The following is a 144,179-nucleotide window of genomic DNA, read 5'->3' on the forward strand; positions in this document are numbered from 1 at the left end:
TGATAGCTTAGTTATTCAGGCAGTCTGATGAACAAATGGGTAAGATAGGGTTAAGCATCAACTTTAAATCTTCTGAACTCAAACTTCCCCAAAATTAGGAACCCATTCTCCAAAGTGGCCTGTGGCTAATTAAGATATGTGGTCTGGTTAGCTCATACTTTTGAAACTTACTTAAGAAACTAAGCTAATTATTTTTGCTACCACCTTTCACACCTGCAATGCCCCTGAATAAAACTTTGGGAGGCCGCCCACTATTTTTAACTCCAAGCTCTATAAATGAACATCTAGGGTTAGGAGATCGACTTCTTCAGACCTCTGTGAAAATTGGTAAAACTTCCCCCATGAGAATCTTTTCATAGCATGCCTGGTATACAGTCACTTGTGCAAAAACTTCTTTCCCTTGCTCTTTCAGTAAATAAAAGTATTGTATACTCAGTAGAACAACTAATGAATGAAAACATATTCTGGGTATAAACTCCCATAGGTTATAGAACTATAGGGAAGAGACAATACTTTCTAGAAAGAAATATAGATTACAGAAAGAAGAATAGCCTTTGATTTCTTCCCACTGACTGCAGGTGTTTGGGGCTGTAGTTTTCCACTGCCGGGACTCCTAGAATGAATTCAGACCATGAATCAAAACCCCACTCAGAAGAACAAAATCAAACATCACTCCTGGTCCTTAAATCTGTGATGGATTAAAGTGTAAGGAACATTGTGAAACTCTGGGTCAGCTCATATTAGACATTTGCTGTTAGCAGCTCCCCATGGGAAATGAAATCATCCTAGGGCTCAAACCTGCAGAGTCCAGGCCCCAGCAGAATGCAGGCTGAAGTGAGCAGCTAGCTGCAGCCATGCCTGCTGCTGCCTTGACTCCAGCAGGCATTGTTCTAGACTGCGGATTTAGGCAATCCTTCAACACAAAGAGGAAAAATGTGCTGACCTCCACCAGCTCTGACAAAGTGTAACTAGGATCCCAGAAGACCACAGTGTTTTTTAACAACCCCTTACCATGGTATTTTTTCCTATATCCATTAAGGTTTCAGAACAATCAGTATTGGATCTTCCTTGTCAAAAGACAGTAAAAAGAGAAGTATTCCTGTGCCTGCAACCTGACAGGGTGACCCCTGAACAAGTATATTGCCACTTCCATGCTTCAGATTCTGCTTCTCTCCTTCTCTCGGCAACTGCCTCTTCTCTTTTCTTAGCAAAGTAACTAGCTGTCTGCAATTTAATTGGGGCAGCGAGAACTACTCTAAGACTTGACTACTTCGAGCAAGCAAGCAAGCAAAACTGCCCCTCTTAGCACCCTGCTGAGGCTGCTGCTTGTTGGGCTTAAGGTTTTTGTTTGTTTGTTTTCTTTTCAGCCCACTGCTTCCCAGCAGATTTTCTCCTGTATGAAGTCTCTGTGTGTGCCCTTTATAGTCTGGGAGGTGAGCTGAGTTTTCATTTACTCACAAGTCTCACAAGTGTTCTCTAAAATAATGCAGGTCAAGGAATGAGAAGCATCCCTATTCTGTACTTGAATTTGAGAAGCAAAGACTGTTTTAACCCAACCTGCCTGTCACAAATGGGAGTTGTCACAGATCTTTCTAAAGGAAAGGAAAACTGTATATCAGGTCGGTAGTTTCCTTGTCTGTTATCTTAGTTGTCAAACAGAAGGAAAAAGGCCTAGTAGAAAGGTGACAGCAAAATAATGATGTTATTATTAGCTTGCTAGATTAGGAACAATCTTTCCTATGGACTGTGAAATCTATTGTTGATACTAATTATTGTAGGTTTTAGAGGCAATGTCATCTTCCCTCCAAAATATCATGAGCCACGCTTTGTCACACACCATCCTTTTTTGGGATCCTGTTAAGCAAACACTGAAACAGAAAGATTGACTTCAGTGACGACAACAGGACTATTCTCACACAGAGTGATGCATCTCATTAAGAATTTTGCTGAAAGAAAAAAAAAAAGTTAAAATTCTTATTCTTTCACGTTGCTAATAATGTTATGTCCCACTATTTCCTTTAGTTCTTCTCTATTTTCTAATGATAACAGCTCTTCATCTCTGAGTTGCTAGTGTGTCCATTGCAGTGAAACAGAAGTAATAAATTAATTCACCCGGACATTTTTCATTCTTGCCTTTACCTGATGAAAGAGGAAATAATCCATGCAAGTAGATCAGGTTACTTCTCTTAGTGAAATATTCTGTTTCTGTGTACTGTATTTTTACCCAGTTTGTACATAAGCTATAACCATACCAGGCTGCAAAACGAAATCCCAGCACACACACTTTTTCTCTTGCTACTATGAGATGTTATATTCACTGTCCCATAATGCCACCCCATAATCATGGCAAACCTACCGTAAACCTGCCATTTTGGAGAACCTATAAACTGCGTACTCAGGCAGGACTTACAAGCAATTCCTTCAGAAGGTACCTTCTCCCTGCAAGAAAGGGGAACTGAAACATGTTCCTGGTGAAGAATGTGTCAAGAACTGGCTGCAAGGGTGAACACAAGTTCTGAGACTCCCCTGTGAGATTTAATGCTGGACAGCATGCACATACTGTAGCAGCTGGGGCTGAATGTTGCTGCCCACAAAGGGAAGGAATTAAGCAGAAATGATGCCTCCAAAACATAAGGTTTTCTCCAAAGTCCTTAATACAGACGACAGGCATGGCCATTGGGTAGCAATGTCCTTGGCTGAAACTCCCAAACAGCTTTGATGCCCAGTTTCATCACCATCATCATCAATGGCAAGATAATTAAAATTCCTTTCTGATACAGGAAGGCAGACATCAGAGCCAGAGGCCAAAGGCACAAAGGGGCCTTGAGCAACATTTCCATATCCACCCACCCCAGTGCTTCCCGCAACACAACTCTAGTGAGCTGCCCTTAATTATTACCAACCCAGTATATTACATGTCTTGTGGCTCTCATCTTCCAAAGATGCTGTCATGCAGCTTAGCAAGTCAGAAACTAGATCATTTCTGATGTGCAGGCAGGTCTGGAACAGCAGAAAGTATTTTTTTTTTCTCCCGCCTCAAATATTGGCCTCCTGCTCCTGGACAGTGAGGCTCCTCCCTTCCAGAAGGCAGGCTTCATCTGTGTTCCCTTCCCTTATGTAGGGAAACCCTCTCTTTTCCTTCATTGATGTTCTCTCTTTTGCTTTCTTATTCTAAACAACTCTCTTTCTGAATATGCGCTCTTTCTCAGAGCACAATGGGAATATTATAAAAGGATAAAAGTATGTATGTATCATGTTCCATTGAGAAGCCTACAGACCAGCCTATCTGCCATTGCTGATGTGGCAGTGCAACTGCTTGGAAAAAGGGAACAAACCAAGTTCTGAGGAATGTTTTGTTTGAGTGTACTGATCATTTCTACCTATGTGTTCTGTGATTTTGAGCTAAAACAGTAGGGACAGAAAGATGATAGAAAGTAGATAGAAAGTAGTAGATAGAAAGATGATATCTCTTCCAATGCCCACTCTCCAAAAATACAAAAAAGAAAATCTCTTGAGGGAGGAAGTTTGATGGGGCAATGGGCTAAGCAAATATCTGTCATTCAGAAAGCTTTCTTTTTTTTTTCTTTTTTTTTTTTTGAATGAGAAACATTTTCAGTTCCCAACAGAATGAGTATTGCTATCCTTTTCAGTCATTTCTATATCCATGGCTGTCTGTGTGTTACAATCTTTGTAATGGATAATATAGGATCATGATGGGCAAAAATGCAGTGTTATAATGAGGAAAAATAGCTTATTCAGAAATCTCTGTGTGAAGACACTGTCCTGTGTTACATATGAGGTCAGATTAGGAGTGTAGTGTACTCCAGGCTTTTTTTTCCTGTAGTTCAGTTAGATGAACTGCAGACAGTAATGACTTGTATCCTACATAGGACTGCAGAGAGAAATAAAAATAATAATAATAATAAATTAAAAAAAAGGGGGGGGGTTCCCCAATTCTAAACTAATGTCACCTATATCTTTAATGTAAAATTATTCTCTAATAATATGACTACTGATCTCAAATCACACACATATTGATTCACATTTGTCACAAACTTGGCATTTGTGACAAACTTGGCATTTCATGATCACCTAGTTCATTCTGAGTGATCTGTTGCTACTGAATGAAACAGCACCTATGATCATTACATTCTAAAAACATCACTGCAAGAAGCAATGTTTTTGCTAGGAAGGAGACATTGGCTTTTTCACTCATTTTTTAAAAATTCCAAACCCTGTTTCAGCTTTGCCTAGAGCTTCTGATTATAGATTATTTTTTTTTTCTATTCTGATGTAAGTTTTCCTGCAACTTCAAAAGTAGTCTTTGTTGTTGTTGTTGTTTTTCAATTTGCTTATCTTATCATTAATTTACATGTCACTCTGGCTTTTGTGTTTCTCTGCCATTCCCAAGATTAAAATGTTAACTAGAATGAATGTGTTTAATAACATTGCTGCAATCTAATAACCAATTGTAATAAATCTTCATCTGTTTTTTCTTTTTTCTTTTTTTTTTTTTAACATTTTGAAACTCCATCAAGAAATAATGCTAAAAGAATTAAATTCAAAATAAAGGAAATTAGACAATAGGGATAGTTTTTGTTGTTACTGTTATATTTATCTTTTGGTTGTTTGCTCTGGGATTATGTTATTTTTTTCTAGGTCTTTATCTTTGCCCTGTAGGCAAATAGCTTTATGAAAGTATTCAAAGTGGCCTTTTGACAGCTAAATGGGATAGAAGCAAAATTTCCATTTTATTCAAAGCCTCTTTCACAAACCATGCAATTTTCCTTATCCACCCAGTTTAAATTCAAGGCTTCTCTAGTGATATCACACTCAGTCAAATCTGACAGGTTATTTCTATTAAAGTTTGGGGTTGAATGGAGACTAACTAGAATGTCGATTCTATTGCTAATATTTCATTCCAGTGGCAGAATGCAGTAGCTTAGATGAATTTAAGATGATAAAATTTATAACATTGCTGGAATTGAAAAACTGTTTGTTGATATGGTTCAATTTGTTTAAATAAAATAATAGTCCTCCTGATGCCTTTAAGTGATATTTTCTCTGTAATTGCTTTTAATTATTTTTGCTGGCATGGCCTTAATAATTTGGCACTGTAATAATTTGTTATTTAAAGGATTTTGTTGTATCACTATATCCTGAACCATATAATAAATGATCAATGCCGTTAACTTACCGTTTCCTGTTATCTTACTAAAGGAAAACACACTTTAGCGTTTAAACTCATGGGGAAAATATTGTGTATTTAACAGCTCCCTAGCATCAACTGCATTTTAGAACTTGTTTTGTTTAGCTTAATGTAGTGGAAGCTCATTCATTGCTTTTTTGTTTCTTTCCCTTCAACTGATATTCTCTGGCAGGTTCAGCTTGTCACTAGAGGAGGGATGAGAAAATACAAATTATTGCAGGTCAATTGCAATTATTGAAGAAAGACAATAACATAAATGACAAGAGTACTTGTGGGACCCAATGAGTATTTCAATGGGAAGGAATGGGGTTATCCTCCAATAGAACATATATTTTCTGCAGTGAGAGTATAGCATGAAAATTTAAAAATGTAACATTATAAAATGACAAGCAGTAGGCAGACCTTTTTATCTATATGGTACTTAATTTCTCATGTATTGCTTAGGCTTACCATGCTGGCAGCTAGCCAATTAGAGCTTAAGTAGCTAACAATCTAACTTTATTTGAAAAATTTTCTATAATTTGCTATAAAAAATGTATAACATTTTTGAGGGCTGGATTGAAGTACTAGCCTGCAAAGGGCAAGTTAAAACTCTCACAAAACTAGTATCACATGTTAGGCTTTTCATAAACTCTTTAGAAAGCAGATGTCAGGTATAGGCTGAGATTGCACAGGACTGAAGCTTGAAAAATTAAGTCAGATTTCTTGACTGTTTCTGCATTAATCTCTGTCTATGGATCAATCATTTTTATCAATTTCCTAGCTGATGGACCCTTATTGAGTTCCATTCATCCAATTGTGTGACAAGTTTTGTAGTGTTAGTGCTATCATTTACACCAGTCTTTTGTCTCAGGAAATCTGAATGCTATTACAAAATTAGCAGAAAAAGAACAGCTTTTCAAAGCAAAGTACAAAAGATGTATCTATAATGATACAGTCACGGTGTGTACACATGAATTTGAACAGACAAATCGTGCATACTGACTACTCAGGTAAAACTGTATTTGTAAACAAGTTTCTTGTTTTCTGTATATTTTCACTCCAAGTCACTATTCCTGGATTTTGATCATTTAGTGAATGATGCATTGCAGTATGAGTTTTGGTACAGTATGGGTCTATTTCAATTCTCTTACCACTGACTCCTGCCCTTTTGGGCTGATTTATACAGTGTACTGCTAGAGAAGGAACTGCAAATGACAAAATGGAACAGACAACCTGGAACTTGTCTTCAGGGAATATTCCAGCATTTGAGCTTAATATTTGCTATTCATGGGTATTTTTCTCCAGCTATGCTCTGCTGCTCAAGTGTTCCCAGATAGAAAATGCATCACCATTTAAATGCAAGCAAGATGAAATATGACATCATCTCCCTACCTTATCAGGATACCTGATCATCTTCCAAATTCAAACAGATATTAATGGATTTCATTTCACCTGTTATTTAGTTATGATCTTAAACATGTTCTCAACCATAAAGTTAGGTCTATGAATGACTATCAAACTCTGAATGCAATGATTATCCCAGAAAATCTCTAAACTTCTGTTCACCAGATGGAGAGAAGGATAAGACATAGGGCTACATAGCCAGGGAAATAATTATACTACACTGCTCAGCTCAAGCATCACTAAGGCTCCCAAATGGGCCATGTGAGGGGTAGTGTGTTAGGCCAACAGTCCATCAGTACTCTTGATCTGAGAACTACCACTATTCTGTTCTCATTTACTTGCAGTTACCCAATTGCTCCTGAATTTTTTTTATGTTTTTATTTTTTAAAGGAGATTTACTTATTTATTTATAAAGAAAATCATCTCTATATCTAGTTTATTTGCTAGAGTCCAGATCAAACTATAGAAATACTGAAGTTATTTTCAGAGAATAATTTTGAACAACACTTGTGAAATGCACCAGTGTCTCTCAGGCAAGTTTGAGTCTGAAGTAGATGGGTTTTATGGTTTTCTCTTTAGCATCTACAGCAAAGAAGATGTGTATGCCTCTCTCTTGGCTTTTTCAAGACCAAATAGGCTTCTCCCTAGTGATATGAGGTGTCAGAAGCTGCTTCAAATAAGACTCAGCTGTCATCTCCTAGCAGGACTTTAGATGCCCTTCAGACATCCTTCAAGGCATCCATCTGTAACTACAACAGGACAGAGATCTTCTTGGTTTATATCTGCCTATATTCTGTATTAATGCAACTCTGGGTAACCACGATAAGATAAAGCACAGGACACATGGGGAAGGACACATACCTAAGATGTTTTAGTAACCTTCAGTATGTCAGCTACATCTTTATCCATTCATGTTTAGGTGTGGTGGATCCAGATTCTACATCAGTGAGTCCCCACAAACAAATTGCAAAAATGGCTGGTTTCAGACAGGCAATCCAATCAATTTCTCCTGTAGTGGAATTTTCTAACCTAATTTCATAGCCCTGGGAGCACAGCTATCTATCTAGGTGTATTGACTGGACTGGATGTACACAGGTCATTTAAAAGATAAAGGCCACATACATACCAGGCCTCTGGACCGCATTTATTAGCAGCAGCATCATGACTTTCAACATCGTCAGTGTCATCTGGACCAATGCTGGAGTAAATGAAATGTGTCAGAACAAAAGACTGTTGCCAAGAATATAGATGTACATTAGTGATACACAGGGAGGTTCAGTCACAAAGATAATAACCAGAATAGTCTTTGCAGGAGACTGCCCAGCCTGGTGATTTTATAGCACTTTTAGTCAAAGGGAGAATAAAAAGGAAATTGCTGACTTGAGTTTTGTGGAACAATATATAGAAGGAACAAGTTCTCAATAAAGGCATGTTTATTGTTATTTGATATTCACATTTCAGGAACATGCAAAATCCAAACAGAGGGTCTCCAGTGAGAACTATTGTACAAGTGTTCATTATTGTTACTTTTGTAAATCACTCTGGAAGACTAGTGACTTTCTTACAGTTGCCTGAAATCTGAATGTCTGACTGAATTGTCAGGGACTGAAGAGCTGCATGCAGGAAATGTATGGCCCAGTGCAAATTCCTTCTGATTACAAAGTTATTATACTGTCTTTGAGACCTGTATTAAATAGGTTTTAGCACAGCCAATGGTTGTATCATAGCATGGGTTTCTCTTCAGCTTTTGTCAGATTTGATGATGGCCAAAAAGAGATTTCAGTAAAACTGTATCAGTTGTCATGAGAAAACATTTTGGGAGACATTTTTGTCAACATTAATTCTGTCCACTCTGTTAAAAAAATAAATAAATGTATTCTTACCTTAAAAAATAAATAAATAAATCCCAAGATGTTATTTAAAAACTTTAAGATTTTGTGTATTCTCTTTCATGATCTTGTAGAGAAATAGGCCAGGTCTATCTTGCAGGTTGGTCACTACCCCTAAGCAAACACCAACTCATTTTGCTGTTTAAGCTGCACAGAAAAAAATCCTTAAGGAGCAGGTAACTTGGTCTTCCTGCACTAGGAAAATGTATTAGCCAGGTTTAATTTTTTTTTCTAGCTGAGTGCTACACTGATACAACACTTCCAGATCCATAGTCCCATGAAATTTTTTTCACCCTATAGCCTTCAGTTCACAGCAGAGATGCTTTATTGCTTTGAGGTCTCATTCTCCCAGACTACTCTGTGAATTTATATTTTCCATGATTCACCACCATTTTCTCTGTTGCTTGCTTACCATATGTACAATGGGAGGCCTGGCATACTGAACAACACAGAAGAAACAATCCAGGTTGGAAGCCCTGGCAATAAAGATGAAAGGAAAATGCAGCATACTCAAACTTTAACTTCCACAGAGTACTGTCGCAATTCTTTAAGACTGAGACTTTCAAGAAAACAGAGACTTCCAAGGGGAACATAAACAAATAAATAAGGTTTTAAACACTTAAAAAAAAATCCAGAGGAAACTTTCCAGCAAAACTTCCTTCACTTTGGAAAATATAATTCTATCCATTTATATATTCCAGGCATGGAGCACTGAAGAGAAGACCTCCCAGAGAGAATAAACACATACCAGTACAGAAAACCATGCCAAGAAGAATTTGATTTGTTATTGTTAGGCTTCTTCAGATCGCAGTTTTCACAGTACCCATTCAGATGCACCTTCTCGCTGAGAGCTTTCTTTAATGCATGCTTCAAAAAGCAGCTTTTAATGCACTTCTTGAAAATAAGATTCTTGCAGGACTTGGAAAAGCTTTTTCCTTGCCACTGAAGGGTTAGTGTTAGGTTCAGTTCTCATAGACAACCAAGACTCAAAGTCTCTTACGCTTCACCACAGTCACTGCGTGTCTGCTCCAACTGCATAACACATAAGGGGACTGGGCCTCATCTCAAATTCTTACTTGCAATGCTAGAAGACATTACCCACCCGGAGGTGAGCTGAGGGTAGAAGACATATTCTCCTGCTTTCATTGCACATTTTCTATGCTTTCAATAATATCCTTATGGAATGAGGAGATTGAGATTATGTGGAGTAAAATGTTGCACCAGAGAAAATTTAGATCAAAAAATAGCATTGGCAGTTTCCTTTGGTAGTCGTCTAATCGCTTCTCTTGTCCCAGGGCAGGATGGGCTAATCTTAAGACATTTCTGGCAAGGACAAATGGAGACTCCAGAGCCTTATGGATAAAACAACTCCCATGAGTCAGTCTCCTTTCTCTTAAATTTTTTTTTCCAGATATCTAAACCAAATCTTCCTTCTGAAATTTAAACTCAGTATGTTTCCTGAAGAAGAACTGTACAGAACAAATTATTACATTTTTGCTGGCAGCTGTTTCTTGCGTATTTGAAGACCCCTCTCACGTCTTCCCTTCTCCTAGATTAGATAGACCAATAGATCACAATTACATTTGCCCTTTCACAGTGTATTTCAGTGGTTACTGAAATCCAGGAGTCAACTACATAGTTTACAGGAGACTTGAATGGCAGCATAGCAGGATACAATACCCAGTGTTGTGTATGAATGAAGAGTGTGTAAACACTTATTTAACATCAGTATTTGCTTATGGTGCATTATGGCTTTTTCTAATTAATTGCTTTGTGAAGTGCTTGATTATGATAGCAGTGAATGTCTTACCTGTCTCTTCTTATCATTTGCTTAAAACTATTATTTTCAGCTGAAATATGTATGCATCTGAGAGCTCATTGAGATACGAGGTAGCAAACAGTAGATTCTCAATCCAAAAACTTGTTATCTGATTCTCATAGCTACTAAATAAGGCCTCTTAATACCTCCAGCAAATCAGATTATTCAGAAGTCAAATGAGAAAAAAGAAACAGCCTGAAGTATTTATTCATTTTCCCATTTTTAAGATCTTTCTTATATTTTCCCTCTTTGTGCCAAACTTTCAAGATGTAATTGGAAATGTTGGATACACTTCTTCAAAAATGTCCTCTGAACAAATTACCAAGTACTGTTCTGTGAAATTAATTGATCAGAAACAGGAGCCTTTCTTCAAAGGAAAGCAGGCAAGCTGATATTCAAGTATTTGGTCTTTTATAGGTTGTCACTCGTTTCCTCAGAACATTCTTGGAAACCAAATTATTTTATTTCTTGATTGTTTCCCAAGCAAGATTCTTTATGAGGCTTTCCTAATTTCACTGTCAATTTTAATGTAATGTTTTCATTCATTTCTTTGTAAAGTTTCACTTTAAAGACATTAACATTTGGGAGATGGCTTGATCTCTGCCAAATTCATTCCTGTATCTGCTGTTTTGTGAACCATTATTGCTTTAAGATTCTTTTTCATCAGTCATGTATGTATACCATCCTACATCTTTAAAATCTAAAGGTCAAAAGTGCAATGAAGAAATAAAACAAAAACAACAACAAAATACACACACAAAAAAACCCCAGCATATCTAAAAGGTCAATAAAGAAAAAATTATCTTGTCAAAAATGAAGTACATCATTCACACGTCATTTCCCGGTCTCCTTAGTCATGTAGCAACAAATTGTTCATGTGTGAGCTGCATTACAGACTATTTATCCATAAACACAGATGACAAGTTCAGTGGGAGTCTCAGAAAAGAGAGTTATCCTTATACACTGAGCCTGCGAGCTCTCTCATAGTGCACAGCAGCATGGTCAGAGCTGCTGGGAGTAAAAAACATGGGCACAAATAAGTTTAATAACTATTTACTGTTACTGGCCAGGGAGGGTAGTGAACATGACATTATAAAGCATCCTGAATCTTTATATCAATGATGCTTTTACTGAACCAGAATCAGAGAACAGAAGCCCTCAATCCTGTCTGTGTCTGATGTTTGAGGGTCTTCACAGCAGCAAAATTATGAGGCATCACCAAAAAATATTCTTGCTTGTACTTAGACCCAGAAGCAACAGCCAGAACATCCTGAATGAGTTTTGATTGTGGGAAATGATGAATACAGTGGGACTTGAGAAGAATGCCAGTTGTCTGTAAAAGGTTTACTGTAGGGCTAAAACAGACAATGGACTGCATAAGATCTTCAAAAGTGTTTTTTCATTTAGCATTTTCATTTCAGCATTTTCATTTACCATCTTTAGTGGACACTGTGTGGATATACCATCTATGTGGACATACCACAGATATACCATCTGTGAGGATATTTACCATCTTTAGTGGACACTGTGTGGATATAAGACAAATCTTCTCATGCCAAATCTTCAGGGAAACGGCTGTAATAGGAAGATGAATAGAGAAGCAGAGAGCTGAAGGTAGTTCCTGAAGGATCCATCTACAGAAAATCAGGGCAACACTTACTTTTGTAGGCTGTGAATCACTTACTTGAGGCATTGGTTCATAACCCTGAGACCAAATTGATGTTTGTTTCTAAAGACAGCACTCCTTGGATGATAAAGGAGTAGGAGTGCTCCAGGTGTCTCTGTCCACCACAAATGACAGACTATTGACTGGCTGATTTAAGCAGAATAAGCAGTAGTATATGAAACCAAAATAGTCTGTGCAAGGGCCATCATCCTTCTACTGCTGGTAATAAAAGAAAAAAAAATGCAGAGAAAGACTCACAGTCCTCTTATATAAAACAGCTACTATGATGGGATTTCTCCTCTCCTTACAACAGTTATACATGGCTTAAATAAGTAAGTGACTGCTACAGTTTTTGCCATTATTTTCCAGATTCCAATGAATAGTGAGGCTGAGTATGGAAGAATAATTAAATGCAGTAATAATCAGATTGATTAATACTGGGATCATGTCTGACATTTGTAATACAAACTGAAGGACAACCCATAACATGGATATGTGATGTCTGGTTATGACATTTCTTAAAGTGCATTCAGAGATTAAAATCAGTAGATAAATGTGAATCATTACACAGTTGTCTTGGTGTTTTCCCCTTTTGAGATCCTCTTCTGCAGTGACTTGAGAAATAATAGAATAATAGGAAGAGATGATGTTTGGAAGCTTTTATGAAAAGTTTATATTTTTTTTATTTATTTTTTTCTCTTGGCTGCTTCAACAGCTAACCAAAGAGCTTCTGAAAGGCAAACTAAAACCTTCTTATCTATTGAATTCAGAACAGTGCACACAGCCAAGGAATAGATTTCTCTGTACACTGTAAGGTGGACACATTGTCATCTTGCAACATTCAGCTCTGGGGACCAGCTGTTGGTAACCCAAGGCCTAATTTGGTTCAGCACAGCTGTGTGACCTTGGATGTTTCACAGAGAAAGTTGTTGTTAAGGTCTGAGAAAGTCCATGAACTCAAGTAGCGCAAGATAAGCAAAAGCACAGACAGAATTGTAATTGTTGAGATGGTGATAGAAGCTCAAGGATTCAAGAGGAAAACTATTGTCAAGAAAAACTGAATCTCCCAAAGGAAAAAATAAATAGGAGAAAGGAAAGAATCAGGTTTGGTTGTTTTCTCCCTAGAGATCAAACACAGGCAGTTAAATTAAACCATCTGATTTTTTATATCAGTTGTTTTCAAAGATTGTTAAAATAAGCATGAGGCTTTCCAGGAACTTCTAGATCTTCTTGAAATAGAAGATCCCCAGAACTCTGGTGTTTTCCATGAAAAGCAACTGGAAATATTATGACACATTGTAGTTCTGATAATAAAGATACAAGCAAGGAAAACTTTGAAGGGAAAGCAACATATATTATTAGCAGGTAATAATCAGTAATAGCACTTTATTATTACTCTGGCCAATTCTGTTTCTGATCTGAAGAAGGGTTTCTATGTTTGAAATCTTGTCTGTGTTCTTTTTCCACCCAGTTATGTCAACTGCTTTAATAAAATATATTACATTTGCCAACAAAATTTTGTTGTGATAATATAACCCTTTCACATCCTTTCCCATCTATTTGTATTCTGTGCTCAGGGTCAGGAGCAAAAGACAAGACCACACTGAGGAAGCAGCAGAAAAACTAGTGCCATCTAATTTTCTCATTAATTTATGTTGATTTTTTACTTTTAAAACAAAAGAAAAAGAAGTTCTGAAACAGCACAGCATTCCAGGTTTCATTACTCTAGGATTTAAGCTTGGGGATCTTTCAGTATTAAAATGGCTTCGTATGTCAAGAGACCTTTCTATTTTGTAAAAGCAGGTGTCTAAAAATCAAAACGTAGGTTACTTGTCTTTAAAAGCTTTTCACTTTATCCAAGATTCTTATGCATAAAAAAGTTTGATCCATCCAAACCCATTTTTTATATTTCTGCATTTATTTATCAGAACTGAAAAATCACTGAAAGATCAATTATTCCAACAGCTCAAATTCTACTCCATACGGGCAGGATGATACTTCTGTCTGAAACATTTCTTCTGTGTATGGGCCTGCCTCAGCTGATCCCCTCCCAAGAACATATCATGAGATATGCACCATTTACTTATGAAAGCACTTCATTGTTCTCATGCTGTCAGACAGCAGTTTTGTTACACCATACATTTTCTCCAGTAATTTGCTTCTTTCTGAATTGATGTGCAAATTCTCTTACAGAAGCCAAGAAATTCTGGACCATTATCAAAGTGTTAAGGATGTTAACATTATGCGCACCAGGTTAAGGGAATCTGTGCATATTTGGTCTGGTGCATATTTATACAGGTTTCTGAAAACTTGGGACAGAAGCATTGTTAAATAAGTGTCTACTTCAAAAAGAATATTTTATTATTTGCTCGGTAGGTTAAACAGGATACCTAGAGCTCCTCATGATAAATATTACACTTAGAAATTAAATTTTCATGTTTACAAGTGCATATAGTTAAGGTTCTAAATTAACTAATCTTCATTTGCATATATTTCAGTCCAAAGGGCATCATTAGAAGATAGTATCTCCAAGACAATAATGAGCTGTTTTTATTAACTATGCCCTAATGATTACAGCAAGCTTGTACTTCAAGAGTGGTGAGATAGTTACCTGGGTAAGACCAAAGAAATAATTATATATCATTGTCTATTTCCCCTTCCATGTAAGTCACTCAACTAGAAAGCTGTTTCCTGCTCCTGGGTTGATGTACTCAGGAAAATCTTGAAAAATATTTAATCGAACTTGGCTACAGTGTGGATAAAGGATCAGGATATGAAGTCTGATCTCTGGAGTCTATATCTCTGGAACTCCGGAATAATGCAAATAATGTATTATAGGAAGGAGGAGACTTTTTTCTGCCTTTACAGTTCTGAGCATGAACAGATACCCTAATCTGCTTTTTTACTGTTATTATTGTCAAATAAAATGATATGTTAAAAAAGTTACCAGGGAATTGACAGGATTTTTCCTAATGTTGCAATTGTCTATTTATTTTTCAAACACAATCTTTCAATGGATTTGTCATCACAGTGTAAGAACTTTTAAGTTTTAATTTAGAAAAATTGTTAATCAAAAGTGACTGGTCTTCCAGATTATTTGATTTATTTTCATATTTTCCATCCAAAAATAAAATGATTCTTTTTTTTTGCTGCTCTCAGGTGTTTCTGGTTTGTATTTGACGAACATATATTATTCCCCATAGTGCTAAGCAATTATCACTGCACATGAGAAAACAGATCTATAAAGGCCTTCAGTCAATCACATTGTTCATCTTTTGCCCACCATAGATCAAGTAGATCTTTATTATTCCAAATGAGTGTTTGTCCAGCCTGCTCTTTAAAGGCTTTAATGATGATAGAGCTCCTGCAGCCTCCCCAGGCAATCTATTCCAGTACCTAATTATCCTTACTGTTGGAAAGTGGATTTTTTTCTTTCTTTCTTTCTTTCTTTCTTTCTTTCTTTCTTTCTTTCTTTCTTTCTTTCTTTCTTTCTTTCTTTCTTTCTTTCTTTCTTTCTTTCTTTCTTTCTTTCTTTCTTTCTTTCCTTCCTTCCTTCCTTCCTTCCTTCCTTCCTTCCTTCCTTCCTTCCTTCCTTTCTTCCTTCCTTCCTTCCTTCCTTTCTTCCTTTCTTTCCTTTCATTTATTTATTTTTTTTTTAACGTCCAAGTTAAATTTCCCTTGCCACTATTAAAAAGGCCATTGCTTCTTGTACTATCCACAGTGGACATGAAGGAAAAACTATTTATTTCTGTTTTGCAACAACTTTTTATATTTGATGATCACTATCATGTTCCTTATCAGTTTGTTTTGTTTTGTTTTATTAAAGAATCCCAATGACTTCATAGTGTATTTATCAGACACATTTTCAGCCCTTTCTTACTGATCATACTTCCAGGGTCTTACAACATTTTCATTGCACTCTGGACATTTTGAAATGGTCCATTATCTTTTGTCTAAGTGCAGTGCTTAAACTTGGACACAACATTACAGTTAGTGTCTTAGCATTCACACAATAAATGTTGTCATTATTTGGACAGCTGTAAAAATAAATATTCTGAGTCTACAGAACTTTCTTTCTCAATTTAGAGCTAATCTGCGTTTATAGCAGATCCCACTGTGACAGTGTTTTGAAGCTGTAGAAAACAGGAATACTTCTCAGCCCTCTTTTATGCCAGCTCAGGATCTCCTTTACCAGTCTCACTTAAGCCATCCGGATGTCCACCCCATGTTCATCCAATTATGGATTCTGCTGGTTTAAGTAAGGACATTTTTGTTACAAATTGTTGGTCAAGCGCAGAGTCAGTTATTACGGCTTCAGACTTGAGAGGTAACTGAAGCCCAATTCACATAATTTTATTCTGTCACATATCATCTCTGCATGTTATCCGAAATTTGGATCAATCACTAACGTAGCCAAGTAAGTATGTTATTTTAAATAATATTCATTAACCTATGCCTATTCATTAACCTACAGCATCTCATCCAAGAGAGGCTGTCATGTACCATGAATGATCTGGGTTCCCAGGTTCAGCTGTATGAATCTTAAATTCCATCACACCTTCTGTGCAGATATTTTCACCTTCTACTTCACAGAATTGTAGAGTGTGGGCTGGAGAAGACCTTCGGAGTGCCTCTGGTCTAAGCTCTCCCTTGAAGGAGAACCGTCACCAGCCTGGTCTGATCAGTCATGCCTCTTTGCAGATATTCTTTTCTTCTGTGCTGATGTAAACACAGTGAGAGCCCTGATTCAATAATTTAATGAAACATATGGTTAATGCCATTCTGCAAACTTCAATAAAGCTGCTCATGTACTTAAATTCAAACTCATGAATAAAAAACTAGAAATTGAAAGCACAAAAAAGCTGAATTTATACCAAGGTTGAGCCTATACTGGGAGAATCACCTGCAGAGGAAAAACAAATTGTCCTTTGGGGAATACTGCAAAAATTGAAATAAGCCAGTTGACGTATTCTGTGATGAACTTCATTATTCTGTGTACAATCTTCCTAGAGGTTTTCTCACTTACTAAAATGCTTATACTGAGAAAAATCCAGTCCCCAGGTTCCTGGGTAGTCAGGTTACATGAAGGAAGGTTCCTGTTTCAAGTGTGAGCCACCAGTTTTGCTCCAAACATCAGACATTAGCTGAAGAACCTGAGCCCAGTCTCAAACCTGCCTTAACTTCAGTCCTCATCAAAGGCCTGTGAAGCCTACTGTGACAGACATTAATTGATCATTATAGGAAAGACTAGCCAAAGACTGGAGAAGTCACAGAGCTACATACGAATAATGTTAAGTGATGGTGGAGCAGGCTGGACCTTACTGTGGCTGAGTCTCCTGAGTCCTGGCAGACCCTGTACCTGCTCCCTGAGGACAGAACCTATAGTCATATAATTAATTCTGGTTCAAAACCCTGAACAGTAAGTAAATAGGTAAAAATAACAAGATGGTGGTTGGTTTGAAGAGTATATGCCCTCACTCATGATGTCCCTCTCTTCCTCACTATATTTTAGGCCCTAATCCAGTTTCAGGAATCCTCCACGCAGGTGCACGTATGCACAAATCGCAGCACTTTCTTGCCAGGTTTAGGGTATTTCAACCTTCTAGTGTTTGGTGCTTTTCTCCTCTAACTCTCCTGCTCGCACCAAGACACCAAAGTATGAGAGACTTCCCAGAAATTGCTGGCCTCCCACAATCTCTGAGGAAGTTCACTGGGACAGAGCAGTATAGTCAATAAAAGCAGGTCTTGCTGCTGCTGTTTCAAAGCTGGGTACAGTTTTCAGATGCCATGAGGAGTTTGTGGATTTGTGCAGAGCTGGAGAATGTCAGGAGTTTGCCTAGCAAACCAGATATTATAAAAAATATATTCTTGTCTGGTATCTTTTATTATTTCTTTTTTTCCAATGAAGGTGTTTGAGCTTGATCCAAAACACGGAAAGAAAAACGACAATAAAGGGAATTAGATGGTCCATAAGTAAACAAAACTATAGATGTTAACATAATCCTAAAACAGTACTTGGCTTCATAACAAATAGTTGTCAACTAGGTAACTCAGAACTTTGTATGCCTCCTCTGAAGTATAAGTATAATTGTATAATACTCTGAAGTATAATTGGAATGTTACTCCCTAAGTTCCAGATAAGACAATAATTAAAGTACCTGTCTAGCACCAAATATGTGATGAAAAAAGATATGTATCTTTTTAAATACAGAGTAATTTTTCAATATTGAATGTAAACATTCTATTAGAAAAGTACCAGAAAGAGAATGTGGGGAACTTATTTAAATGGTTTGTATTTGCATTTCTTTTCTCCCATTAATCTTCAAGATTTTATATCAATAAATGCATTTGGTATGGTAAATTTCAGTTTTGCTCAAATATTGTTTTATTTCAGAAACAGTATTTGAACCAATTATAAATATTATATACGTACTTTATAAACAAAATATAATGATTCTGTAATTTCCATAAAGAATCCAGTTAATATATCAAGAAAATAATAACAAAACTTTGCAATTAAAAAAAATAAAAAAGAATTTTTAAAATTCAAAATTATGTCTACGTTTTTTTTTCTCCTCCTTTTATTGCCATCCTCAATTATCTGTAGCTTTGGCTGAGGACTATGAAAGTGTCCTCATGCTTAAAATAAATATTCATGCATATCTAACTGACTCATATGCTCCTTCAGAACAGCTTTATTCTTTACTCTTCCCCATCTGCTTCAGGGCTGAAAGGAACATGAAGGCTGAGTCCATACAATGTTTTATAAAACATGTTTTTTCTTTCTTTTGGCTTTGTCTTGTTCTGCATCTGATGTCAATTCTTTAATATAAAGACTCAGGGAAACGAACAAACAAACAAACACATAAAGACTCTGAAGAATTTTTCTTCAGTACATGACATTCTCAATAGTGCTATCCACTGCTGCTGACTTTTAAATTAAGAAATTATGCTTTCTTTTATTCAAATTGATTTGTTGTTGTTTTTTGTTTTTGTTTTTGCTTTGCTTTGTTTTGTTTCAGAAAGAGGGTGGATGTTCCTATGTAAAACCAGACAAAACAATTTCAATTGGTGAGGAATCATGATCCAAATGAACATGATATTGAAAAACGTCTCTAATGTAAACAGACTAAAATATATTTCCATTCCACTATGGCCTAATGCTGAAAAAGTGTACAAATGGAAGTAGAATGTATATAATATTTACAGAAATATCAGACTTCTGATACTCAATATATTGATCAGCAGTGATATTTTTTTAATGAAGTAAAGAATAGGAACAACTCCATCAGAGGTGTTCTGGAAAACATGTCAGGCAGTTTCCTTTCATGGCATTAATCCTAAATGGCCCACTGTCCATGTCAGAATGAATTGGAGTCTCAGCTACACTCCCTGGGTGCTTCTTTTGAATTTTAGAAATGACAAAGGTAAATGAAAAGCAGAGATCCTGTGGTGGGTCCACTGTGAATGTAAATCAGTACAGCCCTACTGAAATAGTGAGCTGTCTTGATTTACAGCTGGGAAGACAGTATCAACAAATTATATGTATAGCAAAATAAGTGAAAAGAAAATCAGGGAAAAGAAGATAATTTGTTCTTAAAGACAAAAATATGTTAATTATAAATATTTAAGTCTGACAGCTAAGATTTATGGAAGCCCTTCTGGGATTTGCATGGCAAACTGTGATTCAGAAAATAGCTGTTTTCCATCACCCTCTTCTTCTTAACTGCCTAGAAGTCTGGAGTGCCAATTACCCTTATCATTACCTCATGAAGGGCTGGATAAAACACTCCATCATTCACTGATCATGCGTAGTGCACGGTCTGTAGACACCACTTAGAACACTCACTCACTTATGAGGATAAACTTGGTGTGGCTCATAGGAAAAAAATAATAATAAAAATCTACTGCATAAAAGCTAAATAAACAAATGTCATTTCACACACTTAATCTAGTGCCAAGGTAATAACTCTGTGGAATCCACTGGCAAGTAAGTGTTTAGACTTAATATCCGCTTCAGTGTCAGAAAAAAAGTTTTTTTATTTACCACATTTTCATTTCTTTTCAGTAGATTTTCAGCTAAGAAACCAACTATTGATTTACATTTCAACTGTGCTTTGTAAATTAGATCCAACCATGTTTTACCTAAATGATAAAAATGAATTTAGAAGAAACATAAGTAATAAAAGAGTATCAAATCCCAGGAACAGGATAATACATTTTAAGTCACCATTACTATTGAACTGGGGGGCTGGGGGTTGTTGGGGGAAGAAGGGTCAGAATTTTGATATTTTCTTACAATTCAAAAAGTTCTCTCTGTTGCCTCTCCTTAGTTTATACAGGCTGTCAAGCTGGCTAAATAAATGATAAACTGAGTATCATATGTCCAGTCTAGTGTCACCTGCCTTGTTGGTACCACTGTCTCTGATCACCCACTTCTAAAATGGCCAAACAGTCTTCTGCCACTAACCATCTTTAATCAATTTATTTTTTTTTCCATAAAATAACACTTTTGGTTCGTTTGAAACAGGTGCAAGATTTAAAGGGCATTGGTCTTAAAGCTAATCTCAGGAATCCCCATGCCTGTCTGTAGTGTTGATGTTGGCAGGCCATGTTTCAGGATGGCAGCTTTGCACAGGAGGGTGCCATGTTGTGGGTAAGCATGATGACTTCTTCAGTTGAGTGAGAGGAAGATGCAGACTTGATTCAGACTTGTCTCTTTGCACACAATTTCATTAAAACAAACAAACAAAAAAAAAAACACACCACAAAACCAAAGATTGTTTCCATTCCAAGGCAGAATAAGAACAAATTTAAAGTTTGTCACGAAGTGGACCTGTCAGAAACTTGCCAGCTCTGCTCCTCACAGCCTTTTGCTGTATGTGAGCTGAAATGACTCCTTAGTGAAAAGGTGGATCTTGCTGTTTCTGTCAAGGATGTCAAATTTAGGCAATACCCACACTGTCTTAAAAGATAAGGATTAAAAACCAAACCAAACCAAACCATACAAACAAACAAAAAACAAAACAAAATAAAACAGCAGATAATTTCCTAACCTCTCACTGTTGCTGTAAAACAAAAGTGATGTTTTATTAAATTACTTTTCAAGCTGACTCTTTTAGAGTAGGTAATACACATTCTAGGATCTTCTTTCAGAAATTAAAACTTCTGAGAGGCTGTCAGAGGTCAGGAAACAGACATTGCTTTAGAAACTTAGGCATTAAAAAAGCACTTAATTGTCAATTGTACAAAAAGACAGTTCCTAAATGATCTTTAAAACCATGAAAAATGAAAATAATTCATAAAATAAATTAAAGATGCATGCCTTCAGCATTGTTTATTGTAAGGCTTAGACATATTTCACCTCTTACTTAGTCCCACATAAGTCTGTTCTCTAAATTTCGAACACAGACTTATAATATGGAAGAAAAGCTCTAAAAGGAACTTCACCTCACATAAACTGTGATTTTTTTAAAGCACTGTTCTATTTGAGAAGCATAAACACACACACGAATCACTTTTCTTCTGTATTTTAGCAACTAATGGCATCCCAAAATTTGCTGAAATCTCAACTGACTTTTATCAAGAACCAACATCAAAGATCAATTTTATCATCTTTTATATCTTCTAAAGTTTCTCAGAATTCAATCAGGTTGCAGTTTTTAGTGAAAACTGGAATTGCCTCTATCTTGCACTGAAATTGGGATGTTGGGAACAAACAGCAAGAACAAGTGCAGAGACTCACTGTTTCTAGCTGAGTTGCTGGTTTGAGAAGTGGGTTGTAATCACCCTGGTCTTGCGGTCTCATGGTAAGCAGAAGCTGCTTAGATAACAGCTACTTGAAACAGGGTCTTGGGTACTGAACAGAAATGTATTGGGAAGGAAGAACTTTTAATAACTTTAATGGGTTTAGATCAGGTCCCTTTGTTTGCCTTGCCTACAGCAGATAATATTTCCTGAGAATCATGGGGGGATTTGGTATGGGGTATTTTGGTATGGGGTTAGAGTAAATGTGAGTTTCTAGAATAGTTCTCATAACTAGTTTAAGAAGATTGCAAAGTAAATGCTAATTTGAAGTTTGTAATAATAATAATAATAAAAATCAATGTAAATAACGTGATTTTGCTAAATCTTTTAATTTAACTAGATTTGCAATCTGATAAATCAAAGAGAAATGTCTTTTCTGCTCTGCTTTTACTTGGCTGGAAGAGATACTATGATGACAGAAGAAGCCTTTTGGTAAGTATCTAGAAGAAAAGAGGACATAGACTTGAATCTGGCTACAGTTGACCGATTATTAAGATGCAACAGCATTTATTAAAGGCTGAGAATGCTCCAATAGGTCTCCCATACAGATTTGTTTCAATAAGTAAGTAAGTAAATAAATAAATTGAATTAGATTTTCATTAGGTGATTGATAAAAGGAGAAAATAGAGCTATATCTACAGCAATTCATATTGTTCTATGCTATGCAGGACCATATTGCCCAGTGAGGATAGCTTCAATGAGCAAAACCCTGTCCTTAGTCCTCGATTTGCCGTTAAGGCAAGTTTCTGCTTCTGCCACTCTCCTTATTCACCTTTCTAAAGAGTACACATGCTTAGACATGGTGCTTTTCTGTCATAACACACACTATGTAAGTCTCTGTCTTCACCTAGTCCTCTAAATATTACTGTACAACATTTAAGTCATTAATAGTGAGAGTAAACCTATGTTAAACAGCAGAGATGCAGACCTATGCAGGTAGAAGTGCTAGCAAGGCAATGTAGTCAGTAGGTTTACAAGGATGTCATGAAGCCTGGAGGGGACAGATGAAATTTTGTGGCATAAAATGGACTTGGCTTCCTGTCTATAATATGGTCCAGCCTAAGGACGGCTGAACATTAAACAAGCATAAAGGACAGACTGAGCACTTAATACAGAGCCTATTCTAGGAAAAAAAAAAAAAAAAGTATCATTTTATTCATTTCCCACTAGCCCACTCTTGTAAAAGGAGATAACACTTGTCTTGAACAGGGAATGGAATTTGCCTGCTGGTTTGTAGGTTATTTAATTGACCTCTGACTTTCAGGGATACATTCAGAAAGTTTACTTTTTAAATGGTATTTCTATAAAAGATATAAGAAATCACTCCAAGGGTATTTACAGTGACTGGTTATCTGGTGTTCATATTAATTGTGCTAGCATATTTTGCAGAATAGCCTCAAGTGTAACATTAGCTGAACTGTAAGACCCTTCCATATATAACAGTCTAGCTTAATATACTCCATCAATATATCCCCTGCTTTGTGCCTATTGCTCAGCTGAAAGAATGTGGACAATTTTATGCAGATGTCTCTTGGGCTGAGCCCTGTAGGTGCATTCACAATGTTTAAGGATGTGCTTTTATTTGTTGTATATCTGTACAGGCTTTATTGCAAATCTGTTCAGAGACAAGAAATAACCTTTCAGAGAAAAAAAAAAATCTCAAAATCAAACTATCCAAAATCTCATAGCAGAGCTCAAAACTTTTCATAATTCAGATTATATTCTTCAAATGTATACAGCCCTTTGTCATCTCATAGTATCATTTATCACAGAATCACAGAATGGTTGAGGTTGAAAAGGACATCTGAAGGCCATCTGGTCCAACCCTCCTGCACAAGTAGGGACACCCAGAGCAGGTTGGCCAGGACCATGTTGAGATGACTTTTGAAGATCTCTAAAGAGGGAGACTCCACAAACTCTCAGGGCAACCTGTGCCTGTGCTCCAACATCGACACACCTGATGTGAAGGATCCTGGCACTGGGTACCAGTGAAAATAGGATGTCTCTGTCTTCGTTGTATCCTTCCCTCGGGTATTTATGCACATTAATAGGGTCCTCCCTGAGCCTCCTCTTCTCTGTTTTTGTTACCTATCTCCATTGTTAATACTCCCAACCATAATTAAAACGTTAAACACGTCACATTGAACATCTCAATGGAAGCGATTAGAATGATTAAGCTAGAGCTGGGGTGAGAACAGGGGAACACAACTGTCTAAACAGAACCACAGAGCTTGACTACCTACCATGTGTTATACCTGTAGGCAGCATGGGTGAGCTGCAAATGGAGACTTTCCTAAGCAATCCCTTCCCTATCATTGCTGATATTGAGTGTCAGGTCTCATGACATACTTGACTACACTCTATTTTTCTTTATCCATCACCAGTTTAAAAACCTCTTGTTAAAGCTATCAAGTGGAAGATAGTTCAAGACACAGTAGACTCTATCAGGAGGCAGGTATTTTAACGAATCAGTCTGAAATCCATAGGATTTCAAAAACTCTTTTCATGTGGTGGCAGGCAGGCAGTTTTGTATTCATAAGGTGAACTCAGCTAACAAATTCTGTCCAGGAGGACAGTAAGTCACTAGGAATACCTAAAGCTCTGGCTTTTTTTTTTTTTTCCTGTTTGAAATTCTGAAGCCCACTGGTTCTTATATGGACACCTAATACTTGAAGACCAGCATGGGAAGTGAAGAAATACACTCTGTCCAGCTGGAAGCAGTACATATCCAAGCCCTATATATTCATCATTACAGTAACCTTGGTGGACATATCTTGTGTCTCTCTGTCTCACAGTGGAGGGGGATGAGGAAATGAATGGTCTCCTTCAAGAGCAGACACCCCCTCAAGTGGGTAGAGAGGTGCACTCCAGACACCTACCACACACCCTGCAAGTCCTACTGGTCTGTTCTCAGTGTCTTACCATCCAACTGACTGCTCTCCCAAGGTGCCTAGCTCTCCCAGGCTTGGCACGAGAGCCCAGACACAGGGTTGCCACCTTGGGTGCCATCATAGCAGCTCCAGCCATTGTCATTCAGTCTTTCAGCCTGGGCTCTGATGTCTTTGGGCCTTCCGGGATGAGATATTATTCTGCCAAACATGTTCTCAGTGCTAAAGTGTTTCCATCAACATTGCTAGCCGTGGATCAATCCCAGTGACAAAGATTAAAAGACCTTAGTATGTTAAGGCTCCTGTTGAATGATTACAGAAGACTGTCATGTTTGTTTCAGAGGGAATTCACGTAGTGATGACAGAATTAAATATGATGAATAGAGTGTTTGCAATCAACAGCTACTGCTATCAGGAAAAAGGGATCCTCCATCTTAATAGGAGGACACTGGTTTCCCAGCTTCTTATGTTCTTTCCCTAAGCATTCACTACAGGTCCTGTCAGAGTTACACTAGTACTTCTGATGGTACCTGGGTTTGACACTAGATAAAGTCATTTGCTGCATTTCTTACTAACAGGGAGTAGAGAACAGGACACAACTGACACCAAACATTCTCTGTTGCAATCTGTCACTTAAAAAAAATAAAAGCCACAGATCAAACAAGGAGGTATGAGTGTGGCAGGTCATTAATATTATCTACCATGCAGCAAATTGCTTGTCATGCTTCTTTTATACTCTTTTATGACTAAAGAGGACTGTTTGAAATGAGAGGCAATAAATATTTTTCACACAGCCTCATTTGTTAAGAAAGATGAATTCCTAAGTTTCCCAAAGAAACAAGAAAGACACAAAAATGTCTGATCATGGGAACTTCATGGACTTTGGCATGTAAATAATTGATGTAAGTAATATTATAAATCTTATAGATTTTATTTCTGTTTGGAATAGGATGACGTCATAATTGACAATAATCGTTATCATCAATATTGTTTTTCTCTATAGCAGAGAATAGCATATGTTTAATGGAGACTGGCTGGGAGGTAGTCATTAATATTTTTGCAACTCCAAAAGCATGAAATCATTATGAAAACATCAGTGAAATGTGCAACTCCATTTCATCCAAGATAATCAGTTTTCTTGGTGGAGGTGTTGCTATTTACATCATCAGTGACTTAAAATTGTACCTTAGGTATAGTCTTTTGATAGCTGAAAGCCAAGGAGCAAATCCTGAAAAAATGGAAGAGCAAGGGACATATTTCCAGTAGACTTATCATTCCCAAATCAGATCTGGATGAGCAGCTCTCCCAGAGCTGATAGCATTACATATACAGATTAGTAGTAAACTCTAGATTTCATGGAAAAACAGTCAAGGAAATCTAAACTGATTAAGAAGTCAGTGAAAACAGTCTGATACTCTGATTAATGTCTTTAATTTCAAACACCTTTCTGCTCTCATCTGGAAGCCTATTCTGGAACAACATCACATTTTTGTCACTGAGAAACTGAGAATCACATCTCACTTACTGTCTTAGGATATTTTCCACTTCTGAGTTGAGAATTCAGGGATGGCATTAGGAACACTCATGCTCATTTTTCTTTGGTAATTTTTGGTTTTCCTTGTCCTGCCTTTTTATTATTATTATTATTATTATTATTATTATTATTATTATTATTATTATTATTATTATTATTATTTTGATGGTGGTGAACCTTTTACTTATCACCTGCTTTTGCAGGAAAGATTTTAAGCTAGAGAGTCAAGCTTGGCTATTCTGCTGCTGAAAACTGATATGCAATGACAACACTGAAGGTATTCCACAATATACTAAATAACAAATAAAGGCAGAGAACTCAGAATACACTGAGAATGGATGAAATTATTGATGGATGAGATCATGATGATCATCGTGCTTACTGAAGTAAAAACAGAGCCAGTGTTATGAGAATGTGCTGAGTAGGTGAAAACATTCATGTTGCTTTTAACAAACAGTTCTGAGAATTTCTAGCTAATTAAAAAAAAAAAAAAAGTATCTAAAAGAGAAAAATGAGTTAAATATTAGAATCAATGAAAATGGGATTAAAATTTGCTGCATGGTAGTGTCCTGGGTGCTTGTGGTAGTCTTCTGTGATGTGAGAATGCTTTCAAAGACATCCTTAATGGAAAGTCCTAATACTCTGATCTAAGGAGGAATCATTTCCTTCCTCCTGTCCTTTTGAGACACACAAAGCTGGCTAGCCATCTCTCTAATAAGAAAATATACTGAAAACTAGAAGATAAATGGTGATCTTTCAACACCTGCTAACTCACAGGGAGAGGAGAATGTACCTCATTAGCTAACTCTTCAAATTTTTAATCCTTATTCTCAAAAAGTTTTAACCCTTTCCAAGTTACATATGTTTTACATGTAAGGCTAGCAAAGCTGAAATCATCATTGAGTTCAAAGGGAGCATCATCAATGTGAAAAATTGTAAAACATCCCAAAAGTAGTGTATCAGATTCTCTGCTGATGCAAACTGATTCTGTTTCATTGATTTCATTGTTGCTGTTCCAGTTTAGCACAAAGAAAAATAGATACAGAATGATGATATGTTAGTTAGCTTATAGTCCCCAAAGGATAGGTTTCTATCGATGCTATTGGAATTGGTGAGGAAGAACATCAATAATCTAATTCACAGAATTGAGATAAATGATATTCTGTGGTCCTAGTTCTACCTTACTGAACTTATATAAATAACAGCTCACTTCTTAGATATATATATATATATATATTCCACCAACATTCTGTTGGTGGAAACAATTATGTGTGATTTTGGTATGTGAGTTTCTAAGAGAGATGACAATGAAAGAAGTATGGATTCAAGACTAAATTACAGAAATCTGCTAAGAAAGTTTTAAGTTGTTAAGCCCTTTTATGCTCCCTTGACCTTACTGAATTACAGACCTAAAGCAAAATTCATACTTGCTTAGAGAACTCTTTTAAAAATGTATATTCTTTCACTGGATTATCACTCATATAGTACTTAAGTAACATATGAACATGATGTCCAGACTGAGCAAGGGGTGCTGGAGATTATGTCAGATTACCTCCAGCAGTCTCTTCCTTAGTAAATGATTCTGTGATTCTATGATTCTTAGTTTCCCAAAAAACTCATTATTATTAGACAACTCAGATGACTGTTATGCTATATTCCATTCAAAAACATGTATAGGAACTTCAGAAGGGTAAATACTTCAAAATCTAAATATTTAACATAAAAGTGCCAGTGAGGTACTCTTTACACTTTATACCAACTTCGCTATATGTTAATATATGAGCAGAAGATAAGAACCACAAGTGGCATTAAGCATGCCTTTTACTCAAAGTGACAATGTATGATGGAGCATATACTATTCTTATCCACTGAGAATAGTTACTTTCTGAGGCATGAACACAGTGGCAGGACAGTTCAGCATACCATTCACCCTGACATCTACTGAGGAGACATGATTTCATGATGGGGAGGGGAGGGGAGGGGAGGGGAGGAGCAGGGAGGGGAGGAAAAATCCAGCAGGAATTATATTACCATCAGCTCAGCTCACCACCGTACAGCATTCTAAATTGTTTAGAGTCAAGCTTTCTGTTTGGTAAAGGCATAAACTCGTCTTGATTTATCTCTGTGAAGCCAATTAAGTGTGCTGTTTTGGAGAAGGGTGGTGGGACATACCTATGAGTCTGTAGCTTGGAAAAGAGGACTCTAAGGTTTTACTGATCCCATTTATTTATTTATTTATTACAAAGAAAATTCTGTTAAAGTCAAGGGCAGAGCAAAAGAGGCTCTACACTGGGCTTTTCTATTTAAAGCTATAACTTTTGAAAAGGTCTCATTTCTACATCCAGTGGGGCTCTAGTAAATCATCATGGTCTGTCACCACCAAGACATCATTTGCCCTATATTTTTTTCCCATTTATCACGGAATACCATTGTCCAACTAATTATTCCAAGAAAATGCAGATAATCAGATCCTGAGGAAAAAATCCATTTCTGTATTCATCAATAGGAAAATCAGACTACTCTTTCTTCTGATTTACAGAATGATAGAGTAAAATACTAAAAAATTCACTTTCAATAAAAGTAAATATAAGAATAAACAAAACTTTAAAATTAACCAGGTGGACAAGCTAAGCCAAGATGATTTTGCTACCAACAAAAAGAGACCCTCTTTTTTGTGCCTTTGCCCTGCATCAAGACAAAAATATTCCTCTCCAGATAAAAGTTGTATATGCAATCCTGTTTCTTTTGGAATTTATTCTTTGGGTCATTGTTCCACATGCAGCAGGTCTATTAAGACAGCACAGAGTCATACAAGACAACATTTGCATCTTGTGCCAAGTAGACAAATCTCACTTTACGTGAACAAGAATTAAAACAAAAGGGCTGAACTTAAAATGGCAGCATAATCAAATAAATATCTTAACCTAGATTTACTGAGATAATCAGTTAGAGTTCTGATGTTCTCTCTTCCTCATTCATTTCATCTTCTATTCACTGCTCTGCCTTTCCCCTGGTAGATGATTTCATACTTCAGCATTAAACCCTTAGATTATGATGCTGACAGCTGCTTTCTGTCACTGATTCTATTATAATAAAGAAGTCAGGTTTCTGACCAGGGAGGATATCATAAGAACTTATAAAGGAAAGGAATAATTGATTGCTATAAAGGTAGCGGCCAGACCTTTAATAAACTTCACAGTATATTCAGGAATCTTCAGACATGAAAATTAAAGGCAATGAAAATGAGGATAGTTTTTATTTGGCAGGTGCTGATTTGGAACAAGAAATGTTGCAGAGCAGGATAACAGATTTTGACTCAATGAAAAGGGTAATTATAAAATACAAGAAAACAGACTGGGAATATCACTAAACAGAGGTCTTTAAAGGACAGGTAAAATATCTGTTTGGTTTAATTTTATTTCTTCCACTTATTAATTGTTCCGCTATTCTACCCACTCCCAAAGTTATATTTATAGCTTAATTCACCTTCAGTTTTTTGTTGCTGAAAAGCCAGATGCCTTGTCTAAATTGATCATCTAGTCTCTGTATAGTTTAAGCCACTTGGATGGGGTGTTTTTAGGCCATCCTAAAGATGGGATCCCACAAGAGTGGATTAGGTCACACTTTAAATGTACTTCTGTTTATTCTTTAACAAAACAGAGAACTGTTAGACTGCATGTCCTGTTCTTAGATGGTTAAATTTATGTCAGATGTATCCTATTCCTAATCCTTATTCATAAGCACTATCTTCTTTTCAATATGACATAATCTATTCCTCAGGTGGAAAGTCTCACAATCAGAAGTGCTAACCTTCCCAGATTTGGATTAGTTATCATTAAATATAGCTTTCAAATATCAAGTGGGTTTCTTGAATGGAAAGCAGCCATACTATACCTGACTTTGAAAAAAGGATCATCCTTGAATATGAAGCTAGTGTTTAATAAGAGTCATCATTATAAATCACTTTACAGATGCTGGTGAAAAGCCATTCATGAAACTGATAAACTACATGTACATTCTTCTGAACGTTTAAAACAGAAAAAAAAAATCCTGTTTTTTACTCACACAGACATTTAGAAGTGACAGCTTTCCCCTCCCTTCGCCATGAGTAACAGATGCAAAAATTTCTGGAAATCAAAACTGTCTTTAATTGTATTGGAAATGCACAAAGACTGTGTCTCCCATATAATCTGAAGATTGGAAATCATTTGCAGAAAGTTACATGTACAACTCTGAGAAATTCTAGATTTCTCTTTGGATAATTTACAGACAGAAAGAGGAGTGAAATTCATTACATAAATTAATATGTTAAGATTTCTATTTTCCTAAAGAAACTCAATTAAGTTCCTGGCTATGGAAAGCTCTTATGTATGATGACGCACGTTGCTACACAGCTTTCAAGGGGTTATTTATTAGCTGATTTTCTTTGGGGAGAGTTTGAAGAGAATAACTGACAGCCCTAGCTCGTGTGACCAACCCTAAGGGAGTACAGGCTTATTTCTGTTCCCTTTAGCGCATAGATGGCAAGTAAGCTGATGCCATAGATGGCATAAACTTTTAAACTTTCCACTTTTAAACTTTCCACAAAACAACTAATTTAATCAGAAGCATGGTATGTAAGTAAAGAAAAACATAAGCCCAGTCCCCACAACAGTGTGGCAGTACCAGGAGTGTACTATGCTCATGGGTTATTCTTTCTTTAGCTCTTGAGCCAGGTAGGTGCCTGCTGCCTTAAATGACCCTTCATCAAACTCCACTGTGTAATGTCCACTACTCCACACAGATTTCCAAGTCCTACACTCTTAATGAGTATTAGTCTTGGAAGGTAGGACCTCTGGGTCTGTGTTAAATTACACTGATTTCTTTTTTTTTTTTTTTTTTTTTGGGGGGTGGGGAGGGGCAAGGTTAACACTATAGACGCTCCAGATGAATTGTTCAAGAGCACACCAACTCATTTAACACTGCAAATGAGGCTTCTGGTAAAGAGACCACACATTTTTAAAGTGTGTTTATTTTTTTTGTTTGTTTTTTGTTTTTTTCCCACAGTGTACATGAAGCACTTCACGTTGAACTAGAGACATTGTCTACATTTTTTTCCAGAAAATTCAGATCAAGTGCATACTAACAGAAGAGATTAATGTTGTTTTTCCTATATGCTTTCTTTCTCCTACCACTAGTAGCTATCAGAATAAATAACAAACCAACAAAAGACCTGGAGAGTTAGGGGATGGTAAATAATGAGGTTACTATTATGTAAGCTATAAAAGGTTAAAAAAAAAAAAAAAAAAAGGCAAACACAAACACACACACACACAAGAAGATACTTTGCACAACTGAATCCTCCATGGAACATCACATTTCCACTGCAGATAAATCTTGCAAAGGTAAAAGACTGACAGGCTCTGGAGACAGAAGTCATTCACTGGAGTCTGAGGTCTCAGCAGAAGCTGTGCAAATTTATCCACGTTGCTTTGTCTTTATACTACCATCCAGAAGCAGAGAGCAAAGGAATAAAACTGTCTGCATAGACTAAAACAGGTCCAACTGCCAATGCAGGATAAATAGAAGAGATTTCATAGTGGGAATTGTGACTGTGAAGTGCTCTTAATGGCTGTTGGAAACAGGGCAGGGGGCATTTCCAATGCAGAAAATCCAGCACATTTTGAGTGAGATGGGCACAAGCAATCATTTATTCTGTCCAAGAGTAGTGGGTAGGAAGCTTTTGGAAGAGAACGTCCGTCTTCTCTGACTACAGAACTTGAGTAGCTTAAATTAAATACCTAATCTTTGGAAGGCTAGAAGTAGCTGGAATTAAATCAATGTGTCTATGCATCCATCCCTAAGACAGTATAGGTTACTGTTGATAGTGATGAGATCAAATGAGGAGGAAAAGGGCATGGTACTTCATTAAAAATGTTTCCATGATAGATTTCAGTTTACAGAAATCCAGTTCATTACATTTATGTTAAAGCTTGAGCTTTATGACAGTGCTACTGTGACTCCCCACAATGTCAATGGCATTTAAACTCTCCACTCTCATTGATCTGCCCAACAGTACCCTTCAAGCACACACAAAAAATGACTGAATCATTATCTTGCCATCAAAAGAAGTATTTCAATGACTTTCCTTCAGGCATGAGCTGCCATTTGTGAAAGGAGTTGTCAAAAGGCCAAGGCCAAATAGCACAATTTGTAAATAAAGCTGTCAATCAGTCCATGGGGTCACAAGAGAATTGCTGCAAACAATTTTTTCTCTTTCTGCTTAGTTGTGGCAGCAGTTGTTATCTTAAAGGATCCTCAAGACTCAGGCCAGGGACATGTGCCACCTATGAATCCAGGGAACCCAGTTTTCTCCTGTCTCCCTTTTTTCCTTTCACAAATTTAAACACCATTCCTGGCCCAACATCCTTTCTGGTTATGAAAAGTGCTGTCGCACACCTTCTGTATCTGTCACCCAGCTGCTGAAAAGAAAACAAGTCTCAAAGAGTATTATCTTCAGGGACAACTGAATTTCCCCAAATTTTCTCTCTCTTTGGCTTTACTAACTATGGAGGCTGGTGGGTTAAGTCCTAGCTGAAGGGTGTATTTTTTAAAGGCCTCCAAAGAGAGAAGGTTTTATTGTTACTTGTCCTCCAAATAACCCGTGAGAAAACATGCCAATGTGATTTTCTTTCCACTCAGTTATTGTTATTCTGCTTAAATTTCTTTTGAGATGTTACTTTAAGGTTCATCACAACAAGAATGTATGAGTAAGGGAAGCTGGGAACTGGAGAACATAAGCAAGACATAATCAATGAAGAATAAGAAGCACGTATAAACTGGTTCATTGAGGGGGAAAACAGCTAATTGCTTTATTCTTTCCTAAGCTGGTGTCTCCTGCCTTTACTTTAGACTAAACTGACCTCCGATTTTTCATATTTGTAGCTATTTATCAAAATGCTTCTCCATGATCAGGATACATACTGAACTCCCAGTGAGGTGTCCATCATCACTGATTGTGATGATGAGTAACTGGAACAGCTCATGAGTTTTGACATCCGAAATAATAACGTGAGATTTCCATTTCTGCAGTGGTGGGGCTGAGCTCTATATTTGACATCAATATTCCTAAGATTATTTTTTCTTAATGGCTGTCTGGGCATGTCTGAAGAACTTGAACCATCCTACAGGAAAGAAATGTTAGACACAGGAACTGAGGTGAAATTTACGTTCTTTAACCTAGACTAGTCCCTTAACCTGGACTTAGTTTCCCAGAATATGACTTTCAATTCAAAGCAGAGCCTTCATGGACAACGTTAAAGTGTTAAAAAACACAGTGGTTTGAGCTTCCCTCTGACCATATTAAGGTGGAAAGCACAGTCCTCTTGGTAAGAAGTAAACCCTGTGTTTCTCAGATTCCAGGAATCTTATACTTTGAGGTCTGGGATCTTTTCCTTCAAACAACAACATATTTGGAACTGTCATAGTTTTACAGTAGTTAAAATGTAAGACAACATGGAAAGACTGACAATTTTTGGAAACTGAAATTGTATTTTCTGCTTTCTTAGTAACAAAAATAAGATTATCAGTTGTTCTAAACTAGTACTGAGTCCTTGATTCATGATGATTTTGAACTAAATTGATAGCTTTATCTGATGCTGAAATCCAAGGTAACAAGACCAAAGATGTATCTCTTTGATTTGATCATTTTAAAGTCTATGTCTGTATTTTCTCTTAAGCTTGAAAGTTAACTTTGTTACCTGAGAGAAAGGTGAATAATCCATTAGAAATCCCATTTAGAGTGTGTACACTCTAAGTATAGAAGCAGGAGTGGAATTATCAAAAGTCTATATATAATAAATGGAAATTATTGCTACAGGCAAATTTTTATACAGCTAAGAGCACAGTATACATAATCCAGTTATAAATATAAATATTATTTTCTGCTTTATGGTTAAAAAAGTAATGTTGGTATCAATTTTGAAGCATCTTTCTTTTGCTCATAAAAAATATAGCATGTCTTCAGTAGGATTTAATAAATAATAAACAGACAGCAGTCTAGTGGATGGAGGTGATGAATAACCAAAAGGAAGAGACTAAATACAATATTTGTGTATAATTAAAACACTGAGCTACTGCTGGTTGATTTGATTAATGGCACCTTCTTAATTATAAAGTGTCTTCACTTATAATTTAAGACGGTGACAGAATGTCTTTTGCTCATCCAGCAGCATGAGACAGTGGAGAGACGAAGTATTTTATTATCTTTCTTGAATAAAGATGAGTTCTAATGTAAGGGAAGCACTGCAGTGCCAAAGTGCATGGGAGGTTAAGGGAGCTAGAGGTTAGGACTCACAACCAGCAGGTGGCACTCATTTTATTTAATTCCATTCTACGAACTAGAGCAACTTCCTTTATTTATTTATTTATTTGTTTGTTTATTTATTTATTTTAATTTTATTTTAAGATAGCAACTTTTGTTGAAGGAAAATAAAGTTTTGGAAGTAAATATTTAAATTTTTGTTCTCGTGGTGCTCTTTAAAGAGGGAGAAGAGAGAGAATTCCAATGTGCTTCAAAATTTCCAAAACTAAATTTTAATTACAAAGAACAAACAAACTGGACTACAAGTTTAAAAGGAAGCTAAAAATGGCACAGAACCTTATCTCAATTTAAATGAAGTGTTTCTAGTAAACCCACAAATAAATATAATTTCTGTTTTGCCAAAAATCACATCCTAAAGATTTATTTAAATTAATGCAAACCGTTTCCCTCCTCACCACCTTTTCAAACAAATGATCTATTGCAAAACAGTATCATTGCTTGAACTACAGAAATGTCACTTCTCAGTTTAGACTGGAAGCTCTCCACAGTTGCTCTCCATATCAATTTGTGCAGATAGCCTTAATCACAGGCAGGCTTTCCTTTAATGGAGGTGAAATTCATTTGTCCCACATCTCAAGTTCAGGCAGACCTGCCACAAGAGCAGCCCTCACCACCACATCTGTAGGGGGATAATTGCGATTCTGATTTCTATTCTAGAATACAACAACTAGACAAGGATTTTCATATGGTCATCAACAAGCAGCTACTTTCAGGTCAAAACCTACAGACATCTCTAGAATTACTTGTGCAACTATTCACAGTTTCTATAGAGTTCACCACTAAAACTGTGTGTCTTTTTTGCTTATACTCAGAAGTGCGTTAGCACATGGTTTGTACCATTAAATCTGTGAGGGTTATTTGCAGGGTATGCACAATTACAATCTAGTATGCTGAAAGGCAAGAAGAAGAGGGCATAACCTAGTTTTATGTTTCATGGTCCTGTGCTGGTTTCATGTTTCCTGGAAAGGGAGCAAGCTGGTAGCATGGCAGATACGGATATCACCCAGGAACAATGAGCAGAACCAATACAGACAACTCAGCTGCCAGCTACTCACACCACTTTCTACAGCATGCTGGCCTTTCTCTAAATTTAATAAAAGTATTAAATAGATCTAACTCTATTTACGAAAATTCTTGGTTAGAAAAAAGAAATAAGGAAAGATAAAAAATTTGAACTAAAATCTGCCTTAGGGTCTTGATAATACAATCACTTCCAATGTTAGAACAATGCTTTTGCCAAGCAAACTGGATGAATGAAATAACCTGTTCTACAGATAAGATATTGGCTAGTCTGTAATTTCTTCTGCCTGGATAAACTGATCGGTGCCTGTTTGGTGTAGTTCTAATACCAAATACCACTTCACAAAAGGAAACCATGAAATAAGATTCTTGAAATGCAGCCAAAAAGGTCTGGATTTTTATGGAGTGATCAAATTTACTCTGTCTGCCTCTGGTACAAAAATGACCTCTAATAAAACTGAGTTTATGTCCCAGCTGCATAGTTGTTGAGGATGCTATCATATTACCTTTTTCCCCCAACCTCTAGCTGCGTATGGATTGGATTAAGAATTGAGGAAGTCCCAGAGACTTAACCTTGCTATATTGGAAAGCATTTTCAAGAAATGTATGTGTAAGATTTAGAAGAAATGTACCCAGATGAAAGCTAGGTTCAAAGGTACGTGAGCTCTGAGGCTTGGACATTTGTACTTTTACATTTGTGTGTTATATTTGCACTGCAGTAAAGGAGAAACTAACACTCACCTCATTCAGTTACCTCCTGGCCTAGAAAGGCAATATGCAATACAGTAAATAATGCTGAAATAGACTGTAAAAAGCCAAGGCTGCGTTGAGCAATACAAAGCCAAGGAAAGCAAAGTGTCCACCATTCTTACCCTAACCAAACACTGGAGATGACAGTGAGTACTGTGGCCAAGCACCCAGAAATTTATATGTGGCGTGTCTAGGCATGTAAACTTTTTTTTCATTTATCCACAGCTGTGTATGCTCCTGCTTTCCCTTCTACATGAAATCCACTGAAAACACAGAGCAATAGCATCTGGACTGTTATAGTTCTCAGCAAGCTGAGAGACATTATTTACTGGAAATACACAAAGGTCTAGAATGAAATGAATAAGGTCATCATGAGTTTGTTGCTGATGTATAACACCCAGCTAAGCATGCACATAGCTGGGCAGTCCAGACATTCTCGTCATGGAGCGCATCAATGACTTCAGCTTAGTGATGGTGCAGTAGGACTCAGATTCATTAGATGTTGCAGTGTTCTTTAGCAAAGTCAGACTTGCTGGTCTGGGAAGTTAAGACTTTTCCTTAAAAAGAACATTGTCCCAAACTAGAAGTCAACAAGGACTCAGACTGGCTTGTCATGGAGTATAGGACCACTTGAAATTAACAATTCTTAACAGATATATTGGAGATCAATTGGAAATCTTTAACTTTCTACGGGAACCCAATAGCCTCCCTGATGCAAATGCTTATCAGGTAACCAACTAGAACAGGATCAATGGGCACTTAGAAAAGTCATTCGTTGTTTAGATCCTCCTTCCATTTTTATTTCAAGGTATGTGTGATGCATCAACAAAATGGAGATTCTCAGTCCTTTACTGCATGGGAACGTGCACATACATTTGGGGAAAAAGGTTTTTTTTCTTTTTCATTTGCTACCTTGTAATCTTATATTTTCAAGAACTGTTTTGACTGTTTATACTAATATTTAAGTATTCCATTTTATTCATATTTTGTTCTTTGTTTTTTCAGATATTTACAAAAAGCAAGAGGAAGACTGAGTAAGCTACTGAAGACAGAATGAACTATTAGATCACAGAAGTGGCCTAGGTTTGAAGTAGTGTGTGGAAATCACCTTCACTGTTATTGCTGCCCATCCCTTTTTGTACCTGACAGAGGACTGCACTATTTTGGTGCCCCTCTTAAGGAACTGAGTCATTTGTTTCTATCTTGCACAATGCTGAGATACCCAAGGTACCTCTGAAAGCTATTTCCTAGATGATTTGCCCCATATTACTCTGTGTAACCACCACTAAATTGCCCTGAGCAAGCTAGCTTGACTATCTTCTAACAACATTCCTAAATACAGAGTGCAAACTGTCACAGATACTCAGTCTTCATATTGCATGGCTTTTGGTAGAGCAGTGCCAAAACCCAGGCAGGGCTTTACTATGAGAGCATTAGAAAAGAGTTGTCATGGCAATTTTTATTTATTTTTTTATTTTATTTTGGTGGTAGTGTCACATGAACTACAATTATTGATTACTGAAGGTTTTGTAAACAAACCCACATATTGTCACTGTGGGTGGCATATTAATTATTAAGTAAATAAGAGAAAACAAATGTGTGCAAAGTATTGTTATTACAAGCTGTAGGAACCATTTATCACAGTGCCATATGAATTCAAACTGAACAGAAGTGATAATTGAATCCCTTAGTTAATATTATTCCTCTGGCAGAGGATCTCTGGGAAGCGTGATTGTTAATTGATTGCCTTGTATGATAAAAATGCAGAAATAAATCTCAGGAATATTTCACATATTTCAGTTTATGTGTCAATGACTTTACAGCAGGTATGGCTTTTGGTCCAGGTTAATAAAATAGAATACTGAGATTTAATTTTTTTATTCTTATGTTTTCATAAACATTTCAGTATATTTTTTATATTGTTCTAGACACTCTATCAATACACAAGACAAGATGCTCCCACAGTTGTCATCTCCCCTGATTTTTATTATGGGATTTGCAACCTAAAACAATTTTTATACAGATCATTTGTAGGAATTGTATTGATATCAGAGAACCTCAACTTTTATTAGAAAAAGAGAAAATTCATTCTATTCTTCATAGCTTTTTCTACCTATAAAATGTCAACCTGAAACATTTGGTAGCAAAGAAAGATAAGAGATGATGTTTTAGGATTTAAGAATGGTGAAGTCGAGTCATGATTGCCGAACACTTATGTCAATGTTCTTTTACTTTCCACTGTCATGATGCTATAAATGAAATATAAAAATCACAATGGAAATAGAGTAATAATGTCTCTCTATTTCTTCTAATAAATCAAGACTCAGACAAATTAAGTAATTTATCCAATGACTGACAGACAGTCTATATCACAGACCAGTTATAAGCACATCTTTGTCACAAGAGTGCCCTCCTTTTCAGATCATCATTACCCAGTGCTGAGAAATGTAAACTAATAAAGTTTGTCAGACAGGTTAGGAATCCAGCACCCAAAGAAAGGCTCAGACCAGATCCACTCAAACAGTATTGCCAACAGCAAAAAAAAACAAGTACAGAGATGTAATAGTTCCTGTTCAATAATTTAATCTCAGACTGTTTTGCCATTCGTGAAATAACATTTCATGATCACGTTCAAATGTAAAAAATTACCCAATAAAAGCAAACCGTATTAAAACTTTAAAAACTGAACTTGTATTTGCAGACATTAGAATGAGATTATCTTAATGTCTCAATGGCCCTCCATCAACTTAGATGATTACTGATATAGAAATCTTAATGAGTCAGCTAACATGGAATGACAAGCTGTCTACTTGACAATGTTTAAAAAGGTTCTATCTATTCTTCAGGCTCAGTGGGAGGATGGGATGTGTTTTATGGAGAAAAAAATGATATAAAGGAACTGTATCTAATCTTGTCTTAGTTGCCCTGTGCAGTTGCAAACACATTTTCAGGGTGCCTAACTACAATTCATCATAGTTTTTGAGAACAAACATTAAAGATGCTTTTTTCTTCAAAGGTGCAGGGATGAATATTAAAGAAAAATTGATTCCAGGAATCTTGTGAAGCTCAACATATCAGGAAACATGAATAATGTCATGGGACTTTTCAGAGAAATTCCACGTAATAAAGTAAAATAAGTTGGTTTTGGTTTTTTTTGTTTGTTTGTTTGTTTTTTCACTGTTTTAAGTAGTTCTTTATTCTTAAACCAAAGTGTAAACCACATTATTGGTGCTCTGTAGGGAAATAAATCTTCCCTGTCTCTGCATCCCTATCGGGAGTTATTTCAAAAGCTGCTATGGCATTTTCCTTCAGATTTCCATCTAATCCTTTGGACATAATGACATTTTGACCAATGTCATATCACCATCTTTCTCTGTTTCTAAGTAATTTTCTCTTGTAGTTCTGTGTTTTCATTACTAACCTCAGAGTGACTAACCCCCTCTCCAACAGATAAAATCTGAGCAGGTAGACAAGTGTCCACTCAAGGAGAAACTGTTCCCTCCACTCTTATTCATAATTCCTGGCACTGGATTACTACTCTTTCTGCCTCACTTTACCTGTTTCTTGTTCAAAATGCCATCACATCTTATCTCAGTAAGACTTTTCTACTAGAAATTATTCTTTCTCGGCTTCTCTTTAAGACCTCTTCTTGCTTTTTCAGAGACAAAAATAATAATAATAATAATAAAATCATTATTATTGACCAAGCCATCCCTTTTTCTCTTCGGACTTCTAGACTTTCTTCCTGCTTTAAAATCCTTCCTTTTTGAGTTACCTTAACTGATAGTTTATTTTGAATTGCCTTGACTCAAGAAAGCAGGTGTCTTAATTATTTTCTTGTCCCAGTTAACTTTCTCAGCTGAAAAAATATATATATTTCAGAGTTATTTCATACTTTTGAGATGCTTAGAAATTACAAGTATTCCGTAAAAAGAAAATGAAGATAATTCTCTAGATCATTAAAATTGCTTAAAAAGTCATTTATTGCATGTCTGTGAAATTTCTATAAAGTGGGTTCTGTAAATGTATTTATGTGCATAAATGTTTAAATGCTTTACTGGACTGCAGGCATAACATAGCAGATGCATTCCTGTGGCAAATTAGTCCTGAAGAGCCAATTACGATCTTAGAAAAATACAAACATCCATGTTTTCAGCAGAGTTCTCCTTACAGATAAACCAGTGAAAGGTTCAGCTGAGTGGGGAAAGATATATTATTTGGGTGAAAAACAAAAAATTCTAGGCTATCAACTTTTTTTTTTTTCTCAAAATAAATAAGTTGGAACTTTCTGTTGATTATTCTTTGAAAGTTTTGAATCTGGAACTCAGATCTGAGGCAAGAGAAGCAGGAGGTGCACTGAACAAAGGGAAAAGGTTTGAATAAACATAGACTGACACTTCAGAAGACCATTTGGAGAACATGGATTGCATTCCCCACCCCAAAGACCTTCATGGAATAAGAACAAACCATTCTAACAATGTTCTTTTTCTTTATGCCTGTCCAAAATCTGGCCAGAATTCTTTGAAAACAAACTCACTTCAAGATAAACTAAGTCTATTAAAGGGATCCAAAGTGGTCATCATTACACTTATTACAAAAGGTCAACCAAGTTTTACAACCTCCTATGTCAAATTTACCCTGTAGCAAACTTCAAATCTTTTTTAAGCTGATACAAAGAGAATGAATTACTGGCAATTTCCCAAAATGAAGTGAGAAATACTCACTTCTTCCATCATTTTAATACTTGTAGTTTATTGCTGGTGTAAATAGGTTTATAACCTTCCGGTATGAAGCACAGACATCTGCTCAGCTCAGCACTAAACATCTGGTTATTCCAACAAAGCATATAATTATATTTAATGGATGAGAAGTGTTTGATGGATTACATCCAAGTATCTGAATAAGACAGTTATGCATAAAGACTATTTGCATGGATTATCCTGACAGGATAACAAGACAGTGGAACATTATTTTGTCTGATAGTTATATTGATATCGATTGATGGTTAGCATTGCAGAGGCTGCGGACACTTATTTTGGTTGCAATCACAAATTCTCTTTTTTTTTTTTTTTCCTTCCCTTAGGCTAGACAGCCACAAAATGTAGAAATTTTGATTTGCTAGGCCATCAAGTCCAGCCTACTAACACTGTAAGATTCCTCTGTATTGTACTTTGACAGTGGGTCATGCCTTTCAAGCTTAATATTAAATGTTGAAAGAGAGAATTCCTCTAATACTTGCCCCCTAATCTATTGTCATCAGCTAAAATGTTCTGTCAGGAAAATTTCCTTATGCAGAAAAAATGGAAATTCACATTCCTAAAGGCTACTAGCAATCTATAGGGCCTGAGCTCAGAAACTAGAAATGACAGAAAAGGACAAGACTTTGAACTACACCAAAACCTCAGACATAAACTATTTCTGTTGTGGAAATATTAGCAGTGTGGTATAGGGAGTTTGTCTGGAAAACAGTCTGCTGTTCTGGCCACACGTATTCAAGTAAGATAAAATAAAACTGAGCGGTTATGGAAAACACTGATAGGCTGCCTGGAGAGCTTATCTTATCACATGTATACAAAAGAGTTTGTCCTTTTTGTTCTAAGACAATCTGGGAGATTATAGAACTGATCCCTATAAGTACATCACAGGAAGAAAATAAACCTCCAAGGAGAAAGAAGAGCTAAAGGAGCTACTAGAAATTAAATGACAATTTGGGACCATTAATAAATTGACATAAGCTTGCTTTGAATAAATTAAACTTGTAAATTAGTAGACATTTCCTACCCACTTGGTTAGTAACATTGTAGATTTGGCTTCCAAGAGTATCAGTGAGTAAAGTTCTAAGACAGATTCTAATAAACTTATTGAAGTAATCACATGATATTGCTCCCTATAGCAGCATAGACTGAGTTCAGACAACGTATTTTCCAGTTGTATGTCTGTGTTCCTGTGAAAGCAATAATGATTGGAACTGCATTACTACAGAATCACTATGGCACAACTATACCAACCACTGCCTGGTTCTTAACACTGTAGAGAACTAATGAGTAATTTAATGCAGGAATTTGGCAAACATCTGTTGAAAATAGAATGTCCCTCTTTGATAATATAATGCTTAACATATTACTTATTTTTGTACTGGCTATAAGTAGACTGTTTTCTAGAGGGTAGAATTACTGATATAATTTGCATTGTGAGATCAATTGTATAACTGACTTACTTACATGCTGAAAGGAATTTCTTAAAAACAAAAACAAGCTAAACAATCAAACAAAAATAAAAACAAATTAAACTCCTCCCAGCCTAATGTACGTTTTCTTTGTGATAGTCAGTTTTGTCAGTCACTCACTTGGTATAAGAAAGAAGAGTTTCTCAATAACTGATCTAAGAAAATATCAATGTTTTAATACTGATAAAGGTACATAGCCTACCTATACTCTGCACATAATCATATGCACTTTTATTTGAGCACCAGCTACCCAAATAGCCAGGCAACCTTCTTCTACCAGCTCTTGCATCTATGCATGTTTTAACTACCCATCTGTCCTTTCACTGTCTTTCTAATAACTTTGTGTGCCAAGACAGCACTGAAGGTAATGGTAACAAATTATACAAGAAAGCAAGCTGAATGGATTGCCTGTGCTACAGTCCTGTTGGAAATGAAAATGAAATTATCTCCACGGGTGATATTTTAGTAGCTGTTCAGTACAATAATCACACTCAGTGAAACTTCTATCAGAGGTATTTAGTCTTTTAAGGGTCCAACACGATTCTGTTGAAGTAAAAACATTCAACTGTCAAGTGACTTTTATTGAAGTAACCATATAAGGAGCAAGAACTGTCTTGGGAAATACCCATTGGAATCAGATGAAAATTTGGAATTTTATTCTGATTATGGCATGGCTTTTGGCAAGTGTTTTCAGCCTAGGTAATTCAGCAAATGTGTTATATCACTGCCTCCCCAGTCCCATTTTCATACAAGTTTACTATAATGTGAGGTTTGGCAGTTGCTAAAACCACATATGAATGCAGAAGGTCTAACACATTAGATCCAACAGACTAGACTAACACACATTAACAACATTTATTCACTGTTAATACAAGGTGTATAGAGGTAAAGATGGAGCCATCAGTCTCTTTACTAGGAGCACCACAGCAAAAAACATCTACCCTAAATTCTGAGTAGTGAATAGGAGTACAAATCTAACCTAATAACAAGATGTGCTGATGTGAAGATCCCTGCACTCTTCTGGTATTAGATACAGCAATGGAGATCAGAAGAAAATAGGGACCCTAGTGAATCACTACAGTAGAACATCCTCCAGAAGAAAAGAAAAAAAACATCTTAGGAGAAATTCTTCATCACTAGAATGAGCACTCACTGTAGAAAGGACATAAGAACAGTCATATTGATTCACCCCTATGCGACCCTAGCTAGAATCCATTAGTGAACTCAAGTGAACACCTCAGAAAGAATAAAAACAATGCAAGGATACATGATACTTTCTTCCCACCCAACCTGCAGATATTTTAGGGGATTTTCTAAGCCTATTCTGGAATGCCTACTTCCCCAAAGATTATCACTTCCCAGCTCTTCTTCAGTTTTGGACTCATAAATTTTTTGCATGTGCAGCATTCCTTGGTAATAGTGTTGAAGGAGAATAGTTGTTAAGTATAAGTTTAGAAAGAACAAGAGTCAAAAAGAAAATGGCATCAATTATAACTTCTGTTCAAGACTTTCAAGAACTATCCCAAAATATGACAATTTCCAGTATTGTTCCATCAGAGACATCTTTCATATGACACTAATTCTCCAACCCAGTGAAATAAAGTCTAAATATCAAATTTAAAAAAAAAAAAATACCGTTCTGTAGACACTGGTATGAGTTCAGGATACTGTGATATGTATTTCAGTAACAGTAAAGAGAATAGAATCTGAGAAATATAATGTGCTTTATTTGGTAAAGTGGAGGTCCTCTTGAGAGTAACTGACCCTTGCAATGCTCTACTAATGACTGAAGATTTCTAGTAACTAGGCTTTCTAAATTCAAGGGATGTTGTTGTTCTCAGTATCTTAAAAGGACTTAATTCCAGGCATTTCAAAGGTCTGTGTTATAGCGAAGGTCATACTACACAACGGGTCCTTCTACAGGCATGTAACTTTTTCAGATGCAACCCTTCTTGTATCTACTGAGAACACAGGAGCTCTTCTTTTTAAACAGAACAGGGTGTTGTTCAGTGGGACTGACCTGGCTTAGTGGATGTTAAAGACCCCTTGTTATAAAAGAAGAAATAATTGAAAACAGTTTCTTTTCAGCCAAATATTTCTCTGCTTCTGAATAAAATATATGGGTGTAAGGGAAGAGGAAAGAGTATCTGTGTCCCTCTGTGTGTAGGTCTAGGCTGTGAAAGGGTTTCTTTTCAGAAGTAAAAGTATAAGTAAAAAAAAAAAGTAAAAGTAAAAGATACTAGCTTTTGTCTACTGGAATGGGTAGATTTGTATTTACTTTTACAAACTCAGTAAAAGCTAGCAACAAACTGGGCTGTGATATTGTGTAGCACATGCCTTCACCAAGGCAGACCAAATGATCATGTTAACTGCAGGACTGGGTGTTTGGGTAAAGGCAACAACAATCCTCATTTCCCTTCAGAGGCAGAAAGAGCTTTCAGTATACTTCAGTTAAGTGTAAGAGAGCGCTGAACCATACATAACTACTGAGCTGAACACCCTGAGTACACAGAAGAGGTGTGCTCTTCTTCTCCTAAACTGGAAAGGGTATTCAAATTTTGCAAATGGATTTATCACAGTTGTCCAGCAAATTCAGTGCCCGGACGCACATCATGCCTTGCTTGACAGATCAAAAAACCAGCCTGATGTAATCCTTGATCCAGTTCTGCCTAAGAGATATGAGGCAGTGCATCTTATTGGTACACAAGGCAATTTAAGATCCAGGTGTCTTACACTTCATTTGCTCTTATAGCATGTTTTATGAAGTTCTGTCTGGAAAGCACCCCAGAGCTGACTGAACTGCTTGGCATTGGTGAAATTCTCACATTGCAAAAGCAGGTGGGATACGTGATGGTAGACATATGGCAGAAGAAAACAGAATTTATACTTTTGTGTTCACATTGCAGGTAGAACTGTTCTTAGGTCTGTGTTCATTTGCCCCAAGACAATAATCGAGCCTGTATCTGAACATGTAACTAAGGAAAATGTAACTAAGGATTCAGAAGCAAAGCCATATGTTCTGTGAAAGACCAATTCTTGAACACATCAGACAAAAACTTTGGAAACTCCCCTTTACTCTATTAATAAAACTAAAAAAAAAAAAATTAAATTAATTAAATTAAATGTCCTTACAGTCAGGGTCTGAATCAGTTTCTCTGTGAGACACAGATGTCCCATTCCTGAATCTCACACAGCTGCCACTTCTTTATCCATGTGAACTGATCTGCAGAAACACGCAGCGTTCCACACCAGTAACTGCACAGCTCCTTTCATCCCTCTGCTGTCTTCTAGCTTTTTTTAATTGAGACAGTATCTTCCAAAATCATTGGAGCAGCACAAGAAGAACCACATCTAAGCTGTGGAATCCTGAAATCAAGTTCAGAAGGATGGAATGCGTGTCTGTGTGTGTATGTAGGGGAGAACAGAAGACTCATGTTATAGAAAATGCAAAGATTTAAAAATGTAACAACCTATATGACCTGTTTGCCTAATTTGCCCACCTCTCCCAGTGCCTTAGCTCCAGTAACAAGCAGTTTTCCCATTATTATAAAACAAGACTACCCTAAGGAACGTCATTCTCTACAGAAACAGAATGAACTGAAGTTTGCTTCCTGCCTACATGTGTGGTAAAGCAAACATCCAGTCCTGTTGCAAAGGCTTTTTGCAGTAAGTGGATATGCGTTTGTATACGTGAAGTATACTGAGTGAATATTCAGCATTAATTTGCTACCTAAATAGAAATATTTAACGCTAACTGGTGGAGCCCACAGGTTGACTGCAAGCTAAAAGTGGTTGGGGGTTACCTTTGTCTCCCTGTGTGCCTTTACTGTTGAATTTCAGTAAATAAGTAGAAAATCAAACTATTTGTCCTGGTTCCAGTTAGGACAGAGTTAATTTTCCTCCTAGTAGCTGGTAGGGTGCTATGTTTTGGATTAGGATGAGAAGAGCGCTGATAACATGCTGATGTTTTAATTGTTGCAGAGCAGTGTTTACACCAGGCCAAGGACTTTTCAACTTCTCGCTCTGTCCTGCCAGCGAGCAGGCTGGGGGTGCAGCAGGAGCTGGGAGGGGACAGACCCAGGACAGCTGACCCAAACTGGCCAAAGGGGTATTCCATACCATCTGACGTCATGCTAAACAATATATAGGGGTGGCTGGCCGGGGTGGGGGGGCCGGCTGCTCGGGGATAGGCTGGGCATCGGTCAGCGGGTGGTGAGCAATTGCATTGTGCATCACTTGTTTCTTATACATTATTATTATTAATACTATTATCATTATCACTATTATTATTATTGTTATTATTATTTTCCTGTCTTAATAAACTGTCTTTATCTCAACTCACAGGCTTCACTTTCCCGTTTCTCTCCCCCATTCCAGAGAGGGAGGGGGGAGGGTGAGCGAACGGCTGTGTGGTGTTTAGCTGCCAGCCAGGTTAAACCACAACACTATTTCAGAACAAGAACTTATCTACAATAAGACTACAGCTGGAAGATCTGCTTTTGGTGGTCACAGGGTCTCCATTCCCAAAATCTAGAGAGAACGATGGAATAACTATGTCATCATCACTAAATTAATTCAATATTCTTCCCCAAACACTATTATCAGGACAATCAGGTGTATTTCCAGGTAATCAGAATGATCGGTTACCACCTTGAAAATCTCAAATGACAAGGACCAAGGGGGGACAGAGAAGCCTCAGATCCAGAGGCTCTAGAAGAGCACTTTGTGCGGGGGGAGATGCCTCATAAAAAACTGAAGCACGAAGCATGCAACATGCCCAGGAAAAAACAGTGTCTAGAAGAAACATGCCTGGGGAAGACAGAATTAGAGTTTAAAGAGGTAGAGGCTAAAGAATATGTCTTTGCCAAGGGGGATATAAACTATTCTGGTGTAAAGGAGAGGAGGTGCCTTTTCAGCTTAAAACTAGAACTTATCTGGACTTGACAGAGAAGTCAGTTTAAGAAATCACAACTATATATATATATATTTTTTTTCCCTAAGAGATCGCATACCCATGGGGAAAGACCCTTGGCTTTTCTTGTATCACCTTTACCCAAATTGTAGAAAGACTTAGAAAGAATAGAGGGTTGAAGCATAGACTTGAGCTCTGATCTGACTAGACTAGAAATTTCACGCCATTTGAGTCAAACAACAGCCTCTAGCAATACTATTGCACTGACAAGGCCAAAGAACTCTCTTTGCTGTGTGGTTTGATGTACTAACTTCAGTCTAATGCTGCCAAAATGCGATAGGGGATTTGAGCTAGGTCACATGCCACCAGCAGCCTGAGAAATGTGAGTTGACCCCATATTAGTTCACATAGACAAAAGGCAAAGTACATTAGGAGATGTAAACTGCTATTTTTTTTATCTTTCCAATAATACTATGCTAACATGGAGGATGCATGGCTGAGGATGAGGGTTTTGCTTGCTCTGAAAATTATTTATTTGAATTTTTCTGTTTCACTAAAGGAGAAAAAAAGATTTGCCTGTTTTATGGGAGAGTAAGAATTTAATTGTATTTGCAGAAAGCCAGAATCTTGGTTCTTGAATAAGAAAGGACAATTATTCTAAATATTTGCATATAAAACTGTAATAGGAAGCATATTCATGACAAGGGGGAAAAAGCTATCAGTGTACATTTACTATAGTCATGTGATTTTTTTCTAGAGCTAATATTTCACAATAATATACATGACTGACAGATGAAAAAGAACTGACAATATTTTGTTTCTTTTTCTACAAAAGAAAAAAAAAATGTGGACCCATTGGTTTAAATGTGGTTGCCCATTTATAGAACAATTTTTGATGAAAGTAGAGTTTCTGCTTCCTTTCATTAAGCCTGATTTTAAAATGAGCCTTTTGTAAATCACCCTTAAGGGTGATTTCCTTCAAATTAGAGAGACTACAGGTAGTGAATTCATTCATTGCTTACAGGTCTTATGAGTGCAGAGGAAACTTTTAGTTGCCTGGTTAGACTTTGCACGATTTTTTTGTTCTGTTTTTCCTTTTCCTGAACGCAAGGCTTTCATGATTTTTTTATTTTTTTTAAACTCAATATCACAATTTAGGTCCCTGAATAAGGGCAACTGAGCTGGATGCTTGATGCATGGCTTTGTATCCTCCTGCCTATGTGGGATGATGTGTTTCATCCCCTGGATTCCTCTGGGAACACATCCCAGCATAGGCAGAGAGGAAACCTGGCAGTGCAAGTCTAAATGATCAGGGGACCCAGACTACCTGCGCTGCAGTGTAAACTTAGCCATGGTAACTGCATAACTGCCCTTTAGATTACATTATGTGAGTCCCAGCACCACTGAAACATTGCCACATGGCTCCAGGTGAGAAGGCAGTGTCCATCCTCACCATTGTGAAACAGTCTAGTAACATGCATGAATATAAACATGCCATGACTTTATACTTCATAAAGGATACATGATTGGTTCTGTAAACTTTATGTCACTTAATACAGAGTCCAAATGTTCAGCTCTTGCCAGGAATGCTCTTTGCAAACAGCTCTCAAGCTTTCACATTGCGACTTTCTGAACTTCTGTTTCTCTTCATTTTTCTTTGAAACGAAATTTACATCACAGGCAGCAGTGGGAAGCTGAGAATTCACAGATCCCACAGATTTAATGTTAGTTTGCTTGGGAAAAGGATGGAGAAAAAAATTGCCTAAAAACTAAATAAGCACTTTCACATTAATAAATATTAATAGCAAAGCTTTGCACTTATAGAGCAGCTTCCATCTGGAGGTCTTGCCTGGCTTCATAAATATTAACAATCCAGTTCCATCAAAATCTGTCAGAATATTTCCACTGGGAGTCCTTGAAAATGGGTCTTGTTTTTTGTTGTTGGTTGGTGATTATTATTTTTTATGCCTTCTTCAACAGCAATCCTGTTCTTCCCTGGACCTTTTCAAGCACTGGAGCATACTCTCTCTAAACATGCTTCCATATGAACACCCCTCCTTGATTTGAGAACTTTGGTATCCTTGAATGGATTCTTTTTTCAAGAGATAGTGATGCCCTATGTTTGTTTTTCTCCTATTATACAAGCACCAAGGAATGGATGGTCAGGAAAACGTTATCATCAGAAACAGGCATATTTACCTCACCTGGAAATAAAGCAGGATTCAAAGCCCTTCTCTTATTTCATGAACCCTCTTACCTGTTAAGTATTTTCCTAATGTCAGCAGTCCCATATGTTATGGGAGGGCTCTGGACAGAAGCTGGACAGAAGCAGCATTAACATGAATATAAAGCACATCTTCATGGCAAGAGGGCTCAAAATGAGATGCTGGAAGGTGGGATAACAACATGAATGATATATTTATCAATATTGTAGATTTATTATTTTCATTATGAGTTTGCCCAATGGCAATAATTCTACAAAGAGTTTCTGTACCGCAGGATGGCTGGAAGACCCACAAACTCTTGGGCCCTTTCAAGGCCTCACTGGAGGCAGAGCTGCTGTTTCCCATGACAAAAGGTTACATTTGAATTGTGAAGTCAGCAGGAGTCTGGAGCTGCTAACTCACAAAGAAGCCAAATTTGGTCAGTTGAATAAAATTTTTTTTCCCGTTAGGATACTACTTTGTTTGCTCACGCGGCTTATTTGCTTGTTTTATTCTCACTTGGCTTTTTCTCCCTTCCTCAAATATTAATTCATTGAATAATTTCTCTCAGGGTATCCACAGTGCCAGTAGAAAGAATAGCATAACTCTGCGGGTAGGGAATTTTCTGCAATGTGGTTTTCCGTTGATGAAGAGTTTGCTTTGTTTAAGTTTCATGATGCACTCCCTGCTATAGACTGTGACACACTGCTGGATGCTTACTGTTTTGCAGAGTTTCCAATGGAAAGCATCAGATTTAAGAATACTTTAAAAAAAAGCCTTTTTGGGGTATTATTTTTTAACAACTCAGCCTTTTCATGTTTAATTTATTTTATAGAAAAATAAATATTTGAGGTTGGATGTGCACAGAAGACTATTTTCCCTTCTCCCACCTCCCTCATCTCTCAATGAACAAACACATGCTCAAGTAATGAGTTCATAAGATGACTTGACAGTTATTTTGGAAAAGAGGGGAATAGTGAAGAAAGTAATATGTTTTTTTTAAAAAAAGTCAAAAAAACATGACTCTAAGATTCAACTCTGATTTAAAATAACATGCAAAACAACATCGCGAAGTCTGATTCATCATACTTTCAAAACAGAAAAAAAAAGAAATTTAATAAGTCTTTTTAAAAAATCAATTCTGCTCTGCAAAAGCCAGAATACTAACACTGTAAGGAATACAAGCCTATAACACGTATCAGAAACCAATATCCTTGTTAATAGGGAGAGAGTGGGAGGTTCCTTTCAGGTGCCTTGTCCTTGGTGTTGTGTTATGGTTTTGTCCTGAATAAATGGTTTCATAAGTGAGCAGTTGAAGTAAATTGCCTTTAAATTACATTATGAATAAGTTGTAAATAACAGGATCTTCACAGTTTAGAAGAGAAATGTTATGTTCAGTTTTTTTCCTTCTTGTATCTGAAAGACCTGAATATGTTGTAGAACAACATATAACATAAAAGCTACAGCATATTTATTTGCTTAGAGAAGCTGCAGATCATTGACTCCGTAAAAAGTCAATCCATCCTCAACTGATACTCCAAAGAGTCCAGGTAGTGAAGTTATGTGGTAACTTTCTGCAGTACCTTCCAGGTAAATCTGAAGTTTGCTTTCAAAATCTAAGAATTTTACCATCAATCAACTTTCAAAATTGATTTCTTGTGCATAATGAAATAGTAGCTGAAGCTAAGCCACTTGTGGCTACCAAAACTATCAGCACACAACATACAAAGTGAGACTGAAGGATCTGTACTTATTTAGACTAGCAATAAGGACCTTAAGAGGTTTGCTGGTGGTGGCTACTGTCTGCTCTTACTATGACAGCCACCTTTTTTGAACCAGGGGAACAGCAGCACAAACACCCTGGGACCAGGAGCCAGTCACTAACATAAGTGTTGGGGATGTAGAGTCATGGGCAACATGACTCAACCAACTTGACCTACACATTCCCTCTGCTGGCTGAGACTGTCAACATTAATTCACACAAGAGAGCAGCCAGAGCAAGGAAGTCATAGCCCATAGACCAGCCATTAGCTGCCAGATACTAACCATGTTTAATTTCTACCTGACCTGTCTCATTTCCTAGATATGAAAGGGTTTGAACTTCACTGACTCTTCTGCAAGCTAGCCAAACCTGCCTTGCAATCCCACCTAGAAATATAAATTGCTTTAAAGAAAAACTTTTTTTCCTGACTGCTCAGGAATTGACCTCTGACAGTGATAACATGAGAGGAGAAACATTACATGAAAGTAAACAGCCTGCACCCTCTGAAATAGGAATTCACTGCTTGAAATTTCACCGTTAAAAATCAAACCACAAAACCCACTTGGTTTTTCTGTGAGCAGAGAAAGATAAATATTCTCCTCACCCTTCCCAGATGCCCTGGGGATTTTGTGGGGATTCCTCCACAATAGCCATATTTATTATTTTTTGGTGGGGAAAAGAAGAGAAAAAGCAGAGGAATATCATTCAGACTCCAGGACCTCTCCCTTAGTCCCCCACTGGGACGTTTATGCTCACGTTCCTCCCAGAGCTTCCTTTTCCTCCACCTCTGCAGGCTTCTGTAGCCACAGCCACCACCTTCTGCCTCAAAGTGAAGATCTTCAGCCCTTTTGCTGAAGCAGCATTAGTATCAGCTGCTGGGACTCGGGACACCCCTCCTGACTGGCAGGGGTGCTGTGGCCTTGATTACTTGTGACAGAAAACACCCCCAAGCAAAGGAAACAGTAAAAGAGAGGGATCCAGGATCAGGCTTTTGCTGGAATGTGTTTTCCTTCCTGTAAGGCAATCCCTTGAGATCAGGGCTCGTGGGTGTGCGACATATGGCATCCTCTTCCTGCACTGTGTTTATGCAGGGCTCACTGAGCCACATGGACATTTAAAATAGAATCTCCTCTCACAACATCCCCCCACCCCTACATAGTGCTTAGATGTGTAGCATGGGCTATCCAAAACTCTCTCAGGTAGGAGAGAGGCCAGGTTATCTTTCAGTTCTGGTCTTTCAGGTCCTGAGAGGTATCTTGTGCTGCAGTGCTGTGTCAGAGGGATGTACTTCTCCCAGCACACTTTTGATTCATGAGAGGACAGCCTTTATGAGGGAAGCTGAGAACTTAAGCCATCTCTCTTTCCCCGCTGGTGACCAGACCTCTTGTCCTTAATGCTGCTTTTACAGATATTCTTCTCCTGCACAAAACTGTCTTATCTTGCTCCCGTGAAGAACACTGTATGAGATGCATCTGGGAGCACTGGAGATGAATGCATGTTTATCTGAGCCAGCCACTTTCAGAATGCCCTAGCTTAGAGATAGGGGAAAGGATGCTAGACCTTTTGTTTTCTCCTGTGAAGAAAAAAATCCATGCTCTGGGAGCTGCTGAGAGACTTGAAATGAGAAATAAGGAGTCCTGAGGGGGGTGCAAAGAGTTCTCACAGAAATGAGGGTAAGAAAACAAATAGAAAGAAACAGGACTGGATGAAAAGGAAAGGGGTAAACACGTATGAAGACTGCACATCTTCTCATCCTGGCCCTGTTATTGGTTGGGGTCTGAGAGATGCACAGGGAAGAAATTGGGGCATTTTTGGCTGTCTATCTGGTTATCCAGGCACTGCTGTCTCCTTCCTCGTGCTCTTCCTGGAAATCAGGAGCAAGTGATTTCCTTCCTGCCTCGGGCATTGCAAAGCTCCTCTGGATAGAGTTCAAGAGGAAGAAGCCAGTGCAAGTGTTCGGGCTGCCAGGATACCACTTTGACCTTTGTGGTGCCCTCCTTTCCTTTCCCATGAAGATGATTTCAGCTGCTGTAGTTACTGTGTTTCTTTTGGGCTCCATGTATGTAGGCATCACTGTGATAGAAGTTAGGGCTGACAGTTCAAGTACAGAAAAAAGGGGCAATATTAATAATAACAGTAATAATATGAAAGATGTTATATGTTACAGAATGAGTCAGAAGAGAACAGGAGAGAAGGAAAGAGTAGGAAAGTATTCTGAGGTTCCAAGGCCTAAGACAGTCAAGCCTTTTCCCAGGAATTTTTTCTATCCTTCAGTATTGGTTGCATTGTGTTTTCCTTACAAACTTCTCACAAATCCAGAAGCCAGAGCTCCTACTGGCATGGAGAAATCCTTCAAAATAAATGCTAAAATAATTTATTTCACACCCCAGAGACATGCTTTCATTTTGAACAGTTTGGCAGTTTTCATTAGTTCCCAGTTTCATCCTCCAAATCCCAGCACAAGCTAACACAAGCTACAGTCTGGAACGAGAAACAGCCATTTCTAAATTAAAGCTTTAAAATTCTTCCTACAAGTAGTTAAAAAAATTTTTTTAATTGTTATTATTACTTAGTAGATATCCAGGGAATCTAATCTAATATGCCACCCTGCCTTGCAGTGTTGAAGTCCACTAAACCAAATTAATTAACCAAGTGGAATTAATTCCTTTGAGACTACCCAGTTGAGAACAGTGTTTTGTTGTTGTTGTTTTTAACCTTCAAAATGGCATCTGGGAGAAATGATTCCTTTTAAATATGTAAATGAAAAATTGATCATGCTGAAAATAATGTATTTTCTATCTTGAACTAAGATTATTTAGGCTTCCTCCTCATAATGCCATTTCATACTGCCATTTTTCCTATTATCTTTTTGTCTGTCTACCATTCCAGATATTGAGGTAGAATATAAGCTTTATTTCAGGCCCAAATTAAGGCAAGGCAGTAAGATATTTAGAACAGATGGAAAGGGCCTAAGCCACTGTTTCTTTCTCTCACTGTTTTATCACAGGTCATGTTTACTAAAGCAGTGATCACTCACTTGATCTCCCCTGAACTCTCCTCTAATACTTCACAAGTTTTCTGCAGAGGACTATAGGAAGATATACACAGTGGTTTATTTAAAGTCTTGTTTATCTAAAGCTCAGACAACTTTCTATATTTTAATCAGTGACATTACCATTTATATCTTTATTTTCTCATGACATCATGAACATAACACGGTTTGTTTGTCTATTATAACTCTCCAACTGGTTGAACAAATCACTTTATACTGCTACCTATTCCCCACCCTCTGTATGTGTACTTCATTTTTACTTTCTCACTCTGTCTCATTCTTCCTACTTCATATGTCATACCAGATTATTACCAACCATGTTTCCAACATACCACAGTTAGTTTGAATTCTTACCTTCTTCTCCAGTGTCCTTGCAAGTCCCTCTCTGGTTATCTTTTACAGTTTTCATACCCAATTTCTATTGCACCTGGAAAGTTGTTAATGAAAAAGTTAAGAGATTCAGGCTACAGCTCTGCAGAGTTACATACAAAATATTATTCAGTTTGAAGTCTGAATCACCAATAACTATTTTTTAAATGAGTTGGTACCCACTGGATATCAATTTCATCACATCAGTCTCCCTCCCTCAGTTTTCTTTTGCTGTTTCAGATAGTCACTGTGTATCCCTTCCCCACTAGCATCATCCCTTCACAACTGAGGACAAGACAACAGAATCAGGAAAAACACTGAGGTTTGACTGTTCAGTATTCCTCAATTCCTGCCCATAAGTCTGCCAGACCAAGTTTCTCCTGGTTCTTTACTTTGCTGCTAAACTGATAAAAAGTGCACAAAGTATCACTTTTTTTTTTTCCTGGGGCCTGGGAAAACACACCTTCCTATTAAAGACCGTAAATAACTTCCTAGTATTGTCCCACCAGTGATGAAACCACTCGTTTCCTTCTTCCTGGATGTACAAAAACGTTTCTCCAGCCATGCCAGATTGCCCATCTTGTTACTCACATATTATAGGGACATGCTACTTGGGATAAAACAAATCAAAACACAAACCTAAATCATACATTAATAAAACTGAGCAGAATAAAGAACCAAGGTCTATTGTCTATTCGTAGACACCTAATCTAGTAAAATCCCTTTTTTATTGTAATGTATCAATCACTGTGGCTTTATTGTGCTTAATATATTTTTAAATATATACTTGAGAATCATATCCAACATTTCAAGACTATGTTCAGACCGCCTACTACAGCATCTAATGTAGAATTAGTCTATATTGTTATATCTATTGCCAAGAACCAATAAGCAGTATAGACACAGATGGTGAAATTCATGCCACAGATGGTGAAATTCACATCCCCTAACTTGTAAAGTCTTCAGGGTTTCTATCCACATCTAAAGTAGGTAGTCTAGACTCCCTTTATGGAAAGTGGACAAAAATAGGAATTTCTTATTTGCAATTTCTCACTGTCTAAATTAAATGTTTAAAAAGGATTAGACAAATCATGGCCTGGAAACACCTATTTCTTTCCCTTAGTCGTAAAAGGGATCAATATGATCTGAATACTCATACATGTTACACATATTTAACTCTGGAAAAGCGGAATCTCAGCTTGGAGCTGACATCCCACACAACCCACAGACAGAAGCAAAAGTTTTGTCCAAGTTATTTGACCTGTCCTACCTTTCTTTGGTGACCTGATGGGAATCAATATGGGACAGCTGTGAAAAGACACAGGCCCTGGAGATGCTACCATTCCCCAGGAACGGAGGGCTACGTTAGGAGCTCAAGCTTCTTCCCCTTGTGCTAAATAGCAGAGAGGTGAGACCCTGACAAATAATGGGACTGTTCCCATTTTCAAAACTGGGTCATAGAAGCCAAAACATTAATTATAAGTTCATATGCCTAGCTCTTCTCTAAGAAGCAACCCTTTGATTTGCTAACTTAAATTGAAGTGATACGTTAACAGGAAAGTGAACACATTTATTAGGCAGGCATCTTTAAGAATGCAACACTTAAAAGAAGTCTGACTCCTGGCTTTGAAGGTGTTACACAGAACCTTTTGAAATGCAGAGCAATGGATGTGACTTACACAGATTTCAGTGGGATCTTTGATACATCACCATGCATAGGCAAGTGAAGAAAAACACCAGTGAAGGCAGGGGAAAGGACCAGGGATTTAGTTTGTAGAAATCCAAAGATACAGCATTTAAACATAGCAGGTACCCAGAAACCATTGCTGGTAAACACAACATGAGGATCTAGCATTTTTTATCCATGCTTTTTTCAGGTTTGATTCTGAAGTATTCCAATTAAAGGCAGCTGTTTGGAAAAGACATGATTTGGTCAGGATATACAGGACCAGACCCTCAGTTTGGAGGAGCTAAGTTTAAGCATATTAGTTGAAACAGTTAAAATATCAGATACTTACAAATGGTACTTTATATTTGGGTAACAAAAAGTTGATGAAGAGACAGACTTCCAAGGTTTCAGAAAGCATAGAGCAATACATCAGAGGAAAGGTAGTAAAGCAGACAAACAAACCCTCAATTAAGCAAAACCCTTCACTTTCTTTTAAAATAAATAAGCTTTACAATGGTGGAGGAAGCAAAGGAAGTGGTGAGAGTCTGAGCAAGCAATACCATACGTACATCCTACTCAATATTTTTGTGTTATTTATATAGAGAGAGAACCATCAACACCACCCAACACAAAGCCAGGACTCAATAACTACCAGACAGTGATAGATGAATGGACAGAGGAAGAACGGGCTTATGGTCTGAAATGGAGAAATGTTCCAAAAAGCTCAGGAGAATAAACATGTTGAACTCAGGAAGGAAACAGCTAGGTGATTTCACTACCGTTTCAGACACCTTAAGGGAAAGTGCAGCTCTTTAGAGTGACCCAGCTGGTTTCCCTCTGTGAATCCACTTGAATATTGCTCCTTCCTTTCACGGATCACCTCCAAAAAAAGCACTGGAAGCAAAGATTTTTTTTTTTTTGAAGTTTGTCTACTTCAACAGAAAAAAAACAATGAAATAGTCTCTGATTTCCGAGGACATCCTGAAAGCAGGCAGCAAGCACTCTGTATGCTTCAACAAATGGATAACACATTAGAGATAAATACAAAATAAGCTTCAGCACTCCATTTGTTTTGAGACATTTCCTTTGTGTATCTTTCTGACTGGATATTTAACATTGTTCCATATCAAGTGGCCACAGACTCTACTGTATTAAAGGGCACTGGGCAGAGACTTTGGCTTTTGTAAGTTTTATATGACTTCCTATTAACACAGTAGCTAAGCTACTACAGTCAAAAATATAACTGATTTACAGTCAACTAGGTGAGATATGAGCAGGCAGAATCCATGTCAGTATTCAGTAATTAGGGAGGCTGAACTCTATACTGCATGCTAAGAGATGCTGTCTGCTCTTCTACTCTCTAGACTATGACAACACAAGAAAGAACAGATCTCCAAGAACTGGAACCTGGTCCCACCATGAATGTTATTTATGTTGGAGCTACATTTCCTGAAAAATAAGAAAACTAGGTAGGTGACAGATCTGCATATGCAATTAATCTTCTGCTTGCATGACCTGTGTTACTCTGTTTATGCAAGAGTTACGTCCCAGATCACTATTGTATCAGCGAACTTCCCAGACAAAATGATGATTTTTTGCCATATCTACAGATATAGTCTTAACCTGAAGATTTTCAGTGATTTGGGGTGCTTTTACTCATTTTTGACTTCAGATATTTCTGCACAGACAGGAATTATATGAATATATAATTGCTTGATATAGAATTATCAATACCCAATATTTTTAAAACCATGAAAAATATTTATCACAGGAGAAAAAGGAAATGATGACATTTCAAAAAGCAAATTATGATGCAAGAATTTTCCAATACAGTTTTTATTGGTACTATTGGTGTTATTTAAGTAAATAAGTGATGTTTTAACTATATATGAAGAACTATAAAAGAATCTTCTACATTAAGGAAGAATAAAATATCTGTCCTAACCTTGACAAAATGACATCTCTTGTGATGGCATCCACCAGCAACTGTCTGGAGAGGTAATTCCAAGATTCATCCTTGTTATTGTTGTTTTGGAAGACTCCTTTCTGACAAAATACTCTCAATGATAATTCATCTGTATTGGTTTCTATCTTATCCATCGCTTTCCAAGAATATATTCCCCTTCTGGTGAATAACATACATACAACTCAGACTTTTGAAGCCTAATGGTAGATTTGAACCTGCACTACCGGAAAAAGTTTTCCAAGAAGGTTGCATTTGGTTCCAGAGCCTGCAACCCCATTCTGTGGCACATGGCATTGCTTTGATACAAGCTCATTCCAGAAACTTCACTAGAATTGCACATTGTATAATCCAGACTGAGTGAATTTAGTAACAGACACCCACAGCTTTCAAGACAGATGCCTCATAAGTAGCATCCAGACATCAAACTCAAAGACTGCTGAGGACTTCACAAACCGTAAAAGGAAGTAACATTAGTACATGGTTTTGTGGAGTCCAGTGCCAAAAATAAGAGCAGATACTAAAAGCCATAAGAGCAGATACTAAAAGCAAACTTCAAAAAGAAATAACAGCTGTTTTGAATAGTTGCTACATATAATAGTTGTGTCAGGCATGGGTGACTATAAAACTTCCTCACCCATTCTCCTCACTGTCATCTTCCTACATCCCCACTGATACCCAAGCTACTGTTGTAATTTAATTTTACTTTATTGCACTGCTTGTCCAGCGATTCTAATGAGATAAACGCTTCTGATAATGCTGAAAGTTGAGGTGACAGCAATTTGTAAAACAGACCAGACAGTATCAGTTGCACAAGTTATAAACAAAAGGAAGAAGGAAAAAGAAATGTATATTTTGCACTGTTTGTAATCAGCACAGAGATGAGGGATTGCAGTTCTCACTGCTAAGAGGTATTTGAGATAGCATGTAGTTGGCTTAGCTCATGAACATCCCATTCTGGGAAGCCAACAAAACCGGCTTTCTGATTACTTTTAAAATTGCTTTTGTGTTGCAGGTACTTGAACCTTGCTCAGCAGGATTCACCAGTTTGAACCTCTTCAGTGACCTTTCACAGGTACTTTAGAAAATGCCTACATTGTGCAAGGCTGTCATGAAAAGCTAGTTTATTTAGTAGCACTATGCCCAGAAGCAATACAGCTGTGGAAGTAAAGAGCTTTGCCAGGGCTGCTTTCCGTTGTAGCAGAGCTCCACATAGTATTGGCACAGTTGCCCTGCTTCCTGACACCCTGAACAGAGACAGACAGACTACCTTCAGAGGTAGCTTGGTTTACTTTATTGCATCCCGTTCTGGATGAAACAGTCATCTCTGCTCTTCTTTTGCCTTTTTTTTTCCTCCTAAAACTGCGGAGAATCTCTCTCCCACTTTATTCTTCCTTGTTTCATCATAGTTCTGCAATATTACCTAATTTCTTATTGTTTCTAGAATACCTTTACTGTTGCCTTTAATCTTATCTTTTACTAAATCATATGATTAACTCCTACTTCTCAGTTTTACACACCAAACCATCCTTGACCTCTATGTCTACCATATGTTTTGTCAGCATAACTTTCCGTGCTAACAATGAGTCCTTTTGAGAGCATTTTGGGAAAGTAACAAGGAGGTTATTTTTGGGAGAGCACATTTTTGTCACATCAAGGAAGAAGAGGTTACATGACTAGGATAAGCACGTCATGATTTCCAGGGGACTCCAATCTGTTTAGTAGCTGTAACTGCAGGTGTGAGAGAGCTCATGGCATCACACTAATGTCCACAGCAGGATATCAGAGGAAGCCTGTAGTGAATGACTCCACAGCAAGAAACTTTGATGACTTGGGCTCATGCTGAGAAAAATAGTTGTGCTGAAGTCATGAAATAAAGTAGAAAACAATATACCCTCCTACTCAATTGTTCTCTCCAGGTAGAGAATCCTGGGTCAGGATCTCTTATTACCAACAGAGATCTATCATTTCACATCAGCAGAGAACCTGGCCCTCTCCTTAAGGGAGGGGGACATGTATTAAATTTTACACTTAATGCACGCTCAGTTCCATAAAGATAAATGTGAAGTTACACTATTCTTTCAAGATCACAGTACCAAGTGCAAATGTGATAGATTTATCCTACTTTTACAGTGGGATAACGGAAAACAGGACGCGCTTCAGTACTTGAGGCCCAAAAGTAACATATGGTAAAAGAACTACATTTCCAAACAAATTGTGGGGATTGTACAAACACAGGAAATAAAAACCTCCATAGGCAAGGAGAAAAGAGTTAAGACACACTGCCTGGGATTGTAATCTATTTTCTTCTCCTGGTAGAAGCTGTCCTGGACCTGATATACCAGCTGCTGCCTCTGATATATGTCTCTTACCTCCCCATATGCTTCATGTATATGCTTGCATATCACTCTGCAGTCAGCCAGCAGCTTTAAAATGTCACACTGATAGCTCGCCTGGTGACAATCTGCACCCTCTGTGCTCATGGTCTAAATTTATAGGTCGCAAGCCTACTTATATACACATAAAGGCAGAACCAAAGAGGTGGTTTACAGTGACTACTGGACCAGCAGCTATTTCTTGGGTACTGTTACAACAGCAAACTCTGAAATGAGCTAATATAGGTGGTTTCATCAGCCTGCGGCCTCTAGGAACAAAAAAGACATCATGATCATGTAGTCAGATACTCTGCACTTTACAGGTCATAGATTTTCATCGACTGATTCAGATATTAATATCTTCAAGACCACTCAGGCCACAGAATGATATTCAACTAATAACTTGTGTTTGACTCATAAATCTTCCAGTAAGGTGCCTGGAAGCTTTCAAGAAATAGGAAAAAAACATACTTTTTACTTATTTGAAAATTGCCTTTCCCCACCCCCCACCTGCATTGCTATGGAGTAGATCAACAACTCATTAAATTTTACTCCAAAACCTTCTTGAGTACATGGTTGGTTCCATCCCCACCCCACCCCCTCCCATGGAGATACTTGCAATTAATAATCATATTACCTCTCAATTTTTGGTACGCTAAACAGATATATTTCTGCAGCAAGACCTTGGCCTTGTTTGAACCATAAACCCATATATTTAAAGATATCTATCTCCCTTGTTATCGAAATGGAAAGGAAAACTCTGCAAAACGCTGAAAAAAAAAGTAGACTGTCTGTGATGTAAAGAAAAGTGAGTATATACTGCTCAGGAGGCAACCAGAAAACACACACAAAAAAGGAAAAAAAACTAGCTGGAGATAGAGAAGGTCAATGTAGATTGGTTTCCAAAATGTTTGGAAGACATTAGGGGTTAGCTTAAGTCACCACAATTCCTAGGAGAGGTGAGGTCAGCTATTGGTGGCTCATCTCAGACTTTAAAAAAAAAAATCTACAGCTGATGTTTTTGTTTTGGTTTGGCTTTTTTGGAAGAAGTGAAAACACCTTTAGTTTCAAGTAGTCATCTGGCCTTCCCAGGAAATTCTGACAATACAAGTAAAGGGGAAGAAAGATTGAGTGGTCCTAGGTGCTTCTCACCCTGTTAGTATGAAATCAGTGACTTCACTTGTTAGCAAAGAACTCTAATCATGGCTCTATGCCATAGTCCAAATGGAAAAGCTCTATGCAAACCAAGGGTTAATAAATAAAAATCAAGTGTTATCAATGCTTATCGGTGGAAAAGACATCAGTTAAGGTTAAAGTGTACATGCAGTGACTTCTAATTGTGCTTGAGTACATTTTACAAGGAGGGACAATGATGATATAATTTTTACACAGTTGTCCACAATTACTTGTCATTTTGTAAATGACAAGAGATTTTCAGGTTAAGATTTGAATTTCAGATCAACCTAATGCAGCTTCTAAATGGAGAAAAGCCCTTCAAATCTCAATATTATAGATACATTTCTCTTTGTAAATAATATCTGAAGTGTGGGTTGCTTTTAATTTTTTTCCCCGGTGATTTAAAACCTCAAAGTTTCCAGCCTTCTTTTTGTCAATATACTGTAGCTCTGCTTCTCTAAGGAAGCCAAATAATTTCAAGATCTCTGCCAGCAAACTATACAATTTTCTGATATCAGCTCACTAAGGGAGTATGGAGACTTGCTAGGAACATTCAGTATTTCTTCCTCTATTACAAGAAGTCCATGAATATAATTACTGAGTTTCCCTGTATACTTTCCAAAACTTGAAAGACACTGACCTGACACTGTTAAAAAGGGACTATGAACTTAAACAGTTTTGTATGTGTGCATGTGTTATCAATGTGTAGATATTATCTATGATCATTCAGTTGCTACTAAATTCACTAGTAAATCAACAATTACTTTCATGGACAACATAAAAACCTTAACTGATATAGTAATGACAAGGTTAGATTATTCATATGCATGCATAACTAATTTGTTACAAGATACAGCTAACTGGATGCAGTTGTTAACACACTCGGTGTCTAGGCTGGAGTAACAGCAGAGTAGTTGTGCCACACCACCAGTGATTTGGGAGAAGTTGGATGGGCAGATTAAGAGGCCAGCTCATACTGATCCTGGACTAGTATGAAAAGAAGTATACGTAACATAGAAGGAGAAGGACAATGTTATTTGTTGAAAGTGCTTCTGATTTTTTTTTCCCCCCAAATTAAACATTTTGAAAATCTCGGGGAGACAAAATTCCAGCTCAATTAACAGTGCAAGTCACAATGACCTTATGCATAGACAATACTGGGGTACTCTATTCAATGAGAACAGATACCTGGTATATCAGCGTAATTATTCAGGCTATTTATTCACACAACATGGTGCATATAATTAGTTATGCTTACTAAATAAGTATTTGACCATCTACTATTCCAAAGTGTCCTAGGAATTACACAGTAAAAGCAGGGAGTCTCTGCATTTGCTAAGTACAAGAGGAGCGGTCTCTGTGAGGAGCATGAAACGGTATCAGAAAACAAATAGCAAATTAAAATATTCCTAGAAATGCTACATTCTTTATGTTTGGGTCTCAGCAAAGAGCTTTTTCTTTTTTCCTAGGAGGGAGACAAAATTGTTGGACGTGATGTGGTTCATCACACCTAATTTTAGCCACTAAACGAGTCACCTTCAGGAAACCTCCATCTCTTTGACTCCAGATGGAATACAGAGCATTGGAATAGACCATGTTACCAATATTTCAGTGACTGAAGTTACATAAGATGAAGCTGACCCCTTATCTTTAAAAAGCTTCTTCAATAGACTGCCTCATTGTAGAGTCTGTATAATTAGGAAATTTAATTTGGCTGATGTAGGAGAGGAAGTGTCCATATATGAATATTTATAGGCAGTCTTCAATCATCAGCAAAGTCTTTAGGCATGCTTTCAACTTGGAAAAAGACCTGAGTATGTGCTTAAATTTAAGAAGTGCTTTGTGTTTTCTTTAATCAAAGTAGCCATAAGGACATTTTTCAGTGATTTCATAATCACTGAGTTTGAGCTCCCCTGGTGTTACACAGAATTTCTGCAGATCTCATTCAATGTTTGGGGTTAAAAAAAATAAAACATGAGATCCACTGATCCTAGAAATTTCTGAACTACAGTCTTTCCCAAAACTCTTTATCCAAACCAATTCCATTCCTGAATTCTACCTGACATATCTAGCTCTCCTTTTAGCCAGATTTTGTGTTAATTTATCTACTAAAGAAAATATGTTTAGATTATTCTGATATTTTTCCTGTAGTTATGTTTATTGTTCTGACTGGTAACTTCCTGGGCAGCTCTTTTATTTAATAAGGAAGAAAACTATTTCTTAATAAAGCATTGCAGATTTCACAATGAAGCATATATATATATAAATAGACTTCGCTGCAGCTCAGTACAAGAAAGGAGCTACGTATTCTCTTTCAGCATCTCTCCTTTTCTTTGCTATTTAATGCTTTCCATCTCCAGGACGAACAGGAACCATAAAAAGCAGATCTATGGGAATGCTGCAGCAACAATGGCTAAAATTTTCAAAGGCATTCATATATGCCATTTACACAAGTTTCAAGAAAGCCTATGACATTTTATCTAGAGTGAAACATTCTGACTCTGCACTAAAGCAAACCAACACTCATTGTATAACTTAGTCTGCAAAAGCATTCATTGTATGTCCCAGAGCCTGACCTGTTGCGAGTGGATCTGGTAAGCTCTTGTAGCTGGGCTTGCTGCCATTCCAGCATGTGCAGTTTGGGAGGTTTTTTGCTTTGTTTTGGTTTTTGCAGCTGTATATTCTTCTCCTGCTGAATGTTGAAAATCTTGAAGTAGAGCCAATCAGATACAGCTGAACTGCCTTTGCTGCAGTTTAAAAAAGAAATCTGCATGCAGTTTATTTCAATAGACCACTCTAAACTCTTACTCCTGTCAGAGCAGACAGTTATACTCATTTTTATATAAAAACTTAGTACAAAGAACAGGAACAACAGATTAGACGGTTTTAAGGCCATATCCTATTTTAACTGGATTCACTGGGGGTGGACCTCAAAGATAGTTACAACGAGTGCATTTACTGTACTTCAGGGAATTCTCTCTCTTCCACTCCTACTGTGGAAGTCTTGTAGGAAAAAAAAAAAAGGTATTGCTGATGACACAGGAACAACAATCAAGGGAGAAGAACATTTTACTACGAGTGAAGTACAAACTGTACATTGAGCAGGGGGTTGTGGAGCATTCTTAAAGTGCAAAGAATAAACAAGGCACCCAGTTGTGTCTCACTAACAGGAAGTGGGGAATCACATGGGTAATGTTTGGTTTTGGCTATTAAAGGTCTCTCTTGAGCTCTGTTTTTACAGTCTCTCATCCATTTAATTTTGCATCTTGAAAATAGTCATTTGAAAGCAGTAGGATGAACTGTTTGCAGGATGTTAGCAAATCCAGTCACATGACTGTCCTGGTAAGACATGTGTTTGTATGGCAGGGGCTAAAACCCCTATTTTTTTCCTTAGAGCACACCAGTGAGCAGATGAAAAAGTATTTCTACACTCTAGCAATAAGTTTACACCAGGATTTTAACCAGGGCTCCCAGAACCTTATGTCTATTGATTTACAAATTGTTCAGAGTAAGATTAAAATATTAAAAACAAAACCACACCACCACAGAAGTGAACTGATAGCTCCCAAACTTCACATTTGTGGTCCTATGGGATGCCTTGCCTGCAGAATACAGCAATCAAGTGCCACTTTGGGAATAGTCTGTGATAACCGATGGATTCACCAACACTGCACCCGGTGATCAGCAGAGAACGCAGCCTAAGCAAGCCTGAGAGGACCCAGATCTGTGCTGTTTTGTAAACCCTTTCTTCCTGCTGCAGTGCTGAGTTATTGGTGCCATCCTAATTAACTCAGTTAGGATTGCTGAGTACATCTCCTAGTTGTTTACTTAATCACTTAACAAAGAAAGCAACTTGACTAAGTCAGTAAAACCAAACATCTTCATAATTGCTCTATCAAGTTGCTGAATAAAAGAAAAGCATGTAAAAGTTTAAGATTGCTTTTAGTTAAAAACAATTAAAATCACATAAGCCATGAGAAAAATGAAGTTCAAGCCTTCCCTGGGCTAGGAATTTTGTAGAGTTATTTTTAAAGGAGTGACACTAGCAATGCTAGGCTACAGGGTCTCAGGGTCATCGTGCACGTCCTCATTGGGCTGTAGTTTCATTCAGCGTAACTATGCCTTTATCACATGCCAGCTTTGTACTCAGATAGTCTGTTGAAACACTAAACTCTATGCTGAAGTATCTCTGCTTTTAAAATTAATCCAAGGCTATGGAAAGCAGTCAGATAACAAAACTGAAGTCAGACTGTTGCAACACCAATATGATGAGGCTCAGGCTCTCTAGCACAACTAAAATAAAGTATACTCATAAAAATTAGCAGGACAGCATTATTTTGCAGGATAAGTACCTTTGAGTAGATTTAGCTGGTAATCCTGCACAGAGACTCTCAGCTGTCAATTCACCAGAGGCAGAAGGGAAGAGAAACAAGAGCTTTTTGACCTTGCATTTATACAAGAAAGAACTCTTAATTTAGTGTTTCCTCCAGAGAGGACAGTACAGGTAAGCTGAAAACCATAGAATTACAGAACAGCTTGGATTGGAAGGGACTTTAAAGATCATCCAGTTCCAACTGCCCTGCCATAGGCAGGGATGTCACCCACCTGATCTGCTTGTCCAGGGCCTCATCCAGCCTGGTCTTGAGTACTTCCCAGGATGGGGCATCCACAGCTTCTCTAACCTGTTCCAGTTCCTCACCACCCTCTGAGTGAAAAGTTTCCTCCTAAACTCTAATATAATCTCCCTTCTTTCATTTTAAAACCATTCTCCCTTGTCCTATCATTGTCTGCCTGAGCAAAAAGTCAGTCTCTGCCTTTTTTATAAGCCTCCTTTAAGTATTGATGAGCTGCAATAAGGTTACCTCAGAGTCTACTCTTCTTCAGGCAGAACATCCCCAGCTCTCTCAGCCTTTCTTTGTAGGAGAGGTGTTCCAGACCTCTGATCAACTTCTTAGACCTCCTCTGGACCCGCTCTCAACCTGCCAGCCACTCCTCTGTTGATATAGTCCAGGACACAGCTGGCCTTCTGGGCCACAAGCACACACTGGTGGCTCATGTTAAGCTTTTCATCCACCAGAACCCCCCAAGGTTCTCTGCAGGGCTGCTCTCAATGAGTTCTAATAAGTTCTCCACCCAGTCTGTGCTCATGACTGGGATTGCCTTGACTCAGGTGCAGCACCTTGCACTAAGACTTGTTGAACTTCATTAGATTCACATGGGCCCAGTTTTCAAATTTTCAAAAAGCAAGGAAAAAAAAAGAGAGAGAGAGGGAGGGAGAGAGAGAGAGCACAAATACCTCAGTGTTGTTATATTTCAGGAAATATCATCTGCCAGTCTGAATATGTCTGACTATGATTGGCTCTGTGTTTCTGTAACATGGGAGGCAGACCCAAGAATGGATTTAAAGCATATATGCTCATCCAACACCTTTGCTGAGATACCCCAGTAACTGTGTTGGTTAAAGCATTCACACTGTAATAAGAAACATTTCAACTTTGGATGTGTCCCATCCATGCCTGATCCATCCAGACTACAAAGAGTAGAAGAGAAGCTGAAACCCTTGATAAAGTACAAGACAGCTTAGCGCTTAGTTCACGTTACACAAAGACAATACAGGGGAAGGACAACCAACTTTTGAGAGGATTTTGATATGCACTTAACTAGTAGTGAAAGCGTAATTTAACACTTGGGTAACAAAACACACCAGTCTCCAGAAGTGTCAGGACTCTCAACTTCTAATTTCCAGCCTGTTTGGAGTTATGCAATTTTGGAGTCCTAGAAAGAAATAACTTATTGAAATTATGCTACAGATAATACAGTTCCAACTATGTAAACAGGAATTGTGGTTTTCAAACACCAGAGCCCCTAGCAATGATGATTTCCACTGTTTAATTCTGTGTTGTGTGAGGAAACCTTCCCTCTCTTTGTTTTAAAGTTCAGCATGATTAACTTTATTATATTTATTTTTTAGTTCTTTTGTTATGAGAAACCCGTGTACCAAAGTCTGTTCTCAGATTTCCTGAACTCAGCAAGAGCTGATATTATGATGTATCCCCAACGCATCCACCCAGTTTGTGTTTCTGCTGTTCTGAATGTGCAGTCAAACAGCATGTCAACATCCTGTTGATTTGTCTAGAGTACAAGCAGATGATATGATTTCCAGCAACACTGGGTATTAGATTGGAGAGGAGATGCCTTAAAGCCAATGCTGTCCTCCCTGATCTTTGGACATGACAATATTCTAGACAGTAACAGAGAATCGGTGACACTTTGTCCAATGAGCTCTTGACTGTTTTGCCTCCATGATACCATTAAACAAACTACTGTTCAAGGATAGCCAAGCACAGTGCTGTAGAGAAGACATAGAGACTCCTTATATATGCATTTCACCGAATGTGTGCTACACAGAGTGATGGCTTGTTTTGAGGATTTGTATTGTATAGACACCGGAGGTTACCCTGAGAAAACAGATACTTTACAGACACAGATGGGAAAGAACTTGCTCCAAATAAACTTACAGCCTAAGTGGGGGTACATTAAACACTAACAGGCATGCTACATCCTTTGACTGCAAAACAGTTGCAAGATGAGGCAAACCAGGAACCTGGCTGTGTTCCCGGGATAGGAATATAACCTAAAGGTTCAAGCAGAAGTCAGAGAGGTGAAAGAAAGATCTATGCCTGAGATAAAAAGAAGGAAGAAGAGATGATCTCTTATCTTTGGGTAAATCCTTTTTTTTTTTTTTTCATGCTTTACATGAAGGTCAAGAACTTGTTCGGTAACAATTACTGTTATGACTACAGAAAGAGAATCCTGTTCTGTGCCCCAAGGATTTCACAGGCTAATTGCACTTACAGTCGCTGGTAGCATAGGCACCATGTACAATGTGTGCTGTATTTGCACCATTGTCCATCCTGGGTAACAAATCTACTTTGATCCTTTTGCGTGGTAACAGAGGTTTCATTCTCTGTGATATAAAACCAGGCCTGAGTTGGCCCACACATGGTATGGGGAGTATGTGGCCAGTAATCCCCACCCTCTGAGCACAAAAATAAATGGGAAAAACTGGAAGAAAAAAAAAATGCCTGAGGTCAAGCAGGAGACCCTTTAATATGAGGTAACAAATAAATAGAATATTTTTCCTTCCAGGGATGGGAGGAAGGCAATTAGCAGAAAAAGGCAATTCAGAGGGTGTCCAGAGCCAAATGTATTCCTGAAGCACCTCTCATATGAAGTATCCCTCTGTCAGGATTCAGCCTAGCTCTTGCTTCACTGTAGCTATATCTCTCCTTGACCTGTGGAAAGTTTTCAGAGTTTGGGATCCATCCCGACCACCAACAGCCAGGTGTGTTTAACAGCCTGAAGCTTGTAGCAGAGGAGAAGACAAAGCCATGTTTGTCATGCTGGCCAGCTGGCCAAGTGACCGCAGCGTGTGGCCTGCTGGGACACAGCACTGCCTCATGCCAGTGCAGGCATGGGTCTGGGCATGGGCATGGGCATGGGGCACCTCCTGAACCCACAACTGGGACAGAACCACATCAGCCGCTGCTATAGCCTCTCCTCAAAGGTCCAAACACCCTCCCCAAGGCTGGGAGGCTGCAGTGGGTGGACAACGAAGGATACTTCTGGGAGCTTTCTGATCAGCCTCTTTCAATATTGTCATGATATTTGCAGGCTGAGATTGCAGTTTTTGTGTTGTGTTTTGTCACAAAAATCCAGGGAAGACATGGATTTCTAGTCCAATTTCCTAGTCAGGCATAACTTCCTGGATAGAGACATTTCTTCCAGCTTATTTATTTATTTTCCTTCAAGTGCAACATAAACCTTCCCTTCCTGTTGGGAACAACAGCTGCAACACGCGACATCACCTTGCCAAGCCTGAGCGACTGTAAAATACCATTTACCTTGAAGCAAGATAGTATCAAAGAGAACAACCATATGGGTCTGATTATGAATTCACTGCATAGCTCTAGTTAGGAGGAGGAAGAGAAGCTGCTGTATCACAGGGTCTCACTTCTGAGCTAACTCTCTTGGACCTGAAAGGACTGTCACATCTGAAAGCATTTCTGAGACAAAAAGGGAATTTTGTTTCCTTGCTTAGAAAAACACTCTGAGCTTTCAAAGGTTGGAGACATAAACGTATTCACCAGGGCAGGAAACAGATACTTCTTCTACAGGTTAATGGGAATATGGTGGCCCCAGAAGACGAAGTAATTGGCTGATGAAAGCCACATGACTGACACACACACTTCCCAGCATTCCTACATTATCCCGCAGATCTGGTAGATCCTGTATGAATGCCAAAGTGTTTAGATAAAAAAATGCTTTCAGCTACCCTTGTGTTACTTTCAACTTTTCGCCTTTCTTGGGAGGATGGGGTTGCTGGAAGCAACCTTTAAATGTTACAAGGGAATTCAGACAGGCTGGAAAATGATGATTAACCACATTTTTTGCCCCAGCCCCACCCCACTCCAGTCTTTTGCTCTGGGTTCCTTTGGTGCCTCCTGTCCCCTGAGGCCAGTTGATGGAGGGTCGGGGGAGGCAGACAGCACTGGGCTGCTCTTTGTTTCGTGCCCTGGTCCCATGCTCCTCCGGAAGTGTGCTGGGCTGTGTGGAGCTGTTGTGCTCACTTCCCTTTTCAACATCACATATTTCCTATTAACGACGAGTGGGAAAGGTCAGGGAGGGTCTCTTTAATGGCCTGCTTGAGGGCAAGCAACAGCCTTGCAAAATGGGTCCCAGGCTCTCTGATTTCCTGGGATTTCTAGTCTATTCAATAAGCAAAGAAAGAAATCTTAAGAAAAGCAAATAAATGAAGGCGAATGAAAATGAAAGGGGACTTTCCCATGTGGGCTTGGTTCTGGCAGAATCTTGTTCTGTAAAGTTGAGCATGTCTCTCCCCATGATTTTGGTGGTAGGCAAGTAGCCTTAACAAGAACCAAGACAGATAAAGGAAGCATTGCATAGGTGCATGGGGTTAAACAGTAGGAACTAACAGTACGTAGTTTATGGCAGCCTAGTTGTTTATGTGTATGCAGTTTTGAATAATCCATCACAGAGTGTCTAGGAAATGTTACTGTTACTAACATAACAAAGGCAACGGTACCTTCCATCCCTTGATTCAGCTACAGTGGCTGAGAGGTCTTCTCCACAGGAATTCTGAGACTTTTCATGGATCAGGACAATGAAAGTTTTAAATGTAATAAATTTGCATAATAACCCTTCTCATGCCTCAGGACAGAAAGACCCAATTTTACCTGCGTGCTTTGCGCTTCAAATACAGAAGTAACATGCCCATCTGTATTTCAATAAAGAAGCCAACTGGTGTAAATCGATGTTGTGAGTTGAAACCAGTGAAGCAATGTCAGGAGTTTTTGCTGTATTTTTTCCTCTTTGTTTTGTGCCTTGCTTTGCTGTGTCTATCACTAAATGTTCCGGAGCTCTCTACCACAAGCCCAGAGTGTGGAAAGTGCTGATCCAAGTTGTTTGCTGTATCTGTGCTCCCAAACAAGCTGTTATTTGGCATTGGCATGTAAATAAGTCAATTCTTTTCATCTTGTAGTTGTTAAATAAATACTATGAACCAAGTCCACAGCACTGAATTTTTGTAGAAGGTCACCGAGATGATTTCACAGAAATATCCTGCGACAGTTTGCAAAACAGGATGAGTCTCAGCCTGAATTTCATGACTCTGTTTTTTTCCACTTCTATTCCAATGGTTACTGTGTTTTTGCTGTCACAGACAGGCAGCTAATTCACACTGACTCTTGGAGACCAGGAAAATGAAAACTGCACCCACTCTTCATAGTATCTAAAACATTTGTGTTATGAATTACTTGTATTTTGGTAGGAGCTAGAAGTCCTAGCACATGTGAACTACTGTGTATGCACACTAACAATAACTGTGTACTGCTGACTGCAGTATAGAGTACAGATAGCCAAGCAGATAGCTGTACATGGCAGCAATATAAACAAGGCAGCTGGTAGCCTAGTCCAGGCTGAAGAACTTGCTGTGGAGTATGCGTAAATTATCCCACACAAACCAAAAAATATATCCTATTACTAAGGAATAACTGCCTGTTAATTAAAATACAAATACCAAAACTAAGAGGAAAGAAATGATATAATCTTTATTCCACGGATGACAAACTGAGGCAGAGATTAATCAGTTTGCTCAGGATTCCACAAGAAACCTGTGTCAGAGCCAGGACTGCAGTTACTCACACATCAGCCTGTGCCTCAGCCACAGGTTCTTCCTTGGGCTGAGCACATTTCAGGTTCATGCTATACACTGACATAACTACTCTGACCCAGTAAATGCCATTCTCAATTTACACTCGTTAACAGGACAGGATCAGACTGCGAGTGTAAGGATGCTGCTGGGCAACAAAAATTGAAAGCTCTGATTTTGATCTCACCTAGTGACAGCAAGCATTTTTGGAAGGGACTCACACAGCAGTGAGTTTTGCACTTAAATAATATCAACAGTCCTCAGTAGGGGCTTGAGAGGCAAATCTAATAGGTGCTTCTGGATTTGGCTAAGAATGAAAAGAGCGTTTTCTTTCCACCGGTTGCTGGCTAGTAAAAGCAAAGGGGTGGAATACATCCAACTTGCAAAACTTGAATACAGTTACTGCTATCTGCAAATGGGTGCCCCTCCCCGCTCATGTGAGCTACACAGGCAAAAGAGAATGACACATGTGCTGTTTCCTTTTCCAGTTGTAAAGGGGTCAGGAGCCAGGCAAGGAGAGCCTGAACAAGAGCTGCATTTTCCTGGGCTCTTCCAGCTGTTCTGTTCAATCCCGCCGTCGGTTCTGAGCAGGGAAGAGAGACTGTCAACACAAATAAGGCATTTTTCAAAGGCGTAAATTATGAGTTACCAAAACAATACGACATCTCAACCACGTGAGTACCCTTATCCCCCCTCCTTACAGTAAGAGTGGATTACCAGTCTGCCGTTTAAGGAAAAGATTCTCAAATGCATTTCATATGAAAGGGCGAAAAAAATAAGAAAAAGAAAATGAATGCCTGAGACTTATTTGGAAAGAAAAAAAGAAAAGAAAAAGTTGTGATGAAACTGTTTTCCTTTTTAATTCTTTGTGTGTGTGTGCGTGCATGTGTGTGAAGAACTGAAACGGGCTCTGCAAACTCTGCCTTGTGATTAGGACGGAGCAAAGTCAATAACGTTTCCATCTAAACCCTGGCTTAGGAAGGTTTCATTTAAATAATTTTCCCTCCCCACCCCGCCTTCAGGAATGAAAATAGAGAGCGTTTCAAAAGCTTACTGACGCTTTTCTAAGATATTAATGGTGCTGCCCAACTTCTGTTTAGAGTCTCAAGCTGTCTGTGTGTAATATGAGACGCAAGCCACAAACTGACAGTCTATATTTAAAGTCACAATGCGTTTCTGCTCCTGGAAATTTAGAAATGTGGGTTTAAGGACAAGCAAATTAGTTTCTCAGCAAGGGAGGGTACAGGAAGGCAAGTCCTCTTCTGGCGTAACTCTGCATATTTTAGTAAACTTGGAAAGAAATAGTTTGGCCTGAACATTCAAGTGAGCACGGACGCTTAACTGCAGCGTGGTAGCATTCCTTTGGGGATAGTATAAAAAAGAAAGTGGAAGGGAAGGAGATGGATTCTGGTCTGATAAACAGAAAAGTCAATAGAAAAAACTCAAAGTTTTTGGTGCTGCAATAACAGGATGTGACTCTCTATCTTTTTCACGGTTTTGGTATAATCTTTCCTGTTTTAATTCAAGGCAGTAATTTTGTAATATTTTTAATAAACAAACTGCCAATATCAGAATTGTTTATCATACCACGGTATCAGTAATGAAAGCAGAAAGTACAGAAAGGATTGCTGGGTGGTGCCAGCAATTCCAGATTTGTTGTGAGAATATTTGGTCTGTATGGAGGTTAACAGCAACAATGCTTCCCAAGCTTTGAATGGGGCAGGCTGATCCAGCAGAAATGGCACAGTGAGCAACATCTCTGGAATCCCAGCTAGAAATTTCTATTTACCCATTAGTCCTTTTTGCAAGTTCCAACCAACCTGAAAGATGACAAGCTAGCTTTATCTTATATTTTATTTTATTTTATTTTATTCAGCAGTTTAGGAGATTATAGCTTGTTAGCTATAGATTCTGTTTTAGATTGTTTTCTATTATTGACAGAAAAGTAATAAGATTAATTCAGGATTCTAAGAATTTGGGTTTGCAAAAGTTTGAGTAAACTACTGAGACTTGGTGCTCTCAAAATGTGTGCGAGAAGGTGGTAGTGACTCACTGAGGTGCATTTTGCTCATTGTGCAATATCAACAAGGGTCCAGACCCAACCTTGCATCTCTAGTAACAGGCTTGGCCAGGTGTCAAGTCCAGGACCAGTTCTACAGTCCTGAATCCATATGTATCACTCCTCTGACAGATTCAGCTTGTCAGAGGACCCCACAGAAGGCCATAAGGTGGATCTGGATGAGGTGTTAGTTCCTCTTTGGGGGGGTTCTATGCTTATAATGAAAAAAGGCTGATGCGTCAGGTTCTCTGATATTTTTCCAAAATCTAGGCAGGAATTCTCAGCTTGAACTGCTTTAAGAACATACGATTGCAACTAAAAAATAAGTGGTTTGCAGTGTAGCTAGAATAAGAATTCTGACTGAAATAAAGTGACTATCTATTCTTCACTTGTCCTCATAATTTGCCTTACTGATTCAGACAGGATGCTCCTATGTTTTATTTCAGTCTGTATCTCTTTGTTTTTGTTGTTATTGTTTTTTCTTGCTTTGTTTTGTATGTTCATTTGTTTTAATGATATGGATCAAATGCAGAGATAAAGAATAAAATTAATTTACAAGGAAGTCAGTACCATATTCCTGTATAATGCAAATCTGGTGCATTATTTTTATAATGGTTGAGGTTTTGGAGGGGTCAGGTTTGGGGAAAAGGGTCTTATTTATTAAGTTAAATTCCAGTAATTTTTTGCAAGCTACAAGATATCAAAAATTGGTGTATTGACAGGCACTGCAGAGCATGGGCAACAGATGTTTGCCAAGAAGGGAGAACGTTCGGGAAAACAAATCTTCATAAATATAGTGAAAATCTTCGAAATGGGTGTGAAAATGCATAAAGTATCAGCAACACCCTTTGACTATGCTGAACATATTAATTATTTCCTGTGTACTTGCAGGTGAGACCGCACAGCAGCTGCCTACTGATGTAAACTGAACAGGGTTAAGTTACCTAATTGCTCATGTTCTTTGCTTATCTCCTTGTATACACTTGCAGCTGATAAGGGATTTTTATTCATTCTATAAATACAGTATTATCCTGGCAATCCAGGTGGGAGCAGACTGCTGTTTCAGATTTAAAATGTTCACCTCTGCAAAGACAGCAAATGTATTCTGCCTCGCTATGGGGGTGCTGTACCACCTAATGTCAGGCAGTTCCCATGCCTGGCTCTGATATCCCATCCTGCTCTGTATACTCGGTGGAGAGGCAGGTGAGCCAGCAGTTCAGTCTGCTGATGTTAGACAGTGTGTAGTGTATTTATTCCATCATTCATGGTTAATGAACATTTGCATGTGGCTGGAATAAAACGGAATACCTAAGGAAAGAAGTCTGCTAACAAAAGCAAAAATGGAGTTGGGGTTTCAATTTCATTGGCTGGGATTCAATACAATATTGTGTTGTGAATATATCTTCAGTTTCTTTTTTCCTCTTTTTATTATTATTATTGTTATCATTATCATTATTAAAGGGACCCAGTTTCACTGCAGGGATGTGAACTTCCTGATTTTTAAATACATCTTTTTTTTTCTGTTAATATATTTGCTTCTTCCTACCTCTGCTCGGATGCACAGGCAATAGCTACCTGACATATTACAAAATAGGAGGAATTCCACAAGTTTGGGAATCTTAACTCAGACTGAAGCATTTGCCCTCTTCCTGTCTGACTGCACTGACCCAGTCTCAAGGCAGTGGGGCAGCTCAAATGAGGTGAGGAACTCATGCAAGTAAACGTCACCAGGTCGAAGGTTCAGTCTGAAGAGGCAGTGAGCTATGCAAAGCTATCTTTGGGGGTCAAAGGTGTTCATCCCCTCAGAGGAGGTGATCTGTACCTTTGAGGATTTAATCTGTACCAGGCATGCTGGGAATGTTTTATCTGGGGCCTCCTATACTCCATATACCAGCTTTCAGAGGAATTAGGGATTATGAGGAGCAGATCATGGAGGTTGCTGCTCAGGGGGAGCAAACCCTGCACTGCCCTGTGCCGGTTGCAGGAGGTCTTGGTCCCACCATGCACAGATTCTCCACCTGCCACAATGACAGCTAGAGCTTCTCCAAAAAGCGTCCAGTATGTGCGTGCTGTCCTCTCCAGAGAGGTTGAGAGTTTGGCAAAGGTGGCCCTCAACAAAGGTGAAATAACTTAAAACTGTGAATGGTGAGTCTGGTTCTGAGAGCAGTCTTGCCCCATAACTCATGATGCAGTACATCTAGGGGCTGTAAACTCGTCCTTTGATTATTCGCGAAGCAATACCAATACCTTCACACAGGGGCTGTGAAATGCCACAAATGATTCCTGTAGCCTTTTAACCATATTATTCACTGCCTTGAAAGTAGATTTGTTTTCATTGCCCTTAATCAACAGAAGTGCTTGTCTGTGAGAGTAAATAATAAAAAAATAAATAAAAGGAGAGACTATTGATTATGAAAATGTTGGTCTTCACTGGTAAACTTGTGAGCATTTATAAATGAGGAAATCTGTAGATTATAATAACCTCTCATTTTTAGCACAGAAGGCTCAAAATATGTCCCACAAGCATTTATGTAAATTGAATACCTCTGCTTACATATTTGTCTCCCACCACTGTGCATATGAATTGGAAAATTTGGCTTTATACCCTAGGGCTTCTGCTTGACACTCTCACTGCCTGAGATGTGTGTGAAAGTTTGTAAATTGGAAGTCTCAGAATTCACCTGAAATTTCAGTAATTAACAGCAGAACTGCTGGCAAATTGGCAAGCTGGGGGCAGAGGACAGATATCCATTGAAATAGAAACCGGCTTTTTTAAAATATGGATTTTTCAGCATTTCTGAGCACTGCTACTCCCTCCCACCCCCCTACCTCCACCCCCCCCCCAAAAAAAAAAAAAAGAGTGAGAGTGAAAGAAAAATAAAAAGAAAAAAGATTTACATAGTAGAAGATGTTAAAGATTCGGTTATGCCTGCTTATGTGGTTAAGCCTATTAGTAACACAGAACTGCACAATGTCTGCATCTCATTGCTGATACTGCTGCACCTTTCTTTCTAGGCTCCTGTGTAATATACCCCATATCTATCACTGTTCCAATGACTGAGTCCAATCAGCAAAGCCTTTTGTGAAACAGGCTTTTTGGACTGCATTCTCTAATGAAAGTCTGTTTGTGTGTCTGCTCTGCAGAGTGCCTGTCTCTATTGTTGGGGAGGGATTAGTATTCCTATAGCACAGAGAAATTCAAGAGGGATCTGATTGTTCTAGGTGCTGTACAAACACCCTTTCCTCAAAAGGCTGGTAGCCTACATGCAGCAGAAAGTTTATAGGTTGGAGAAAAATGACTGCTTTCCATTCCATGGGCAGCTTTTGGCTACGGAAAGTCACGTATAGCAGCCACGAGGTAGGAACAAGAATAGATTCCAGTAGATCCACTAGGGCAAGAGCTCTTTGATTCCTACTCTCTATAATTCTATAATTTTTTAATACATGCAATGCATGCTTGGGAAAAAAAAAAAAAAAAAAAGACACCACCACTGTAGCTTGAAAGTCATTTATTAGCTGGCTTCCTTGTTTCTCGCAGAAACATCAGAAAAACTTTTAAGCACAATGTTTGCCACTATTAGGATCTTTGCTTTGTGGTGGTGTTTTTTTCTTCTGTGGTGTTTTTTTTTTTCTTCACATCTGAGTTGTGATAAGAAATGCATGAAAAACTCAGAGAGAACTCAATGCTGTAGTGACAAGAATACTTGAACACCATAGCTGGGTAGGTAATTGGGCAGCACACAGACCATGTTTTACTTACTTCTGACTTAATTTTCTAAGTCAAATGAATTAGACAGTTACCACAGTTCATGAGAAATCCACCTGCTGCTAAGTATTCTAAAAAATACTTGGCAAATGGAGTAGCACTTGGAGAAATCAGACTTGGTTTGCTAGCAGTTTATGGACACAAACAGAGAAAAGGACCGTCTGCTCTGGATAATGTATTTGTAACCCATAACTCAACTACATGAAGCAACAATCATGCAACATAATAATAGGCATGCAGCTCATAATTTGTAGCTGAAATAAAATCCATGTTCCTCAATTTCTCCAAGAGTTATCATGATCTAATTCACACCAGATTCCTCTCTCTCCAATGTTAGCATAGAAATCCAATGTGCTGTCTGTGCTCTGTTGCTCTCTTATTGCAGATGTACCTTGCACGTGTAGTTTCACCAATGAGACATCTGGCTAAGTGATTTTCCTCTTAATTAATCTTCTCATCTGCAAAGAAGACCAGTTTCTCATATCTGCTTCTCTTCTGACATATGTTTCACCACAGGGTTCTTCCTGATGAAGCAGAAAACTTCACTGAAAATCTCAATGGGTTAAACTTGTTCTGCTGCATTTAAGTTTTAAAGTGATTTTTTCCCTTCCCTTTCCCTCTCTTTTTCATCTTAGAAAGAAATTTCAGTTATTTCATGAGGGTCTACCTCTTTCTTCTTCAGATAAGCCCTGAAATGGAGTTAAGCTTTTTATCAGTAAGTTGCAGGGGGGCTTTTGAACACACCCTGTGACAGCTCCATGTTATTGTGAGTGACAAATGCCTATTTTACTGGGGACTGCATGTTTAAAATGTCTAATTTGATGAGGTGGTCCACGTTACAAAGAGCACATGTGACAAGGTTATAGCATAGCAGAACCAAATATTAAGTCTTTACATACGTGTAGTGTTTAGATTTGGAAAGAGACATTATTTTAGCAACAGCAAACCTGTGAAGTGGATTAGAATTCTTTATGTACACATAATATGCATTGTGCATGTATATTTATTATATAGTTTATATCTGTATGTATACTTATATACAGACACAGGTATGTATAGACACCTCTTTTCTGTATTTATACGCCTTTTCACTAGTCAGACTGCTGGTTATAGAGAGTTTTATTTCCCTGACTGCATCTCTGTTCACAGACCAACACCCACAAGCTCATCTTTCCTTTTTTATATGATAGATACCTTCAGAAGTAGCAGAAAAATGACCAGATTTTTGAAGGCTTAGCAGAGGCATAAACTCAACAACAAGAAAGAAAGCAAGAAAGAGGTTTAGGCTATATATAAGAAGTTGGAAAATATTACAAAATATCCTTTTCATATGATATAGTAAAACATCAGTGAAGCATCCGTATTCAACCTTTCTTGCAGACACAAGATTCAGCTGTCTTTCTGCTGACTGTATATACATCCACAACCAGTCAGCTCACAAAGGTAAAGAAAATGGAATCACTCTGTATTTGGACTTAAAGCAGCACAGCATTTGCCTGAATCCATCTTGGATGCTATTGCAGGACCCGTGTCTCCATAATCAAAGATTCAGGGGAAAGTGATGATAATGATTTAAGAAATGAGAAGGAAGATTCTTTGTGCTGGAAGAATTGCCTAGTTGCACCTCCAGGAAAATTTTCTAGGGGAAAAAAAAAAAATGTTTTAGCATATTCATGGTGAAATAAAGCTAATTCTTTACAGAATAGCTACCCTCCTTTGGAAACAGAATCAAAAATCAATTCAATTGAATTCTGTAATGCTGTGGCAACCTCAAATTGTGAAAAATAAATTTATACTGGAATAGCTTTCACAGAATTGTTACTGCAGATTAACTTGATGCCTCTGCATAAGTTTCTCTCTATGCAACAAGAATAAGCTTATTTTCTGAAAAAAAGAAATTAAAAAAAAATCATGTTAACCTGTAAACAAGGTCCTTCCCATCTGTTGTTTGGATATTTCAAAAATTTCAGTCACTTATTAGGGGATGAAAAAGCAGCTGCTGATTACCAGCTTTAGCTAAACCAAATAATCCTTAGGTAATGCAAATAGTTCAGAAATCACTTAACCAGAGTGATTAAAGGGTTACATGTACATGAGCAGAGAGAAAAAAATATTTGTAGTGGATTGTGAAGTTAGTATAAAAATGTCATCCAAGAATTCAGGAAACTTGTGCAACTTTTCCAAATTTCTGAAGTAACTGATACTCTGTATTTTTATATTTTATTTCTATCTTCTGCGATCTACATGGGTATATTGTTGAATTTGATTTTAAATGTTTTCTTCGTACATATTAGGGCTAGAAATTTACCAGTTTATTATGAAATTGCATTTTCAGTAGATATTGTTATTTCTTGAGACTTTAAGGAAGCCCTTTAATAACCAGATCTCATGAGCTAGCACAGGTTGTTCTTCTAATTATATGATGGTTCATTCAAGTGTCATGAACGCAGTCCCTCTCCTGTCCAACACAGGCAGCAGAAAATTAAATTCTTGAAGTACCTTGATGCAAAGATGCTCTGAGAGAGTGGACTAGTTTCTGATTATTACCTTTCTCTTACACCTGCCCTCTCAGGTTGTCTAGTTCAGATATCCTCTGCACCTCCTAGTACTTCATGCCTATCCCACTAGTAAGTGCTCATATCTCAGCAAAGGACAGTCATGGAGGTCTCAGTTGTTAAACACCATTTCCTCACTTCTGTCAAGGACATTCCACTGTCCTGGCAGTGGGAAGGAAGAATAGCACAGGCAAGGAAAACATAAATCTTTTCTTGTCAGTGGGCTGAGGCCTTGTTTCCTTTGGGAGTTACCCTGTCTTCCTTCTCCATCTCTCTTCTCCATTGGTTTCTCTTTGCTCTCATCTCCACAGCTTGCTATGAAACAACACCTCCCCCTCTCCAGATCTTTCCTGTCATGACATAGGCATTTTCATTTACAACCTGGGATATGTTTTTTACATCCTGGATCCCACGATTAGGAGAGTTTATTATTGTCTGTCTCCCTTGAATTTCCATAATTACGTCAGCGGACTTTGATTTTCTGAGTCTCTGATGCACACAAATCCATTTTTCCCCTTACTGAACTCATTTGGATCTATTTTTATTTTAAAGAAGCCTTTACAACCAGTTCCTAATGTCAATTAAGCCGTTGGTGGAAACAGGGGGATATACACAGGATTAGTCTGCGTCTCTACAGAAAACCCTGCATGAGGCATTGAGCAGAGCAGACCAGGAAACAAAACAGCCGTTCACAGCCATGCTTCCATTCCAGCTTCCCCTTCGCTTTGGAAAAAGGAGAACCCATGGTTTTCTTGTTCTTTTTCAAAACCTTTTCAAAAGTTTCAAAAACTTTTTTGAAACTCATTATGCTCTGCATACCTGGCCACTTTTTCTCTTACTCATCCCATTCCTTTGCCAGTCATGGAAACAAGTGGCTTCTCTAAAGAGTAGCAAAATGGCTTATGCTAACACCTGCATGGCTGAGAAGAATAGCAGAAGGTCAAGGTGCCTTGTTGACTTTTCCTGTGCAGGCTGTGACCACCTAATCGAAAGGGACAAATTCTCATGAAACCTTCTTGATTGCCTTTGATGCCTTTTTCCAGCTCCCAGTGAGAGGTGGCTTCTCCTCCATGCTTAGAGCTCAAGCAGTGGTTAGCGTCTGGGCCCTGGATTATTCCTAAAAAAAGGAAAAATCACCTTCTATAACACATTTCCTACAGCTGGATGGATCTAATGCCTTCAGACACCACTCCCATACCATTTACTTGCCCATCTAGGAGAATTTGAAGTAAGCTTAAGCCCAAGTCATTTCCAAAAAGCAGTCATACATGGTGATTTCATGTAGTGAGAGATGGGAAAGACAGATTTGTAAAGCCCTCAGAAAGAAGCTGGCTTGCTCATAGCCTGGGCTAGCCAAGTCTTCCCTTGCTTCCAGCTCTCCAATCAACGTCTCCTTCCTAGTCATATTAACAGCAAGCTTTTACCATCTTTCCCTTCACATCCTTCCTACACCTTCTTGATCAAAACAGTCTTCTCTCCTGTATAGCTCCCCTGCATAATCTCTTTTTATTTTGCTTTGTTTAGTCTGTAAATTCCTCAGAACTGAAATCACCTCTTCTTCCATTTCCTTTCTAAACAAAAATCACCATAAAATTGTTTGCCACTTTTGTGCTCACAATGAGGAGAGCTGAACACATCTGTCTTCCCAAGTTACCTCATCATGTATCTCCTTCTGGACAGAGATGCCAGGAGACCTCCTGAAACATAAAGATAAAACACAAAAAAGCAACCTTAGGTATGACATCAACTTGCAAAGCATATCAAGTTGGAAGAACTCTAGGATTTTCTCCTTGAAAATAATTTTCCGCTAAATATATTCATTTATATTCTCTGAGATAGTCTCTAGACTGTGGAGATCAAAGCAAATTGGAAATCCTGCAGAGTTTTTAAGTGCGTTCAAGGTGGAGTGTTTCAAAGCCTTGTGCCTGAACATTCAAACACCATGGAAGAAATGAAGTAGCAGGTGGTAACACATGTAAACGTGATTGTTCTCATCTTTGTACTTTTCAACTTGTCAAAGCCTAAGTTTGCGACACATTATGTGACAAATAGCAAAAATAAGGGATGATGCATGCACACACACACACATAGGGGAGCATAAAATCCAAGGACACCAGCCAGCTTTGGATTTTCTATTTCAGCCACATTTGTGATCTTGTAAGTTATTTACAGCAATAAGGATATGGATTTACCAAACTTATGCAGAACCTTGCAAATCTGTGCACAGAGGGAGTGTTGCTTGGGAGACTGGAATACAATACCGTAGTTGTCTACTACCTTACTTTTTTTGAAAGTAAGTTTTGCCAAGGTAAAAAGTATAAAATGCCATCCATTACAGGCTAGTGGCAATTTGTAAATGTCTGTGTATCATGAACAGAGATAACCAGTCTCTAATGTTCCTCACTTAGCAACTGAATCATTGTAAAATATTTCAGGTGGTTTCAGAGAGTCAAAGTGAAGCAAAATGAGACTATTTTTCTTTTTATTACCCATAAAGAAATGTAAAAATAATAACAAGAGGTGTCCACCAGATCTGTCCTCTCTCTTACCATAACTTTTGGTTTATGTTTGCTGATCAGTTCGTGCTGCAAACACACAGCTTCATCACCTGAAGTCCTGGCATGTAAACAAATATTTGACAATTTCTGCTTCCTTCGGGTTTGTACAGATGTTCTCAGGAAACACCTTACTCACTGTAAGTTAGCATTGCTTTGCTGAAGTCAATGGCATTGAGATAATGGTGCCCTGGAATTTGAGATTGCTCGTATTGATTTCGTTGGAACTTGGATGAGAATTTACTGATTTAAGATCTTCACTTTTTAGTAGTACTATGCTTCAAATGTCTTAATTTAGTTTCAAGCAGCCTCATCTGCTATCACCACAGATTTCAATGAAGGCAAAATGATTTATCAGTGGTAACTAGAGCTCTGTGTGAAGACAGGGAGTAGCAAACAGAGATAAACCTATTTTGTATGCTCCAAAAGAAGAATACTTCCTGCTGATTCAAGTTTCTTGCACATTAAGAAAATATGTATATGGCTCCTGAGTTCATTCTCCATGGGGATTAATGATCCAAAAGGGACTCCTTGTACCACAGAGGAGTAAATCACCCCTCCCACTTTTGGCTGGCGGGATGTGACCGGGGAGATAAATGCTTTTGCATTTCTCTGACCTTTGCTATTGCTTCTTGGTAAAAGATTTCCCTTTCTCGAATTCACTAAAAATTGTTAATCTAAGACAAAACTCTTCCTCCTCTCACATTCTATGTGAGATGCTTAATTTCTTCATCCTGGGGACATAAATTTGAGCTGGTAATAGAGCCCTTCTCTTGGATTACCTCTGCTGATTGCGTTCACTTGGGATGAATGAAACCTTTCATTTCAATTTTATCTGACTCTTGTCAGAAGGTTCATGACTGACTAGAGCAACAATGGGGTGGCAGAGATGGATGAAACTGTTTTAAAAGTGTCATTCCTAAATAAGTTAAGATCAGCTTTAAACACCTGGGGAGAAAGCAAGAGGAGGTAGAACTGCATGACAGTTTTAAGACGAGATGCAGCCTATAACAGCCAGCTCTTCCCCCCTTCATGACTTGTACTTCCTTCAAGGAAAAGGTCATGGCTTCTCTCCCAGCTGCTGCGAGCCTTCCCCAGGCAGGAAGCATATCCTGTGTCCTGTTTTCTCCAGGGGCCAGCAGCGGAGCAGAGGGGACCATGGCTTCCACTGTTCTGTTCTTAAGTGACCTAAGTACCCAAGCACTGGGTAGATCTCCCTCCCTTTCCAATGCTGAGCAGCTCACCCCAGGACTTTTCATAGTCCAGCAGCTTCTGGAGGTGACCAGAAGGGGAAAAACAAGCTATTCCCTTTGGATGCCTGGCTGACTATTTTTGTCAGATATGAAATTGCAGCAGTCACTGGGGGGAGGGGGGGGGGGGGGGGAGTAAATGTCTTGTGATTAAAAATTGCATCTGTGATTTCTTCCTGAGGAGAGGGGTGTATTTTCCTCACTGGATGAGAAACTGGAACATCTAGTACTGTGTGGCATATTAAGGTAGCAGCTTGCTATCTGTGGGCAAATGCATCCATATCCCTAAAAGGATTTGTACTTCTTCTCCCCTATACTGGACATAATCTTGGGTGGGGGGAGATGTAGCAAGAAATGCAAAATAAAGTCCCTCGGTAGGTGCAAAGCCATGGCAAAACAGATGTGGCTGAGGGCCATATAATTTCTCCAGACTCCCAGGACACACATCTCTGTCTTTCCCATTCTTTCTGGGATATTTCCAGACCATCTTCTAGTTAGTGGGATTTGGTAACAATTCTTCCCATCCTTTGTTTCCCTGATATTGCACACTGAAACCATGTTGTGGCCACACCAGACCTGCCTGTGTGTTTCCCTTGGCCTTCACCAGCTTGTGTGTCAGGTCACACCAGCAATAAGAAAAAGAGACTTCCGTTCCTGGGGATACTGACACCTCTTCCCATCTGGTACAGTATCCAGAAAAAAAGAAAAAAAAAGTGATTACTGAGATTGTTTTGATCCTGATGGCACTGAGCTTTCTCCCCTAACCAGGACTTAAATGCTTGTTGAGCTCTGCCCATGGAAGTGCTTTAACAGCATAGCACTTATGGTCTTGTTTCACTATTAAAGCCAGCATCAGACAGCTAATGGAGAGTGATGGAGAGGACAACCATCTGGGGGGCTGAAGAATAGGAAATTCTTGAGACAGAGTTAATATTTCACTGTTCAAAGGCGTGTCCTGTGTTATAAAAGCCTTTGCATTTACCAGAGTTTCTCACTTGAATTACTTTAACCCCCTGCTAAGCGTTTGGCAGGATTGGGCCTTACCTCCCCCTCTTCCCTCTTCTTGAATGATCTCTTTTACCTTGTAATTGAAGGAATTCAACCTTGGGAACTCAGCATTGCTGAAGGCACAGCTTGTGTCAGGGAGCAAGGCATCCCTCCACCTGGCTCCCCCAGGTCACCACAGTGCCTCCAGGAGCCACGTGGAAATGCATGTGGCCCTGACTTTATCCTCTCATCCTTCATAACAGCCAGCTGTGTAGCAGGAGCCAGCCCCAGAAATACAAAAGGATATTGCCTGAAGCTATCCATGCAACTCAGCACAGCACAAGGGTTGCCATCATGCTTAGCCTCTGTTTGCAAGCATAAGAGGATGAGGGCAGGGAGTCTTTGCCACTTCTTCCCTCGTCATTCAGTGGAGCTCCTTCCTATCTGCCATGTGAAAATGTTCAGTGGAAAGCTTTAAGGAGCTAAAGCCAGACTGCTGTGTATGTTCCTTATTTATACAGCATGTACAGCATGGGTGGCACAAGGAAAGGCTACCAAGTATCATGAGAGTAACTTAGTGGATTTAGAACATAGTCATTTAGGTCTTGGGTAGGAGGGAATTAAAATCAACAAGTCATGTGATATTAGAGGCTGTTTTATCCACTTCTTTCAAATTTCTGTTCCATCTATGCAGAGGGAACCAAAAAATGCAAAAGGGATGTGGGCTCTTCTCTTCACTGATTCATAACAGATACACACTTGTGTCCAAGCCTTGCCCTGACATGGAGTACAGCGCAGCTCTCCCTGAAATAAACTGCAGCTCACACATATCTCAGGGTGGAACTTGGCTCTTAAACAAAGTTTAATGGGAGCCTGCTCTGGCTGAACTCTACTTATGACTTCATATTTTCCAGGGCTGTGCTGATGCTGTTTCTTTTTCTTTTTCTTTTTTTTTTTTTTTCCCTCTTTATACTAATAGGTGTTTCAGTGGGATAACTTGACCTTCTGATACTATTCCAAAGCACACTTCTTTGGAGGCAAGGGTAAATAGTTTAGGGATGTTATGAAAGAGCTTTGATAAATTTTCAAGCTCTTTCATGATTGTTCGAGAAGGCAGATATTTTCAGCCTGTAAGAATCAACTGGTGAATAAATCTGGGAATTGATAAAACAGAGAGGATGGGCAGAGGCTGTATCCTTGGTTCAACCATGTTTCTAATATTCATAAAATTGATTTTTTAAAAGCTTTCACCATGGACTCAACAGTGCAATTGGAAAGTGTGAGAGATCTGCCACCAACTTCAAAGTGAGCAGAAGCAGCTTAACAGAGAGTGCTTTTATGAATCCCACCTTGCATATGTACCACTTTGTATTTCACTTTGTGTGTTGGAACAATGCCCTGCTTTGCTACAAGTGTAAATGGGACGGTAATGACTGCTGCTGTGCAGCTGCAGAGTGTGGTTGCTGCTGATTAAGCTATGGCAAAGCAACATCCCTCCAGGAAGGCAGGGAGGGAGGGGCAGGGTCAGAGCTCTGCCTGAGGGTCCCTATTTTTACAGCGGAGAGGTCCCTTACTTCTTAGTACCTTCCTATATATTCTTGCACTGACAATACCATGCCCTCAACTTTTGCCAAGGCCTTCTACAGCCACTATATTTCAAAGGAATCACTTGGCTGTGAAAAAATTGAGTTTTCAGTTCTTTTAAGAGCAATCTAGCAAGGAATTATCTTGTTTTATCCAGCTTATTTTTACCCTTGTGCTTCGCTTTTGGGGGAACCTGTTCATTCTGAGTGCAGATATATAATGTTCCTCACCTGCCTGAAAGAGCATTCCTGCCTTTTGCCCTTTCTGTCAGCACCTAGCACACCCCTCCTTGTTAACAGAGCAACCAATAGTCAGACCACATGGTGGTGACTTGGATCATTTTACCAATAAGTAAATAACCCCTGCCCCCTTTTTTTATTTATTTTTATTTTTTTCCATTGGGCCAGTTTTCTGTTGGATCAGCTTGAATGGAAAAGGGTTAAGAGCGAGAATGCCCTTTTCAGCTGGAATGTAAGCAGCCAGCTCAAATCACAACAATTCACTCTCAGCTTTCCCGCATGTGTATTTCATACATTTAGGAAAGGAACAGCCCAAAGGCTTTGCAGTAAGCCAAAAACATGTTGATCAGAGAAGTGCCTTAGCAAGCATTTATTGCTATTGAAAAGTACCAGACCATATTTCTTTGCTTAATGACACACATTAATCCTCCATTGAAATTGCCAGAATTATCCAAGCTTAATCTGGCTTTAGAAGTTTAAAATATAGTCCAAACTATATAAAAATGAAGCATTATGACCAAAAAAGGAGCTGGAAAAAAAAAAATCTCAGTACCGTCCCTTTGGCTTTTCCTTTGTTGTTCAAACCACTAAAGACATTGCCTACATTCTTTGAATCATTTGGAAAAAAAAAAAAAAAGTCATTTTTTTAAATTGGTGACCAAAATATGAATATCATCCCATTACTTCCACCCACTGCCACTTCTGTTTTCAGTCCAGTTTCCTAATGAAATGAGTCTTATATGTTCCTGCTGTCTATCTGTCTGCTTAACCATCTGTTCATCCGTCTGTCACTTCACATCAAGAACTTTTGGATCCACTAACCAGTTTCAACCAGATTTAAAAGAGAAGCAGAAGCCTCAGAGATGATTATGGTTCTCCAAGTTGTATGAAAGTCAACATTTGTCTATAGAGAGCCATTCAAGTGAGCAGTAACACAAAAATGGCTCCTTATTAGGAGAATAAACTAAAGAATGTTCTTCTCTATGTAGGAATATACTAGCAACAAATTTTGGCAAGATCATAGAATGTCTCTGGTTGGAAGGGACCTTAAAGATCATCTAACTCCAACCGTCAGGATAAGGTTGCTTCTGAAAATATGACTGCACTTAGCAGGCCTAATGCAGACATGTAAGGCAATATTTAAGCACCTGTTGGAGAGATCTAGCACTGCTTATCAGTGCACGTCAAAGGCTCTGACTACGTTTTAGAAAGGCTAAGCCCTCAGCACAGGTTAGGAAAGGGATGGCTGAGCAATGCTAACAGTAGTGGTTGGGATTTATTTTCCCTAATTATAGTCTCCAGAAACCTAGGCCTCTAATCTATGCTAGTCTTGTAAGTTGGCTTCTTGGCTGATAGGAAGAGAAGTTCCCACTCCCTCCCCCAGAATTCATCACACTTCTGCAGGAGCTGAATGGATTTCCCTGCAAGAAGGGGTGTCCTCTCTGCAGCACCTGTGGATATAGTGTAGATTATGTAGGCTCTTTTCTAGTGGTCAAACATCTCATCAGGCTAGTTATTATCTCTCCACCTACATGGTACTGACTGTTCATTCTTCATTAGGAGAGAGGAACATTATTAATGAATTGCTAATGAATCTCAAAACAGTGTAAGTCCCTCACTGAAAAATATTCAGTATATGGTTTCAATGCAGGTTTGTTGTTTGTTTTTTGTTGTTGTTTTTTTAATGCTCAGCTCTGTTAATGTGTTCAGTATGCTATTTGCCAAATAAAGCCAGACAACTGTCCAAAAACAATGGACAAGAGAGACTTTTTTCTTTTTTTTTTTCCTCAACAATTATTGCACAATCTGTCTAGAATTGCTCAGATGAATGACAGATGCTAAAGAATTTTTGCTAAAATTGCTCAACTCAATTCAGACAGCTTGGACTGATACATAAATGCTTTTCAGATAACAAAGCAGGCTTTGTCTTATTTAACGAAGAAGATAAGCAAAAGAAATCTGCATGTTCATTGCAGAATCCTTGGAAAATGAGAAGTGTTGTTGCCCTGAGCTTTATTTGCCTTGCAAGTTTCTAAGGTGTCTTATTTTTTTTTTGTTTATTTTGTTCAATATTTAAAGCATTTCGAAGATTGTTTCCACTACAGATATCTCCATTAATAATATTAACCTCATCAGTGTTTCAGGAAAGATCTCTGTGTCCCTAAAGAACATATGCTAAACACCCTGACATTTCTACTTGCAATGTTTAGTAGACAAGCACCTTAGGCAAGCATTGGTGTAGGAGCTGGACGTAGCTGAATACAATTCATATGAAATAAGCAGGGGAACAGAGCACAACCATCTCCTGTTTTCAAGAATTATCACCTGTAGAACTGCTTAGCTACAAAATATTGGTGGTGGGAATGAGACATAAAGGAAGAAACCTGACTATGTTGGGAAAATTATTATACTTTTCTAAGGATAGTAGCTGGGCACTAAATCCTTTGAATTGTCAGGATAATATCTTTGTACATGACTGCAGGCTTTCACCAGCTTCCAGGTGATTTCTAGGTCACATCACCTGTAATTTAAGTACAAGGTCAAATCTTTTAATCTCAAAACTAGAACAGACATTTAGCAGCTTTAATAAACTAATGGTCAAATTCCTTTCCTTTCATGTCCATGTGCATTAAAACAAGCTTTTTGCCAGCAGCAGAACCAGTGAGACACTCTTGCTTTTGGATTTATGTCCCCTAAATCCCACCACTGACATACACTGGCTCCCTTCCACAGTAGTTCTGCAGGGGAAGGGAAAGGACATTGCTGCAGCTCCTCTTTACCTACATGCATAACCACTGGAAAGCATGTGGTGACTGGACAACCAGTTGCTGCAAACCAAGCTTAAAATTACTGAGTTCTTACTGCCTTTCCTTCACTGCTGGACACATCTGGTCTCCCTTTTCTCTCTAACCTGCATTTTCCAGGAAAACTGAGGCAAAGTGCTTGTCTTTGCCTGCTCTTCATTTAAAATCCATTGGAGCTGAATAATGGAGTCAAAACTTCTAAAGGCTGTAAGGACAGATAGTCAGACATACAACGGGAACAGCTACATTTCACAGAGAAAATCAGCACAAAAAATGCTGCCAAAGGTATTTGGTGGAAATATTTAAAATACGAAGCAAACAGCTCAGTCTGTCTTAGAGGGACTAATTTTGGCTAATGTTTGTTTTGAATCATAACACATCCAGAAAAAGGGTGTGTTTCAAATGTAAACTAAAACCTAATCCTACGGAGTCATTAAGGTTATAAAGTCAACCTCATCAACATTAAAAAATACATAGATCGCCTTATCCTCTGACGACATCATCAAAAGTCCTCAGAGTCAAGACTGAGGCTGGTAGACCATGTAGGTACACATTAAAAGCACATCTTGGTAAATAATTACAAGCACTTCAGAGGTTGAATTGTCTTACTACATCATATAACCATTTACACAAGTGAAGGAATTGTCAATACATCACTTCCTCCTAGAACTCTTAGCCTCTGACTTTCCACTGAAAAGTTCCAGCTGAAATTTTTATGCTTATGCTTCTAACATGTAAAGTTTAAGTCAGTGAGGTGTGCCTTTTCATGGGTTGTTTCTCAAGAATTAGAGGTTAAGTATCTGGTACAGGTTTTCAGATGGGTTTTCACCATATCCATCCTCAGGTACTTTGATTACCTGTGATCATTTGCAAAATTTGCAATGGTTAATCAATTGCTTTGCTTTAATCAATTGTTAATTGTTAATCAATGGTTAATCAATTTGCATTGCTTTGATCTCAGTGCATGAGCAAATGACTGTTTTGTTCTCATTTTGAGTCAGCAAAAATGACTAGAGTTTGAAGTTGTTGACTTTGGAGGAAAGTCAGGCAGAAATTATTTGGCAGATTCTCTGGATATTTAGTGTTTCTTTCAAAAGCTTCCCTATTGGAAAAAAAGAAAAAAAAAAAAAAGAAAAAAAAAGTTGTATTCTGTTCCAATGTGGAGTGGGATGGTGGAAGAAGGAAAGAAGGAAGCATATATGCAGGAAGACTGCCTAATCATGAACTGTAGCTTCTGGTTTGATTCATATCTCATTTGTCACTGCTTCTTTAATGAAGCAACAACAGATCAATTTATCTTCCCCAGCAAAATGTACATTTGGAGTGTGAGCCAACTTTGTTATGGAGGAAAAATGTAAATTTAAATCTGCCCCTTCTAAAGGGGATACCGTCATTTAAATTCTCTTAGTGGATATACTGTGCTTAAATGACATCAGAATAAGTGGTTGATATTCAGGCACCCCAAGCAAATGAGAAAAAAATACTTCTAGTAAGCAAAAATAAAAGTATATATGTATATATATATATATATACACACACACACACGTACATATATATATTTTGTTTAAACAGAAAGGAAATTTTCCTTTGAGTTCTCTCAGGGGGATAAATAGAAAAGTTTGATATAACTAAAAAAAGTCTGTGGTTCGTTTATAATGTAGCCCTTTCAACCATTTTCTTCTCTTTCTTATATTTTAGTTGACTTTTTTCTTCAAAATATAGAGTATCTGTTCAGTTTTAAGAAAATACGTTGTTTTTTTTTCAACTAAATTTCCCAAATGTCATTAACACTTTCTCCTTTCTTCCTCTTATCATTAAGGGATATCATACCACTATTTTTTGACAAACTGACTTTTAGTGTATTTCTCCATCTCTGATTTTCTCCAAATATCAAGTGCAATTCAGTTTAACAAAAGAAGGAGAAATGTGGATGATGCCATTACTCCCTGAAACATTAGGGAAAAAAAATGTTTTATTTATTTATTCTAGAAAGGTACAAAATAATTTGATGAAGCTGTATACCAAAATCAGATCTGAACTACTAAAATTATGTGGCAATCCTAATCTAATTAAACTAATGTAATATGCCCTTTATGCTTACTGCATTATACAGTTTGAAAACTCTTGAACAGACCACGATTTTAATTGAAAGAGAATGGATTTTTTCTTCTCAGAATGAATGACAAAGTACTTACTATCTGGGATAGCAAGGAGATTGGGCCCAGTGCATTTTTATTTTGTAGATATTTTTAATCTGCATGATTTACTTTACACACGGAGCACAGTCCATTTACTTACGCAAAAGATCATGCGGCTGTTGTATCTTACCATTATTGTCATTATAATAATTTAGTGTATAAATGGCAGCCAAATTATTCTGTCTCTTGTCCAGATTGACAGATGAGAATCTGTTCCTTAATTTTGAAAGAACAGCCTTGATGTGTTTCATTATCTAATGGGAGATGGTGATGGCTTTTTCAGCAGAACGTGTCAAATTGATGGGTTCAGGCTGATGACCCTTTTGGATAAGAGATGCCAGTTCTGCCTGGGCATTACACATTTAGTGCAAATATTAAAATATATAACGACTTTTTTTTTTTTTTTTAAATCCAGAGAGGCCTCAGTGTTATGCATCTGATAGCATAACACAGGCCAGAGAGCAACCTGAACAATTAACATATTTTTAACATTAAGTTTTCAGGAGTTTGTTCAACTCGTTTTTACACATGCAGCTGTAGTGAACCAGTTCTAACTGTAGCTTGTAAATTAAATCAGTATGCTAAGGTTAATAGATTAATGATTTTCTCATGAATGCAATGTGTTGGCAAGGCACAAACATAAACCAAAGGGCAAGGAGGACACACCACAGTTGCATAAACAATGGAGAAGTTAAGACTTCATTAGTTCTTCAATGCTAAATGTGGGGTAAGAAAAGTCTTGCATCAGTGATGACAATAGAGACACATTAAGATCTGTTTTTACATGTCGAGAGGAGTGCTGACTGTACAAGAGCATACAACGAACAAAAAGAGCCCCTGAGAAGGGAACAGTTAAAGGAAAGAAAGTTTTATATTTATTTTATTTAAAAATAAAAACTGAAGAAATTACGTTTAAAGTTTTTAACAATAACATAAGCTTCCTAGTGGTCTCCATAGATTCAAAAGTTTACAACATTTTAATGAACCCAATCAGGCACCTTACTACCACCCACCTTCAGTGGAAGCAACTGGATCAGTGATGAATGTTTTTGAACCCCCACTCAAAATCTTTACATGAAAAGGCAGTCAACCTTCAAAATTAAGATTTTTTAAAATAAACCAAAATGCATACAATATCTTGTATTGTGTCAATTGATACAGGAAAAAAAAAAAAAAAGGACAATTTACTAGACTCCTTGTAGGTATTGCTGAGTAAAGTGTCTTTCATTAGCCTCAAGTTACACTTAAAATTCACTTTCAAATCTATGATGTGTGAAAGATCAATCAATAAAGAGGGAAAATCCTTGTCTGAACTATGTTCATATCTGGCTTGAATCACGAGCTGGATCTTAGTCAGTTTGAACATACCCCTTGTTTACCAGAAGTCCATAGATGGATCATAATAATATTTAAGACAAAACAATTAAACAATGAATAGTTGAATTCTCAAGGCATATTTCAGCCTACAGACTACTTACACATCTCTTGACCTGTAGTCAGTAGCTGCAAAGCATATCTGTGGACACCAAACTCAGGTTGGGTTGTTCCTCACTTGTAAAAGTCCTACCAGCAGCAGTTTTTTTTTTTTTTTTTTTTTTTTTTTATACAGAGGTTAGATGAGCCAATTAAAAAGGAAATCTTACAGCATGTTTTCTAGTCTGCATACCTAACAAGGAAAACACTGCACGATTCATCACTATGCATCATTTAAGTGGGTTGAATGAATTTAAAGTGTTTCTTATGCAACAAATAGGCACATCAGGAGAGCAAATGGGAAAAGCACTAAGAAAAGCACTTAGAGACCTACCTGAGTGTAATTTAGCAGGTAAGACTACGTCCAAGATTACAACCACAAGCAGACAGCAATGGAGCATCATGATAAGGGTTGGCTTAGGTTTCTATGAATCAGAAGCACCAGCCTGTGGGCAGGAAAATCCGGAAAGGCAGGAGAAGTAGTGCTGCCTGACTGGTGTCAAGTGGCTTTGTAAATTGTAGTGCAAAAGCTGCTTATCACACATAGATATCTGTATACTTATTCTGCTTGACTCACCCACTCCAAAACTGCAGTATCTCTCACAGCTGCAAGGGATTCATGAAGATGAATCCCTATAAGCTCATGCTTTTCTTTATGTATTCAGTGCTGTTTAGCAGTAAACACTTGTCTGCCTTTAGTTTGGAGTTTTATCTTAGGAAATAAGAGAGACACTGAGAAGTTTGAGGTAAGGTATATGTCATCCCATCAGGTTGCCCTTCTGAATTGCACAGCAAAGATTTATTACTTCATGCTAGTAGACTAGAGTTATCCTGTAGGGTGATTCCCATGTTTTCCGTGTCAAATATTCCAAAAGGTGATCCCTTAGCAAATACAATTTTCTTTTTATGCCTTTTCCTTGTGCAAATCCATAATAAGCAAACAGGTAGGTATTTAAATTGCTAACTACAATGCTGACTGAAAAACCACTAAGGCTGCAAGCACTGGAAGCACTGGATTTTTTTTTTTTTTCTGGAAGCTCCATTAGCAGGTGAAAACAATACCTGAAATATAAGGTGATATTAAATAAATATATAAAGTGTATATATATATAATTATTATTTATAATATAATCATAAATATAATTATATAGATTATATTATATACGATTATACCTTATTTATATATATACTTTATATATATATACTTTATATATATAAAGTAAATATAAAACATGATCTAAAATCTGTGCTTTCTATGCTGGGTGGGAGAGAATACCTACATATTTCAGGAACAAATACACCCCTTCCTCTCACCGTGTAAGCAAAATGTCCTGTTTAGTTTGTATCTCTTCACGTGGTTATACTTCTAAAGTAGCTTACTGATAAGTCTTGCATCTTTATGAATACCTGAAGGGAGGGGGGCAAAGAAGATAGAACCAGGCTCTTTTCAGTGGTGCCCAGTGCCAGGACAAGAGGCAATGGGCACAAACTGGCACACAGGAGTTTCTGTCTGAACACCAGGAAGCACTTCTGTGCTGTGCAGGTGATGGAGCACTGGCACAGGCTGCCCAGAGAGGTGGTGGAGTCTCCTTCTTGAAGCCTTCTAGATGTGGTCCTGGCCAGCCAGTTCTGGGTGGCCCTGCTTGAGCAGGGGGTCTGACCAGATGGCCTCTAGTGATCCTTTTCAAATGTAGTTGTTCGGTGATTCTGTGATATATCTGGGTTGTCCTAATACTTTGTGTTTCCTGTAAAGTCTTGTTTCCTGATGCCACAAAATTATGCCAAAACTTCACTTTTCATCCACAGAGTGTATTTGGTCTTTAGTACTGTGGAAAAGAGCTAGAAAGTAAGACTTGAATGCATCTCAAGCATGAAAGAAAGGGAGAAAAAAATGTATTATTTTAAGGGGATGATCATAATTTTGAGCAGGGAGTGACTTATAGCTTTTAGTGACTCAGATTTGGAATTTAAAGAACAAAGGAAACTGTCACAACTGCCAGGAGAAAAGTATAGCAAAATAAGGAGAGAGCTGAACCTCAAACATTCTCACTGCTGGACCTGCCTTCTTGAAACAAGTGCTCCTCATCCAAAGTGGAGTGGAAGCAGTTTAAAATAGAAAAACTATCAAAATTAACAAAATTCAAGTTTTATTGTAAAAAAAAAAATCACACCTGGAGGAGAAGGTTTAACAGATTTACTGACAAATTTAGCAGGAAAAATCATCACTGGCTACGTTAACATGAAAGCTACTTGTACTGGCTTTTCACCTTTGAAGTGCTAAGCCAGAGACCTACTTGCAGTATTACAGAGTCAGAAACATTCCTGAGGCTTTCAGAAGCTGCTGCATTCTTGGCATGGTTTGATTGATAAGAATGAGACAGGTAGCAATTGTCATTCTATTGCAAAATTCCTTATCTGTAAGTTTATGGACAGAACTGAATTTGATGAATTTCAGGTCATGGCACAAAGGCATTTCTTTCCCTTCATTCTGGCTTTTAGAAACATACTTTCCAACAACAGACAATTTGATTTGTATGTTCTATTCTTGATTTAGCTAACCCATTCTGATGGCCAGGAGTTTTATGAAAAACAAGTTTTCCCAGGCTCGTTGCTTTCTGTGTCTCATGGTAACCAATGGCACTAAATAACAACACTGTCTAAACACATTCGGGACCAGATTGTAGCTATGGACAAGGGCCAGTATAACAGTGAGAGGAAGTTTTGCGAGGGCAGTTTAGCAATAGATAACGCAACAGATGTCCTTGAAACAAAGGCAAATAACCAAAACAGGTGCAACAGCAGTTACTGAAGTACAGACTTTTGAGTGCTCTGCATGCTAAGAAGAGCAGAATAAAGAAGATGTAAGAGGGCTCCAGCTAACAACATTTGCTCAGCTAAAAATTCTGTCAGTACATTCTATATCTTTTCTGCTTAGGGAATTGAAGATTCAGTCCTATGGCATTGCAGTTTATTTCCCACGCAGGCCGAGCGGAAGTTCAAGAAGAACATGCTGAGATTCTTGGCCAAGCATGTTCCTGTCCGGATGGTGGCTGTTGTCTCACCCTTACGCTGGGAAGATGGCCTCATGTGATGAGCACATGCCTTGCATTTTCCTTAGTCGCGTTTAGTGAAGGGTGATAACATTTCAGTCTTGAATGGCTCTGATACCTTCCCCCCACTTAGAAATATTATTATATTGCTATGTATCACATTGCTATTTTTGGACAAAGTGAAATCTCAAGAACTGCGAGACAGGCACTGAGGGTCACTCTCTCCCCTCCATCATCCTTGCACCATAACTGCTCTGGGGAGCAGACCCTGGAAAATTCAAGCCGTTGGCGGTAGCTGCAGTGTCCTGACACTCCAGAGGATGCAGCAAAAGTCAACAAAAGCCAGCTGAGAGTGACAGTGAGGCCATTCTGGCCTGGTAAAAAATGGACACACAAAGGAAAAGTAGGACTCTCATCCTTGCAGTAAAATGAGAACTGCGGTGAATGAAGCCTCATCACAGTGCTAGCTGTTTGCTGAATGGCAAGAACATTGTCAGCTTAACAGATCAGTGCCAACTACATGATAGCTCAGGATGGGGCCGTCGCTCTTCTGAAAACTTAGAAAGTACAGTATTACAATGAAAACTTTTTTGCAAAGTGATGATATTGTAATCCATTATCAAAAAGCACTTTGGTGGCAAGTACCAGAGATAAGGCACCTGCTTGTTATCTGCATTCAAGAGATACATGGAAAGAACAGGAAAGAACTGGCAGTTACTCACCTACCTTTTTATAATTAATGAATCATGATTTGATCTGGAATTAATGTTTGGAACCAAGTTATGTGGTTAGGGAAGCACTTTAGAATTCACACCTTTATTTGATTTCTGTAGAGGAGCTTGTTTTTTGGCATGCAGTATATATTTGGTATATTACGAAATACAGAGCTGTTTGACCTTGAAGCAATTAATCTCTTCTGAGGCACATGGGTTTTGAATGGATATAGACATAATTAGAGCTTTTAAATTACACAAGGCATGCTCAATCTTTCCATCTGGAAGAAAATGTGGGAAGGACATCTGTGGGAGAGGAAAGGCCTTTCTCTTTCCAGAGAAAAAACATGTCCCATGACTGGGAAGAGAGGGATTCTTTGACTCTCACTCTCAGCTCTCCTCAATTTATTACAATCTGATATGAGACCAGTCATGAGGAAGGAGAAAGCTTCTGACACTATCTTACCCTTACATTGGCTATCACACATTTAGCCAAAGAGACAGATATCAGCCATTGATATCAGTACCACTGCTGAGTTTATTAGAAGGACTTGGAATTAACATTTTTACATTTTCGAGAGAACTTTTCTATCTGCTGCATTTACCAATAGGAAGAAAGAGAAAGAGAGAGAGAGAGAGAGAGAGAGAGAGAGGGAGAGAGAGCTCTCACATAAAACTAGTTGCCTTGTTAGGACAACAAAAGCATTTAGAATTGCAGAAATGATACAATAAAAAAATTAAGAGTGTCCTGTCATAAAACTAGCATGAACAAACCCCAGGAATTTATCACCTTCTCAGACACCCATATAATTCAAGAGTAAATGAGATGATACCAATGATATGAGATAAAGAGCTGAAAATAAGATGAGATTTGTACCTTGATCATCTACAGAGAAGCTAGCAAAGAAATGCTGATCTATGTGAATTTACTTTCAATAAAGGTCTATATCAGATAATAAGGAGAGAAAAATCCTCACTGGTTTTTAGGATTTTTTTTCTTCTTCCCTCCAAAACACTCTGCCTATTCATTAGTTGTTTGGGATATTTTTAGTAAGTTCAATAATTAAATAATCAAAATGCAATTCAAATTCTAACTGCTCTTTGAGCACCTTACAACCTCTTAGACCAACTTCTTACACGTTGAAGGGATATGTCAGACACTTCTCTTTTGCTTTCAAATTGCAAAACTACATATGTTTTTTAAGGAATTATAATCCAGTAAAGAAAGTAATTTGATTTATCAACACGAAATTCAGACTTACTCTAAGCAAGGACTGTTTTTCACCACATGCATAACAGGATTTTCTTGATTCCAAATGTAGGTTTAAAATAAAATAAATGCTAAGATTAAAAAGAGAATATTCCAGATGAATAAATGCTAATTAAAATCAATAGAGCTAAATTAATTTGCAAGATCCAGATCATAGCCTAAAAGCCATAAACAGGAAAATAAATAGGTGTCAATATTTCTTTTCCCCAAAAACTACCTTTCTGAATGTAATCACAGTACCTGAACACTCTTAATTTAATCATTCACTGGGGGATGTTACAGGTAACTGCTCATAATAAACAGTAGGTGTTTCCCTAAGGGCCAGGATAGTTTGCATAATGTGCTAGCTATTTTTTTTCTAGTGTTATAGTGAAAGAAAACTGTTATAGTACAGCCAGTTCTAATGAGATGTTTCATAAATGTCTTTTGCTAATGAGAGATCTTGTTTAAGTTCTGAGTTTCAGAGGTTAAAATAATACAGCACCACTAGAACAGTTGATGCTGTTACATGTAATCCAACTCCTTTTTTTTTTTTCTTTAATTAACTTTTGTATCTTCTGATCTATTTATAGATGGAGACATTGAGAACTCCTCAGCTGGAGCAGATGTGGCTGTTATTGGAGGTAAGTAGCAGATCATACTTAGCGGCACCATTAGAATTAAAACAGCGGGATGGTTGGTTTCTTGCATTTTGCAAACCCCCTACTTTGCTGACAAGACAACAGGAGCAGCACAATTAGAGTTAATTAGGCCAGTGGGAAATCTGCTCCCAGAGGGGCTATTGGCAAGATAACGAGATGAGATAATGAGCATAAACCATCAAGCAGTACCACCCCCATCCATTCTTCCTTTTAGACCAGAATCTAAATGTCCAGTAGCAAAGTCAACCTCTGATATTCCTCATCATTCCCTGGTCCAAGACTATCATATAATACAAAACTGGTGTGACATCTTTGATTTGAATCACACTAACTCACACCAACGGACCCTTTATTCTTACAGAACATACCACAGAGCATTTCCTGGTGTTCCATTAAAGCTCCCTCATGCATTTAAACTAAATACAGTTGTCAGGATAAATGAACAAAGCTATGTTCACAGAGAGAACCCTGTCTTTTTACTTTTATTGTGTTTGTTCATTTCCATGCTAACGCACTAATTTCAGCCATTCACAAGGGGGTATACCAATCATTAGTGCAAATTGGAGAGGTTCTGTTATATTTCCCTCAGGTCCCATCTCCTGTAACTTTAATTTCAGCTTTCTATGAACAAGTAGCAGGTAAATTGATTTGTACTTAGTCCCCTAGGCTTATTAATATTGTGCTATATCTAAAGCCTATTAAAGCCTCTTGTGTCAAGGGATACCAGTGAGGTCCTAAAAACTGATGAAGCCCCCAGTGCAACTAAGATATTATTGTAAACCTAAAGTTCTCTGTATGAGCAATTTAATTTCTGCTAGCAATAACTTCACTTTCCAGAATCAGGCACCATAAAATCTGTGGGATAGCATTGCAAGCATATTTTTTAAGATAGAGTTATCATTTCTGTTCACATTGCCAATGTTCTGTTCAGTCCCCCATCTTCACGTCAATAGAGTATCCAAACTTGGTTACTTATGCTGATAAATCCAAAGCTTTGGAGATACCTGCTGCTGACACATATCTTGAACACGGGGGGAAAAAAGGGATGCACTCTCTACACACCCTTCATTGTCACTGCAGAATAGCAGGCCTTTCCAGGGAGTGATTCATCTGTCCAAACACAGACATTTGTTTCTAGAACACCAGACCCTCCGGTCTACTGACTGTACAAGAAGCCCAAGAGGACTAACTTAGATGGAGCCTCCTGTACTGTAGATGCCTACAGTTAATCAGATGAAATCCTACCTATTGCATCCTCACAGCAGCTTCACACTCTCACATAAAAACACATACTTTTGTTTGTTTGTTTGTTTGTTTTCTTTTTCCCTAGGATTATCCTATTCTGGTGCTTCTTATTGTGTATTTCTTTAATATTTGGTTTACTTCTTTAATCCCCTGGTCCTGGAGTCACATGAACATAGAATCAGCTCGGTATTGTGTACTTATATAGAATTACAGCTAAAGAGCTTAGAAGCACATCCAAGTGGTATCTAAAAAGTGTTTAAAAAAAAAAAAAAGAGAGAGAGAGAGAAGAAAAAAAAATGTAAAATGCATAGAAGTTCAATAAATCAGCTTCATAATACTTTATTTATCTTTTGGATTCTTAAATGATCAATTTGATCTGAGAGGAAGGGTATAGACATTATACTTTTTTAGCTATGGACTTATCAGTGGTGCCTCTTTTTCTGGACTTCCACCTTTCTTTATAGAAAAGGAAAAAAAAAAAAAAAGGAAGGACTCTGGGAAGAGAGGACATGAAGTGTTCTCCTAGTACACAATCATCCCTGGAGAATTACTTTCCTTCACTAGGAGTGCTTCCATTCACAGTTTAGTCCTACGCACATTTAGGTTGCCTATGGAAATTTTTGTCTAGTCAACACACGGCTAGTGATTAGTTTTAGTCTGGGAGACAGAGAAGTTCTACCCATAACCCCTTCCTCCTCCCAGGTGTCAATTCCACATTCATTACAATACAGCTTTCTTAATTAGAGCACAGCATGAGATGGCAGCTCCCAGATATAAAGCAGTACTGCAGGCATATGGCTCCTGCTACTTGTTGAATGTCTCCTAAGAAATATTCAGTGGCCTTTATTCCTCCTGAAATTGAATACACTCAGTGGGGCAGGGTCAGATTTCCTGCAAACTACCCAGGATATATGGTACCATAAAGATGAAAGAAACATATTGGTTTTGCTTTAGGTTGTCATATTTCTTCTCATTGTGGAATGAACTGTGTAGTTCCAGTGAATTCAAGCAAATCAAGCCACTGATTTTGAAAGAAAGCTAGCAAGAGTTTGATCTGCATTTCTGCAGTATGTATACCCCATCTTGCTTTTGGCAGTGTCAGCTCATCAGTTTGTTTCATCTGTAATCCGTTCTGACCCTAGCCATTACAACATGTGAATATCTTGTGATACATAGACTTTTGCCTATCAAGTAACTGAATTTGTGATGCCTGGCTGCAATATGCTGCTTGTATTTTATTACTGACAATGCATTTAACTGGTACCTTTCTTCTAGGTGTGATTGCTGCAGTGGTATTTGTCCTCATTTGCCTACTGGTTGTGATGGTCCGGTACATGTACAGGCATAAGGGCACCTACCACACCAATGAGGCAAAAGGAACTGAGTTTGCTGAAAGTGCTGATGCTGCTTTGAAAAATGACCCTGCTCTCCAGGAAGCTGTGGATGAGAGTAAAAAGGAATATTTCATCTGAGAGGCAAGGATTTCCATGGAGACTTCCCGAAGGGAATCAATCAGAAATACTACATCAACAGAAGTGCTAAGAGATGGATAATATGAGGATACAGGCAAGCATCCTAATTGAAAAGTATCTCTTTATTTTGTCACTAGGTTGTTTCTTTTTCTCTGCCCGTGAAGAGCTAAATGCCAGATACTTGCCTGTTGATTTTATTAGCAACACAGCTGGTCACAGTTGAAATCAATATCAGATAAGAAGAAACAAAATCTCAGTATGAGTGATACACCAAAACCAGATAACGATAGCAAATGTCAAGCCTTGACATTTGGTGAAAATAGCAGATGCCAATGGAAAACATCCTCTTGGAGTTAATGATGCATCCTATGCTGATATTATACAGAACTACCTGAAATTGAATTTCAAATGGTCACAGAAAAAAAATTAAACTAGATAAAGCTGAGGTAGCTGGAACAAATAAGCTTTGTTGCCCAGATATCTCCCCCCTCCTCTTAAAAGTGCAATTTTATTGGCACAGGGGAGTTTGTTTGTTGGGAATTTAGATTGGGACTTTTCTTTTTTGAATTTTTAGAATTTTAAATACATAAAAGTCAAAGAGACTTCAAAGAAACAAAACTGTTGAAAACCATGGAAAATGTAAGAATGAAGGATTTATTTCTAACTTGCTCTGCATGGCAGCTTGAGAACTGCAAAATGTTGGAATTTACACTGTAGAATATAATAGTCAGTAGACTTGCAAATATAATTCCAATTAGTTGGTAGGTTCCCTGCATGCATGCATAGATAGATGGGTATTAAAAGGTAAAGCATCTTGGTTTGAGCAGGCCTTTTGAAACAGTGGAGCTCAGCTAGATTTTTTTCAAGTAAGATATTTTTGCCCAAGTATTTATTTATTTATTTTGCATTGGAAAATTCTCTCAGACACCCGCTTGCAAGATTTTGGATTTCTGCAAGAAGAGGAATTCAGTTCTGGTGCATATACTGATAAATCTTTTGTAAATGCAACCATGAGACTGTCACTAAAAAGAAGCTTGTTCATCTGAATGCCACTGGCTTGTATTGATGTCTCCATCTGTATCGACTCGGTATATCCTTTGCATTGTCCTAGATAAGAGAGTTACATTGACCATCAATGCTTTAATATAAATAAATAAATAGATTAGTCACAGTGGTTCACATGAAAAAATCTTATTCCTTGCCTAAAAATCAATGGTGATGAGTTTCTTTAACCCAGTAAGCTAGCTTCCTAATTGAAGTCCACAATTAGCTCCGGAAATAGGATAATTGTTTTCTGCACCTGCTCATCCCCAGCTGCAATGGTGCCCTGGACTACTGAAAATAGAGGGGAAGAAATACAAGATAACAAATAAGGCACTGATGAGCTCTGCTCAACTCAATATGTTTTTTCCTGTGTTTCGATCTATATATATATAATCGTGTGTGTGTATATATATATATATATATATATACACACACACACACACACATATAAAGTCTTCTACTACTGCTTTCAAGACACACTCGTGGTCACTTCTTGGCACCAAAGCTTGAAAGCTCCTGGACTCCAGCATACATTATTGATGTTGGCCACAAAAATGTTATAGTGAAAAGACATCAGCACAAGAAAAGACTGTGATGACCCAAGTGGAGAACTGGAATATTTTCACCTTTTCAATCACAAATGCAGTCTTTTCTCAGTACCTGAAGTAGATGGATTTTGAATTATTCTTAAAATACCAATACCTTAGATCTTGAATCATGAATCTCCATGTGTTTGCATTTTAGCCAAAGAATATCAAAATTCTGCCAAATTTACTAAATGCTTAAGATATTTTTTCATAACATACTGTTGCATAGCCACATTCTATTCTGTGGCTAGTGCAGTACAACATGCATGCAATCCAGCACTAGCAGAGCTCAAATATGACTGTTTTCTTCTAGGATACATTACTATTTTAATCTTTTTACGGCTTTTGAAAAAGGAATCTGTTTTTATTTTTCTGGGACAAGTGTTGGAGAAATTAACTAATCTTAGCTGTAAGACTGAGTTTGTAAAACTGAAGATTCCTGACCCTCCAGCTCAATAAGAATGTAAGTATTGCCTCTGAGGAGACGGTAAATAGGGTGACTTGAGCTCTGCTGCACCTCTCACACAAGCCATGGGAACACCAAAAATCTTTCTTCAAGTGCTATCAGGACCTATAAAAGACTGCCAACCTTTCATCACCTTCTGTACACTTTCGTCTACCCAGAACTGCCTGATGTAGGTTTGGCTGTTGAAGGAAATTGACTTTAGAGCAAGGTGTGAGGGTCATGAGGAATAAATTCCAGCTTCCCTCCCCAATCATGAAATTCTGTTTTGTATTTTTCTTTTTTTGTTGTTTTTTTTTTTGTTGTTTGTTTGTTTGTTTGTTTGCAACTTGATCCTGCTGCTTCTAATTAGACAACTGTGACATACCTGTTTCAACATGGGAAAACCTGAATTAGTGTCTCTTTTGGTGGAAGGTTGAGTATTTTAATTATGAAGTGGATTGAGCCAGACTGTTAACTGCACACATTTGAACTACAGGAGTCAGATTTTCTGGTGATACAACATGAATTGAGCAGAGCTCAGCCAATTCTTACCAGTTCAGTCAACGCCAGACTTTTCTGTCATTGCTTTCCCTAACTGAATGCAACTACTGGTCTTTGACTATATCCCTTCTTAGTAGCTTAATTAAATCTCTTTATCCTACTTTCCCTATTCATCCATGCTAACAAACTGTACAGGAGCAGCTTCTCTATCAGTAATGAACCACTTTGAATGTTTGCAGAGCAGTGACTCTGGCAAGAGCTACAGTTTCAGCTAGTTTATTTTTTTTATAGTGTCCTTTTGGGTTCCAGGACTTTGTGTATTTAGAAATGACTCAAGCATGCTGAACAGAGAGAAGATATGTTTTTTTGGCAATTTTCTGTTTATTTGTATGTGTGTTTTTTTTTCAGGACAAACTTTTCTTTGTAATGAAGAAAGCCCATGACATCTGAATGACTGGCAGAACTCTAATGGCTTCATCCTGCTATTTTTTTTACACATACAATAACTCTACTGTCTTGAGTCATTCAATTTAGTTGTAAAAAGAGTGCATTACAAACTTCCTATTGCTTTTAGAACTAATAATCAGTAAAACATCCTTCTGCAAGAAACATGCTGTTCTAAAGCAAATACTATGTACAACATCAAGATGTCTCGGTTGGCAGCCGTATCTTTTCATAAGCCTTTATCAATTGATTTTAACAATTTGCTTCCTGAATAGGAGAAGTAAGGAAACAGGCTCCTCTTCTGCTGAGGGTCCAGTTGTCCTGCGACTCTCTGGTGCCACATTTCCCCAACCATGCCTCCAATTCCCACATGCAGTCACCCAGGCTCCCAGCAAGATCCCCCTTGATTTCCCCATGGCATCCCTACGACTGGCCATTTACTTGCTTATTCATTTATTTTTATCACTGAGGATGCTATGTCTGCCTCTGATGGCTAAGAGCCAATTTTCACAAAAGTTTTAACTTTAGACTTCCCACCCAGTGTCAAGTTTGATCAAACCTGCCCAACCTGGTCTAAGATTGATTTACAAAGTTTACATTTGACACATTTTTCACAGAAAAGGGGTCTAAAAATAGTACTGCAAACTCTGGTTAGTTATTTAAATTGAATGCTCTAAACCTTCAGCGTTCACTAAACAAGGGATCAGGATGATGATTCCTGAAGCAGGAATTTTGTCCTGATTCCTTAATTCTTCGTGAAAACTTCTGGAATCCCACCGAGCACAGAAAGCTACAGCCCATGTTTAGAAACACAAATCATTTTTCAATAATGTCCAAGAAAACCATGCATGAAAAAGAACAGTATTTTTTGGAAGAGACAGAATAAATATGATCTTACAGGAATACACATTTTCTAAAGATATATGGAAATGACAAAAGTTAAACATAATATTTCCGGTGACATTGGTGAGTTTTAAGAGTGGATCCACGGAGTTTCCAAATTCTCTCACTGAAAAAATAAATAAATAAAATATTGCTGGCAAAGAGAAATGAATCTCTTTTTAAACTGTCTCTTGTCAACATTACATAAACATTAAAAAAAAAAAAATGAACTTAGCTTTCCATATTCTATATTCTCCTGTCCTGCCTTAACATCTGGAACTGAATTTCTTGTAATTTTGTAGAATACTTGAATCCTCCCCTGCACAAAAACAACTGCTTATTAGTGTCAGCACCTGTAGCTCAGCAGAGTAAGTCTATCCAAAAGCAGTTAGTCCCAACCAGGTATCTGGCTACCATTTATTGGACCTGGTACACATTTTTTTCTTAGGCATGGCCACTGTCATTCCAGGTTTCCCTGGGGCCAAAGTGCCATTGCACATTAATGCAGTTTTGCAGAGGATTTAAACATTTTTCTTCTTTTTAGAACAAAAGGACCAAATCACTTTGTGAGTCTATTAAAAATAATACCATAGGATTTCCCCAGAAACGTCAACATGGATTTTTCTTTTAAATCAAATCTAGAAATCATTGGAAGAACACCACAAAGGGAAAATAAAAAGGACTGTTCTCATTCAGCAGTGAATGCAGAAAAAATGCTGTAACATTTATAGCAGAAGGATAAGTAGGATAGCATTGTAAGCCACAGCCTACGAGGATTCCTTACAGAGTACAGGAAATGCTGATACAAGATGTAAATTAGTAAAAAGATACAGAGTGGGAGAAGATAACTAGATGCCAATAAAGATGGAGAGCAGGTTTTTTTTATCAAACAAAATAGATAGTGCTCTTTGAAAAAATCAAAGTGTGTTTGTTGAAGGTAAATGCTGACAACAAATTTCTTTGAATTATATGAGGTGTTTGAATTCCTTGCATGTGCCAGTCCAATCAAAAAATGTTAGAAAATAAACACCAAAAGAGCACCCTTATTAAATATATTAAGAGCTGTTTATTGCATTTTCTAAAATCTCTCAGTTCTTCACATAAGAAGGCTTTGTGTGCTTTGAAAATGCAGAAGATTCACAGCAGCAGTTCATAAAAGACAGAACACTAAAGAACCCCTGAACCAGCAAGGAACACATATTTAATGTCTGGAAATTCAGGTAGTTAATAAAGGAAACTAATGATATCAAAGAAAAATTTAAATAGTGAGTAAAAATTCCAACCGTATTACAAAGAAATTAAATGTTTATGGTAGTAGAGGTCTTTCTCTAGTTCAAGATATTGTCAGTGACTGGAAATATGTAATCATTATTCTATGCGATGGTTCCCTGTATGGTTGGGATAAAATTCCACTGAATTCAACAAAACAAGAATTTCACTGACTATATTTATTCTTCTTGCAAGAAAACTGTATTCCCACCCATGTCAGAAAGAAACACTCTAAGTTAAGGTAGAAATCTTTAAAAGAGCTGATCTTTCAGTATAATCTCATTTTTTTACATCATTTTTCTGTTGTTTCAATCTGTACATATGGTTGAAAGAATCTGATATATTGTATTAAAGTCTATTTGAATTACAGCATTGCTATGACAAGAAGAGCAGATACAGTATTCAAAGCTTACTGCTGATTGTATGTTAAAGCTGACTATAATGTTTGTATTTTTCAAAGCTATTAATACGCGGCTGGTGTAAATTACTTTGAACCGAAAAAAAAAGGCAAAAATATAAATAAATAAATAACTTTATAATTAAAGTTGTAATTTTCAGCATTTAAAAGACTGTTCTCATACTTTCGTTTGCTTTTAAAATATCATGAACTTTTAGAATCACCAATTATATTGTTTACCTAAGAACGTAGATCAAAAAGGGTAAGTAGGCAAGAATTTTTCTTAATAGCGCATGCAAACTCTAAAAGATATACTGCTAGTGTTTCCAATAAAAAAGCAACAGAAGCTTTTGATAGATACAGGAAGCAGTCAAACTTCAAATAAGGAATCAAACAATTACTTTCTCTGAAGGAACACTGCCCCATGGATGTCAATGTGGATCTGTATGCTGGTTTGTTATCTAAGGCACGGTGTTTTTAAAAATTCTAGGCAGGCTCATAAACATTTAATTAATATTTACCGATGGATGGCCTGCCTTCCTCCCAGCTGCTACTACCAAGTGCAAACACTTTTGTTTTGTTCTTCATGCTTTCCATACAACTTCTGTTTTAACTTAGTATGTCCCCAGTTAAAGAACTATGGCTACGCCTCGTGTAATGTTTATTGTTATTTTGCTTTTGCCCCCTTTTTTTGCAAAGATCATTGCTGATGGTAGGAAAAATAAAATATATATATATTAATAACAAAAAAAAAAAAACAGTGGCTCTTAAGCAATATGCTATTGGGTCAAATGATGTCTCAAAATGGTTACATCTTGCAAGGTACCAGAAAGATAGTGGATCATATACGTTTTAATATCTATAAGCAAAGAAGCTGAGGTAAGAACAGTTCTTCTTTTGGACCTTTCATGTGCCACAGGACTTTGATGTGTAGGACTGCTAGGAGGCCAGCAGTAGCTGAAAGGTTCATTAGCAGTGTTCTTGCTGGGATGACAAGCAGGGGGTAGGAGTACTGAAGAACACCCACTGGATCCTCCATGATTAGCCAGCGCATATGATATTTTGACCTTGACTTCTTGACACATCTAACAGGGAGATTCAATGTTATTGGAGGTGCTTCAGCAACCCAAATCTGCGATGGCTTGTACTGTTAACAGCAGCAGCACATGGTATGTTTTTCCATGGAGACTGGCCATTGGCTGTTTGCCAAGAAATAATGAAAGTGTGTTGGGACAAAATTCTCCCTTTATGGTTGATCAGTATTTCACAAGCTTACCGCAGAAACAAAGAGCTGAGTAAAGAAAAAAATAACAAAAAAGGAAACCATGTGAAAATAAGTGTTCAGCAGTACTTGCCATCACATAGTGGCATTCAACACACATGTATGATTTCCTTCAAATCTCTTCAATCATCTATGCTGAACCTAGAGTTGGTACTGAATATTCTGACTACAAAAAGAAAGAAAAGGGTCCAGACCTTGCTGTAATCAACCTGTTTCCCCGCAAAGATTTTAATTAATATTTCTATTTCAGCTTAAAAAAAAAAAAAAAAAAAAAAGGCTTGACACCCAACTTTCTGCAGTTAGTCTTGCTAAGGCTGCACAAAGAGAGGTTTTCTAATTTTTGATGTTTGGCTAATGACCAGGAAGACTTGAGTGGTGACTCAGTCTACAGTATCTTGGAAAAAAAGTATCTAATCTCCCAGGAGGATTGCTAGCAGATTTACTTGAAAGCTCTTCTCTCTGTGACATATGGATATGCTGGTAAAATGCAACTCAACACCACATTCTCAGTTACTGAGAACAATCATCTTTATCCATTCTAACACCTAATAGAGTGATCAATAGCATTTTAATAAAGCCTGCTGTAAATCATATTTAATTCAAATAAGATTTTATATTGTATTTCAATTAAATTACACTTTCTGCCATTCTTTAGTGTCAATTTCTGCTTTCCTTTCCATTCATAAAATTTGTTCCATGAAAGTATGTGTGACTCTCAAGGCTCCCCATACCTTTTCTAATATTGCTGTAATGTTATGCATAAATAGAACCTTGTGCTCAAAACTTCTATAGCACTGAAATATCTCCATTCCCTTCTGTTCAATAGCAGCACAGCTTAGCTGCCAGAACAGAAGTGGAAGAATCAGAGAGATTATTACATCTCTCAGCTTTCTGGTGAAGGGATAAAGATCATCATTCCATGAAGGGAGCTCAGGACTCTCTCAGTCTTTCTTTTTGCATGACATGAGTGATGCTTCTGACACCAGGACGTAAGAAAGCAGAATGAAAAATGAAAGGTATGGCACAGAATCAGGAACAAGATGATTCCCCTGAACAGCAAGGTGCTGAACACATGCCAAAAGTTAAGCCACAAGAATCAGTCATAGAGACTTCTGCCCAGCTCCCAAAGAATTATTTTTCTTAGTCTTCTCATTCAATATCTCTCCTCCCTTCTTCCCCCCAAAACCCATCTGGCAGCTGTGTTTAAGTTTAACCAGACCTCTCATCTCTGAAGCTCTACTGACTGCAATGAAAAATGAATTATAGGCCCAAGTAGCAGAGCAAATAGTTCAGGATCAGATTACTTTAAACCTTATCTGACCTACTGTTCTGTGTACTCACTGTCCCACTCAGAGGTATAAGTTACACGGGTTTTTAAAACCTGTCCCAATTTTTTCATTTTGCCCCATCCCTCCAGTCTAGTTTTTGTCCTCTCATGCTGTAGGATCAGAAAGTTTCTGATTACATTCTGGCTGATCTGTTCAGACATCTAGTTCTGAGGAGAGTGAGGGGATTATTGATGCTTTATTTGTCTCTCAAAATCAAAAACTATAACTTACTAAAACAGTTTTCTCAAACCCACACAAATACTGGTGTTTCACTAAAGAAGGTAATGACATAGTCCTGAAACGAAGGTCACAGTCCCGAAATAAGTCAGCCTCCCTACCCAAAGTAGGGGGACACCAAAGGTGTAAAAGAAAACTTTACTAGAATATTGTTCAGGCATGGACCAAACAATAAGTTTTCTATAAAACAATTTCTTGGCCAAAGTAGAATTATTTTTGAAAAAAGAAAAAAAAAACACTCTTAACTCCTCATAATCGTCTCCTCCCTGTAATGAAGAGTACATAAACATTCAGTCTGAGGAAAAAGTAGTTTAAGTATAAGTGAATATGAGGTCATTATTCCCTAGGAAAACTTATCTTCCAACAGTTCTGCTCTGTATGGTAAAACTTTCGCAAAGACAAACTAATATTTTTGTTTCATTTTCGCTCTGCTGTATCATTTGTGGAATGTGTTTGTGTCATTTTATCTAATAATCATTCTTCTTGTGCAGTGTCTTCTCAGGTCTTGCCCTCTCGCTTTACATGTAGTGGGTTAAGGCAGAGCTGAGAAAATATATATAATCATTCATTTCCCTTCCTTTCCTAGCTATAAGTACAGGCAGGAGTTCACATCTTCCAGGGCTCTGTTTCATTTTATTGGTATTATTATGGAAAATTAAACTTCTGAGAAAATGCCATACAGTTTCTTAAAATTATGTATTTAATATATATATATTTGTAATCACTACTGAGAGTAGCTGCAAGAGCATATCTTTTTTATCTGGTAACTATCTGGAGACATTTTCCAGTATTGGCTTTTCCACACAGTTGCTGTGAGTGCAAGTTTAAGACTGTATTTCTTAAGTCCTTCTAAGCTTTCAAGCAATATTCTTCCAGAAAGCTTGAGAAAATTACAGCATCATCTTTCAGAGCAAGGCTGCATAAGGATGGATTAGGATCATGGCACATTCTGTTGCTACTAGTAGCTTTCTGGGATTTTCATTTCATTTGAGTTGGCAGTCAAAGCTGACTTCAGATTTCCTTTCGGATTTCCTCTCTAAGGTCTGTTCTGTAGAATCATAGAGTCAGAAAATGCTTTGGGTTGAAAGTGACCTTAAAGATCATCTAGTTCCACCCACCCTGCCATGGGCAGGGAGACCTTCTAGTAGACCAGGCTGCTCAAAGCCCCATTTAACTTGAAGAAGAAGAAGACCAGAAAACTCTTTGGATTGTGCAAATAAGCCAAAAGCTTCACCTATCTCAGGTATAGATCAATTATTCCTAACAATAACATTTAGTGATTTAATGTCTTCCACAAAGGTGAAGACCTTCTACAGTTATACATGCTGTTACCTTAAAAGCCACTGGTCATAAAGAGAACTGAATTTGACTGAGTTTGACCACTTGACTGAGAACTGACTTTGACCACTAGGGCTAAAAGCAGAAACTTCTTCAAGTTTAGCTAAGCAATTAAAAGCTTCTAGCTGAGACTGGTGCCCCTCAGATCCCTAGTGTGTCAGAAACACTTAATACATGGAAAGTGTATTGGTGCATGCATTGGGATAGCATATAAAAAATGCAAGTGTCTTCCTGCAAGCCTCTATTTACCACAGCACGATATGTATTCAGCAAGCATGCCTTTTCAATAACCTATACCAAATATAAATTTTAGTACTCTCTGCCCCAACAAGAAGTTGGCATGATTGTCATCATTGGCATGATGACATTTTCTCCCTTTGCAGCTAGCAAATAATTTCTGATGAGGCTTCCTTCAACTGTGCAGTATCTTATAGACAATGCAGAAGCACCACAAGCCTTCTGAGAGTTAAGGAGCAGAAAAACAATGACTTCCCCAGAAGAGCAGTAACATTTGCCCTTATAAGTCATTTGCTTAGCAAAGTCCCTTAAAGTAGAAATTATACATTTCCTAAGAAGTATAAGGAAAATAAAGAATATTTAAAATATTCCACAGAATGTTCAATTTGCAGCATATTAACAATGAAATAGTTAAATATTGGATTATTTTTCTATGGTTTTCTGGAAAAAAAAAAAAAGTAGCCAGTGCCCCTATTAAAATTATTTCCTACCTGAAAAATACACTATTAATTAAACGCAAGTTACATGCACTGTCAGTACTGCAAAGCTCAGGAAGTGAAACTACTTGCCGAGATGAAAAACTTTCTAAAGGCATTGGCTTGTAAACACCTAAAGCCACAAAATCTACTGACTTTAAAGCCAGATGGTTGTGATTTCTCATGCCCACCTAATTAAGGACACTGGAATGGGGGACAAAAACAACCAGCCATCCAAAGAAGTCTATGACATGAGTTATACATGGACAGATTAGCATTTCCAGCCAAAAAGGAAAAAGTCTATGAGGTGCTGGGAAAGCAGGAGTGAGGGACTCTATTTGTCTTATTAGCAGGGCATTGAGTGTTTCCAGATTTGTAATGAGACTTAAGTGCACTTTTTTTTTCCTTTTCCTTTTAATGCTGTATATATTATAAGCAATATGTCTTAAATAAAACAATCTCTCCAGACATATCCGTCTGCTCCAGATGGGTACATGCAGCTGTTGGTGCACAGAGTATTACACACCCACTCATATATCATATCGGTGTAAGTTTATGTAGAAGGAGACTATCTGCTCCTTTGAGGGGACCTGGTCAAGGACCTTTTCCAATGCAGCAAGGGATAATAAGAAAGGTAGACAGTAATAGGAATTACTTTTGTACTAATTGATAAGAAAATAAATGGAATGTGGAAATGTTGATTCATGGAAAGGTTGTCTGTGTGAGGATTTCTGGACTGAGATGATAAGAAGTAAAGAAGGTGGAACAATAAGCAAAATGCTGAGACACAGACCTGACAAAGCAAAAATGGAGACAATGACAAGAAGCAAACCTCCCACTCACACTGGTTGATGGGCTATCAAACTACAGGAGCTGCTTCCAGGATGATCAATCTGGATTTCACATCTGATAAAGACTGTGGACCGAGGGGCCCCAGAATGAGAGGGTACAGAAAGCTGAAGAGCTCTGCAAACCCATGGAGGCATGTACAGGGGAAGGGGGAACAAGAGAAATGGAGAAGGGATAGGTAGAAAAGTGTATAAAAGATCTGGATCCCTGTAAAACAGGGTGGGCCTGTATTTGTCTGGGTACACCTGATCACCACAGTCTGTCCTGTCATCTCATATTTCCTCATTAGATCTTTTCTTAACTATCTATCTCTGCATTTTAGCACTATCTTTCCTATGTGTATGCATGCTGAAAGGACTATGTGCCAGCTACTGGCAAGAGCTGTGTGTGTGCGTGAGTGGAATGCATGCCAGCTACTGCAGTCAGGCCGAGGATGTAGGCCTGCAGGCTGTGGTGCCAGCTACTGGAGCAAGTGAGGGTCCTAAGGTCAGCAGCTGGAGGGTCCATAACTCTCTGGATCTGAAAGAGTCCTACAAACTTTGTGTTCAGAAAACCAGCTACTGGGGACCTGCACTGAGTGAACGGGTGCCAAATAATGAAGTCAAGCCAGGGCCGTAGGCCCTGTGGACTGTGGTGCCAGTTACTGGAGCGGGTAAAGATCCTAGCATCAGAAGTTGGAGGGTCCTTTCTGGACTTAGGGAGGGGTCTACAGACTTTGAGCCCAGAGTGCTAGCTACTGGGGACCTGTGTGAGTGAACTGGGTCCCAGCTCCCGAAGTCAGGCCAGGGGTGTAGGGCCACAGACTGTGGTGCCAGCTACTGGAGCAAGTAGGGTCCTAACGCCACCTACTGGAGCATGTGGTGGGGTCTTCTACTCCCCCCATGGGAAGGGGACTACTCGTCTACTAGACATGAGTCAGGAGCAGTGTGTTCACAATCCAGCTGCTGGGAGGGGACTGGCATGAGTGAGGTAGGTGTGGGCTCTGTGATGGCAGCTAGAGCAGAGCCATGGGGCCTGGTGTGGAGAGCAGAGCCTGTGTGTCTGGTGCTGGCTACTGCAGGGGGGAAGTGGCTGTATCTTCCCCAGACTGCTGTGTGTGGGTTGTGTGTGTGTATTCGCAAGCAAAATTCAAGCTGGACCTGCTGGAAAGTAGCAGAATCTCGGGTCTGGGCTGGGGCAGCAGGTATACGGGGGTACCTATGTTGGTACTTTCAGCAGGATTTGCAAATGTGGTGTGCCTGAGGGATGAGTGTGTGTATTTGCAGCAAATTTCAAGCTGGACTAGTCAGAAAGTAGGCAACCCATGAATGAGGTAAAATCAGGTTAGGGGCCCAGGATCCAGGCAAGGCTGCTAGGTGTACAGACGGGCTGTGCTGGTGCTGAAAGGATCCGTGGATGTGTGTATGTGCTTGTGAACCTAGAGAGTACTGTGAACCTTCACTAGTGAACTTTTTTCTCTATCAGCTGGGAAGAAGGAAGGAGACTCAGATGTCTGTGACCATGTTTTATGGGAGTCTGGTGTTTAACTGCCGTTGAAGGCAGTCCTTGCCTTGGACAGCCTGTGTGACCATTCATGTCAGTGTCCTCTCTGTGTCTGTGTGTCTCTGGGATATGTGCTTATCTTTGCTATCAGTTGCATTTGCAAGGGGAAAGTAGCAGCTACATCCCCCAACCTGGGCAGAGACCCCGGATCTCCTGGCATGGGGCTGGGCCCCAGGAGCCGAACAGAAGGGGACCTGGGCCAGAGCAGCTGGAGGAGGCCACCGCACTCATCACCTTGCTTAATTGTCAGTAGCTGTTGTGGCTGCTAAACTAGCCTAATCCAAACACTATTTCTACAGGCAAAACCTGAAAAAAAAAATCATAAAACAAAACAACAACAACAAAGACAAAAAAAAAAAAGGGTGGCATGAATAAAAAGATCTCCGTATCTTGGGAGAGGGCCAGTCTCAGCCTGTATGTTACTGTCTGTATTTTCTAGGTTCTTACAGATGGTGAGGGAAACAGCAATACATCTCACATGTTTACTCTGAGCAACATGTCCTGGCTGCACAACACCTCACTAAAGCAAACTTACGAACCACAGAATTTCACATTATAGCTAGCAGGGCAAGATACCAGTACAAATCTATTTCTTAAGGTTTTTTTGCTAAGCCCACATAGAGAGTGTTAAAATTTTCACCGATGTACCCATTATCCCCAGTGGGAACAAGATTAGGGAATGATTTGTATCCCGAGGTGCACGTCGTGATTTTGGGTGTATCATTTTATAGGGACACAAGCAAATGCCTCATCTGGCTTCAGAGAAGAGGAGAAGTATCTAGACTTGCTCTGGCCACCCCAGACTTGCACAGCTTTCTGTGGCTGTGGCTTTTTTTCAGACCAGCTGTTCTATCCCACAGTTACCACAAGCAGCTCTGCTGTTTCACATCTCTCAGATCCATGTGCAACCTCAATAATCTCTGTATCATCTGCAGCAATCTTGCAAAAGCCATCCACTACAGACAAAATGCTTTCCAGAGGGTCTTATCACCTCTGGCTGAACCAGAGAAAATGGACTTTGCAATAACTTTGACAATGGCTGAAGGGCTACGGATGCTGAGTTTAACTTGCACCAGCAGCACAATCAGATGCTGAAGACCAGAACACCCTGTGTGCTAGAAATGCTGTTTTGCTGGGTGAAAACAAAAACACATGGACCTGGAAAGGCAGATGAGCTCTCCCTTGCTACCCTGAGAACTGTCAACAGTGAGCCCATCTATCCTAGCACCTGTGCAATATAAATACATCTACATACCTGTGGTTCAAGAGCAGCCTGGCCACAAAGTCTAGCAGCTTGGTCGCAGACTGGCTGAATTAACCCAGTACCTATTTGAGGTTTTTCAAACCCACTTACAACATAGTCTGAGAGAAATCTCTTCTGACAGCTGAGTCAGACAGGAGCAGGAATTCATGGTGGTCACTCACTATGAAGATCAAGCTGTGGATTTCACAAATATTTTATCACTGTATAGCACAAAAAACCTCTTCTTGAAATTCTCTGTACCTGTGAACTGATAGGCAAAGCCTGAGCAGGGTCTCCTTGCAAATGGTTGTTTTCTTGTTGTTTGGACCCAGGGCTTCAGCTCAGCCCACAAGCAGCTGGTGTAAATTAACACAGATCTCTTAACTGCAGTGTCGCTACTTTGACTTAAAAGAAAACTGAGTAATGTAAATTTGCCAAGGATCTGATACACAAATGCGTTGAAATTTGAGATCTGGATAAAGAATGGTTCTGAAAAAGCTTAAATCTGTGACTTAAGACTGGGTATGTTTTTTGTTAAATTTCCAACAGCAATTTGTGTTGGAATAGGTAAATTGGAGAATTACAATGACCTCAAACACAACAAACAACATCTCTGAAAACAGAGGGATCTGATCCTTTCTAAATGATACTGGCAGAGTCTTAATTTTGCAGAACTGTTGGCTTTCTGTTTTATCTCCTCAGCACAGTTAATCTGACAATGTGCTACTGCAATTATGAGCCAAGGCAAACTTGCATACATCCTAGGAAGAATATATTTTTTAACAGAAAAAATGAATAAATTTACTATTGTACATTAATGACTTCATTAAACGAATTTCTCAGGATTTTGGGAAGGGGGCTGAAATGATAGGCAAGAATTATCTTCTTCAAACATCTGGGAGCAAAGCACAGCTGGCTCTCTATTGGAGCTTGGCACTCAGCTTGCTATGAGACATACTTGAGTACATAAGAGAGGCTCTTATAAAACTGAATCATTTGGGCAATTAACACTCAAAGCAATTTTCACACAAGCCCTTGATATACGAAATTTGAGTTTTACATGTGACAGGCAAGCTTCTGTATGCAGGCAGCTCCAGCGTTGCTGTAGCACTTCAAGGTTTATGAAGGAGAAAATGCTTTCAAAGATGGAAGGTGCATTAAACAAGTGTTCTGCTCATTTGAAAGGGAAGATTTATTGTCAATGTTTTACTGTTACGGGCCTGTCCAAAGTTAGTTAACTCACAGGAATATTCATATTGAGAGCAAAAATTTGGAAGTTCTACAAGCATTATAATGTCTTAAAGGACTAAAGAAAGACCTTTTAACTAATTATCACCTTTTGCACAAGCTGGATAGTCTGTCTTAAAAAAGCACAGCTTTGCTTACATTTCTGCAGCCAGCAGCAGTTTTATGTAATAACCAAGACCAGAACAGAAGAGAGAAAAAATATGGATATCATAAGCATAATTACTTTTAATTCAAACTCCTGAAAAGTCATTGATTTTATATATATATAATATATTATACATTATAAAATATATATATTATATACTATATATATGTTATACACATATATAGTATGTATATATTTTTATATATATATATATATCTAAAGCCAACAAAATTAAAATTGCTTATTAATGTTAAAAGGCTACATAAAATGTAGTTCACTGACTTAGAATTCCCAGAGATCTGGGAATAGACTGTTCGATCTACAATGTTTAGAATAGGTAATCTTGTTTATATAGCAGCCAGAAATTGTGGCAGGCAAGTAAAGGGGGTAAAATGTGGAGTTAGTCACAGACAAGAAGATTAGGAACAGCAAATAGAATTTGTTCTACCATCATCCATAACCCAAGCACTTTGCAGAGTAATGACATCACCCTTAAATCTAAAGCATAACATAAGAGGAAGAATGACTTTCTTCTCCCATCCATCAGTCTGTGAATTGCGAGTGAAGGTTCAATGTTCACAAAAGTAGTTTTATTTATATTTGAATATTAAGATTATTTTTCCCATTTTTAATTAAATGCAGGAATGAGTAAAATAGAAAACAGGAAGATACTCTAAATTTTGCTACTCCTTTGCTTCTGCAAGGGAGTGTTTTCAGATGCTCTTTGAAAAGGAATATTGTGATTTAAAGCAATACAAGGAAGGTTATTTAGAAGACAAAGTTATATATAAGTATACACTGTCCACCTCTCTCCTTTTATACAATCGGTTGCTTTTGATAAAGCTACTCAATTTTCACGGAGCTAACTGAGAACAAAATCAGCCTGAAGACCCCTGGATTGATTAGAGTTTTTAAAGTCAGAGTTGAACCTATCTACAGAAGCAGCTTTCCTATCAGTAAATGCTTCATAGTAAGAAATAGAGATACAAGGTTAGATCCTTTAGACCTAATAGGAAATTGAACAGAGGTGCCTTCAAGAGGTAGACCTATGCATTTGAGGTATCTCAGAAAGCCTGTATTTACTGCCTAGTAAGGTCAATAACAAAGACTTTTTATGCATTGCGACTAAGCCTGACAATAGCACTTCACCATTAAGTGCCTCAAACTCATTTCATCCTGAACTCATATTCTACCAAAGCTATTTTAGACTTCAGTGACCAGGACCTTTTTATCAATGACTGTAAATTCCCAGCATACCTTGCTTCTTGACACAGACACGTGGCTTCGGGACTGGTGCAACCAGCAGAATTTCGGGTTTTTCGATCACGGGAAGGTCTACGCAACATGGGGCCTGCTGGCACCAGACGGGATGCACCTCTCTCAGAGAGGGGTGAGGATTTTTGCTCAGGAGTTGGCAGGGCTGATAGATAGGGCTTTAAACTAGAGTCAAAGGGGGAAGGGGATAAAACCAGGCATGCCGGTGATGAGGCAAGGGATGGTGCACTAGAATCAGAGGGACTGTGTGCTAGTGAGGCCCTTCGGTCAGCTACACAAGGTACTGCGTGTAGGGAGGCACATTTGAAGTGCTTCTACACAAACGCACGCACTATGAGGAATAAAATGGATGAGCTAGAAGTCTTGGCCCAGTCCTGCAGCTACGACATCATCAGCATAAGCGAAACCTGGTGGGATGAGTCCTGTGGCTGGTGTGTTGCAATAGATGGTTACAGGCTCTTCAAGAGGGGCAGGCAGGGTAGGCGAGGTGGCAATGTATGAAGCATGGGCTGGACTGTGTGGAACTTCAAGTTGGCAATGGCAAAGTTGAGAGCCTCTGGGTAAGGATTAAGGGACAAACAAATAAAGGGGATGTCGTTGTGGGAGTCTTATTACAGACCACCTGGCCAGGATGACAATGCCGATGAATTATTCTTTGCAGAACTAAGAGATGCCTCAAGATCAACTCCCCTTGTCCTAATGGGGGATTTCAACTTGCCAGACGTCAACTGGGATCACCACACGGCTGACACGAGCAAGTCCAGGAGGTTCATAAAGCACCTAGATGATAACTTCTTAGTACAGGTGCTAAGAAAGCCAACTAGGAAAGGTGCCCTCCTAGATCTGTTGCTGGAGAACAGAGAGGGTCTTGTGGGAGATGTGGCAATTGGCGGCCGTCATGGTCATAGTGACCATGAAGTGGTTGAGTTTAGAATTTATGGTGACAGAAGGAAAACTGTCACCAAAACTTCAGCCCAGGATATGGGGAAAGCAGACTTCAGGCTGCTCAGGGAACTAGTCAGCAAGGTCTCCTGGGAAACTGCTTTTGAAGACATTGGCGTCCATCAGTGCTGGTCAATCTTTTAGCACTCCTAAAAGCACAAGATCAGGCGATTCCAAAATATCAGAAGTCAGGCAAGCGGGGCAGAAGGCCGGCCTGGCTGACCAGGGATCTTCTACTGGAGCTTAGGCAAAAAAAGAAAGTGTACAGCTGCTGGAAGGAGGGTCAGGCAATGAGGAAGGAATGCAGGGATGCTGTTCGTGTTTGTAGGGAGAAAATTCGTGTGGCCAAAGCCCAACTAGAGTTGAAGCTGGCCATGTCTGTGGGAGACAATAAAAAAGGGTTTTTAGATATGTGAACAGAAAAAGGAGAACCAAAGAAAACATAGGTCCGCTACTAGATGGGGAAGGTCTCCTCACAGACAATGACATAGGCAAAGCAGAGACATTTAATGCCTTCTTCGCCTCTGTCTTCAACACTGATGATGGGCTTCGGGACCCAGGGTACCCTGAGCTGGAGGGCCATGACGGTGGGAATGACGAACTCCCAACCGACCCTGAACGTGTGCAGGATTTGCTGCTCCACCTGGATCCATACAAGTCCATGGGTCCAGATGGAATTCATCCCAGGGTGCTTAAAGAGCTGGCTGACGTCATCGTGGGACCTCTCAATTATTTTTCAATGATCTTGGGAAGCTGGAGAGGTCCCATTGGACTGGAAGCTGGCAAATGTTTTGCCAATTTTCAAGAAGGGTAAGAAAGAAGACCCTAGCAATTACAGGCCAGTCAGTCTCATGTCAGTGGCTGGTAAAATTATGGACAGGATGATCCTTGAAGTTATTGAAGCACACCCTGGGGGACAGTGCAGTCATTGGTCCCAGCCAACATGGGTTCATGAGGGGTAGGTCCTGCCTAACAAATTTGATTTCTTTTTATGATAAGATCACCCATCTAGTTGATCAAGGGAAACCAGCTGATGTGATCTTTTTGGACTTTAGCAAAGCTTTTGACACAGTTTTCCATAGGATCCTACTGGACAAAATGTCCAGCATACAGCTAAACAAAAACATCATGCAATGGGTGAGCAATTGGCTGACGGGCAGGGCTCAAAGGGTTGTGGTAAATGGGGCCACATCTGGCTGGCAGATGGTCACTAGTGGGGTCCCTCAAGACTCCATTTTAGGGCCAGTCCTCTTCAATGTTTTTATAAACTATTTGGATGTAGGACTAGAAGGTGTTTTGAGCAAAGTTGCCGACAACACCAAACTTGGAGGAGTTGTGGACTCGGATGAGGGTGGAAGGGCCTTGCAGAGAGATCTGGACAGATTGGAGAGCTGGGTGATCACCAACTGCATGAAGTTTAACAAAAGCAAGTGCCGGGTCCTGCACCTGGGACAGGGCAACCCTGGCTATACGTACAGACTGGGCAATGAGACGCTGGAGAGCAGCCCCGCAGAGAGGGATCTGGGGGCTGTGGTTGACAGCAAGCTGAATATGAGCCAGCAGTGTGCCCTGGCAGCCAGAAGGGCCAACCGTATCCTGGGGTGCATCAAGCACGGCATTGCTAGTCGGTCGAGGGAGGTGATTGTCCCACTCTACTCTGCGCTGGTGCGGCCTCACCTCGAGTACTGTGTGCAGTTCTGGGCACCACAGTACAAAAAGGATGTAAAACTGTTGGAGAGTGTCCAGAGGAGGGCGATGAAGATGGTGAAGGGCCTAAAGGGGAAGACGTATGAGGAGCGGCTGAGGTCACTTGGCCTGTTCAGCCTGGAGAAGAGGAGGCTGAGGGGGGACCTCATCGCAGTCTACAACTTCCTCGCGAGGGGGAGTGGAGAGGCAGGTGACCTATCCTCCATTATCACCAGTGATAGGACCCGCAGGAATGGTGTTAAGCTGAGGCAGGGGAAATTTAGGCTAGACATCAGGAAGAGGTTCTTCACCAAGAGGGTGGTCGCACACTGGAACAGGCTCCCCAGGGAAGTAGTCACTGCACCAAGCCTGCCTGAATTTAAAAAGAGATTGGACTGTGCGCTTAGTCACATGGTCTAAACTTTTGGGCAGACCTGTGCAGTGCCAGGAGTTGGACTTGATGATCCTTATGGGTCCCTTCCAACTTGGGATATTATATGATTCTATGACTCAATCTCTGCATCCCTGGGCTTCATTCCCAAAAATGTTGCTATTATCTGGGAAGCATAAGACCTACCAGTCACCTAGGGTTTTCAATCTAACATAGCAACTCAGTGCAGTTAACTTTCTGTGCTGGCTTCTACTAAGAAGCTAATCCTCTCTTATTTGGTAAATAGCCACAGCTGGGGAGAAGCTTTTATATTTTATTTTTTGAGTCAATCATCCAATTTGGCTAGAGGGGTGCAAAATAGAGTGTTTTTCTCTTGGGTTTCAGAATGCGTTTGTAGCCAAAGATGAAGTATGGAGAAAAGTTTGAAGGAGGAAAAACTGCAGTGAGAAAATGCAATGACCTTTAGTGAAGGGCTCCTAAAAATAGCTCTTCCCAGAGAACATGGTACTCTGAATTAAGGTATTAGGTCTGTACGATGCTATATGGCTACACTTTGTAAGGTTAATTTTCCGGACAAGCAGGATACTTGGTGGAGGGGGAGGTGGGCACTTTCTCACCACCACCACCACCCCCACCCCGTCTCCTGCACACCTCAGCTGGTGTGGTGAGGGCTTTTCAGTCCAATCTCAGTGTTGCGCCATGCTCACTGAGACATGAGCTACACTCAGCACACACACACTCTGACCTGTTGTAGGGATGAGCACAGCACCTTGCTACCCCACTCTCCTGTTGCCACCCTGCTATCAACATCTTATCTGTGTCCAGCCCCTACTTTTGCTTATGGTGCATTTTTTCTAGAATATTCTCCAAACGTTTATGATTTAGGGATTCATATATCAGAAAGAGGTCATTTCAGCTCTCAGGTTATAAGGCTTTTTCGCCAATTAACATACGTTCACATAATCCTTGTGCCTCAGACATGACAAAGGAAGGAGCTACCACAGCTTAATAGTGCATTTAATAAAGCAGTATTTCCTTTTCTTTGTTCTGAACATGTCCCTGATGGTTTATCAGCACAGCCTGCTAGCCTCTGCATCAGGATAGATGATGAACAGTTATTCCCGTTTACGTTCTCCGTGGGCCTAATGCCACTTGGACGTCCATTCCACCGAGTGGATATTTGAGAGAGCTACAGTGACACAACCTGCCATGTATAAGGGAAGCTAGCTAAGAGTAAATGAGCTAGAAAGTGACACTTTTTAGATATTTTTCTTATTGTTCTCAACTTCTCTTAAATGACTCTTTTAAAGTTTGACAGCTGTGCTCTGCATAATACAGTCAGCAAGACACTGACTTTGTGGCAGCAGCTTTATTCAAGAAGATAACTCTGCAATCTAGGACTTCTATGCTCAAGATGGCATTTTAATCTTCATGTTTTTTATAGACCACTAGGGGGTGTTCAGGACAGGCTTAATGCATAACCTTGGTTTTAAAAAAATAGGTATTTGGCTTCCACTTTGTGAAGAGCTATTCTCCTCTTCAGATAATGAATTGTTGTGTCAGAGCTCATTGGAATGAACTAGGATAATTTGCCAGGCAAAGTCCTGATGGATACCTAACAGACTTGAGCCCAAAGTTTGTCTTATCTCAGATGGACTTGCTTATGGAATCCAGATAAATTGGTGGCAGGAATCTCTGTTAACACAAAGCAGCTGCAAGCTGGAGACAGGACAAATTCTAGTCATGGAGGTGGCATATTTCACACAAGCTGACAGCATGGGAACATTGACAGAATGTTTCACCTACGTGTTACTCTACAGTTTCTTTTCAAAATCATAATGCTATTCTTTACCAAGGTTAAATAGGACTTTCCTCATCCTTTTGTGAAATATTAAATGGATCTGCATTTGAATCAGGACACTACAAGCCTGAGCTGTGGAGTTCCTAATCCACCTTCCTGTGGGGTAACCTATAGGTGAGATGGGTGTAAATATGGAATTGTTCTTCATCAGAGGGGGTAACATGGTAAGTAAAGGTCATTGAGGGCAATTGCAGTTTTGGCTTTGAAAGTTTGGTATATCCAAACAAAGACCATCTTAGCCAAAGGAAATTCAGTATTACTGATCTAAAGATTACAAGTGAGGAACTGAACCCTAGTAACCAGTGAGTAATATTTATAGTTCATAACAAAAGAACGACTCAACATACTTTGAAAGGGTGATATAATGGGTGAACAAACTCATTCTTTGGATGAGGCAAGCACTGCAGAGAAGGATAGCAATGATTTTAGTTCGCTGCCTGGCAATACTCACCTGATGCTGGCACATTTCTTGCATGTTGGAATAGCATGTCCAGTTCTGGTGTTGACATTTTAAAGAGGATGTTGAAAAACTACAGGGTGTTCAGGGAGGAGACACAAACATAGCTCAAGGGATAGAGAAAAATATTTACAGGGAGAGAATTTGATCTTATCTCAAAAAAAGACTTGAGATAGCCATGATTAGTACATTAGTAACCTTCCTGGGGAGAAAATAGCATATACAAAATGGTCCTTTAATCTTGCAGAGAAAAATGTAACTGACAATTTATGGAAATTAAATTTGAGCAAATTCATATTAAACATTTTTTAATGAGTGTGATTAACCATTGAAATACACTGAAACAGAGCATAACAGGTTTTTCTTCTCTCTGTCTGTACTAATATTAAAAAAAGACAAGGCTCTCATTAGCAAAGCTACAATCTTTCTTTTCTACCGAGATATGGGTGAAAAAGATCACACTCACGCTTCTGTGGCTTCAGGTCAAGACAGGCTATGTTTTCTGAAGTAACACATAAGCCAAAGCACAGGACAAGTTATTGGACTCCATCCAGGAGTAACTGTGAGACTGAATGACTAAGAACTTGGACTTTTCCATCCAAGGGTCACATTTTAGCTTGCAGATCTACAAATCTACACAACTTGTTTGCAAAATACCTTGAATACCCATACTTGCCCAAAGCAAGCTTGCTTGCAAAAATCATTTACCTGCATAGAGGGCAAGTACTGCAAGAGGTAATAAAACCAGCATTACAACTGTACCTCATGCATGAATGAAGCTGGTAGATATTGCCTCCTGGAAATAACAGTTCAGGAGACCTATCAGCTGCTCAGGTACTGTTTAACCTGCAGGCATTGTTGTTTGTGTTACTTTACACAAAAATGCGTTGTGTTATTGCTCACTCCAGCAGATATAGCACTGCTAATTATCCCATCATGTAGTCACTTTGCAGTGATATAAATAGCCCAGTTAGTGTCATTTTACATTATCCAGCAGAGAACCTCCAAAGTCTGGTTAGGGCATGGAAGTTGCTTAAAAAAAGAAGCAGGTCACTTTAAAGACAGATTCTGTATATTTTTCCTTACACGCTTCAGATGCTGCTGTTTGCTTGAATCAAGTCAGTAGAGAAGGAAAGTGGGAATGATGACTAGGGTGGTGAAAGAGATGAATTAGTAAAGTCCTATTGCAAAGAATTCACCAAAGCCAGAGACATAAAGGATGGTGCAGCTAGTGTTTGCCTCAATCTCTCCCAGATAGTATACTTCACAATTCTCCCCTCCAAATTAACTCCACTGCTTGCATCATTTTTTCCTCCCTGCAAATGGTCATTTTTCCTTTTTTTGCCAATAAAGTGGCTTCTTCTAAAATCCCGCCTTAAGGGCTTCTGATGCTCACCCTTGAGGTCCACCTCACTGCTGAAAAATGTTGTAGTACTTGGGCTGGACTGCTTACTCGAGCAAGACATTCAAGACAATAGGAGAATGAATATGGGAGATTGCACCTCATAAATGGGAATACTATATTTCAAACTGAGGCTTACAAGCCATAAATAGAGAAAATCAGGAGGGAACTTTGGCACACAGGCTGGTTTAGACCATTTTCAAGCATGCATATCTGTGGAATAGCTAGAAAATATGGACAAATGTCCCAAATCCTCAAAATGCCTAGATAAGATTTCCAGGCAGTATGTGCATCAAAATGATTAAAAACAAACAAACAAACAAACAAAAGTCTAGTGGTAGATAGTCACACATCAACATAGGTAGCACGTTACCACATCAGGAGATCCGTGATCTTCCAGCGATGCTTTGTGCTGAGAGACTGGTTTGTTCTGATTGCTTTCAGGTAGCTAACTTCACTTTAACATACCTAAAGAATTAATGTTTTCCCAGTGTTTCTCTTCCAGTTGAGTACCTTATTGGTTGCAACAGGGACAGCATCCAATTGGCAGCAGGGGACAAGATGGTCGAATTTAGAGTGTCTCATAAGGGGGTTGGTTCCTCTCCCTCAGGATGCGGTGCACAATCTGAGACCTTCTGTACAGCTGCAACCACAGCAACAGAATTAAGAAACAGAACGTTAAAAGGGAGTCTTGGCAAGAATGTGGGGAGTCGCTAATCAAGTGAAGGGAATCAGGTTGAGCACCTCTTCCAATGTCTTCATGGAAAGCCCACTGAAGTATTCCCTTCCCTCCAGATTGGATTTATTCACATAGCATAGTCATCTAAAAAGTGTTAAGCCAGAAGAATATGGTCTGGGACACTGAGGAAATTATTACGTTCAAGCAAAGAACTGTGCAGCCTCTGTGGACAGAGGAATAAAATTTCTACAGCCTTGGACATAATGTGTTTCTCCCCCAGATTTGCACTAGACTCACACAAATGTTGTGTCATAAATTCTTTAAGGTGGGGAAGTGATTTGCAAGCTCCAAAGCAACCTTAGGATATTATGTTCTGAGCAAACACCTCTAAAATGAATATTGTAAATCTCATCCATTCCTTGAGATGACACTCAGCCAGCTGCATGTCTCAAGGCAGAAGCAAAGTTTTAAACAACTTGCATACAGTTGTCCAGGGAATTTTTCATGCACATCTTAGGCTCTATTTGCTATGCAAATTGAATAGCAATGTGCCCCAAATAAGTTACTTGTCTGTCTGCCTATTTGCAAATCAAATAATTTAAGTTTATATGCAGCATAAGAGTGGGCCCCCACAGCAAAGTACACAGATTTACAGTGTGTAAGTCAACAAGACCTATCACTGCCTCACAATTCCATTGCCCAGTGAAATGGCCTTTCTCACATACCTCTATCAAAAGTTCACTTTCTTCTGCCACTCCTTCTAACACCACCACTACCAAGTACACCACCCCCTCAATGGGCCAGTTCCAGCACCTATTTAACCGGTGGGAAACCTCTCATTAGTTTCAGCTGTCTTTGGAGTAGGCAGGAAAGGAGTAGGCACGTTGCGTTGTTTGCTCTTTAGAGACTTTCCTTCCTGCCAAATTACTCAAGGTACAATTGTGAAAAATTTGGAAATGGCATGAACATGTGTCCTGCAAAGTCTGGACAGCTGGAGCTGAAGCCTAGGAACTTAGAATGTAGCCAGTAGTGTTTGGTTTTACTGACATTTCAAAATTTTTCTAAAGATTAATTAACAGCACTTATCAGGGGACTCAGCATAACTAATTGTTATAGACCAGACAGGGTATTTAATGCCCTTTACCTCCACTCTTGCTTTTCACCTCTAACAGCAAAGCTGTGATGATCATCTTTGTAAGCTTTTCAGTGTTCTAAAGACAGTTGGAAATTCTATTAACTCAATATTTTTTGCTTTCAAAAGAAATTTTGCTTTCTTTGGAAACAAAATGTTTAGCATGAATTGGTCCCTCTGGATGAATCACCTGAAGGAAAGGAACGGAAAAAGGAAAGGAAAGGAAAAAGGAAAGGAAAGGAAAGGAAAGGAAAGGAAAGGAAAGGAAAGGAAAGGAAAGGAAAGGAAAGGAAAGGAAAGGAAAGGAAAGGAAAGGAAAGGAAAGGAAAGGAAAGGAAAGGAAAGGAAAGGAAAGGAAAGGAAAGGAAAGGAAAGGAAAGGAAAGGAAAGGAAAGGAAAGATGTTGAAACAGTCTATTTTGATGTGCTGTGAAAAAATGAAGTATTTTCCATTCCATCAACATTTTATTTGCAGGCTATTTTTTAGGAAAATAAATACAACTGAACTCACTACTAATGGTTTGAAATGATCATAATGACATTTTTTGCTCACCAATTCATTATCATAATTGTTGCTATTAGTGCTTTTCCAGATTTTGCTCCTCTCTCTTGGTTTGTGCACTGAAAATATGACAAGATTATCCTTTTCTCCCCACCCCCTCCCATTTTGCTGGAGTTAGGAGAACTGTATTTTCACCCTTCATGTTAGCAGCTCATCACTGACACCTTCTGTTATTTTCTTTGTGTCCATGCAGGCTGCTGCATATTTAGTCCTTTAGCCAAGGAGCTTTCTTACATATCTTAGATCAGTGTTGCTTAGAGGAATAGTGCAATCGATCCCTGCCCTTTTCCTGAATGAAATGCTCACTGCTGAACCAGTAACTCTGTGCTAAATGTGCACCATGCCTCAGACACAAAGCAGTCCAAGCATTTTGCAACCCCAAATTTAGTGTTTGCTGGGCTATGAATGCAGCCCAATTGGCAATACATGGCAAACATTCAGGCATGTTTCCTTTGTGAGGTGTAACACTATTAGTAACCTATATACTGGGACTCCCTATAGGTAAGTGAAGAAGTAAGGATTTCCATACCTCCCACGGGTAGTCATGCAGGGACTTTTGTTCAATTTGAATGCAAACAGAAGGGCATGGACTCAGGGGTTATTTTTGCAGGCATCCCTCCCTACCCAGAATAAATAAGTTTTTGTTCATCTCTGTGTGGGTTTGTGAATATTTGAGTGAAATATTACTCTTAGTATTGTGAATACAAACAGTCTAAATGACTGAAGGATGGTAGAAAAATCGTAAGCCTTGTATACAACCATAACCTGATTTTAGACTTGTAGAACTTGAAGACAGGTAGAAGTCTTCAAGGGAGTTCAATACAATTCCCTGATACCCGGTCACAAAGTTTGGTCAAGGACAGCAATATTCCTACAATTTCTTGTGCATAATGCACTGGTGATCATGGGGTGCTTGGTACAATACATGTGAACTTCTCTGTAGTACGCACCTGCAAACAGCTGGATTTCGGGAAGACCCAGGAGGTCTTATCTCTCTCCCTGAAAACTCTTACTCCTTCTTTTCAATAGGATTTGGAAAGAAGAATAAAAGAAGTGAGCTTTCAGCCACCCCCAGCCTAAATCAGCATCTTTCCTATTGCTGCTGGGAGCTCATGTTGTGACAGGTCATTGCAAGATCTGTAAATGCAAAGATGAAAGCAATTGAACCACTTGAGGGAAAGGCAAAGAGGATAAAGCTGGAAGTAGCAGCATGATACGACGTGGTGGGAGGGGAACTCTGGAAAGAAACCCTGAGATTTGCTCTTCCCTGATTGGAAGGGTTTGAGCTGTTCTTGCCTCCCTTTAGCAGGCTTGCTGTTTCTGTAATTGGGTTGTTATCATTCGAAGGCTAATTATCCTTCCCAGAAAGACACAGAGGTGCTGGGAGAGGGTGAAGTTTCAACAAAGTGAAACCTAGCAGAGGTACATGACATGGCCTCTCCGCATCCTGTCCAAAACCACATATATCTGAGGAGAGTTTCCTATTCTATCAGAGAAGAGAGATGCCACTAGCCTATCTTAGCGTAGCCTATCCTGGGGATAAGTGTTTCCGAACTCTTGGTGCTCACTAAGGAAGTAGCTCTCTTTGCTCACAGCTTCTAAACACTGACTAGGTGAATCCAGAACAATCGTGCATAGAGCTAGTCATACTTCTTGGCTTTCAGACACTAAGATTTAGCAAAAGTCAAAGCATTCCCAGCTTAGGAAAACGGAGACTTTAAGTTTTATTTCATTTCTTAATTTTAATTCTTTCATCTGGGATGGTTCATAGCTAATACGGGGAAAATATTCAATTCAGAAATATTGTAGAAACTAAATAGTGCGTTTCCTTATATATAAAATTGAATTTTTGGTTTAAACACATGCATACACACAAAAATAAATAAATGAATAAATAAATAAATAAATAAATAAATAAATAGAATCCCAAATGCCAATTTTGTTGGTTTCCATTAAAAAAAAAAAAAAAAGGTTTCCATTAAAATGTGGTGCTTGTGGAATATATTAATTATGGTGTGTCATGCCCCATTTCTCATCGAATGCAGGGTGTCTAAGCATGATTTCATCTCCAGCACTACACTACGGTAGCACCCAATGTCACACATGATACACATCTCTATAGGCAAAGGAGTTGCTGCTGCTGGATTTTGCAGACTATTTCATGTTTTATTATTTGCTCTGCATTAGAATTGGGTAAATCCAGCTGAATCTGAAAAAAAAAGTTTAGCAATCCAGTACTATTAGCCACCTATAACTACAATATATGGGCACAACTCAGTATTGGGAAGTCTGAATATTGTGCTGCTCATTCTTTGGACTGCTCCCTCAGCTGCAATGAATAAGGCCTGTAAGTCTGGAAGGCAAATTCTGCCAAACACAGGGAGACTATACCCTTAGCTCTTTGATCTATAATATTCATTAGTATCCCACACGTTCCCAAGAAATTGTTGCTTTGATTTTCATCTGTTTTTGTTTAAGTGTGTTAGAGTTCATGGGATGTTTTGATTGTCTCTTCAATGTTTTTACACACAAACTCTCTGCTATAAAGCTGCCATCTGTGTCTGAAATATACACCAAACTGGGGTTTTCCTCCCTGGAGAACGCCTGTTCTCTATGAAACACTGAATAAAATTCATATGGGTCTTTCAAAGCCAAATAATAAAAAGAAGGAAAAAAAAATAAAAAAGGAAAAAGAAAAAGAAAATAGCTTTTCTAGGATTGAGAGAATCAGAGTTAACCATCTTTACCAGTATTTTGTCATCCAAGCAATGTTCTCACTACAACAGTAAAAATAATTTTGCAGTTAGACTGTGCAATTCATCCTCAGATTATACCACAAATATTGGGAAGCTTGTGCTACATGTGAGGTTTACAGCCTCCAGACCTAAAAAGGCATAGAGGAAGATTTGGCTTGTACAAAAAAGAGGCATTAATGAATAAATCTCATGGGCACTACTCAGTGAATAATTATGAACATTTTTGGTGGCTGTAATTAATGTTTTTTTCATTGTTACTGGTCCAACCCTAATAATAATATCTGATTCCATTGCTTTAGAGTAGAGCAGAATTTTTCGGTTGGAAGGGACCTTCAAAGATCATCTAGTCCAGCTGCAGTGTCACAAATCTAGTCAGTCCTCTGACAACACCGGAGGACTATCTTTCAGATAGTCATCATCACCAGATGAGGCTCACCACAAGTTTGGGCAGCAAAGATTTTGATCATAGACACTGGTAGGCCCAGCAGGTGACTAATGGAGTATGGGTCATGAGTATTCCAGTGTCTTTAGCAGGTCACCTAGACCTAGACCTAGCAGATAACCCTGTCAAACCACTGGCAAGACTTTGTCTTAACTTGAACAGGCACTGTCACAAAAGCAATGTGGGCAAAGGACATTTATGCTGATTCAGATTTCTGCTTTGATTTACAGCCTGTGCCACTCTTATGTTGGAATCCTCTTTCCATCATTGATTTATATGATAATAATGCTCAGAAGGCCATTCAGGAGCCAGCTGCCATACCATTGAACATCAAAATGACACTTCATTACGGGCAGGACTGGCTGCCATCTTCTGTAAACTCCATTACAAAAAATAAAAATTGGCTCCACTGCGGATTTCTTTCCACCCCTTACCAGAGAGTCCAGATAGTCAGGCCTAACTCTGGTCACAGGCAGTAATAGCACTCTAAAGGTGCTCTCTGCACCCAGAAGCTTCCATAGGCTTGTATTAGAGAGTAATAAGCTGCAGTGCTGTGAAGTGACTTGCTTCTCTCTTCTGATGATGGTTGAAATGAAAGGTTAGGTCCTGCTGAAGAGCAAAATTGTAGGTACACAATGCTGCCTTCAACAGCTACCCTGGAAGGATTTTCTGATGTACTTGTAGGCACCTGCTGCAAAGTGCTGCATCAAGCAACTCATTCGCTACTGAAAGCAGCAATATGCTGTATCGGACCTACAGATCTCAGGCATTATGCTGTATGTGTGCTTGGTCAAAGTCCCTGTCACTTGTGTTAATTAAGAATACAGCTTCCGTTGTCACGACATGACAGGTACTCACAGTTATCTGAGACCATTGCAAAATGAGAACAAATGTTCAGGCTTTGGAAGGCATGCCATCATTATTTAGCTTGCAACACAAAGCAAGTAGATACAGCAGGAAGAGCTGCAGAAGACTTAGTTCTCCATAATAGGCTTTGACAGAATGAAATCTAGGTAAGGATCTGCCCAAAGGGAGCAGATAAAGGATTTCTCAGAAAGAATCCCTGAAAGATACCGTTGAAACACGGTATTTGTTGACTTCATCTGCCACTGGTCTGATTAATCACATTGAACCTTGTCTGACCTGGTGCAGAAAGATTTTTCTTTCTCTGAGCTGTGTAAGGATACTGAGGCAGAATTAGAGAAAGAAGCTGGGAGTCTTCAGATTTTATGCCCTCCTCTTCTAGAGGTAGATAGCCCACCCATTTACCATAATTGAAACAGAGAAGTCCTTTCACTTTAAATGATGTTACAGCTTTGGTGTAAAAGTTGTTTATTTTTATGGCCTGGCACATTGGAGGCAATAGAAAAAAGATTGTTACCCTTACTGAAAACGGCATCTGTCACTGGGATCAAATACTGCATGCCATCCTCGTGATAAAATGGGACACAGCTGAAGATTCAAAGCTTGCTGATATCAAGGAGAATTTTTCCACTGACTTCCTCAGGGACTGGCTAAGGCCTTTGTTCAGCTACCTTATGAATGTTCAGTATTAAATGTTTCTTTTTTATAGGGTGATTAGTGTGTGGGTCCAATGTACACAGGACACTGGAAAGCATTTTTACTGCCAGCCCTCTGTTTGAACCAATGGGCAGTTTGGCACATTATGGTCCATTATTTTTGACTGAGGCTCTAAACTACCCCATAAAAATGTTGTCCTTGTTGTTAGTTTGCTATCCTGAGTGTTGCCATAAACACAGATTCTTGCCATCCAGGAGAGGTAATTTCTGACGACCCAATGAACCCGTTGTTCCTCCCAGGCTGCGGTAGGGTGCCTGAGATGGGAGCAAAGTGATTTAAACACTAGACTGAATCGGGAATGGGAGCTGTACAGTCCTTTCAGAAGAGCAGCTCCCCCTTGGCTACTTACCCACTGTGTGGCAGCAACAAAAATGTGGAGGAATGACCCAGACAGAGCCCAGCTCATACATTTTGCCTGGGGACTATGCTTTACATAAAGCCTGTTAAAGGTTTTAATGTGCTTTATAGAACAGTGAGAAGGAGATTCACTTTAAGCTGGCGAGCACAGCATTGACCCTGTTTTGCCAATGTTGCTCTAGGGAAAGCTGTAGGGAGAGAGGACAACCTGCACTTCCCAACACGTTCCCTGCTGCTTTCCAATGGCTCTATTGCCTTGCATCTTGCAACTTTATTGATCTATGACAGGCAAAGAAATGAGGAAAACTTAAGAGAATTACGCTAAGCAGACCTATAGCTACACATTGTTTTGTCTCAGATTTTTTTCCTAGCCAATGTTTTTTAAAGTTAGAATGGGTCTAAAAAAAGTATTTCAATAATAATTAATGGCAAAAGAAGAGGAATGGAAATGAGGATACTAAATGTGAAGATAATGGCCTTGGAGTTTGGAAGAGCATAATCGCTTTTGTTGTGTGATAACACCCTATCTTAGAGTCTGCTGCTGGCACCACTGTAAACACGATCCCATCTCTGGCTTCTCTCTCTGAGTCATTTATGATAGCCAGGTTCAGGGGGGTTTAGTGACAAAATAGAAAAAATATGAAGAGTACCTCAGTCAAGAGAATATCAACAACATAAGTAAGCAGTGAAGCCCTGTATATCTTTTTCTTCCTTTGAAATCAGAGAGGATTTCACAGGTGCCTAGTCTACATGGTTTAGCAAAGCTTACCTCTACAGAGTTATGGTTAATAAATAATTGTGCTTTTTTATATCTTGATTTGAGAATGGCAGGTGTTTATATGCTTTAAAAGATTTTAGCAGGCCTCTTCTTAAATAAATAATGGGGCAGAAACCTTATATCTTGAGCTCTGGCTCCCAAAATAGATTTTTCAAGAGGTAAATTTGTGTGCAGCTGGATGGCAGCCAGGGTGTCCTGCCTGCCTCGCTGCAAGAGAGCTGCACTGGGCAGCAGGACAGTCAGGCACCCTGAATTATCATTTGCTTTTAAAAATGGATCAAAAATTATTGAGTGAATTTAGCTATTGTTTAAAAAGGTTGATTGGTCTGAATCAGATACTAAAATCTGATTTCCATCAAGATCTGCATTTAAAGTACTTGAATCTCATGTCCACAATGTAATCATGATATTTTTATTGCCAACTACTGAAAAATTAATTATCCTTAAAAGTTCTGCATTGTCACTAATGAGACTTCATCTAGCTCTTAGCTAGGAGTAGGAAGCTGTGGGGGAAGCCCATGTTTCTGCTAGGCTGTGGCACCTGGGCAAAGCCACTTCTCTAAAACATAGACAAAGCTGAATATTGTCACCCCAGAAGATGAGTAGGGCCAGACCATTCTCACTGCAGTAAAAGAAAGGGGATGAGGGGACAAAGCAGGGACCGGAGCATGAGAGATGTCATGGAGGTGGTGAATTATCCATCAGTGTATCGCTAGTTGCTCATTTTTCCTCAGAGATGGCAGCAGCAGCCAGCCTGGAACTCCAAACCTTAGACATGGGCTTCCTCTAAGGGCTGGTGCTATAGCTCCTGGGTGTACAGCAACCAGCAGTAAATAGATTTAACTCAGAAACATTCCTGCAGAAACGGTCAAGAGCTGTAAAAGTTTCAGGAATATTGAACCCTACAGTGGGGTAAGCGAACAGACTAGTTAATTAGATGATTGCAAATACATCATGTTCTACCAGTTCTGCTGTGCTTGGAGGAGCAAGTGGTCGTGTTGTCATGGCTTGAATTCAGTAAATGTTCCTAGACTCTCGCTGTGCTTTTAAAGAGAGGGCATTTTGAAGATGCTGTACATCCTTTCTTCTGCATCACCAGACAGCTATGTTTCATGTTGGCTTTTCTTGCAGAGTTACCTGTACTTGCCACTGTGAGGAGGTGAAAGAAGCAGATACCTTTTGCAATTGATTTAAAACACACCAGGAAATAAAAGGAAAACAGTTAAGGTTAAAATATCTGAAAATCAAAAACCAAACTCACATTCATTCTTAATGATTCCTTCTATCATCCCTTTTAATTCAAAGACAGCTCCTTTGGTTGAAAAGACTGTCATCATCAACAAATACTTTTCTTGAAAAAAAAAAAATTAATTAATAAAAGAGAGAGAAAAGACCTGTTAAGTGCTGCATGCTAGCAAGTTTAATTGGCCAAGATTAAACATGCTTTTACAGAAATATAAGTACCCAGGAGGGAGAGAAAGGCGAAAAAAAGAAAAAAAGAAAAAAAAAAAAGGAGAAGATGAGACTTTACACATTTAAACACAGTAAGCTGTATCATTCAGCTTCTGTGTTGCAATAGTTTAGTCTGGGACACTTTTTCTGGGTCTCTTCCCACTAGTACCCAGTGCTCACCAACTTGGGATACTGTTTTGGGTTACTTTTAACCAAAAACAAGGATGAATTAATCCCTAAATGGAAACCTATAAATTGTCAAAATTAATTGATAATTGGTATTGTAGAGAGAAAATACAGAGTGTTGACTTCATCCTAGTGTACTATATTGTCTATAGTTGCCTTTGTCCAGTACAGCAACTGTGATGTACAACAACAAAATCCTTACTGGGATGGTTCAAGACAAAGCACTTTACCTCATATTCACAATGAACTAAAAGTACACATGTGGCTGGTTACTGTTCAGCTGACTAGTTGTAACATGGTAAGTCCTGGTTATTCAGTTGTGTCTCATTGCTATTAAGTAGGAGTTTAAACTTTCACCACAGCCCATGAGCTGGGAGACAGGCCTACAGCCTTGGCAGATCAGCAGACCTCAGCTCCTCGCCAGCTGGCCTCTCTAGGCTAGATGTATCTCAAATAGATACTCTCCAATAAATCCAAAATCTTCTTCATCTTTCTAATGAAAACAAATCAAAAGAAAATCTCTGACAAAAATTTCTTGACAAATAAAGCTTTCTGGTCCCCCAGAATGGGGTTTCTTTCCTGTAGCCTTTGGACAACTGACAGACCTGAGTTGAGTTTTGATGTCTCATACGGTTAATCTAAAAATTGTGTGAGGCTATGAATCATGGTCCAAGTGAAGCCAAACTAGAATAATTCAATGACTTCTTTTAAGACTTCTAAAATCCTTGAAAGACAATATTTCATCACTTTAGAGACATGCCCAAAGATTTTGATCCAGATAGCACACAGAGGCAATTCTTATCCCTAACCAAAAGATCTCAGTAAGTTTGAACTGTGTGTGGAGATCTAATTGTCTGTACTCACAACAAGTATGCAGCTACCACTGAGGTACAATGCAGTAATCATTGCTCAGCATGTCCATATTAAAAACAAAAACAAACCAACAATAAAAACCAACAACAACAGCAAACAACCTTTAAAAATTACCAAGCTATAATTGCTGTAGGAGCTTCTGCCAACAGATCCCTAAAATTTTCTTGGTAATAAATATGCTTGTATCTACCAGGAAACATGTCACTTTTTGTATCTTCTTCACTGCTTCTTTTAGTGTCTACAGTGCGGGGGATTATGAACTTCTGAAAATTATAAGCATATGCTCATGTTCCCTTTCAAATCTTGCCATGAGTGATTTGTTCAAGGGAATGTGGGGAGGAGAACTAATTCAGCTCTAAGTCTCCACGGCCTCTGCTTGGTGCCATAATCTACTTACCATCCTACTTGATGGGGAATGACACACACAGCAGAGTTAATAGATACTCACAGAAGGACAATACAATGCGCCAGTCACCAGTATCCGATTCTTTGACTACAGACTTTTTCCAGCTCTGTCCGCTCATGAAACTCCTCAAAGCTCCATCTGGAAATGACTGGTGACTACAACTGTGCCACTGTGAATCTGGGAAGCTCCGCAGACAAATTAAAGCAGGAGGAAACTGATGGTCCCTTGATTCTGCACACACTGACCCCAACACCTGCCTCTAGCCTCTTCCCTTGCTGAGTTGCAACATTAGCTAATGTGTTCTTGATTGCTGCTGCTCTTAAGCAAATGAACTAATGGGAAGTTGTTAAATGCAGAGCAAACAATTAATTAAACACTTTATTTTTGTGCTGTTTAGAAAAGGAAAACTAAGCCAAAATGTGACTTTCTTCCCAAATCATTTCCAGTTCTCACACATTTTCTTTTTATCAGCATGGCACCTGCTCTGCTAATGACCTGCCTTTTCATAACATAGACTTAATGGCACAATAAACACCACTGTCTGACAAATTGATTCAGTTAGTTTCTCAATCTCATCTCAACTGTTTACAAAATGTTTTGTTCACATTTAGGACTCTGTTTTATGGACTTGATACATGCTAGAAGATACCTCTCCTGTTCATGTCTGTGAGGTCAAAACCTTCTACCAGAAGTGACAGGAATTGTTAAGTCTTAGTATTCACTCAGTTTTAGCTTTTATAGCCTTTAAACTATGAAGATCCTTAATGAGTTTTGGTTTTTTTTTTTCTGATGTTAAAAATTTAATCCCAAGAACTGTCACCAGAAGCATATAAACCCACTAGAAAGAATCACGATCCTGTGTGGAAGAAGCTGGACTTATAGAAAAAAACATTCCCACAGCTTTGAACAAATTCAGTTTTAGACCTCCAGCTGCTGTGGATGGTAGGGTTTTGGGGCAGTTGTACACGTCTATGCTGCAAAGGAACCATTCAGAAAGTAGGAAACTCACGAGCAAGAAGATGAAGGGACTAAATAATAGAGGCTGACCAGGTTTTGAAACCGGAGTTCCTTACACCATTAACATCCTTTCTCAAGGGTGTGCTCTGTAAATCCCTTTTCATCTACCTTAATTTTCAGGGGGCATTAAACTCAGTTGGAATTTTGCTTCTGGGCTAAAACTTACATCAATGCTTTTAGTCAGAAAGCAATTTTGTTTTGCATACTTTGAGGAAAAAAAAGGACTGCTGCGTAATCTCAAGCTTGCAAAGTTTGAAACAAACAAAAATAAACCAAAACCAAAACCAACAAAAAAAAATGAATGTAGTTTTCCTGAAGATGCTCTTTAGTATTTACATAATGGATTTGTATTTTTAAAAAGAAAATTTTGCAGACCATTGAACCACAACACAGTAACTAAGTGAGTTTGCTACTGAATCATTCAAAACAAGAGTTATTTAGCTTTTAGAAGCAAAACATATTGTTGCATAAGACTCTGAAAAGGCTATTACAGTTTTTGTGCCTCATTAAAATAAAACCATCAAATAATACCTCCGTACATAGGTTGGGAAACCATAACCTGTAATGAATCTATGAATATTTATTATAGCACAACAGCAGCAAATAAGAAGTAGCTTCGACCTTATGGTATATAATGCAGCTGGATGGATAATCTGAACATTACAAAATTGAGAATTTACCAAACGTAAATAACAGAAAGCATTTACACAAATAATACAGCTAAAAAGACAAGCAGATACAAACCTCCCCACTGTGTTGGACCAAAGGGGCCTCTGCCCCAGCCTTCTGCCACTATCAGCAGCAAGAGGGGAGGGTCAGCAGCATCTCATGACATTCACCATCCTCTGCTACTTCAGTCAGGTCTTGTGAGAGGATACTTCTTGCTGATCCCCCTCTCCTGACCTTCCTGAGGTCATCTTTCAGCCCGTGTCCGAAAGATATCAGTGGTTCTGGCATAGCACTCAAACAGGCTGATCCTGTTCTGGTTCACATATCCAAACTGTGTCATGTCTATGCTTATGTTGGGGATATAGACATAGCCCGTATTTATAGGTGGCATTAATTTCCTGCCCTTGTCTTATTACTTTCCTCATAATTTCCAACAGACATTTTGGATTTTCTGGTTTTAACTGGCAATTCTTTACTATGATTTGGTTGATATTTTTGACCCCTGCCAAGCACAGGGGTAGCGTTTTCTGGGAAATCTGCAAAGACTAATTTAGAACGTATAGTGTGTAGGTAGCTAGAGCTACTTTTCCCCTGTGCATTACTTCACACCTAGCAATGCTGAATTTCATTTACCATTTTATTACTTAGCCTCTCTGTTTCATCCATATGCAACAATTTATCTGCACCATCAGCTTCAGGACTGTCAAATCTATATAAGTTTGTGTAAATGCAAACTCTGTCACTTCACTACTCCATGTTTTTCCCATATCATTCATGAATATTTTGGACAGCTCCAGTTCCATGGTAACTTCCACTCTATTGGATTGTGTTAAGCAAACGATTTTAGCAGGGGTCATTGAAAAGTGATAACTTTTTAGTAGCTTGTTACTAATTCATAAGGTTTTCGATCTTCTCACAATGACTTGCCCAAAAGTTTGTTTTACACAGATTTATATTTTACCAAAGTAACTTTTTTACCTTCCCAGAACCTCCTGAAAATCCAAGTGTATTTTATCAGCCTAAGGAATCCTTTTCAACATGTGCTTTGACTGCTGTGGTGAGCTGTGAAATGCATAACTTTGTGTTCTGCTGACACTTCAGTTCTAGAACATTTTCTTTCCAGATTCATTCCCTGTATGGGAATCTCCTGATTTCCCTCAGACTAAGTACCAAGTTAAATAGTTAATTTAGCTTTTCTGTTAGTGGCTTCACTGGGTGCATAGGAACATTGTACAGTTTAAAGGTCACTAATAACTTCCCAAACAAGTAAAACTGAGAACTATATCCACATCTTATTGCTCCCAGAGGATATAACACTGTCAATTGGTCTGCAAATTTGTAACTTAACCAGGATGACTCTTCACTGAAGACAAAAGTTCAAGTCTGTAAAATGCTCTTGACCTTGAGGTCATGGTGACTGGGCTTTCATTTAGTCACATCAGGCTGTAAGTTTCTGCATCATGTAAATGTTTTGGTACTTTTTTTCCTCTCCATCTTTATTCTATAGTTCATGTTAGAAGATCTGTTCTTTCTGAAGAAAAAAATCAGAAGGCTTAACTTATGTCCCACAGCAACACTTAACCATTTTCCTAGGATTTGATTTTTTTGTTTGGTGATCTTTTGGTGATTGTTTTCTTGTTTCACAAGAACGTTGTAACATTAAAAAGTTCAGCATGCTCTGGCAACTCAAAGAGTATGTTCCTATGGTAGCAGGACAGCACTGTGCCCTGAGGCTGTGCAGGACTGAGCTCAGCTTCAGAGGACCCTGAAGTCTGCTCTGATTTAACCAAGACAGCATCCACTTCTAGTTGCTGTTATGTTGATGAAAAGTGTAACAGAGTCATTCAAGGCCTACCCTGCAACTGTGGTCACTCTGCTTCCTTCATAGCGCAGCACTGCTGGTGGCACAAAACTTTTCTGTGCTGATCACTTCTGTGATGGGACAGATGTTTCCAGGCAGTTTGTGAGGGTGAGATACAGCAGGCACTGACATATTGCTGCTTAGTTCCCAAAAGATCTCACTTTTTTCTCTTTTTGTGCAAAAAGCATACGCCTTCTGAATGAGAAGACAATACACTTTCTAAATCTATCTAGGACAAACTGACATGATTTCTCTAATGTTGTATTCTAATTAATGCTGGATAAAAAGGGATCCACATTTATACAAGATACCATCTGCATTTCTAGGTTTCAAGTCATTAATTCATCTTCTGAAGTAAACCTTTGTAAACAAGCTGTTGCTCTTCATTGGAGAAAATAAACTTGAGGAACAGTATTTCAATTATACCCTCCCAAAGTTGAATTTCCTTAACACTGGTCTTTGAAACTCACCAGGATCTTCTAAAATTTATAAACCAAAATATTCCATCTTCTGTTTGAGAATAATTAGGATTTAGAGGGGGGGGGTTGTTTTTGTTTTTGTTTTGTTTTTAAGATGCATATTTCTTTTTAGTTCCCTTAAGGATATACAAATTGTCTTGATCTAAGTAATATAACCTTCTTGCTAACATTAATTAATCTCCTTCATTACAGAAACACGTTTTCCCGCAGAGTATTTCTCCTTCCCTCTGGCAATGCAGGCAACAGAAAGAAAGAATAGAAAAGTCACCTCCTTCATACAACGTGTGTGAATGCACAATGCAGGCACACTCCCACGAGAGTCTCTGGAACTAGGAGCACACAGACACCAGAGATCTCCCCTTTTTTTCTCCAAATCAGGTTTTCTGTTGCCCACTGAGGATTCTGCAAGCCTAACTGCGATATATAACATTGAAGTTAGGATCACTTCAGTTGGTAGCAGGGATAAAATTGAAGGCATATAGCTACTCACATTTGTCAGTAGAAGAGGTCAAATTCTTTATGATATGTGACCAATTTGAAAAGATTTACTTGGGCTTGATTTCTCTGTATTTTTCACTCTCAGTGGAAAGATGAGCAGATGAAACATGGCAGTGAGCAGACCACAAATTTTTGAAAAGCAATTACTATTTAAACATTTTGTGGTATGCTTCCTTTTTTTTGGTGCTGATATATATATATATGGGACCTAGAAGATTTGACCAAATCAAAGGGAACCTTTATTTTCATTTTCACAAGTTATTTGTCATTAATCCTTGAGAGGTTTAGGGAAAAAAAAAAAAAGGTATTTTTTGCAGGTAGCATGTTACTGCACATCATCTAAATTACAGTAAATAACCATGTAAGTGTTAATATCTCACATCAAATGTGTGTAAAAGGTAGCTTCTTCCCATTCTTTTCCACTATGTGTCAGGGACAGCAGTACACAAGCTGTTTGGTGAGCTTGAGTAGAGGAAACCCAGCTAACTCTGCTGCCAAAGAAATATCCATGGAGCCTTCGTCCCTGGCAGCATTGCCACAACAGCCTACAGCAATTTAATTGCATGCTAAGCTAGCAGAAAGCTGGCTTATCAAAACAAAAACAAAAAAAAGGAAAAACAAAACAAAACAAAAAATCAACAGCAAACAGAATTGTCAATTGTTAATTGTTTTCATTTGGCTTAGTGTGCTGAAATGGCCCAACAGAAGTCCAGAGAAGAACTGGAATTAACAGGGAGAGCCTGGGATGTGGGGAAGGATGCAGTGATCAGTGGCTGAATTAGTGATGTTTACCACATAACAGCAGCCAACAAGTTTATGTTACTTTTTAAGCCATGAGCCTTCTTCTGTCTTTGGATGTTGATCACAGTTTGGCTGTTGTGTGGAAACTGTCAGGATATGATCTTCCTACATTGATGCACCAGGTTTCTTGAACGGGTCACCCAAATTACCTGGCATTGTTCTCCTACCTCGACTAAATTTATGACACTAATGAACTACAAGTAACACACTGAGATAATCAAACTGGAATGAAAGCAGAGCTCTCAAATTCAGCAAAACGTGTTCTGCAATCCTGTTTATCTCAGTAGTTCTTAAACCAGAATCCCTAGTGAGACAGACAAGCATATCTACGTCATAGCAAGCTTTAACTAATTTTGCCAAAAATAAAATTAAAATTAAATAATAATAATAATAATAATAATAATAATAATAATAATAATAATAAAGGGGGTCAAAATCAAACAAACTTGTCAAACTTTCCAAGTGCTTGCAATATTCTTCATAAGACTTTTCCAAATGACCCTCAGGGACACGTTCCTTGTCTCCATGCTCATCCTCACAGCAGACTTTTGTCCAACTGTCTCACAATATTCTGTCCGTTCCACCATGACACTGTATCCTTACATGCCAGGCAACAGTCCTTCTCCCTCTGAGGAGGGGCAGCAAACGTGCTGAAAACTCAGAGCTGGATGTGGCAGATTCAGACTCTGGATGGTAAATAACCTTGAACAGGATTTATTACTGTCACAAACCTCTTTCATTAGAAATCCCTCTGGCAGACCCTGACACCAAACCCAGTCTCCTATTCTGAGGTAGAAGGGAGCATTTTGATTCCATCTGCAGCATTTTCATATTGATTGTTTGGATTTAAAACATGACAGAGGGGAAGGCCCATATCCCAGGGCTGCTGTTTATTTCAAGGGCCCTGACAACTTCTTCCGTTTGCCATCTATTCCAGAAATTGTTTTACCTGATCTGAAGGCTTTCCTTAGTGTTCTCCATCCCAATATGAAGAACATCTTTCCTATACTCAGTAAAAGCTCTCAGAGTCGGTAGGAGTTGACTCTTGCCCTCCATATAGTCAGTGGTTTGCAACTGGACTCTTTTCTAAGAATTACTCAGTGGAAGCAACTGGTTAGAGGGGATTATGTGGTACTGCAGATCATGCAATGACCATGATATTTGAGTTCAAGACAATGAGCAGCAGTCTTGCTCAAGGCTGGTCCACCTTTCCTCCCTCTACAGCAAAGGGCCAGCATTAGCTGTAATTCTTATTGTGACTCCTCTCATATATTCAGTCTCGATTCTCCATCCATACCTGGCAAATACAACTGTTTTCCAGGCTTGGAAATGGACAGAGGAACTGTTTAAGAAATGTGACTGTATAAAAATTTCATTTTTCTTTTTTTTTCATTTTTCAGGTGGTGAAATGGTTTAATATTTTAACAACAAGACCTGGATGCTAACTAAATTTTACTAGAATGTTGCCTTAGCAGCCATACAAAATATTTCAGTCACTTCTGAAATGAGCTCCTGTTCCATGGGAGGTGCCAGGAACCACAGTAATAATGGCAAAGCATGGCACCTCTGTATGCTGTTGTCTCGCCCTGTCTCCCCTTGCCTGCTATGAACATGCCTGAGATGGATACAACATGGACTAATGAATAAGATGGGACTCTTGTTATTATTATGAGGTATTATGAGGAGACAGAAAATGTAAACCTTTTCTTGAAACCTTTTGTTTGCAATCTGAGGTCAATAATGCCCTGAACCTATCACTCTCTCTTTTTTCCCCTCAACACCAACTGTAACATCCAGCTGTACTGGAATTATGGTTCTCCTTCTACGCTTTTTTTTTTCTATTGCACCTTGAACTTAACCTGATCATGTTCTTTTTTTTAAATAAAAAGCTAGAGTTTTTTGTTTTTTTGTTTGTTTGTTTTTCTTAAAAGGTCTATTTCATGTCTCAGGCAATGCTGCTGTCCCATGGTAAGTGAAGCCATATTACAGGTTAAAAAAAAAAAAAAAAAAACT

General features: G+C 38.6%; 1 protein-coding gene and 2 long non-coding RNA genes across 7 annotated transcripts; 1 reads left to right on the forward strand and 2 right to left on the reverse strand.

The window, feature by feature from the left end:
- Nucleotides 1-44,818: 44,818 nt before the first annotated feature.
- LOC308198435 lies at nt 44,819-67,278 on the reverse strand. Of its 3 annotated transcripts, XR_013953913.1 has the most exons (4): nt 66,901-67,278; nt 54,841-54,913; nt 48,991-49,162; nt 44,819-45,519 (listed from the first exon to the last, which is right to left on the reverse strand). It is a non-coding gene; the product is annotated as an uncharacterized lncRNA (long non-coding RNA). The 3 variants fall into 3 exon arrangements; XR_013953914.1 differs by lacking the exon at nt 44,819-45,519 and having other exon boundaries at nt 48,462-49,162; nt 66,901-67,218; XR_013953915.1 differs by lacking the exons at nt 44,819-45,519; nt 48,991-49,162 and adding an exon at nt 51,280-53,525 and having other exon boundaries at nt 66,901-67,221.
- Nucleotides 67,279-72,677: 5,399 nt separating this feature from the next.
- GYPC (glycophorin C (Gerbich blood group)) lies at nt 72,678-107,869 on the forward strand. 3 transcript variants are annotated; one of them, XR_013953907.1, is made up of 4 exons: nt 72,678-72,943; nt 99,345-99,395; nt 101,934-102,224; nt 103,055-107,869. XR_013953907.1 is itself a non-coding variant. In XM_080600814.1 (3 exons), exons 1-3 carry the CDS (start codon nt 72,910-72,912, stop codon nt 102,128-102,130), a joined length of 282 nt encoding a protein of 93 aa, XP_080456940.1. In that variant the 5' UTR covers nt 72,683-72,909; the 3' UTR covers nt 102,131-107,869. The 3 variants fall into 3 exon arrangements, 1 of the variants encoding a protein (XP_080456940.1); XR_013953908.1 differs by having other exon boundaries at nt 105,116-107,869; XM_080600814.1 differs by having other exon boundaries at nt 72,683-72,943; nt 101,934-107,869.
- On the reverse strand, nt 72,804-101,724 carry LOC308198438. Its single transcript, XR_013953918.1, has 2 exons — nt 93,745-101,724; nt 72,804-82,346 (listed from the first exon to the last, which is right to left on the reverse strand). It is a non-coding gene; the product is annotated as an uncharacterized lncRNA (long non-coding RNA).
- Nucleotides 107,870-144,179: the final 36,310 nt, after the last annotated feature.

This window comes from Anser brachyrhynchus (genome assembly GCF_964034855.1).
Source record: "Anser brachyrhynchus genome assembly, chromosome: 7".
NCBI classification, from domain to species: Eukaryota; Metazoa; Chordata; class Aves; order Anseriformes; family Anatidae; genus Anser; species Anser brachyrhynchus.

Coding starts and splice junctions, on each gene's coding strand:
- GYPC (XM_080600814.1), top strand. CDS start 72,910: ATGAGTTACCAAAACAATACGACATCTCAACCAC. Junction 72,944..99,344: donor CAATACGACATCTCAACCAC/GTGAGTACCCTT, acceptor ATCTATTTATAG/ATGGAGACATTGAGAACTCC. Junction 99,396..101,933: donor AGATGTGGCTGTTATTGGAG/GTAAGTAGCAGA, acceptor CCTTTCTTCTAG/GTGTGATTGCTGCAGTGGTA.